The following is a 144,179-nucleotide window of genomic DNA, read 5'->3' as shown; positions in this document are numbered from 1 at the left end:
CTTCAAAAAATGATTTAAAAGAGTCATTGAAGCTGTCTGGTGTTTTTATCTACGTTGCCCTACTTAAGTTGCTTAGTAAATGCCAGACTATGTCAATCCCCTGTGACTATCGCCCGTCTCTGTTCCTCTCTGCCTGATCTTAAACTTGGAAAAGCTGTTTTCTGAGGTGCTCTGCGAGACAACTTGTTTACACCAAAAGCCCTGACTTCTGTTTATTCGGCCCGACTTCACTGCTCAAAATCCAGCAGACAAGCGTCTGGCTGCACATGTGCTTGATAGACTGAAGATGACTGCATTTCTTGTATAGTCAATGGGGAGGGGGGTGCATGGCCTCAATTCTATTAATACAACACAGTAAACAGCAGTCTGGCAGCCATTCCTGGGCTCAGCGTCGCAGGCACACTTAGTAAACTTCCATGTGCTTGATGTTTAGGATCTGTGGTCATGTGATCATAAGTACCCTGATGTAAAGCACACAAATAAGAATGTGCTTTGGAATGTAGATATAGCACTTTTTGAATTGTATAGAGTTTAAAAAAAAAGCATATCTAAAACAACGAAATGTAAAACTGAACTCCCTGTTGTGGTCATCATCACATGCAATGACAGCTATTATAAATAAAGCTGCAGGAAAACCATTGTGCAATAGTGATATTCCCCATGTTCCATATATATCCATGCAAATGGGCCATCATAAAGGGCAAAGTACTGGCAACAGGAAATTAAATCCACACTCCTGGCGCCCATGTGGTGAGCAGTGATGTAAGTGCGCGCTCTACTTACCATGCCCTTGACCATTATCATAGAACTCAGCAGAAATCCGGGCAGCCTCCTTATGGTTGCCTTTGATGATGTAGAAGTGCGTGAGTAGATTAAGGGTAATTCTAACAAAAAGTTTGAAGCAGAAGAGGGCTAGGATGGTAAGGTAAACATTGGACAGCTGTGCTGCGAATGGCCTGTATCCCTCAGTGGTCTCTCTCATGGCTGTGTTGAGAATGTTTTGTGGTAGGACAAGCAGAGTGCACTGCTCTATGCCATCCCAACAGCACCCCCCATGCACTAGGGTCCTTACTGCATCTCAAGTTAGAGTTGAATATCATTCGTTTTAAAGGAAAGGTTTGGCCAAAATGAAAATTCTGTGTGGTTTTACACCTGTATGTTGTATTTTGTCTAGTCTATGCAGTATGACTAGTGTAAATAAAATAATGCAAATGACCACATTTTAATATATGCATACATGTGTATTTATACTCTTGTTTTTTTTTTGTTTTTTTTAGATGTGTTTTATGCTAACCAAGTCTGCGTTTATTGGATTAAAAATACAGTAAAAACAGCAGGCCAAGCTTGTTAAATATTATTGCAATTTTAAATTACTTTTCTAATTAAATAAATGTAACATTTTAATTGTGATGGCAATGCTGAAAATATATACTCCAATATTTTCTTATTCATATATATATATATATATATATATATATATATATATATATATATATATATATATATATATATATATATATATATATATATATATATATATATATATATATATATGTGTGTAAATATTTTTTTAAGGAATTTTTTGACATCACATCACACTTCATCTTCTCATAAAATCTTCTGACCAATCAAATGCTCTCTAGAATCCGAAGCTCCTGCCCCCTGCACTATAAATAGACGCTGAAGCTCCGGCTGAGGTGAGGTCAGACACTTCTTGTCCACAGTGTAATATTTCCTGTGAAGTGAATGTCTCATAGTGCACAGTGTATGTGATATGGTACAATTCAGACATTGTAAATATGCTTTCAATTGGTGTAAATGAGGTCTGGTTTCACCAGGGGCATCATACACTCATGATTTTTGATAGGGCACGAGTGGTGGGGGTGGGGGATGTGGGCTCATGCTTGTCACGTGACACAGCAGCCACAATGGCACTGTATAACTGATAATCTTAAATAATGTTAACTATCAGGTAATATCTTGATACATGTGTAAGTAAATATGTTAATAACTGACATAGACTTATGTTTTATTTTAATTTTTTTTCATTTGTATTCAAAATATTTCCAAACTTGTTAACTACTGATGGGCAGAGGCACGTCCTGATTTTGCCAAGTTCTATGTGTTCCTAGGTCAACATATTTTGTTGACCCTGGAACAACATTTTACTCCAAAAATATATTCTTAACCATATCCCTACACCTAAACCTAACCTTAACCATGAGTAATCCCTAAAATCAGAGGATATGATAGATGAATGACACTGATGTACAAGCACCAAACACTGATTTTAAGCGTAAACTTCACAAAATCTATAAACTGGTTCTTCAAATCTGATTGGTTAATCACAATGTTGTTCCAGGGTCAACAACGATGTTGTCCCAGGAACATGTCTTACTTGGTAAAATCAGGTTCAGCTGGGCAGAGTGATAATAATGTAATGATGCCTGCATCTGTTGAGTTCTTTGTCATAAATGCAGTTTAATGTGATGCAGTTTAATGTTTCCCATCATTGGAGTGGAGTTAGGCTATTTCGTTCATATAAATAAAATTGAGACTCTCTCCCTAGAACTTTTTGTTTACGCTTCTTTCCTGCCCCTAGACTAGAAAGTGGGGATGTAACAAGTGGGGGCTCGTCTGGGATCGTAACATCCTCATTTGTAAGTTCCAAATGATAAAAGCGTCTGATAAATGATTAAATGTTAATGGCCAGTTTCACAGACAAGGTTAAAGCCCAGACTAAAATGCATGCTCTCTTAACTGAAAGGCACTTTTTAACTGACATGTCATATGATATAATAACTTAATTTCCAGGCTGAACGTTAAAAAATGGGGGACACGCGTGTCTCCCGGAGCCAATCCGATGACTACTTTGCATCAGACATTTAGCCAATTGTCCGTGGGCATGTTGTCTGAGGCTGAGACTAGGACCAGGAGGTCTTTCCAGTGCTTTATGGGCTGTGCGTTTACAGGGGTGGAGACCCTGGGGAAATGAGCTTTTTATGTATTTTGGCTAAATAGCTCCGAGGTTTGTTGGAAAAATGCAAATCAATTAAATAAGGGTAGATCAATAAGTGCAATTTAGGGTTTCTGTTTTAGGTTTTCATTGTATGTAGTGATTTTGTTAGAAGCTGTGGACCAAATGTAAGTTTCTTTCCCCATGAAAACAGATTAAGACTTCCTGGCTTGTTTCCAAGAGCCCTGTTTAGATTTGAAAAGAGTTGAAGTCATGAAATTACATTCTGATTTATGATTATATTATGTTGCTGTTTGTGATCATTGCACTTTTTTGGATATCCTGAAGGGCAACTGACAGTATAAAGTCGATTTAATGTGAAGGTGATGTCATTAAGATATGTAGGGTTGCAAATGTAAAATATTTACAAAAAAATGTTTGTACGATTACAGTATATATTTATAGGTGCATCTCAATAAATTAGTATGTCATTGAAAGTTCATTTCAGTAATTTAACTCTCAAATTGTGAAACTTGTGTATTAAAAAATTCAATGCACACAGATTGAAGTAGTTTAAGTCTTTGGTTCTTTTAATTTGTGATTTTTGCTCACATTTAACAAAAATGTGCTCTCGATTTTACCGGTTGACGTACATTACTACTCTCACCTATGGCTGTGGGTCATGACCAAAAGGACAAGATCCCGGATACAGAAGGCCGAAATTTGCTTTCTCCATAGGGTGGCTGGGCACTCCCTTAGAGATAGTGTGAGGAGCTCTGCCACTCGGGAGGTGCTCAGCATAGAGCCGCTGCTCCTCCACATTGAGAGGAGCCAGCTGAGGTGGCTTGGGCATCTGTTCCAGATGCCTCCTGGAAGCCTTCCTGGGGAGGTGTTCCGGGCATGTCCCACCAGGAGGATGCCCCAGGGAAGACAGAGGACATGCTGGAGGGACTGTGTTTCTCGGGGTCTGGGAACGCCTCGGTATCCCCCCGGAAGAGTTAGAGGAAGTGTCTATGGAGAGGGAAGTCTGGGTGTCTCTGCTCAGACTGCTGCCCCCGCGACCAGGCCCTGATAAGTGGAAGAAGATGGATGGATGGATGGATTTAACAAAAATCCACCAATTCACCATATCAACAAATTAGAATACTTCATAAGACCAATAAAACTTCTGCAAGGTATCTTCATTTACTGTACTCAGTACTTGGTAGGGACTCCTTTTGCTTTAATTACTGCCTCAATTTGGCGTGGCATGAAGGTGATCAGTTTGTGGTACTGCTGAGGTGGTATGGAAGCCCAGGTTTCTTTGACCATGGCCTTCAGCTCATCTGCAGCTTATTTTTTGGTCTCTTGTTTCCATTTTCCTCTTTGCAATATCCCATAGATTCTCTATGGGGTTCAGGTCTGGTGAGTTTGCTGGCCAGTCAAGCACACCAACACCATGGTCATTTAACCAACTTTTATTGTTTTTGGCAGTGTGGGCAGGCGCCAAATCCTGCTGGAAAATGAAATCAGCATCTTCAAAAAGCTGGTCAGCAGAAGGAAGCATGAAGTGCTCCTACATTTCTTGGTGACTTTGGTTCTCAAAAACACTGGACCAACACCAGCAGATGACATTGTACCCCAAATCATCACAGACCGTGGAAACTTAACACTGGGCTTCATGCAACTTGGGCTATGAGCTTCTCCAGACTCTAGGACCTTGGTTTCCAAATGAAATACAAAACTTGCTCTCATCTGAAAAGAGGACTTTGGACCACTAGGATTGGACCACTTACCCTCCTTGTGAAGGGTGTCAATGATTGTCTTCTGGACAACTGTCAGATTAGCAGTCTTTCCGATGATTGTGTAGCCTAGTAAACCAAACTGAGGCTACATCCACACGAAGCCGGAGCTAACCCCAATCTGATTTTTTTTTTCTCATCTCAAGAAATATCTGCGTAAACACAAAACAATGTAGTATACATGCCAGACCAGTATGTGGCGCTGTAATTCTGCTACAAAGATACAATAAAAACAGAAGACATGGACTATGCGCATAAATCTTGCACGTGGTACACAAACGAACATGGAACAATACATTTATTAATATGTGTTAATGTTAGTTAATAAAAAGACAATAATTCAGTGTGTGTTCATGTTTTTATTGCTGTTACGTGACATAGAGGTGTCTGACTAGGGGTGAGATGGGGGCTGATGATGTCATAGTTTCAGAAAATATACAGATTCGCTGTCCACACGAAAACACAAAGGCGGCTATTTTCAAATTTATCCACTCTGGGACACAGTTTAAAAAAATATTGGTTTCACTCTTCCAAATGCCGGATCTGTGTGGATGAAACGCCTATTATACAAAATTTTATCCGTCTCCATGTGGACGGGGCCTGAGAGACCATTTTGAAGGCTCAGGAAACCTTTGCAGAGGTTTTTAGTTGATTAGCTTTTTGGCATGTCACCATATTCTAATTTGTTGAAATAGTCTATTGATTGTTTTTTTTTTTTTTTTTTTTTTTTTTTTTTTTTAATGTGAGCCAAAATCATCACAATTAAAAGAACCAAAGACTTAAATTACGTCATTCATTACGCACACACACTAGAGACAATGAGTGGTTCTGTCAGAGCATGCACAGCACATGGAAGTGGAAGAGTCCCAGTAATGGCATGATTGGGATGCAATTCAAAGGCAATGAGCCTATAAGAGAGAATCTCCAGCGGGCCACACTTAGCCTAACAAGAGAATGAAAACCCCGAATGGAGCACTTTCTGGAGAAAGCATGCAGCACATTAGATCTTCAAGGTGAGCGAGTACAGTTAGTGTTTCACCTATGATGAGACATATTAATGAAATACTAATGGTTTCATTCAATAATATATTCTGTAACCAAATGATATCTGTAAGTATAGCAATATGTCAAAATTATGCCTTTTTTTGTGTGAGATTTGTCAGTTCTACACCTGCCCCATGGCCCAAGAGACTCAATGTTAACTTCTTTAAGATAAGAAAGAATGAACTTGAATTATAAATACATTTTTAGTTTTTTAATCAATTAGAAATAAATTTAAAGTTTGAAACATAAACTATAATTAGTGGTTTATACTCGTACTTCTTGCAACAGTGGTCAATCCTTTATTTTCCCATGTATCATCATATGTATCTTTCCAAAAACTGGGAGCGAATAATGGCTGCAACTTCTATATATGCATGCCCAGTTTAAATGGGCAAGCAATGTAACTTCTTCCAGTGGGCTGAGAACGACCTTGGCATCTCAATTCTGCCTGGCTGCTGAATCCATGAGTTGGACATGACAATGACGCTTTTGAAGCAATGCTTGCTTTTAATGCTGAGATCATGAAAAGGTAAGTGTGTGCTTTATCATAGAAAATCGTTAAAAAAAATAATTAAAATAAACCATTTTCATATTTTTCCTTTGGTTTCAGTGGTAACATGTCAATCAATCAATCAATCACCTTTATTTATATAGTGCTTTAAACAAAATACATTGCGCCAAAGCACTGAACAATATTCATTAGGAAAACAGTGTCTCAATAATGCAAAATGATAGTTAAAGGCAGTTCATCATTGAATTCATTGATGTCATCTCTGTTCAGTTGAAATAGTGTCTGTTTTAATTTGCAATCAAGTCAACGATATCGCTGTAGATGAAGTGACCCCAACTAAGCAAGCCAGAGGCGACAGCGGCAAGGAACCGAAACTCCATCGGTGACAGAATGGAGAAAAAAACCTTGGGAGAAACCAGGCTCAGTTGGGGGGCCAGTTCTCCTCTGACCAGACGAAACCAGTAGTTCAATTCCAGGCTGCAGCAAAGTCAGATTGTGCAGAAGAATCATCTGTTTCCTGTGGTCTTGTCCTGGTGCTCCTCTGAGACATGTACCACTATATATATATTTTTTGAAAGGTCCCATGACATGGATCATTTCCTTATCTTTAAATGCTTTTTAATGTTCTCTTAGGTGTACTTACATTGTTAGTATGAGTTTTACATTTAAAATTTAGAAGTAAAAAGCATTTTTAGATCCTGATATTAGCCCTCTGGCTTGAATGCTCTGTTTGAAGGGGCGTGTCTGCTGTGAGACTCCAAGTAAACCACAACTGTTGTGATTGGCTGACATCGTTGCATTCGAAATGCGTTCATGTGGAATTCAATTCAATTCAAGTTTATTTGTATAGCGCTTTTTACAAAACAAATCGTTACAAAGCAACTTTACAGAAAATTATGTTTCTACAATATTTAGTAGTAGCTAGTAGTTTGTGCACATTTGACAGGATTTTAGAAAAAATAAAAATAATAATAATAATACAAGACATAGTCAGCCAGACGATGAACTATCAATATTATTAATTAAGTAATTATATGATTCAGTCACACATTTAGCAATAATTGTTAGTTCTGTTTGTTGATTCAGGGTTAGCATCATCTGGGGTCCTCTGAGGGGTCAGCATCATCTCTTCTCAGGTGTTCTGGATCCAGACTGGAGCTTTTGTAAGTGCTGGCGAAACATAGAAACAAAATACAGACATCATTAGCATAGCTGCTTACCCAACAAAGTAAAATTTGTTTAACCCAAGCTAATGAATAAAAATGCACCTTTGATCAGATGCAACTACACTCACAATTAAAAAGATACATTATTCGAATGCTTGGTGAAAGAGATGTGTTTTTAATCTAGATTTAAACAGAGAGAGTGTGTCTGAACCCCGAACATTATCAGGAAGGCTATTCCAGAGTTTGGGAGCCAAATGAGAGAAAGCTCTACCTCCTTTAGTGGACTTTGCTATCCTAGGAACTACCAAAAGTCCAGCAAAAAAAGCGTTTTTTGACCTTAGGGTGCGTGATGGGTTGTAACGTGGTAGAAGGCTAGTTAGGTACGCAGGAGCTAAACCATTTTGGGCCTTATAGGTAAGTAATGATAATTTGTAACTGATACGGAACTTAATAGGTAGCCAGTGCAGAGACTGTAAAATTGGGGTAATATGATCATATTTTCTTGAGCAGTTTGGCCAAGTGTGCAGATATACTCGCGATGTGTGACAGCTCCGGAAAAAAGTTAGCTTCCTTTGATCGCTCTCTGTAGTTAAATCACAATTTAAATAACAGATTTGTTTCATGCTACTAAGAGAAACAACGTGAAGTTGATCGTTTAGTCACTGTCTTGATTCACTGATGCATAAACAGTATTAAACGATTTAGAAAGAAAGTCTGTGTGAACTTGAATGATTAGCTACCCATCAGAAATCACTGATCACAGATCAGGCATTAATGAACACTGTTACTCACTGTTTGTGCCGGTGCCGTCGAATCCATATCATAAAAGTCTGTTTGAAACGCCTGTGCTGACATTGCGACTGAATTATATGTAAGTATTTGGGCGGTCAAAGCAGAGAAAGGGGAGGTAACAATTCTCGTTGCAACATCACAACGAGGAGATTCAAGATCAGCCTGATTGAGCTTCCATTTTCTCAAAGGCAGAGAAAGATAGAAAAATCTCCATTTACACAGATTCAAATTTCTAGAAACTTGGGGACCATATACAAGCTAGGGGAACTCATATTAATCTTAAAAAACCTCAGAAAGTGAAATTTTCATGTCATAGAACCTTTAAGTAGTGCAAAGTGAACATTAATATTAAGGCATATACCAGTCAATAACTGATTAACAAACTTTAAAAAGCATTTAAAAATAAAACAAAATGGTTGTAGTTTAAAAGCAGACCACCTTCTGCAACTGTGATTGGTTTGTTTGTGGTAAATGTGACGATGCTTCTCACAGTAATGCACAGAGAATTCTGATTCTAACCATAACACTGATTTTATTTATTTATATTTAAAAAAATGTTTGGTGTTTGGTACATTTAAAGTATATTGAAATAGTTTATCTGCCACAGATCCTCATTTAAACCCATGTTTGAAGTTGTCAAAGGTGCTTAAGAATTTTAAAGGTAAACCCTGGAGTGATTATTACACTGAGGTTCCTGGTTTTGGGGCACTAACCTTTCTATGGTTGGGTTGACAATTCTTCTGCAACCACTGGGAGAAAATAGCTATTGATTGGTTAGCTGACAACTGATCAGACATGAAGCATTATATACAGTACAGGACAGAGCAAAAAAAAAAAAAAAACCAGTGGAAGGCAGACTCAGATATTATTATTATTATTATTATTATTGTAATTTGGAGGTTAAGCACCCACACGGAAAGCAGGGCCCCAGACAGTGACTAAAATGGTCACATTTGTAAACAAAAATATTAATTTGCGTGTGAAGTTCTTGCTGAGGTCGCCACTGGCTACTATATATACACAGTTGCATCTCAATAAATTAGAATGTTGTGGAAAAGTACATCTATTTAAGTACTTCAACTCAAATTGTGAAACTTGTGTATTAAATAAATTAAATGCACACAGATTGAAGTACAAACCCGATTACAAAAAACAAAGTTGGGACACTGTACAAATTGTAAATAAAAACAGAATCCAATAATGAGGAAGTTTCAAATTTCAAATTTTATTCAGAATACAACATAGATGACATATCAGATGTTTAAACTGAGAAAATGTATCATTTTGAGGCAAAAGTAAGTTGATTTTAAATTGCATGAGATCAACACATCTCAAAAAATTTGGGACAAGGCCATGTTTACCACTGTGTGGCATCCCCTCTTCTTTTTATAACAGTATGCAAACGTCTTGCTTACTGAGGAGACCAGTTGCTCAAGTTTAGGAATAGGAATGTTGTCCCATTCTTGTCTAATACAGGCTTCTAGTTGCTCAACTGTCTTAGGTCTTCTTTGTCGCAGGTCTTTATGATGTGCCAAATGTTTTCTATGGGTGAAAGATCTGGACTGCAGGCTGGCCATTTAAGTACCCGGATCCTTCTTTTACGCAGCCATGATGTTGTAATTGATGCAGTATGTGGTCTGACATTGTCATGTTGGAAAATGCAAGGTCTTCCCTGAAAGAGACGACGTCTGGATGGGAGCATATGTAGTTCTAAGGGCCCAAAGATCACGAGCATCCATTATGGTTTTCCGGCCTTGATCCTTACGCACAGGGATTGTTCCAGATTCTCTGAATCTTTGGATGATATTATGCACTGTAGATGATGATAACTTCAAACTCTTTGCAATTTTCCTCTGAGTAACTCCTTTCTGATATTGCTCCACTATTTTTTCTGTTAAAGTTTTATATGAGAATATTACGCAACATACTGATCCTTTAAAAAAAAAATCACTGGCGCAAAAATGCACACCTTAGGGACAATTTCGCAGCATCTCTCGACTGCCACAAATACTGCCTTAACAAATACTAATTTTGTGCACTTTTTACAGTACCAGTATTTTAATTTGTCCTTTGAACTTAGCTTTATTGCATGGCAAAAAAAAAAAAAAAAAATAGTTAGTGTTGAAGTAGCCATGTCAGGGAGATGCTGTCATACATTTAAGTCAGCTGTCTGTGGCTTGTGTACACATATGAGCTTCATCACTGTGTCAGTCACACCACTCTGTTCCTCTTTCAGGCTTGAACTGATGGTAAAATTAAGCACATTATAAATTAACTGCCTTTACATTTATTAAGACGCATATCGATTATGGAAAAGGGTGTTATATTTCCAACGTGTTCTTGCGGTGTTCCGAAAGCACGGTCTGTTTCTTACTTGAACTTTCTGGTGAATTAACTGAGATTATCCCATAGGCGTAATGGTTTTTATACTGTACAAACTGTATAATCTATGGCCCTACATCAACCCTACACATATCCCCTAACCCTCAAAGGAAACTTTGTGCATTTTTACTTTCTCAAAAAAAAAAAAAAAACTCATTCTGTATGATTTATACGCGTTTTGAAAAATGGGGATATGGGTTATGTCCTCATAAGTCACCATCTCCTTGTAATACCTGTGTCAGACCCATGTCATTATACAGAGATGTGTCCTGATATGTCACAAAACTTGCCCGCACACACATATTAGAAAAATATTCAAATTGCTCTGAGGAATACTGTATACATAATATTCAGAATATTTGGGAATATTTGAAAGAGTCAGGATTATTTTTCAAGACAAAAACATTTAAAGCAATGCATTGAACATAACATTACACAAAATAGATGTCAACATGACTAATTCTAGGATGTTTAACAACAAACTTGTAGCATAATGTAAAATGAAATATGCTTTACAGGGAAAACGCATGCATCTAAAGCCATTTTGACATCAATAAATACAGTGTCTTTATGCAACAATTACCATGCCTGTCATCACTTAATTCAGCAAATCCTGTACGTTTCAAAGGAGACTCTACAGTACAGTTGAAATTAGGTTATGTTACTTGGGTATTACATGGAATTCACATAAAAAACTTTGGTCTGAAAAAATGTAGTATTTTTTCAACTAAATAATCCTGCGAGAAATGGAATATTAGTTTATACAGTGTATATATATATATATATATATATATATTATGTGTGTGTGTGTGTGTGCGTGTGTGTGTGTGTGAGTGTGTGTCTATGTATCCCTAGAAATGTGAGAGATAAAATGTGTATTCATTCTTATTCAGATCATGATTCTGAACCAGTGTTCACAACTGGGAGATGTGGATAGCATCAAAAACTTTAAGAAGTTGCAAAAAATAAAATAAAAAATGTATTAAAATAATATTTGATTTAAAATAAGTGAGAAGGAAACTTTTAATCCAGTATGAGCTGGTGGATAAAATGAAAAATGGACAAAAATAATAGTAAAAAGACAAAAACAACAATATATTCATGAGAAATGATGCTCTTGTATTTTCCCACAGATGTCCAGTATGAGCAGACAGGTGCAGTCTGCCTGCAGCAGCTTTACATTCATCCTGTGAAGAGCGTCTAAACCTCTGGGACAGTTCAAGCCTCTTAGATGACGTGAAGGTCAGTCATTGAAGCTATTGCATCAGTGATGCCACATATATAGTCACCCTGTATTGTCTTGTCCGTGTCAGCTGTCCAGTCAGAGACTGTGATTTTTGCTTTGAACAGGAAGCCAACCCTGGAGCAGCTTCATTTTTTCAGCTGTATATCTATGTCCATTCCTGCCCAACTCCCAGCAACTATCATTAATGTGGAATGAATGCCTCCGGCAAAACTTGAGCTGCCAGAATTATGGGTCTGAGTTTACCAGCATGCATCCATCTCTGCTGCATAAGTAGAAAAAAAAGACTTCCAGGACATAGCACAGAGGCTGCAGATGGTTTTATTGAATTTAAGCATCACTACAAAATACTTTGTCTTCTCTGAAAAAAAAAAAAACTCACACTGGTGAAAACATAATTTTATTTTCTTTCTTTTCTTTCCTTTTTCCCCCAGAATATATTTCCATGTCTGAAGACACAATAATTAAATCATATTGCTAAATTGTTTTAAAGGTTGTGAGAAACAAATGCATTTTTAAGAGGCTTTTAATTTCAAACCAGCTTCTATTCAAAATATGAGTCCCAAATGAGTTCCACTTGCTCCAGTGGAATCCCGTTGTTCCATCACATTAAAAGCCATCAACATATTTGTATAAAACAGTTTTTACTTTGTGCTTAAATTTGATCTTAATGGTTTTGTTTCCTATAAACACAGCTTTTCACTTCACAAGACATTAATGGATGTACTAAAGTTGTGTGGATTGCTCAAGGATTATTATGTTATTTTAATCAGCTGTCTGAACTCTCATTCTGACGGCACCCATTTACTGCAGTGGATCCACTGGTGAGCAAGTGATGTAATGCGAAATTTCTCCAAATTTGTTTGATGAAGAAAAATACTCTTCTACATCTTGAATGGCCTGCAGTGAGTACATTTTACATTTGAGGTGAACTATTCTTTTAAGTTCAATTCACATGCATTTACATGCATATTTATTTTGCTGTGTTGTCTTATTCTAAAACCTTCAATCAAAATCCAAGAAAAATCTTCTTTGATGATTTTCAAAATATTCCAGTCACAGTTCCAGACACATATTTATAGATAGAGAAGAAAAAAAATGTTTGATGTCCTTATTCAATTTAATAGCCTAAGGAGAGAGAGAGTCCTAATAATTCATGTTCAGCTATATAGAAGAACATTTAAAGCAACAGGCAACTTAAATTGTTGGTATATATCTTATTTACAATCTGATTAGGAATATTACGAAATATCTGCTAACTAGTTTTCTATAAAGTGTCCTATGTTTATGCTATTGCTCAAAGATGCAAAAAAATAAATAAATAAAATAAAATTCATTTTTTAAAATGTAGTAATACTTTTATAATAATAATAAAATAAATGTAATAATAATAACAATCTATTATTATTGTTATTAGTAGTAGTAGTAATATTATACTTATTAAGCCAGACCATTTTACTTCTAATATGAGATGGATGAGAATTAATTGTTCTTATGTCTCACTAGTCTTTTTTCATTTTAAATTTAAACTTAATTTTTTACTTTTTTTTACTAGTTGATGGGGCTGTAGAATCGCAGTGGAACATGTAATTAATATAATTGTTCTAATCAGTGCTTCAGGGTTGCATTATGATTACTTTGAAAAAAATAGTTAATCATAGAGACGTGTTCATTGCTTCCTTTGAACAATATATTGCTGGCAAACAGGATAATTTGTATTTGTAAGTAATCTGCTGCAGTGGTGTTTGTATTTTTTAAGGTGTATTCTATCTCAAACAGAAGAAAACACAAGGGCCTGTGGTGTTTGTGATCGTACTTGAAGGGCTGACTTATTCCCCGCTGCTGCACTCTCTTGCACCCTTCTGTCTGCTCAGTGCAGATAAGGCTGGTGTTATAAAGGCTGTATTATGTTGTATCTGAGGTTAAGGTTAGATATCATATAAATAATCCTCAGGAGGCTTTGAAAAGCTGTGTTATTCTTGTCATTCTCTTGTTGTCTAACTTCTAAGGGCCACTTGCCATTTACAATGAATAATGAGTAGCATTACAATTAAAGCAAATTAAAGCAAAGATACTTGTTTCATGTTTGTGATTTGCTTTATGATAATTTCCTTTTATTAAGTTTAGGTTGCCCTTGAAAATCTTGGGGGGGGGGGGGGGGTCATTTCATTTTAAACCCGGCCTATAATGAAAAAAATTAATAATAACATATCCACTAAACAGCTCACACTCAGACCATCCAAGATGTAGATGAGTTTGTTTCTTCATCAAAACAGAATTTTAGAAATTAAGCATTACATTAATCGCCAATAGATGAATGGGTGCCGTCAAAATGGGAGTCCAATCAGCTGTTAAAAACAGCATAATAATCCACAAGTTCTCCACACAACTGCAGTCCATCAATCTTGTGTAGTGAAAACTTTGTGTTTGTAATAAACAAATCATTACAATGTTATTAACTTTAAACCATAATTTTTTTGCCAAAATATGTGTCCATGATTCATAATAACGCTTCCTCCATCCCCTGACGTCGTCTCACATCAAAATCCACTGATACATTTCTTTAGAACTGTTTCAGACTCTTTTCACTCAGAAAGGGTTCTGTATCTGTGCATATTTCTCTCCTGATTAAGGCGAGACAACTTTTTCAGTGGAGAAAGAAATGTTATGGATAGAGGACTCATGTTTTAGCCAGAGGAATGGGTTTGATGTTAAAACATATACATTTTGAATTGGTGTATGACAGACATATTGTTCAATGTTTGGGTGACCAGGACTCCCTTTAAGAAGGGATTCTATATCCCAATGTGACCTTCCTGGTAAAAGAAAGGACAATAAAATTATAAAACGGTTATTTTGAGGATGCATCTATATATTATTCTTTGTGTTTTATTTGACCACCTTTCCTTTTTTGTTTTCCTCAGCGAACTGATTTGGCTAAATGAAGCACTGTTGCCATATGACAAAACGTTATCGTCATGACTCGTTCTTGGTGCTGCGTTTCACATTAGCATGTAGTGAGTGAGGTGCCGTCCAGAAATCAACAGGATTATATGCATCTGTGGCTCACTGGCCGCATCCTCTCAGTCCTCTTGTGAATTTTGCCAAGCTGGCATCTCTTCTGCAGTGTAATTTAATGCTTCTCCATCTCTTAGAACAAGCCTCCCATACTCAACCAAAATAGCGTGTTTTTCTGCCCCCCACTGTGATAGGAACACTGTTCAGCTCAAAGGCAGAAATAAATGGCAAAATCCCATGTGATGACATGGTGTCTCGTATTACATGGGATGGTCTAAAGCCATCTGTGAGAATAGATGCTTCTGGTGTGTGTTAATTTCCTCATGAAAAGCTCATCCTCATATATTTAATTAGTTAAAGAAGATTTAGTTAATAATAGTTGATGGTGAAACCCCAAGGGTGTCTGATATTAAAATGGCTGTCCTCAGTGAGGTATTCATTTTTCTTCCATTTAGTATTTTCCCTTTGGGCTTATAGTCCAATATCACATTTTACAGTGAACCTTTCAAGTTGTGGGGGGTTCACTGAAGACAGTCTTGGTGTCTGATAAGAATTTCAATCACACAACATCTAATATTTCCTGCAGATTGCTGCGTTGATCCAGGATTTTTTGGAGAGAGAGAAATCATTGTACAAGCTCTTGAATACTTTTTATAATCAGTTATTTTATATATATATATATATATATATATATATATATATATATATATATATATATATATATATATATATATAATAATAATGATTGTTTTCAAACAGGTTTTGCATCACTCCACTTATTTCCATTGGTTGAATAATCAGATAATGCCGCCCCAAACTCACAATATTTGAAAAGGATTTTTCAAATGCTTTTGAAAGAATTATCTTATGCTCAAGGCTGCATTTATTTAATCATAAATACTGCAAAACCAGTATATGAAGTGTTATTACAGGAATAAGTCTCTAATATATTTTTAAATATAATTTATTTTGAGGAATAGAAAGTTAAAAAAGAACAGCATTTATTTGAAATAGGAATATTTTGTAACACAAATGTCTTTACTGTCAACTTGATCAATTTAAAGTTTCTTTGCTGAATAAATGAGAAAGAAAAAAATACTGAATGGTCGTGTACAGTATATGAACTTTTGAATTGCTATTGATGGAAAAACATGCTGTAATAATTAATTTGTTATGGCATAATGGTCAAACTTTGAACCTCTGGGCTGGGACTCTAATAAACAGAGCAATGTTTTGAAAGCACTACAGAATTATATTTATTTATTGGAGGAACTCAACCTAAAAATGGCTTGCTTACTGCTGTCTTTGAATCGCTGAGAAAGGACAAGTAATATAACATCAATCAAATTACACACCATCTTTAGTATTTGAAATGGGTGAAAGGTCATAAACAACTTTCATCTGGCCTCATCCCCTTCCTCTCCCTCACTCTTTTCATATTTGTAGCACGTTCTTCAAGAGTGAACAACAGAATGAGTTTACATGACAGGCAGCTTTTTGTCTTTGATATGGTACAGATCGTCTCAGGATAAGGTTTTAGTCGTGGAACAGTAGCGCAGGTGAACAGCGGGGGGTCTGTGAGATCTGTGCCATCTTTGAGCGCCGCTGACTTTGAACATTCCTCATCTAAAGCTACAATGCAAATCAAACTGTAATCTCAACAAGGCCAACTTTGAAACACAAAAGCCCTTCGCTGATTTCGTAGCCTGATACAGAACACGTAGTTCCATAAGTGAATACAGGTAAATGAGATGCTGGAAATATATATATATATTGTTATATTATGTTATTAGAAAAAAGCTGCAGTTCCCGTTTTGATTTCACTGCAAAAAAAAAATAAAAAAAAAAAATGCTTACCCTCACAAAGGCTGCATGTCGATTAAAAACGCAGTAAAACAGTCATATTATTACAATTTAAGATGACTATTTTATATATAAAAGTATAATTTAGTTTTGTGATGGCAAAGCTGAATTACTCCAGTCTTCAGTGTCACATGAACTTCTTTTTGATTTAAGTTTTTTCTTCAAGATATGTTAGGAATAGAACATTAAAAAAAAAAAAAAAACATTTATTTAAAATCAAAATATTAAAATTATATAATTATATAATTAAAATTAATATTAAAATATTAAAAACATATAACATTATAAACGTCTTCACTGTCACTTTGATCAATACAATGACAATTGAGTAAATAAAAATAATTACTGACCCCAGACTTTTGAACGGTAGTGTATGTAGTGTATAAATAGACTTGCAAATGTGGTAAAATCAAGCAGAAAATATAAAATAGTTGTTTGTTGTTGTCTATTAACAGCACAAATACCACGTGATGTGTGAAGACAGTCATGCACCCTGAAAAAAAAAAAAAAAAAAAACTCTCCCTGCTGTGCAACAAATATGTTCCCTGAAGGGGATTAATTAGCATTAAGCTGAGGCATGCAAAATTTATGATGGACACGCTTTAACAGGGTAAAACAACTGGTAGATAAGGGACAGTTTTGGCCATAAAAGAGGTTTTGCTGTGTTAAGATATGAACATGTCATTTTGTGATCAAAGTCTTTAAATAAATATTGCCAAATGTGTAATTTTCGATGTCAGCGGATTTGTCACACCACAGGGTGGTCTGTATATCTGTGCAGAGAAAATGTATTGCATGGCCTTAGTACTTCCATTGAAATCTACCAATTTTCTTTTCTTTCTGATTTCCTGAAACCATCTGTTAAGTCAATATGTTTAGAATTTACCAGATCTTTGCAGAAAACTTTAGTCACCATGGGGAGAACCTGCTTGTGACCAAAATTTTGTCCTGGTGTCTATAGCTGCAAAACTTTTCACATAGCCATATGCATTCACTGGCTTAATACCATTGTAATTGTTTAGTAAATAGATTGGCTTATGTTTCATTGGTTCATAAAAAGCAGTGGGTATTTGATTCAGCATGCTGTTCAGTTGTTCAAAGTAGCTGACATCTGTTCCATATTTTAGTAATGCCTCTAGGATGCTTTGTGGTCTTCTCTGTGTGATTCTTGAAAGCCGATCCTGAATAGTTCAGAGACTGTGCTGCTCTCTCTGAGGCTGCAGATGCTCCAGCTATAATATTTTGCAATGATTTAGAAGAATCTTATGATGCCTACTAGCAACATATGTCACACATAAAACTCTAAAACAAGTCAGCATTGTATTATGTGGCTTATGTATGTTTGGATTGTGTAAGTGGATGAGAAACAAGGTATTTTAAGGATTGTTTTGAGTAGAACAAAAAACCATGCTGTTCTTTCATTTTCAGTTTCTTTTCACGAGGTGTGCATTTTGGGAATCATTAATTGCACATCCATTCATCTTTTCAAATCCTTTAAAACTTTGCTTTTCTTTTTCAAAATGTAAAGGATATAGGGCTATATGTATTTCTCTGAATTTCAGTTCATTTTATATAAAATACTGTAAATACTGTTCAGTTTCTTGCACAGACCGATCGTTTTGTGTCTTTACACATGAGTGTATCTTCACGAGCCGCAGGGTTTAGTTTGGTTTTGTTTGTGTGTGTGTGTACATACATACATACATACATACATATATATATATATATATATATATATATATATATATATATATTTTTTTTTTTTTTTTTTTTTTTTTTTTTATTGTATGTTTTATCTGTGATTCCCATCCACTTACATTATAAGACTGACAGACTGCAACTATTTAAAAAAAAAAAAAATCTCAGTTTGTGTTTAGTGTCTTCTTTAATGGAAAACTGTTTGTCAAGATTATGTTTCAAATTCCACATCAGAAATAAAATCTGACAACAGTAGTATCCTACATTGTGTATTTTCAGCACAAATAATGCTGTAACAACATTTTTAAAGGTGCATTTCCAGCAAATCTACATGCATATTCTAAAGTACATTGAACAAGGTGGGGCTTACATTTCTACAGCCACATGTTGAGTGTTTTGATTTTTCCCATTTATTTTTCTTTGAATGAAATTGCCTTTAATTGTCTGTGCTATAGCAGAGACTATAAAACAAGGTATAGAAGACAAAAAGAAGTTTGTGCTTTTCTATTCTCCTTTTTTTTTTTTTTTTTTTGCCTTTGTTCATCAGGAAGTATGTTTTCCATGACCTCCAGCATCTATGCAGCCTGAGGTTAGAGATGTGATTTACCTGGTGTACTAGAAGATTATAGCTACTGAATACCAGCCCCTCATCATGCCCTTGTCACTGCATTTGTTAATAAGCCACAGGACTATTAGTATTACCTGAGTTAGGTAATCTTTTCTAAACCAATTTAATTTTTGTGGTGGAGAAATTATGGGCAAGGAGAGAACTGCGCAGGCAGAGATGAATCTTAATTCAACTTATGTAATGAAATGTGTGTGGAATATTGATCCCTGAGGTTGTTTTCCAGGTGCCTTGCACTAGTGTCTGCTTCTGCAATGAAGTAATGGCTTTATAATTTGGCATTTGTCTCCCTCCTTCTCCCCCAGATAGATGCATTTTCAGCTAATATAATATGTTACACATGCAAATGCACATTTCTTTTACGTTTGTGAGGTGTCTATAAAGCACTGTCTTAAAGCACTGGTTCTCAACCTTTTTTACTTGAAAGCCATTGTCCAATGCAATATTCAAAGGCTTCCTGACATAGGCTATTTCTCTCTCTCTCTCTCTCTCTCTCTCTCTCTCTCTCTCTCTCTCTCTCTCTCTCTCTGGTAGTTAAGGTTGCTTGTTTTCTTTTTTTATTAACTTTTTTTTTTATTAACAAACACTATAAGTATTGATATATTAAAAGTAATTAACCATAATTAATTTGATGATACAGAAGTTTCAAGAACTACAAACAACAGTTATTTAGGGGGGAATACAGTGAATATTTGTAATTATTATACTGTATATTCGAAGCCTTTTGTTTTCAAACTGTTATTAATAGACAGTGGAAGTCTTGATATAATAAAATTAGTTCATTTGGTGATTTCTCACCTTGATGTTGTTGCAAACCTATATGACTTTGTCTTCTGCAGGCACAAAAGAAGAAATTTTGAAGAATGGAGTCCAAACTACATTGACTTAAACTGAAATGTTTTAAACAACATTCTTATGTTTTCTGCAGAAGCAAGAACATTATACAGGTTTGGAAGGAGGTAAGGGTGAATAAAGTGATGACTCTATCTTTGCTAATGAATTTGAATTTTTGGATGAACTACCCCTTTAGGCAGAAAAGACAGGGATGGAGAGGATTCTCATTTAAGAATGATTTTTGTGAACTCTGTGTGCACTGTTAGAGTTTATTTGCACACTTGTTTTAGTGCATGGTTCACTTAAGGAACTATGTAAATCAGATAATGGTGCAAAAGTGGCCCCAAAATCTCAGTTGAACACAAATTTTAAATCCAATCTTGCAAGCATTCATCTGTGCATCTATACAGTATGCATTTATTCTGAACTGCATATCAACTTATTATCTGAATCTAAATCAAAAAGACTATTGTTTATTTATTTCTTTATTTGTTCAGTTCAGTTCAGTTGTAACCCAAGCAATTTCATTAATTGACTAGGCTTAAAGAAACAGAAATGAAAGAAGGCAGATGCTCTATTTTATTTTAGTAAGAAAGAGCAGAAACTTGACTATGCATCCATATGAGATGAAAGCCTAATTATTATTCACAAACGGAGGAAGAAAAGAACAAGTTTAATTGGGCTGAGAATGAATCTGTGCAGGGAGAATGCAAGTATTGTGATAGATGGCATGTGTATCTCCTTAGACACTGCAGAGGGAATTCTAATGTTGGGGGTGTATGCTGGGTGCCAGCTACCGTGATTTACAGTTGCTTGGTCAGAAAAAAAGAGAAAATGACAGAGGGAGAAACCTAAAGAGAGAGATACAATCAGCCAGTTAATCATTAAGGTTGTGCCCAGCAGGAAGTAACTTAACTGAACCACACTTAAATCTTCCTCACCGTTCACTATATAGACAGCTACATAATTATTGAGTCCACATCGAAGACATTATTTCACTGTCAAACCTGTGAATTTAACTCAAGCAAAAAAAAAAAAAAAAAAAGTTGAGAACAAAGCAGCTTTTTCAACTCATATTTTGAAAAGAACAAATAATCACTTCTAGGGAAATCAGTAGAAAAAAAAAGAAAGAAATTGAAATGGAACCCACTGTGACTATTATATTAAATGTAACCAAATTAAAAATTAAATTAACTTTATGTTCACTAGAGATTAGCATGTATGTAATAGTCTCAGACTGTTTTAATGACAGGCTCTGACTAATTTCATTTCAGAAAGACCATGATCAAAAGACACAATAGTTTTTTGATGTGCATTTACTGTAGGAATTTATTCAGTACATTATTTTTCGATGTACTTTATGTAACTTTTCCCAATATTTGCTTTGTTGGAAACCCAGACTGTTGGGCACCAACAGTACTAATATACTATGTTTCAGTTTATGTGAAAATTATTAATGAATGACATTCTGATGAAAGAATGAATTGAACTAATAGCAAGCCTCCAAAATCATAGCCATCAGTTTACAAAGGGTAATAAAAAATTCAAAGGGGGTTTAATGCTACAGCACCAAACTAATAGAAATCAAAATGGTTCTTACATTATTTAGAAGGAAGATAACTACTCTTCCTTAACCCTGTAGATATAACCTTTAGCCTTTAAAAGCTAAAATGTACTGTGCAGCCCTGACAACCGCACATTGAGCCATTATAGCTCAGAGGAAAGAGCCACTGCCATCAGAGTGTAATTTGGACTCAATTAAATAAACTCCCTGCTGTTAAGGTCCTCAGTATTGCTCTATCAGAGGGCTCCAGAAGGTCTCTGTCCTCACATCTCAAAGAAGATATGGACATAATTATTTCCTTAATTGCAAACTTCACTTTTGCCTCCTACTGAACGGCCATCTTGAGAATTTTTAAGCAACAGGGTTGTTAGTTTTCCACTACTGGAGGATAATGGGGGATTTTTGGAATGTATGGATGCAGAACATAAATTCTTCCTTCATACTGACAAATACAAGTACACACATGCACAGAGGCATCAGACAGCTCTTGTATTGGCAGCTTGTCTTGTCATTTCAAGATGAGAATCTATATTGCATGTGTCCCGCTGTCACAAGATGTGAGAGACACATCTGGACCTCTATGTGTGCACATTTCAGATGAGGGGAATTCAATATGGCATTGTTATAATTCCCCACTCAATTAAATAAAAGTGCCTGTGGAATCCTCATATGTAAACTTCATTTATCAAAATAACACAGACATGGAGTAGACATCTGATATGTGTATTTAAACAGCCGGAAAGCAAATACCCAGGTTATGCTCTCTCTCTGCTTTGTTTACCTAGTCTGGTGTATCATCCCAAGCCTTTATTAAGTATTGATCAAGCTCTGTTTATAGAAGGATTACATGATCAGAGAGACGACAGTGGAATGAGCCTGACTTTTTCTTTAATTAAACATATCAGGAATAATTGAATGACACACGGTTGATGGGTCATTCTGTCACTCAAATGCCATTGATGGTTAGAGTGTCTCATTGTATTGAACAGTTCTGTTGCTTAATTGAACGTGTAAAGACTGCTGTATCATCAGCATGGATTCGATTCAGTAGTAGTTTGTTATATTGTTAGATTTTACAGACCAAAGCCAGGGGTTTACTGTGCATTTTATTATGCTTTTTACATTTTGATTTGTTTTAAGAAATTAATACAAATATATGAATAAAATATTTTTGATTACAAGAAATGTTACTTCACCAAATCAGGATGTGAGAATGATATCTGAATGATCATGTGTCACTGAAGACTGGAAAAGTAATATTTTTCTATTAAAAAGTTTTGTATTTTCAATTTACTTTGATGTGGGATCCATAGAGATGCACATCATCAATCGTTGTGCTTCTCCTGGCTCTCCATTAGACTGTCATTGTGTAGTCAAACTGCAAGACTACAGCCAAAAATTCCAGAAATGAATCTCTGACAGCCAAAAACCTTCGTACAGCCAGTGCAAAGTACACGTGTAAAAATATAGTGTTTTAAGCAAAGAAATGATTTACTCAAACTCTATCTTAATCTTTTCTATTTGGTTTGCATCTCAGTTTCCCTTGTTCTTTCATACACTTGATCTCTTAATCATTCACTCACTCACTCGCTCACTTACCCGCTCACTCGTCCATTTACTCATCTACGCACATATACAGAAACTGGGCAAAAGAGGCTGGATATAATCAATCATTTTTGGAGAAAATCACAGCACGCAATCTCCTCTGCTCAAACCTGCATAAATGTGGTATTAGGGACACGAGTGACATTGGCTTGATGAATCACCAGAAGACTAACGATTATGGTGATCACTATTGACTGGTCATTCATCTCCATGGCTTTCAGATTCATGCTTGGAGATCGTGGCATAGACACAAGCATTCTCTGCCTTTATTTCTGTAAGCTATTCTTCCACGTGTCCTGGATGGATGATGTTAGGTGATTGCACATAAAGAAGTTTTGACATAGGTGTCTTTTATGTTGCATATGATTGGGATTTTAAATCTGTTGGTATAATTCTTCCAATTTCCCCAAAGTTGGACATTTAATAGACTTGGTGCTTCATCTAATTAGAATCTACAGTTTCACAGTCAACAAAATAAGCCTCAACAATAAGTAGCTCATCAGTGGCCAAGTTTTCGAAAACACTGTCACTTCAGATGAAACAATTATTCTTGTTAACCACACTATATTCGGAAGGTTATTCTGTGCCATGGAGAGTCTTTGGAAGTCGTCTAAAGACATCAGACTTAATTATGAAACACTTATTCTGTAAAATGCCACCGGTCACTGTAGAATGCATGAGTATTTTCAAATATGTAATTGTTTTTTTGATCTGCTTCTGTAAATAACTGTGTAACCTCTTAAAATAGTTTTTTTTATTTTTTCCATCTTAAAATAGACTACTGCCCTTCTTATCAAACAAAGGTTTTTGTTACACTTTTTATGATTGTGAAGTGAATGTTGAAATATTTTCAAACGTAGTGGCACAATGTTTTTTTTTTTTCTTTTATAATGTACAATTTGTCAAAACTACATCAGAAAACAGGAAGTATATACTGGATATTGTGGCAGGAGGAGCAAACAACAGACACAGTGATACGAGGTGGCGTCAGGCCCCGGAGAGGCTTTTATTAATAGAAAAAATCAAAACACTGGGAAATAAAGTCTCCAAAAGGGAAGAGTGTCCAAAATAAACAGGGAATCTGGTGTCCTGGTCATGCTGCGGGGTTCATGTAGGTGGGGCACAGTGTTCAGGAAGGAAGGGTCCAGGTAAGGACCAGAAAAAGGCAGATACACGCTTCCCTCCCCTCCGGTGGCTTCTTCCAGAGGTTGCATCCTTTCCTTGGCCGCAGCGATTGAAGGGACTAGACGGCCCCGCATCCTGCCCCGACGGCCGTGTAACGGGTGTGGTTGTCGTCCGGCAGCACATGTCTCTAGCGGCGCATCAGTCCCTCTACACATCCTTCCACGAGAACACCAGCATGAATGCACGGGAGGAAGAGATCGGTCTCCAGAGAAGAGGCACGCTAGGCATTTAAACAGCGGTGGTGATGGGGCTCCATTTGCGTCATGTGAGCACCATCACACGCTGCAAGCCCTGGCTCCAGTCCCCCTCCTCTGTCACAAACCCACTCCTGTCGGGAGCCTGGCGAAGGGCGGTGATTAAGGGACGATGATAATTAGGGGGAAGGCAGCCAACTCGTCACATTACATACATGTATACAACTTTATTCCATTGATCTATGCATTCATCGAATAATTTGTTGTACTCTAAAATGTTTGAGGGCAGTGGATTTTTGTGTGTTTTTAATGACATGAAAACAATACTTTTACAGGAGACAGCTGTGGCCTAATGGTTGGAGAATTGGACATGTAACTCAAAGGTAGCAGGTTCAAGTCTCAGTGCTGGCAGGAGTTGTAGGTGGGGGAGTGAATGAACAGCACTCTCTTCCACCCTCAATACCCAAGCCAGAAGTGCCCTTGAGGAAGGCACTAAACCCCCAATTAGGTGCTGAAGCAAAAAACTCCCAACTGCTCTGGGATACCATGCTTGGGAAATGTACATATACAAATAAATGCTGTATTTTAGAACTAATCAATTAATACAGAATTATTTTCACAAAATATTAATAAACAACATTGATAAAAATGTTTATTGAACAGCAAATCAGGAATAACATCTCGGGTTACACATGTAAACTTGGTTCTCTGAGAGGAAACAAGACGCTGCATCCTCTAGCTGACACTATGTGGACTGCCACCAGCTGGACCTCTTTCTCAAGTGTATGTGAAATGTCTGCTATTCCATTTGCCCACGTAGCCCTTAACATCACAGATGGTCACCCCTGAAGTATAAGAGGGTGCATGCTGAATACGTCACCAACTTAGTTGTCTGAAGGGTACATGAAAACAGGCAAGCCTTGGGCATGGCAAGGGGATGCAGCATCTCATTCCCTCTTGGGGAAACATTTACCTAAGATGTTCCCCTTCTAGGGAACTCACGTTGCATCCTCTATTGGACACTATGGGGAACGGAATGCCCATGAAGCCATGCCCACCACATGCCAGGTTTAAGAGGAAGACCTGGGATGGTGGGGAATTACCTTTCTGAAAGCAGCGGACTATGCCTTCACCTCCCTGAACTTCCTGATCACCACCTCAACAGAACTTCCAAATAGCCAGGAGGGTGAAAGCAGAGCATCAAGACGAAAGGCTTTCTCCTTCCTTCCAATGTCTGCAAGATTTAACCACAAATGTCTCTGAGTAGCCACCATTTCTGCCAATGCATGGCCAGTAGCAGCAGCAGTCTGTTTAGTGGCATGAAGAGCCAAGTTTGTCACAGTTCCTCAACATGCTTGTAAGCTTGTAGCACAGCCACTGTATGCAAGGCTCCATCAGCTTGACCTGCTGCCATATACACCCTGCTATTCAGATGCAAGGTGGACTGGACTGCAAAGGAGGGGTCTTTAAAGAAGACGACTTACCCTGGGAGATATAGTTTGCGAGCATCTACTCTACAGGGGGCATCTTTGCATAACCATGCTCAGCCAAACCCTCAACATTAGTGTAATCTGCATACAGAAAAAGATGCAGCCGAGCCAAATATGGTCTGACCCATGATCTCACTAATTCTGTGTGCTCTCACTAGCTAATGAGGCTGAAAAGAAAGGGGAGACTCCTGGGGGAGGGGAGGACATGACTGGCCAGAAAGCGGTTGACCAATCTGCCATGGGGGGCTACTTTCTTTCACGTGACCAGACTAAATCAAGCCTCTTAGTGGCACTCGCCATTACCTCTAGTATTTCCCCTTATGCAAGACTGGAGTTAGGTTTGGAAGATTCAATGCTCACACTTTCATCACCATCACCAACCACAACAACATCCTAATTCTCAATTGATGACCCAAATGTAACGCTATCTGCAAGGATCAGAGAGAAAGTGTGCCTGGATCCCTCTGAACTATCGAGCTTGCAGCGGAAGCTTTTGAAAGGTCCATACCGTTATCAAACTTTTCTGCAAACTCAACCTGCAAACCCCACTATTTGAGTCTTCACCGTGCCTCGGTAGCAGTGGGACCCGAAACACGGGACATAGACGATTGTCCCTCATCCCTCGAGAACTGGGACAAATGCTTCTCATTGCAAATGCTCCTCACCAAGACACATGTGCTCCTCACCAAACTGTGTGTTTCCTCGGGTTTCAGAAACCTTGGACACAAAGGCACAGACATTCTAAAATGCTCAGTTGCTATGTTTTTTCCATAACATCTTCACATGCACCGATAAATGGTTCCTGAAGACAACAAAAGTTGGTGACGTGTTCGGCAGGTGCACTCTTATACTTCTGGACACCCACCTGTGACGTCACGGGCTACATGGGCCAATGAGTTTGGAGTTATTTCACACATGCTTCGGACACTGGTCCTGTTGACGACAGTCCCCATAGTGTTCGCTAGAGGACACAGCGCAAGGTCCCAGGTGAAATTACATTTTAAAATGTATTGAAATATAAAAATTGCTTTAACAATATAAATATTTCACAATATTACCATTTTTTATTGTACGATTAAATACAGCCTTTGTGAGCATAAAATCTTGAAGAAAATTTCAAAATCATAAAAAAATAAATAAAAAAATAAATAAATTTCAGATGTATAATTTGGATCTGGTCGAATGTGATCTTAAAGCTGCAGTAGGTAACTTTTGTAAAAAAATATTTTTTACATATTTGTTAAACCTGTCATTATGTCCTGACAGTAGAATATTAGACAGATAATCTGTGAAAAAAATCAAGCTCCTCTGGCTCCTCCCAGTGGTCCTATTGTAATTTGCAGAAATTCATCCGCTCCCGGTAAGAAACAACCAATCAGAGCTGCGGTCCGTAACTTTGTTTGTGTTCAAAATGTAGAAAAATTTATATAATAAGCGAGTACACCATGAATCCATTTTCCAAACCATGTTTTAGCTTGTCCTGAATCACTAGGGTGCACCTATAATAAGTGTTTATATTCGGACTATTTTAGATTGCTTCGGGGGTACCGCAGAGGAGTAACCCAGTGCCTTTGTGATTCTTCATAGACATAAACAGAGAGAAGTAGTTCCGTCTACAATGTTCTTCCGCAAGACACAAGCAGTTCTGTTTATTAACCGCTAGAGCGTCAAAAGTTACCTACCACAGCTTTAATACAACCAGATAAGTATATGCTGCTACCACAGCAACAGTGAATACAAAAGTAAGAGTAAAATAAGCTAATCTCTTTTAGCATTTAAATTTGTTATATTCCTCTTCTGAAAGTATAACCTGAACAGAGTGCAGCTCCTCATTTTCCCTCATGGACCATAACTCTTTGCCCTTACAATCGCTTCGCTATTTACCACTGCAGATACTGTTATATGTTGAAATAGAAGATGACATACATAGTAAGATTCATTGTCAAGCTCAATTAAGTTGACGGGTGACCATTCACATGGATCCAGGCAGGATGTTGATGTTGCTACTATTCTGAGCCAAATGTGATGATGCATATATTTTGATTAAATGCATATAAAAGTGGGCAATTTTGAAATAGTATTTTGAATCAGTAAACAGTCATTCAGTAAACTTCATCTTAGTATATCATATACCTTCTTTGTTATGACTGAAAATGGGAGATTGTTATCAAAGAACAGCTACTTTGTGTTTTTAGGAAAACCCTTATATTATGATCAAAACAGTTTTTGGTTTGAATTCTGATTCCATGCTAAAATTTTATTTTTTAAACAGATGTGCCCTCATCTACTGTAATAAGATAAATTACACTGTTACTCATCCCCACTAGAGGGTACAGATGAGTCCAGCAGTGCTAAGGTAATGGGTTAACTGGAAAGAGGGATATATAGTACTGCCCCAGAACTTGTGTTTCATCGATTTGGGCAGACTGTATTCAGAACAATGTTTGCAGAATATCTGTTAAAGAATTACAGTTTGATGTGAGCAACCACTTTTTACAATGCTTCAGGTAGTTTCATTAAAAAATCCTGTAAGTTTTTAACATGTCATGTTATTGTGAGATATTTACTGCCGATAAGAAGGGAAGCATATTTCAATCACAGTCAAATTTCTGACAAAGCCAAATACTAGTACAGTATATTGTTTTATATGATGCATATTGCAAATTACATACTTGCATAATGAGTATAAAATGATAACAATTCGGGCCAGCTCAGCTCCTCTGCAATGTAAAGTATCACTTTTCTGTTGTTGTCCTTCAGTTGAAGTATAAGGCAGAGTACTGATCAAGCTAGCTTTCATGCAGATAAGAGCACTTCCTGTTGGGAGCGAGTTTGATGTGCTGGTGTTTGGCATGGAGACTTGGATGCAAAGCTCTGGTGAGTGGAACAGCTTGCCTTGAGAGATAACTCCATCTCAGTATGAGGTCTGAGGGCTTGGGATGCAGGAGGAGGGTGAGGAGAGCAGTACTGTTCGCCCTGCTGAGTCCAAAACCTCTGGACTCTTGATTCTGTTCTCTCTGGACTCCATGACATGCACAGGGCGAGTGAAGATAAAAGAGTAATTCAGAGAAAGAATGAAGAGATAAAAGTGGGGTTTGTAATGGAAAAGAATATGAGGACAGAGGAGAAAGAAGAATGAATATGAGAAAAAGACGGCTAGACGTGTGTAGGGAAGGAGAAATGGGGGCGACTGAAGGGAAAACAAGAGATATTGGAAGAGAGAGAAAAATAGAGGAGGGCAAATGGAACGACAGATGCCTCAAGCTCTCTTTCGAGTGGGATTAAGTAACTGGGGCTTTTGTAATTAATGATCTTCATTCTTCACACAGATACTTTGAGAGCTGTCATTTCACAGCCGTCAAAATGCAATTCATATGCCATGTGCTCTTCACATCAGCTCCTTGATGAAAGCTAAAATGCCCTCTAATGTCCTCTAAGCAGGGACAACTACATGAAAAATGTCACTGCAGGCCAATCTTTGGGGAGATGATGCCATGTAGAAATCTCACCATCTGTACTGCTGATTAACTGATTCACTACATAAAGCAAAATTAGTTTTTATTTTCAGGGAATCCGGTCAATTGCCATTAGGCAAGTGCAAATTCATGATGATGGTTTTAGTTATGACCAAATCACATATCAAAGTATCCATTTCACATGCAATATTACAATCTACATCTCAAAACAGTGGGATGTTTACAGTATTGTTGAATGGTTCTTAATGGGAAGTTCTGTAACCCATGCTCAGTCTGGGTTCTGACAGATGCCCAAGGCTATTTTACTAGCTTGAAAAATATACTTAACATTCAAGCATCAGACTGTAAGAACTGGTAATAAAGAAACTTTCAACTTGATAACATGCCTCAATTGGCCTCCATGAATGGTTCATTACTTATGTCTGGGGTTTCAGAGACCCATATAAAATATGAATGTGGTGAGTTTTCACATAATATTATTTCACTGTGTATGCACTGTAAAAAGGCATTCAAGCTACTGTGTTTATTTTCATTTTATTTTTCTGCTATATATTTTTGTAGCGACGAGGTTACTAAAATAGCTATGGTGATTGATTGAGTAATAGTTTAGGCTATAAGTTTGAAGCATTTTAAGGCAAAGGGACTTAACATAAAAAAAGGAAATGATATATGTAATATTGTTATTTATATACAAACAGAAACCATTAAATCTCAAAATAATAAAACAAGTATTATATTACAAGTGTTAATAAAAAAATACATTACATCTTTTTTATTAGAAGTTTTTGATACCATAGGCTGAAAGTTTCCATCCATTTATGAAGATTCATTATTTGTGTAGGCGTATTTACGATATGCTTATTTGTTAAAAACTCCTGGGTTATTTATTTAACCCATTTTCTTGGTTATTGGTGTTGAGTTGTTTTTGACCCAGGAGTTTTTAGTGTGTGTGTGTGTGTGTGTGTGTGTGTGTATATGTTCAGTTATTGTCGCATTCAGCGATGCTCTGGGTCCTCGTGCCTCACTAGTATCGCGTGGATCCCGCGCAAACGACCCGTCCTCTCCTCAGCACCGCAGCGCGTGCACACACACACAGGGAGATCAAGCGGAGTGGTACAGTCCTTGGCTCCATCACATGTGTTTCTGATACAGCTAGAACTAATGTTTTTGGTCTTTGTGCCTCTGGGTTCGCCGGATCCAGGTCGTGGTCTCGTAATTTAGACAGTGTGTGTGGCCGGTCTTTCGCGGGGCAATTTTACCCGCTCGAAGGCACTTTCGAGTGTGTGAGAGACGCGGTAAGGTGTGACTGCGGGAAATTAATCGTCCTAACCGTTATTTTACCTTACCTCACAGCTGCTGCTTTTAATAAGTTTGGATACCTACTGCAAAGTTTTTATTCATGTCGTTCCACTACAATGGGGATCTAAGCCGAATTTTACGAGGTAAGAAATTATATGAGAAACATAGTCTCGGGTCACTTTTGTTTAATATTGTCTTGACTTGTTATGCAGTTGGTTAACGTGTGCCAGTATGCTAGGGAATTATATATGATATATAAACGTACAGCCTTTCAAGTAGGCTATAGTATTTTATTGAGCCGTTTGCAGCTGTAGTTTGCAAGATGAATACTCTGTGTCCTCGTACAGTTTAATGGCATTGAATTCCTCCCAGCTGCACGGAAATAGCGGGACACAAATTTACAGCATTTTGCAACCTTGGGATTGGCATTATGATGGAAACCGTGAATAGTAGGGTTTAGGAGAGGACAGAGGACCTGTCCTACGTCCCACAGCCTCTTTGAAAAGGTTTGCAAATGTAGGCTAATTGAGAACAAACAGGTAGTTAACCATTTATCTTCAGTGCATAAAACCATGGTGCGGATGGTTGGGGTCTTTCAGTGCTTGAATTTACCCAAAGGAAGCCAAAAGAAAAGGTTGGGGTCGTGTCTTATGGGAAATTAGGCTATTGACATCAGCTGTCTTACACACCAACTAGCAGTTAGCCAAGAGATAATCAGTCTTATTTTTTGAATTCACATTAGACCAATATACCTTTTTGTAACTGACTTAAAAAAAAGTTATGACCAGTCTTGAAAAAAATAATCTAGAAGACTAACTTTTTAAGACTAGTCTAAGCTGTTTTTGCAACCCGCCCCAGAAGTCGCATCTAGCGGTAGATAGATAAATCACGTAAAAAAAATATGTATTATTTTAAAAGTACATATTAAATACATCACAAAATATTTGGTGGTGAGTTTTTAAAAACTGTTTTCCCCCTTTTCTATTTCTTTCTTCTTCTTTTTCCTTTTATTTGTGACACTTGCACAGTTAGCTAAACTGCAATTTAAGATCTCCGTTGCGAGACAATTTCCACAGACTGTGCTTCATAAATTATATTTTACAACTAGTAATTTTGCATGTGTATAAAATATTTAAATATTTCCATTAAACAACCATCCGTTTCAAAAGTCATCGTAGGTATAAATAACACATTATAGAAAATGTAATTCTATCCAGAAATGTTAGACTACAGCAATTTGAATACTTATGTTACTTCCACATTTGGTAATCATATTTAATTTGATTGTTCCTATAGGCTACTATTCACCACGCTGACCTGATGTAGGATACACAGACTCAACCCATGTGAAGAGTCTAAAAAAGCACAGCTGAAACATGATAACGAGATCTCATTTTCAATTGCAAGACACAAGCATTACAAAAATCGTTTTAATGTTCCCTTTGTGTATGAGACTAGGAGAATATTGAGAAAATATCTTCAAATCCAGATTGCACTTAGTCTGATCCTTGGTTTTGCTATAAACTCCTTAAAGGAGCCAGTCCATACGAGTGACTAAACAGCCAGTCCGATTAAACATCATTGTCTCAGATTACTTGTACATGGTAATTAGCATATCACCAATTGGGCTCATTTGTCATCAAGGGCACTGGTGGCCTAAAGTGATTACAAGACAATACATCATCAAATCAGTTCAACAAGGCTTATATTAATGGACACTCATTACTGTCTCAGAAACATATTATTGAACATTTATCAAGTAAGGTAAGACTAAAATTGATTTTGAAATCTTGTTTTATTTTTTTTTCCACTAGCATTGATTCATCCAAACCATATTTCCATTTTTATCCCAAAAGGCTTTTGCACGGCGGAACAAAAGAAATACAACATCAGGATTTGTTTTGAGTGAAACGTACTCACAGTAGAGGCCTGCCATTTTGATTTGTGCTCTGATGATGTCGATCATTGATGGAATCATGCTTACATTCACATTGTCCTCGATCCATAGATTGATATTCTTTTGACACACTGAAGAAGACAATGCTATTTTGAAGCCAAACAAATTCTCAGCCAGTTCATGTTATGATTTTACGGTTTTGGTGCCACATTGAAAATAGAGGTCACAACGTAGACCCTTGATCGCATATAAAATATATGACCGCATCATCTTCTGATTAGGGAAGAGTGCACACGTTGCCTAGTTGGGGGCTAAAAGTCATTAGTCATCAGGCAGGAAGAGAGTGTAATAGCCTTTACCTTTTCAGTTCAAATAACACGCAGGCCAACTAAAAATGAAGGTTGCATTCAACCCTGCTCCATGCTTCATAAATCATGTGGCCCTCTTATTTAGTGTGTTTACTGCGTAGTAAAAAAATATGAAGTTATTGCTTTAATATGCTGTTCCATCAAGTATGACATCCTTAATTTAATTATTTTATTTATTTATTTTTTTGCAGAGCTAAATCAAAATAACGACAGGCCTCTTACATGTTATTAAGTCTTGTAAGTATTCGTATTCTTTCCTTGTTATTTATCCAATCTTTCCATCTGTAAATGACAATTTGTGCATTCTGCTTGTTTTAAAAAATGCTCTGAAGTACTAGTCAATTCTACACTGACATTTTTGGTCGTTAATTAAGTTGGAGAGCTCTGGTCACTTTTTTCAATATTTGTTTATTTGCTTGAGCTCTCCATGTGAAGGCGCTTTTTCAGTCCAGCGCAGAGAGAGATAGAGTGAATGAGTCTATGAAAGTAGTTCACCCATCAGTGCCTGTTTCAACAGTGCTAAGCAAACAGGCACAGGTTAATGTACCTTGACAAACACACACTGCCAGCACGCCAGCCTCTGCGTATCACATTTACACTAGATTTATTTGCATAATCCCAGTGGACAGACCCGATCTCTGTCGGTTTAACATTGTCCAGGTTATCTCAGCCTGTTAAGGATTAATCAGATTTATCATTCATACAAAAACATCCCCATGTCCCATATTTTTTAAATGTGAAGGATCCGAACATTGTCTTTAGCTGAGATCCATTTACAACATTTGCATAAGATTTATCAGTTTTTAGCCATTACATGCTTCAAAAATAAGCACAAAGACAAATGCTTTAGAAAACAAGCGTAGATACCAAAAGGAAGGCACAAATGCATCTTGCTCAATATTTGCTTAAAGCAACAAAGTTTAAAACCTCAGAGAATTAAAGGCTAATCAATTTAAAGTCACTGTTGTAAAATCAGAGATGTTGTACTGTTTGCCAGCAGCTGCAGTTACAGGATCCCATGGCCAAATTGATATCCGATTTCCCTCGTGAACTCCAGCACGTCAACAAGACTTTACACATATCGATTAACTGTTGTCATTTAAAGTTGGCTTGCCACTAAAGCAGAGAGGTGGGCAAATCAGGATTTGAAAAAAAAAAATAAAAAACCCGCAACACAAATGCATGCAAAGTAAGTCTCAAAGGACTGGACTGTCTCAGCTAGAGCAAGTGCTTTTGATGGATGTAAGAATAAGTGGTTTTGTGCAATGTTGCTATAAATTTGGCATGTAGTGTTTCAAATTGTTGTACTAAGTTTATTTTTAAGGACATGGTTGAATTTGAAACTAGGAAAATTGTAATCCTTTTTTTTAAATTTTTTTTTTTTACCTTTTTAGTAGTGTTGTCGTGTATCATATCTGCTTTTATTAGCTAAAATCCAGGCACACTTTATTTTTAGACAAGCTGAATTAAATGTCAGCCAAGGTCTCTTGTGCATTTTGCTTCTGTGAGCTTATTAGTACTGAACTGTGATGGATTGATACCTGCAGCATCTGTCTTTTCATGACACTTTACATGATTTTACAAGAGCCACAGAGGTGTGATATATTGCTATCGCAGTTATATCTGGAAACTTTCTGTCTCTTTGTAGCATCTAGAAGGTGTTTGTGCATTTCTGTTAATGCATTTTTTGTCACCCTAAGGGATAAGAACATTGTAAATTGTGCTTATGTGTGTGTGTGCAAGCGAATTGATACAAGTCAGAGACCTTCTCTGTGTGCTATAGATGTCCTAAAGTCCATGACAGACTTGGCTGCCTGCAGTACACATTTCCAACCTCCATAAAACCCTGTTTTTTTTTCTAGCAGTCTTAAATGCTCTCTCATTCTCTTCTTTTTTTTTTTTTTTTTTTTGCTTTTCCCCCATCTTCACCCGCCTTCCCACACCCCCACACCACTCTCCAATTTGCTGCGGAGCTCTCTTGCCTGCCTCCTGCTGTGTTGGAGGCAAGCTATGATTTGCCACAGGCAGAAAGTGCACTGACCAGGCAATGAAACTCGCCAGCATCCTTCCTCCAAACTGCCTCAGCTCCGGAACCAAGGGATTTACATTAATGTCTTGCAGAGATGACAGTCATAAGCTAATGTTATACATGAGAACAGAAACTTAAGAGAAAAATGGGAATGGGTATAATATGAGGAATTAGTTGGGAGATGCATTTGGCATTAATCATATTCTGTAATTAAATTAAATTGATGATTTAAAAAAAAATCTGTTCAGGATGGAGTACATTCATTTGGATTAGGAATTTCTAATGTTGTGTTTTGCAGCTGAATACTTGAAAAACAGCTAAGAGGGAAAGCCAATGTCACATGTATAATTTGCGGTAAAAACCATTTCAGACGATTACTGAAAAAAATGTTCCTTAAAAGAAGAAAATCCAGCATGTTGATATCAAAAGTTACTTTCCCCTCAGTCTTTATCTTGATATCAAGTTAAGGCATATTAGTTTGTTCATGAATGTTTCCATCTGAGCCTTCCCCTGTAAAATTTCCTCTTTTTATTTAAATTATAAATTGAATGAAAACTTGCTTTATGTAATCACAGAACATTGTATTCTGTGTAGTCTGTGCATTTAGATTTACAAGACACTTCCATCACCACTCAAGGGAACTCGGTTGGCCATAATTCTAGCAATCAAGATGTTTGCATTCTTGTTGATCTATATGTATTGCATGTATGTGGATATGTGTGGATGTACTGTATAGATGAGTGTTGTTTTCTGTTTGTGCATGTTTCTGAATATACTAATATATACATATTATAACTTATCCAGAAACATGCACAAACAGAAAACATTACTTTTATCCATTATATTTCTTTATATTCCAAAGCGACGTTTTTAGTGCCAAAAGTGCACACATTTAGATTTAAGCTGAATGAGATAGGTATGTGTGCTCAAGTTTATTTGTACTGCACATTTTATACATGCTGATAGTTTCATTTTCACTTTAAATAAATGATTGTGGGCTTGGGATTGCCACTATAATCTGTGTTTGCGCTATATTTATATTTTTCATTACTGCTTTGTTCCTAATAGCATTACATTTTAAGGATTTGTTGTGTGAGGAGAATTAAAATACATGTTTATATTGTTTGTAAATGGTTCATTTTTATTAACGGATATTTTAGATTGTTTCTTAAGTAGTAATGTGACTTGGACACAAATGTGACTGATCTGTTTGTTTGGTTTTTGTTGTTTTTCTTAGTTTTTTCTTTGTTTTTGCTATTTTGATCTGGTGCAACTTAAATGCATGCTTATTGAATTTTTCACACAAAAAGTATTTCTGCCCTCCTATTATGAAACTCTTATGAATCATACAACTGCAGTGCAGAAGCATGAGGTTATAAAAACAACAACAACAACAAGAGAAAAAAAAAAACATGGTAGTGCCATGTGAGATATTTCATTGAAATGTTTTTTTTTTGTTTTTTTTTAATAAGAACCTGTGATCTTTGTATTCTGATATTGAGTGTGCTATCATGACCTATATAACCTCGGTGTCCATTGCCCACCTCTTCAAATGCTGACATAAGAAAAATTCTAAAAATTTTGCCTAGTCATTTAAAGGCCCATGCCGAAACACATTTTCATGCAGAAATTTCCCATTTAATTGCAAGTGCAGTAAAGAAAATACTTTAGGTTGTAATTTTGTGCATTATTGTGCAGTCTGAGTTTCTTATTGGTCTTACAGCAATAATTTGGGATCACTCAAACCATTTAGTCATCTCTGAGGAAGCTGATGTTTTTTATACAAAATATCAGACATAACCGTTAATGCTCTAAATTAAATCTCACCGGCAAACCTCTCACTCCAAATGCGTCCAAGGAAAGCACAGCCTTGAGGTCATGAATACTGAAAAAGAGGAACACAAGTGGATGTGTCTTCCTCCAGGCCTGTGCACATCTGTGTCTGCTGTGTCGCATCTTTGCCGTGATGTGGGGGTGGTGAAAATGACAACCCCCAGACAATGGTGGCACTATCTCAGGGTGCAGTAGTGAAGTGTGGGAACAGGAATGGGCTAATGGAAACGTGCCCTTGTTTCCCGTCTGTATTTTTTCTTCCCGTTGTCTCACAGCGAGCGAGTGTCTGGGCTGGGCTCAGGGAGAGCAGTGCAGCGCATGAATTATGCAAAGCTGTCAAAGAAAGCCATTGTCGGTGGTGGCAGCCACACTAACACTCAGAACGGCTGAACTTGATGTGGCGGCAATGGAGGGCAGGGGTTCTGTATTTCTTCAGGCTATGTGCACTTAGTATACTGGAGCGAACTTTAGTGGCTGGTTGTGGGCCAGTAGCCCCTCACTGCAGAACACAAGATCCAGGGTATGTGGTTGGATCCACATACGGGGTGGATATGGGTATAGGTTTAGGGGTGGAGACGGGTAGGTTTAGGTATATGTAAGGTGGGAGGAGTTGGATCTGGATCAAACCATGCTGCCTGGATCTTGTGTTCTGCAGCGAGGACCATTTCACCGTGGACTGTGCAGGATGATTAAAGAAAGCCTTCCAGATAGGGGAGTAAGGCCATGGAATGATGGAGGAGGATGCTGCTGAGGCAGACATAAAAATGATTTTGATTCAATTAAAGTGTTATGCATCCTAATGAGATGATAACACTGGAGAAACCACCTTATATCTTCACCTTACTGTTTGTAAAATGGTAGGGGTTAAATTAACTCTTAATCTTAATTTAGGGGGTTATAAAAATGGATGCTTGTGCAGTTCTATATAATCATAGGCATAAATAAACAATGCAGATGCCATAGATGAAAACAACGGTAAGGTGCCATCTGGGTAATCTGTCACAGAAAGAGATCTTATAGACTACCACCAAGAATTTATATACACCGTACTAAATAATGAGCAGGATTACTCACTGCCTGTATGGTGAAACCATGCCATTAATGACAAGGCTCAACATGAGCTTGTCCTTTGGACAAGTAAATCAATCATTCACTTGTCAGAGTAAAAAAGTTACTTGTCTGGGGAAAAAAAGTTTTTTATTTGTTTGTTTTTTGGCACAAATGTAATTTATTTTGAAACAGTCTTATCTCTATCAGGTATTACTTTAATCAGCATATTTTTTTATAATTCCCTAAATGTTACACTTTTTAGCTTTATAAAAGAAAATATATTCCTAAACTGATTAAATGTACATGTCTCCATTTACGTTGAATTCTTACATGTGATCAATACATTAAGTTAATAATAAGACACTATATGGTTGTTACTATTCAAATGAAATCACTATCAACAAAGTCCATCTCTCCAAATGCATAAATAATGTAATTAGATGTTTTACTTTTTTTAACATACTAATATGAAATGTTGGAAAAATGCAATGATACTTTTAAATATGAAAGTAAAGCACCAGTAGTTGGTGGCAAGTCACTGTCTTAATGAGTGAATCATTGATTCGTTCAAACGGCTGATTCATTCAATAAATGAAGCAAGCAATCGTTTTTATAAATGGCTCACTGAATCATTGACTTGTTCAAAAATTAATCATTTAGTAATGAAAGACTTGTGTGTTGCTCGCAGATGTGGCTTTGCTTAGAACTATTTTTGTTAGCGAAATGGAACTAAAATGATCCACAATATCTCTAAAATGTAAATCAGTTAACATTACTTGTTTATTTTTAACTAAAGTTGTATAAAATCAATATCACATTTGCAATCAAGCTGAAAGTCGGGAAAACATCACTCCTGGTCGTTTGATGTTGCATATATTATATAGAATATTTATATTTTTTCTACTGCGGTATGTTGTTCATGTTTGTTTCTTTGTGTGTGCTGTTTTGCTAATAGTGTTGATTTCTCCGTGAGTCAGACCAGCTGCACCAGCCTCAACTGACTTGACCTTGATACTGTCAATACATTATCTGTTATTAGTAACCGTTTAAATTGAAAGTAAACAAATCAGATTCAGTCTCGCCAAAGTTTTGGTGCCGCCCTAGTTATTGTTTGTTATAAAATTTTGTATCACATATGACATACCATCGATTAGGTCTTCTAGAAGAAGTTTTCTTATGTGATTTTCAAGATTGAACATACATTTATTTTGCTGATAAATATGATGCTACAAATAAAATCAAATAAGAAGGCTGAACTGTAGCTGACATTGCAATGATGATCATTATTTATGGAGGTTGGGGTCAGAGGTGAAATCCGATATCAGTAGCTAGACCCAATGAAATGTAATTACTGAACAAAGGGACTTGCTGTGGATGTGCACTTTCAGCCATCAGACCCACGCTCTCACACCATCCGCATAATACCCAATGTGCTTCAGGTAAGAATGATGGGTCATGAAGGTTGTCACCAATTTATTTAACCATGGGTGACTGCATTGCTCCAGAGTCATGATGATGATCTGGCAGCATTCTCAGGTATTGAGAATCCATTAGATGTGGACAAACATCACATATAGCTTTCCAGATTTCCATTTTGATTTCCTAGTTTGTTCCCTCTGGTTCAGTTCACCTGCTCTGTTAATTATGTGATTAGTTCTCCTCATTATTTTATGCCTTCCATGTCAAACTCCAAATATGTTTAATCATATTTTAATGGACAGCACTGATTTTAATGTAAATAGGCAACATATTTATGCAGGGATATATCTAATTGGTGTATAATATATATATATATATATATATATATATATATATATATATATATATATATATATATATATATATATATATATATATATATATATATAACCTGAATGTATTTTAGATTTTTTTTGTATTCATTTTAGATTTTTTTGTTCATTTATGATACACTTTGTTCTTTATTATTATTTTATATATTTAAAACTCAGTCCTGAACTTTGAAATGTCATTAAAGGGATTTAAAAATTCCAGTCAAAAATGAAATATCTGTCCTCATTTACTTAACTATTATTTTTAAGAGTGCAGATTAGGGCTGTCAAAATGGCTGAAAAACTATTCGAATTTTGTACTTAAATATTATTTGTATATATCGAATTATATTCGAATATAAAATGCATAATTTCCGTAAAGGATGAAGAAAAGCTTTTGGCTTCTCTCCTGAGGCCACAAGAGGGCGCATCGAGCAAAATATTACTAATGCAAGTTTATTCAAAGCATAAGAATACATGACTGTGAAGTGAATATTTAAAATAATGTTTATTAACCAATTATAGTTAAGTTGCCTAAACAACTATAAACAAAACAGCATCATGCATGCATGCACAGTTTAATACAAAGGGTGGAAAGCCAGTCACACATTTTGTGAAAGACGCGAGTGCAATGGTTATAGACGGGTGCACATAAGTGGCCGCAGGTCGCATGTGCGACCAAAATAAAAATAAAAATGTGTTATATAAATATGTTCTGACAGACCATTGTGTACCGACATGGTTGACAACTGTTAAAACACAATTACCATTTTAGATCACAAACTGTACTATATAAGTTTTATTTTCAACCTGAAAGCATAAATCTAGGCTATGCCATTTTGTTTTCAAAGCAATGCAAAACTGTGACATTCATCCACTGACGCTCTTTAATCTGCAGTGCTAAATCTGGAAGCGCGCATACTTGTATTTTTGTATTTATTTCAGTGCATTTGATTGCTCACTAAACAGCCATCGTTCTTTTTGTCTTTGGAAATTAATCTGTTGATAATCTTATACTCTAAGACCAGTTTTAAGGACATTTAAGGCTAGACTAGTATGTCTGATCCTCCCTTGCTGGCTAATCTAAATTGATCCGAATACGGGGGCCGTGTTACCCTGGGATAGCTCAGTGGGTGCTGTCCAAATGCAATGAAAGATAGAGGGTTTCTGCTGCTGTGTTCAGTCAGCTCACTGTGTCTCTGTGCAACATCGCACTCACACAAGAGGATAAAATGACCAGTGCTTTAAAGAGAACTACATTTAATTTATTTCACTGAAATACTGTCTAATAAACTCTAGCTCACTCTCTCTTTCTGACAGAAACATTTTGATAATAGCGCATCATTTATTTTAGCCCAGTCGTATCCCATTACTGTGGTCGTTTGCAGTAATGCTGACCTAGTCTCCTCTATTTCCTACTACAGTGTTTTTTTATCCTCATTGTTTCTCTTATCCTCTTTATACTGTTTTAAACTGACAGTGGGGTCTCAGCAAATATGTTCTGCACTTGTGTCTGTCTGTGTGTTGACTGTTCCACTAGATAAGATAGACAGCACTCAAAAAGAAGCCCTGGAATATCCTTAAACTTACATACCAGTAAAACTCATCCAATTCTCTATCTCTATCGAAGTTTTGGCACAAACCTCCCAGGAAACCTACTAAAGACTTACAAGTATATTTGGATATCTAATGACAAAGCCAGTGCAATGAAAGCAAGATTTTTTTTTTTTTTAATTGGTCATTGTTTACATCAATACATTATCAGTTTTTCATCATTTACATCATTCATTTGTCTTTATTTAGCCTTCTAATATGACTTTCTTCTGTGGAACACAGTAGAAGATAATAGTAGTTATTTTTAAGTCAAGTGTTTTTTATGTATTATGTAAATAATTAAATGCTAAATATAATAATTATATAATTTAATAATTTAATTAATTTTGGACCCTATTGACTTTAATTGTATATAAAAAAACTGTTAATTCCAAAATATTATTTCATGAACACACACACACACACTACTTATTTATTTTATATTATACATTTCTGTACTCTTTACACCTATAATATAATACAATACTTAACATATAATACAAGATAATATAATAATATTTTTTATAATCTATTTCATGTTAAATACATTTCTTATTATTTAATTATGTTTCATAATGTGCTTGTTAGATAAATATTGTGAATGTAAATGCAAAAATGTAGGTATTTACAACCCTTGAGAGACTGAACACTGTTATCAGAAAAATGCCAGTCGCTGCTCCCCGTCTTACTTTATCTTAGTGACTAATTGTTCTTTAAAGGCTGTATAAGACACATGGTGAACTACCCAGGAGCGACATCTTGCTAAATCTTTGTTTTAGCATCCCGCTTGTCTTCTCTTTCTTTCTTTTGTTTCCTTCTTTACCTGTTTCTTTCTCTCACTAAGCAGTGTTTCTTTGCGTCTCTTAGCAGGTGGGAGTGGAGATTAGAGTGGAGAAAGAGGAGCAGAGACAGACGGACGGCTGGAAAGAAGCAAACTAGAACAGACAGCAGCAAGAGGGAAGCATAGAAGAGGAGGAACACAGCATGAATGTAGCATGGAGGTGAAGGAGCGTCGGCCTTACTGCTCTCCCTCTCGGAGCAGGAGAGAACGAGGGAGAGATTGCGAGAGGGAAGGAGACAGAGAGGAGGGGGAGGAATACAGGGAGGGTCCCGGCAACCGCCGTCACATTGGCTCATCCTCTGTCCTTACTCAGAAGTCTTATAGCTCCAGTGAGACACTGAAGGCCTTTGATCAACACCCATCCACCCAGGGGCTTTATGGACACCGCATGCCAGACATGGTGCCAAGGGACACCGAGGAATACAGAGCTCCAGGTAAGTGCTCTTTAACATTCCCCATATGGACAGGAGATTCTGGATTCCTTCAAGCTTGCACATGTTATATTTTTTTAAAAAAGGAAAAGAAAAACAGACATTTGAAATGCTGAAAGCAAAACATAGAAAAAAGAAATGCAGTAGTACAGCAATAAACTGCATATACATAGATCTAGAAAATCTATGGTATTTTATGGTATATAAATGATTTTCTGTCATTTATTTTCAGCAGGCAGGATTTTATACTGTAATCAAACTATATCTTTCTAAATTAAATAAGTCCAGTGCACAGTGGAGCATACTTTACATCTTTAGATTTAATTCAGTCTTATTCAGAAAACAAATCCCTTGTCCTTTACAAAACAATAAAGAGAAGACCAAGATTGTTTTACAGCAAATTTTTTTGCCAAAGATTATTTCATAAAGTTTGCCTTAATTGGATATACAATAAAACACACACACACACACACACACACATTTACAAATCCATTATAAAAAATAATAATAATTATGATAATAATAATAATACATATTTTTAAATATATTAAAGCAAGCTGATTTTTTCTAATTGCTATTCAATTAACACATTCAATGTGTACAGGCATTATTTCTACAATAAAACAAGAACTTTAATATTACTAAGTTTGCTAAATTTTTACCATATATGGATGCTTTTAATCCTGGATAAAAAATAAATAAAAATAAAATAAATAAATAAATAATAATAATAATTAAATGTTTTAGATTTGTTTGTATTCTTTTTTTTAAGCATCTACTGTATATACAAGATAACATGGGAAGGTTATTCTTTATAACTTTTAAAGGAACTACACTGAAGACCATTTAATTGTTTTAATTAACAATTTTTTCCAAATCAATAATAGTCTGATCAATTTAACCACTATATTGCACTGTGATCCAACACCTACTTCTGATTTATTCAATATCTTGAATACCTTTTATATACTGTAGACCAAGCCATAATAATGGAGTTTTTTTTTCATAGCACTGAATATCTAGAAATGTTAACCCTTTAATGACATTTTAATTAGTTTAATTGACTAAGTTGCAGACATCATTTCAGCCTGTTACTGAGGCAGTCTAAATTAAAGTACTTGAAATCAGCACAGAACACTTTTGTCAGACAGCTGTATTCAGGTTGGACACCTTCATTTTCATTTCATTTTGATATTTAACAAAGCCCACCAGACACTCATTTGCTGATTATGCACAAACTATTCAAACGATTTCATAAATATTTGATGGTTTGTCATGATGAGACACTTTTTAAGTGGAAGGGTAGGATACTGCTCATTCAAATTTAATTTCATTAGAAATACACTTAGTTGGTTAATTGTGCTTTATAGTGCGCTCCATAACCGTAGGCTGTTACACTTAGGGGATGGCTTTAATTAGCAGCCGTGTTTGTGCCTGATCGGCACAAAAGCAGACGGAGAGAAATCTTGCCTGTATTCATGATACAAATGTTCCGTCATTTTATTTTAATCACAGCCTGGCGAGATCGTGGCAGTTTGCCTTGCATTGGCTTCCACAGTTTGCAGTATTTCAAAATGTGTATTTCAGATAATGCCCTCATGTGGTAATTAATGTCAGCACTTGTGTTGAGTTATTTTGTTTAGTATCTATGAGTGTACTCATAATTTAAATTCCGGTGTATTCATTTTCATGTGTCACCTACTCTTTGAGCTTTTAGTCATAAAGCACTCAGCGTATGCTTGCTGCTACAAGAATATGGTTTTAAAAGCAGCGCTGAAGGAAGTAGAGGTGTGGCGAGTCTCGAGGTGAATTTAATATGAAGTGGAACCGTTTCTATTTTGTACTGTGTACTTGTGTTGGAAGAGGTAGAGCTTCCCCACATTCAGATTCAGATGAACAGATTCACCTGCTGAAAAAGAAAAGAAGGTCAATAAATAAGAAAATGTAATTTATTAAGTAAGTTAAATAAGCTTATACAACAATTAATGCTCACTGTTAAGAATCGAATATCAATAAATTATAAAATAAGTTAAAAGTGTGCAATAAATAAATTAAAATGTTTTCCATTTAATAAACATATAATCAGACCAGGCATTTTTTATCCTCTTTTTGCACTTTTTTATATTTTATTGGATTTAAGTAGGTATAATTTTGTTTCTTCATATTTTTTTTTATTAACATCAATGTTAATGAAAGTATGAAAACAATATAACAGAAATGTCAATGAAACAAAAAGAAAGTATATTTTCCATGGAGCGTTAAAACAAACCATTAAAACAGACTCCTCAACTCTGACTAAATATAATTTGTTATCTCGAAATGTGCCCGTAATTAGGAAATCAGTTTTAGATTTCATTCTGCCAAAACTGTCTGAATGTTACCGTTTATTAGTTTTGCTTGGTTTGTCACGTTGTATCCTGAGTAAAAATCCATTGATAAGATTAATTCCATTTGTGATGTTATTCTTTTGTACAAGGGCCACTTTGAATTGAGTATTCACTATTATCAAAATCCATTTTTCTCAATGAAAAGGTAGCAATAAAAAAACAAACCAAAAAATCAATTAAAATGTGCAACACACAAAAAAGGTTATTTTAATATTTTTATTTTTTTCATCATTTTTTGGATTTGTTTTGTATTTTTTGTAGTTGTACTTATTTTATCTTAAATAATTTCCTTCGTCAAATAAATCTATGTTTTGGTGGGGAGAACAAAAACACAAATGTAAAACATAGATTTTCTGAAAAAAAGAGAGATATATATATTAATTCCCTGGTAAGAAAGAATAGTCACCACATAAATTAACAAACGTACTTGGGAACATAAAACTGAACATAAAACTGCTGTAGTTGTGGCTACATCTTTATTTAAATGATTTTAATATTTTAATATAAAAGTGTATGTACTGCAAGAGTTTGAATGCAAGTTTCAATAATTAAATACTGTGTGTTTTGCTGTTTTTCAGCAAGTTCAATTATTTTCTATTTTTTATGCTTACACTCCCTGTATTAAGTATGCACTTTGAATTTTGCAGGCCAGGGTCTGTCACTCAGACAGCTTGGGATATGCGGCCCTGTTCCTCGCCGTGGTCTGAGCTTCTGCGCTGAGACCGGACTCTCTCATCATACACAGCTCAGCGGAGCAGACCAAATACACAGCGCAGGGGGCATTTCTCCTGACTGCGCCATGCTATGGGTTAAGGTACACGGACGGGACTCGCAGCTGTCCAGCCGATCCAACTCTGCTTTAACACTCACAGACACAGAGCAGGACAACAAATCAGATCAGGAGAACGGTAAGTTCGCCTGTGTTTTATTCTGAATTGTAACCTTACATTGAGCACAACTCCCCGATAGTAAATGTTGGTGACAAAAAAACAGGAAAAGTAGGAAAATACCCCTGAGCAAGACAAGGCAAAGTCACCATGAGTTACTCAAGGGCAAGGATGTAATTGGTTAAAGCTAACAATTGGTAGCCGACAACTGGTTGAAGTGAGAGTATTAATGGATCGACTGGTTATGTTTGCAGCCTAAGGGGCATGGTAGGAGTTATAGGCATTTCAGAGAAAATAACATCATTTCCTGAAGCACATGAACAGACCGTGCAGAGAACTGCTTGACACTTCCTCTGGGCCTGTGCCGAATCATAAATGGCTTTGTCAGTCATATCCGTGTGGATCCACAGGGTGTTGCTGGGCTTACGAACATACGGGGTCCACTGATTTGAAGTGCAAATTGGCGTTGGAAACCTTAATGCCTTATGGATTAGGGAGCACGCTTGAAAAAGCATATTGTCTGTATATGAAATACATGCATGTCAAAGCATCTGTATTTTAATTTGATTTTTTTTTTTTTTCTGAGGATGAATATTTAGCTTTTTTCCTGCAGTGAGCATGCTGGACTGTTTTGGACAAAGTTTATTGTTGTGAAGGATCTAGTTGGTTTTGTTTTCAAAGGAAATAAATGTTTTAAAATGGCCATGGCATGCAGTGGATATTTTTGACAATACGGGTATTTGTGGCAGAAAATGTTGCTTTAAAAAAGAAAAGGGAAAAAATAGATGAGTGTAATCCTACTCATTGTAGGCTAAACATATCTAATGTAGGATCTGTAATGTTTCATGTTCAGCGTTCACTGCGTTGATCAAAGGAAACCACATATTAAATGCACACACTCAATGTATGTCACATTAGACACTATTTACTGCTGCTTTCTCCTCGTTTGGTGTGATATAATGTTACATATAATGCAAGAATTCACTCTTGAGAAGCTCTTGTTAGACTATAGTTTAGAATATGTACACATTTGTGACTTAAGGATAAACCAAGTGATATACCTCTATTTATGTCCATTAACAATTAATATTTAGATTTAAGCAGTGGGATGCAAAAGTCTGAGTACACTTTGAAAATCTGGGATATCAAATATCATTTAAAAGTGGAACTAAAAGCTTTAGAATTTGAATTATATGATAAAATAAATTAACATGATTGACATCAATCTTCTTCTAGGTTTTCACAATATGTAAAAGGTCAAAATTAATAAATTGATGTATTTCTTTCAATCTGGATATATTTTTATGGGTTTCACCAACCCAATCTCACGGCAATTCGTACATTTTTCACAAGGTGACTTATTCATAAAAATTTGTACGACCACACTCGTACAAATTCATACGATTGTTGCCAAATTGTACGTATTTTACGAGTTGCACAATTCGTATGAATTTTTACGAATTACCTACACCTAACCCTGCCCCTAAACCTAACTGTCACTGGGGTTTAGACAAATCGTATAAAATTGTACGAGTGAGGTCGTACAAATTCGTACGAATAAGCCACCTCGTAAAATACGTACGAATTTGCTGTGAGATAGCGTTGGTTTCACTGCATGTAAACATCGGAATTCTGCAAAGTGCTCTTGTATCGTTCTCAGATTTTACTATGATATAAGGCTATATGTTATTGCATGTATAGCCAAATTTATAATGAAAATAATTCATTATGACCACAAATATTATTGGAAGTCTCAAACCTTTGGAGCCCACTGCGTATTAAATTTGTTTCTTGTGTAGGAAACTTGTATTAAAGGCTACAAAATAGCCTTGTGTTTTAAAAAATTACTCTGGCAGAAGTTCTATAAAATGTATAATTTAGACATGCAGGTGAGCAGGAGTATCTGACCAGCATATTCAAAGCTATTTTTCTTCTTTTTCTTTGCCGTGGATTAGGTCTGGGACTTGGTCCGTTTGAGTCAAAATATAATGATGTAGCTGAGCGCCGGCTGTCTGCTTCACAGCACTCCATTAAGAGAATGAGGTCAAGTTTCTCTGCACAGTCGTTCAGCTTCTCTATCGCTCCCCATCTTTCCCGAAATCTCTCCAGTCTGCTATGCAAAATAAGCTGTGTTATAGCACTGTTCTCTATGTATTCATTCTCCTCCAGAGGGACTAGTCATTATTATATAAAGCTATAGACGACTCTGCAGAGCGACTATGATTATTTATTAGTCAGTTGGTGGTTAAAATGTAAAAAGGGCATTTTTCATCAATGATTTTGTACAGTCAGTGTTTGATATATTTCTAGGGTTTCTCAGCTTGTGGTCTTAGGGTTGAGCAACCCTTTAAAACTTTAATGGTTACATAATTCCACAATTATTTGAATAAAAATGAAATGTTCCAAATGTCTTTACAGATTTGACGCAAACAGAATTATTCGTCTATATTCCAGGGTCTCAAACTGTAGTCCTCTCTCTGCGAAGAATTCATGCAAATGTGAGACACTGTGTGATTTACTGTAACGATTAAGCTGAACTTTTAAAGGTGTGGGATGAGTTTCCACAGAGACATCGTTGAGGATGAGTGTAAATTATTATAAAACGTGTCTTTGGCAACCCATATAAAGCAAAGTTTGAATTTTTTTAAGTCTGTGTTTATTTTTACCCATTAAAGCAGTTTCTTAGTTTCTTTGTTCTTTATGCAAATTACGCACTAACACTGTGGATGACAGCGTTAACATTAACACCGTGGATGAATCGACAATATCACATTCTTGATTTTTGATCACTGATGATCACTCTTATTACATCAACAAAGATGAATGCACCACAGCTATGCTGAATATACACCACACTGATGCAATGGTCTTGCTTTATTTCATTGCACTGCACCGCTTGTTTGCGGTGTATACACAGTGTTGCACGACGCCTTTGAAAAGAAATCAGCAGCAGTAACAATGCTGTGGGTAATGCTCTCAGAGCGGCTTAGCTGCAGGGTCAAAAGCACTACTTAAAACAGCATCCTTTGAGCTCACATTTTACACTTCCATCTCTATTTCTCTGTAAAATAATACATAATGATATTTCTCTGCCTCGTGTATCATGTAGTTTTGCCTTTGTTTGCCATAAACTAAAAGAATAGGCTATATGCAGATTCATATTTCATAGAATATTATCATCATTACTCGTTTTGCAGCAATGACCTCTTTCTTAGATTTTTTTATCTGCTATGATTTTCGGTACATTCTGTCAGCTTCTGACATTTTCACTGTCCTTTACTACCTGTATAAGTAATAAAAGTAATTTTATATCTGCAAGGTTGACTATGTAAATATGAGCCAGCACTTGATTGCATCATAGTGAGAAAAAAACAGAAAAGTTACCATAATACTTTATGTGAGTATTTAGAGAACATAATATATTTATTCATATATATTATTAATAAATAAGTAAATAGAACATATTTATTTAATGCTTTATGCATGGGAATTTTTGCTAATTGTGTGTAAATATATAAATACGTGCATATATTAGAAATTATTTGATTTTTTTTATTAGATGGTGTATTTGACCAGTATGTAAGTGAAATGTGCACATGCCCAATTAAATTGAAATTAAATACTCTCCTGTCCACAATGAATTAATCCATCCTCAAATAAGGCATTTAAAGGTGTCATAAATAAAAGGTGTCATCATTTACTCCATTTCCCCCTCATCTTATTCCAAACCTGCATGACTTTCTTTGAAACATGTCTCCTTTTTTCCAGATATCTTCAGTCGGATGTTTTACATGAGATCCAAATCACATTTCACAGAATAAATAAAGTCTTACAGGTTTAAAACAACTTGCGGGTGTATAAATAATACAAATTTCAGTTTTGGGTGGACTATTCCTTTAAGCAGGAACTCCAATTTCCTTTTCACATAACCCCCTGTAGAAAGTCATATATTAAAATATATTTTAGTTATAAACCATATTCATTGCTGGTATCATTTAAAATGATCCATTTTTAATTAAGGAGTGTTTTTTTTTTAGATATATTTGTATATGGGACGGTCTGAGACCTAATGGCTCAATGAACATCCAAACAAGGCTCCTTTCAATATAGGCAATAAAACAATATTTCAGCGCTGCTACCGCTGTTAATATGTATGATTCTATGCTTTCTCTAAGCTTCAACTGGATTTTCATGTGAAAGTGTTTCTCCCTGATAATTATTTGGATCTTGTACTTCATACAAACTTTTATGAAGGTGGAAAATTATAATTTCATCCAACAACATAAAAGTGAAAAAGTAAGAGCTTCTTGTTCTGAATAAAACACTTTATTATCAGACAAGGACAGCCTCTGAGCTGAAACATTACACATTCATGACTAAGTGAACATGTGTGCATATTTAAGTGAGCTATAAAGGGAATTAATTAAGGTTGGAGGCTTACTTATTAAGTGAAGCTTCAAGCAAGACCTCCCACATACAGAAGAGAAGAAAAAAAATCTTCAAAATAGATCTAATGTATGAGCCAGGTTTAGTTTTGAAGTTAGAAGGAACTTTTTTTCCCCTTAAAGGAGCTCGAGCTAATTTGTATTCCTGTAATGGATGTTAGAAGCCTCTACAGTCTGGCCAAGAAAGACATTGTGACAAAAGTCATCACCACGAACAAAAGTTAGAGAATCTCTTCGCTTGGCCCTGAAATAGCCTGGAAACCCAGCTGCCCCTGGCTTTGTCTGGCCTGGTTGGTATTATCAGAGGATAAATGACCCCTATCAGGATCTTCAGAGCCTGTGAAGCTTTTTTTTTTGTCTTTCTTTCTCTCTTCCTCGTGTGTGTGGGTGTTTTCACACAAGAGGAGTATATGTATAGGCTCTCTGTGTGTTTATGCTCTCACCCCATAAGACCAATGAGTGATGCAGTCTCAGTTCTTACACATCATTATACGATCAGGAGGAATGTCTGATCTTATGATGATGTTTAAAAACTGAGACTACATTTCCCTTGTGTACTGTAATATCTGCTCCACATTTCCATTCAGCACATTGATGGAGAATCCATTGCTAATGCACATTGTCTGTATCAACTATAGCAATGTGGACTGGTGAGAACAGACTACCAGGAAAAACTTCTTTGCACCCCCAGAGGGGGGCAGACAGAAGGAGATTTGGGTATGTGTGTTCATGTAGGCCATCCCTCACCCATCGACAGGATGCTTAACCAACCATCTGTCACGTCTGCAAACATTTCCCTGCCTCTCTTTATGACATCAAGGTGTTTGCTTGATTGATCATTGCAGACATCATGGCCAGCTTGTTTTCCATATGCATATCCACTTTTCCATAACAATGCCCAGAATGTCCAGGAGTGTACAACCATCTGTGGCAGCTTAGAAATTGAACGAGTCTCTCTTGCAATGTGAAAAAAACAAAACAAAACAACAACAACAAGAAAAGCATACAATCTCAACATGTCCAGCAAGTCATTCAAGTGTAGTTTTCACAGGTGTTTTTTTTTCTTTAGACAAACTTCAAACAGAAAGGCTGATGAGGCCTATGTTTGATGCTTTCATTACTCTGGGTGGCAGGAGAGTTTAGTCTGATGGTCTAAGTACAGAGTGATACAGGTGAAGTGGGTCACACAGAGTGCCAGTGTAGCTTTATTTCATAAGCAGCACACAGACTGATAGAGATAATTACTATGTGTCAAATTGTATCTTGGTCTGTTCTGCTTTTTTTACTACAGTTCACCAAGAGGGCTTCGCCTTAAAGGTTTGAGTCTAAGGCTGTATATAATGCAATTTTTTGGCTTATACTGTAGCAGGATTAGGTTTTTATGGCCTAAAAAAGATGTCCTAATTGTGCGAATCTTTAAAAGTTTTTTTTTTTTTTTTTCTTCTGTATCCCACAACACAGATGGATGGTGTCTTTATCTGGGCTTTAGGGTTTTTGGAAAGTGTTGCTCTCAATTATGAATATAAAATTGTTTTGGAATCAATTTGTGAAAATGACTTGGACCTTTTTTGGTATTTCTAATTGTCCAACTGTGTGCCTAGATGGCAGTTTTTTATGAAATCGACAAATGTTGCCATCATTTTTCTTTTTTCTTTTTTTGCCATTTTGTGATACTGATAAAAAGGAACTGGGGTAGTGAAAAAAAAAAAAGCATTTATCCTAAAACACAAGCAACTTTTTTTTGTGTTCCACTGCACAATAAAAATTAATAAAAATAAAATAGAAAGAACAACAAGAAGAATTAAATGAACATTGCATTTCAAGCACAAACAATAAATCATTTTCATATTAAAATACATTTTGCATTAAATTGGTTTAGAACAAAAATCAAGTCTGTATACAGAGAGATTGTAAAAAAAATAAAATAAATAATGATAATAAATAAATAAAATGTGTCCAATTATAACATGTTGTACAGTATGTTTTAGCATTTGAATCTGTCTTCAAGAGCATCAGTTTGAACTAGTGTTGTCACGGTACCAAATTTTCAGTATTCGGTACTGATACCAGTGAAAATCCATGGTTCTCTTTACCAATTTCGGTACCAAAACAAAACAAAAAAATATATTAAAAAAAAAAAAAAAAAAAAAAAAAAAAAAAAATTTTATCACTAAAAATAAAACCAATGCCATTCTTTATACTTATTTAAAATTGTATTTAAAGTTTTTCTACAATTAATATAATTATGAAAAAATGTAAACAAATTTCACCCAAATTTAATTTGTCTTTTAATTAATGAAATTTAAACACATTTTAATTTTTTGGTAAATAAAGGGGATTTGCTATTAAATATTTATTAATATTGTGTGATTTATTTCTTTAAAAAGTTGTATAATTTTTTTTTTCAAAAGTAGTAGCAGTATCACATACATTCTTAGAGGCAGTAACATTATCGGGAAACACTTGGTTTTTATAACTTTTATAATGGTCTGAAGGTTTTATTAAGGCTACAGTAAATAAACAATCATAAAAGACTAATTGTGTTCCTATTCAAATTAATGTTGTCAAAAGACCCGGTACTTCGGTACCAAGTCGGTACAAAAAAAAAAATGAAAATGTGACTGTACCAGGTTTCTTTAAGTACTGGTGGTACCGAGTGCCCGGTCAACCCGGTTTTTGACACGTACAGCAATATGATTTCCGCGAAGAAAAAAACTTTGACAGAATCTCAAAATCCAGTCATGAAAATGAAACTTACATTTTAATATGGACTGATCTCAGATGCCTGTCTTTGTGATGTCACACGGACAGCCCCCTCGAATGATATGTTGATTGACAGTTGTGTTTCAGCTCCAGATGTAGACAAGAATGTCTCCTATAAGTGATTAAGGTGTTCTGTTGTTGGATGTAATAATGAACACAGCAGTCATTTACTCCCGACATCTGAGCCGCTGAAGACACAATGGATAACGTTTATTTCTGAAGGGAATGTGCCACCCGATCTTCCAAAATGTGTTCTTTCTTCGTGTGAATCATTTGTTATCCAGCATCACCAACAGAAGTGAGTATACGGTTTTTTAATGAATCTTTGCAAATTGCCTTTCCTAATAATGTGCTAATGCACATAATGTTACATTGTACGGGCCCGCCCATGACTGTTGAAGTACAGTACACTGCCGTATTAGCAAAGACCCCACCCCGAGTGAGCAGCACACAATCTGTCATGTTTATAGTCCTGCCAGAGCATTTTAAAGCAACCTTTAAGTAAGAAATGTTTTCTTATTAAAGCTATCGAAGTTATCCCTGTGCAGAGCAGTGAGTGTTTTTCTGTTTTTATTTTATTGTTTGGCTCATAATAACAGCGTAGGCAGCAGTAGGTACTGTATATTATGCTGCAGTCACTTAATACACAGATCTAAAATAAACATGCAATTTTTTTACCTGCTTTATATCTTCAGAGACATAACCGACTGTTTTACAACATATGTGTGTTTCTGACATAACCTTGTGTGTGTGTGGCAGTTTAAGCGCAATAAGACATTAAAAATAATTTAGTTTAGTCCTCACAACCATGTGGCAGCCACTTTCTGTGTGCGTGCTTCAGATGTGTTCGCTCAGAAAAGTCTATATTAGAAGTTTAAATTGATATTGCTTTAAAACGCATGATTTCAGCTTGAACGACATACTAATCTAAACCAAACAGATGATTTGTGGCCGAGTATTTGAGGTATAAGATGTAAAGGCACAGCCCTATTGTGGAAAGGGGGTGGGGAGAAGCAGCTAATTTACATTTATAGATAAATGCATTTTCAAACTGATATAATAAATGATCTGTGGGGTATTTTGAGCTGAGACTTACACATCTGGGGTCACCCAAGACTTTTATTACAAATTTTAAAAAAGCAGCATAATAGGAGAATTGCATGAGATTGCGTGTGATTGCAGAGTGAGAACATCCGCTTTGTTCTTAGGGCAGATTAATATTTTGGTGACTACATCACTGTCTATCCAGCATGTCAATAATCGTCTCTCACTTTGCCAAGTGCAAACATTCTTCCTCCCCAAATAAGTTGAGATTCAAGGTTTTAAATCTTCCATCACTACGTTGTGAGAAAATAATTCATACTCATCTGATGGTGTTATACAAAATCTATCATTCTTTCTCTTTTGTCTTACGAATAAAGGCTTTCACCCACTCTCACTCAGGCATGTGAAATCTGGCACTCACCACTTGAATCTGTAACCAGCCTGCCAAGACCAATCCTCCAAACTCTCATTTACGGCGAGATGAATTTATTTATCCCATTGTATAAAGAGTTCCGATCCATTAAAAACCTTCTATGTTATGCAGGGCTACAGTTTATTTATTTATATTTGATTCCGTGCTAATTATAATTTTCATCTACTTTTCCATTCTTTTGAGACTTGGTCTCCTTTCTATTTATTTATTATTATTTTGAATCACCAACAACACAACAGGCTTTAAATGTCCCCATTTCAGTGTTTTGGGTACTTTTATTCCTGTAAGATATAGATTTTTGATTCTGTGTGTAAGGTGAACGAATGCAGGTCAGGGCCTCTACTGGCCACTTCATGGGACACTGAGATAAATCGTGGAATTTGGAGGTCATAACCCTCTCCATATCCTTTTGTTGTGCCTCTCATAGTGGAATCGGATAAAGAGGTCATGGGTCTTCTGTGGCACTCATCACCCTGCTGGATCTTTCATCCTGGATTAAAAAAAACCAAGACAATTTCAAGACTCCACAGTGAATCGACTTCAGAGCAGTCCCTTAAATCACATTAAATCTTGAAGGCACCAGCATTACATTATTTTCACGTCATTCACAACGTAATTTTGGTTTGCTGCAGCAAGGCGACTCTCAGAAAATGTTTTCATCCATCATTTCGAATCCATAAATGTCCATTATCTCGAGATGACACTGTTGGATAACAAACTAATGATGGTGGTGTGATCTTCCTGCTCTAGCCGCAGCCTATTCTTGATCCTTGCCAGCGTGTGGCTCACAATGCCATCTGGATTTTGTTTGATTGCAATTTGGCTTTCAATGCCGCCTGATTGGAAATGGCTGCTTCTTGTTCAAATAAGGTTCACTTTAAGTTTAATTTTACCCATAGCTGTTTCATTTACCCAAACTATTTACTTCTTCACTTATCCTTCAGTAGTAGTATCCCTCAGTATCCCTAAAAGTAGTAGATGCTTTGACGCAAATAAGGTTAAACCTGTGTCAAATGGATATTAGAGCAGGTATCTTTGGTTTCTTTCCAAATTGTGTCAGTCTAATTCTTTGAAGATGGTCTTGGAGCTTTGTTTAGAGACTTCAAATAGATTATTTCGTCTGTTAAACAATCAGGCAGCTGTACAGTTGTCTGGAAATTGGGAACCGTATCTGCCAGATCTTTGGCACTAATGATGGGCTCAGGCCCAACTTGGCAGTTCAAACGCCAAAAAACCACAAATCATATTTTTTTGATGCTGTGTTGAGCAACATGCATACTGACATGCTTTTGTTTTGCTTGGTGGCACGCGCTATTCTGAAACATGAAAATCTTCAAAATTCTGCCACCATAATATAACAATTGATTTTGAACAAATGCAGCAACATATCAACAATCTGAAGTATAAATTAATTTACATTTGCAACTCCTTTTATATTATTAGCAGAAACTTTTCTACTAAAGAGACTTTAACAGTCATGTTTTCAATGTCAGTATAGTTTTTCGCTTCCTTAAAGGAATAGTTAACCAAAAAAAAAAAAGTCATAATTCTGTCAAAATAACTGTTCTCTATTTAACATATATTCATATATATTTTTTTTCATTTAATGGCAAAGCTGAATTTTCATTAGCCTTTGCCTCGGTCTCTAGTGTCACAAGATCCTTGAGAAATCACTCTAACATGCTCAAGAAACATTGCACATTTCTTAAAGTTGTATTTATTTATTTATTTTTGGCCCATACATGGTATCTTGGAAGGCAGCACAAATAGTCTTTGCCTAGGGAGGCCTATGATGCTTTAAATCACTGTCTAGGTAAACAGCAGGTGCTGTAACAGAGCTTATGTGTTAAATCCACTTCTGTTCAGTCATTACATGAGTGATGAATGTGAACGGTAGAGGTGAATGGGCTTTCAGTTCTACACAAATAATAACAAGAAGCTGTTGGCTCCATCTAATAGCAGCACATTGCTGTCTGTATCATGTACTAAACTGTGCAGATTGAGGATGGTAGTTCAGTACCTTTTAGATAGTTGGACTGTTCACTTGCTGCATTACCGTAGAAACACGTTGATGGACAGTTTGTGGTGTTGTGGGATGTTTCTTGTCTTTAAAGCCAGAGAGATATACTCAGTGGTATTGCCATTTGGGACTTCATTAAATTTGCTTTATGGTGGATTTGTTTTCCTCTCTCTGCTGTGTGACTTGCTCATTTTACCATGGCTGAGCTTTGCACACAAATATAACAGCAGACTGCATTAATCTATCTCAGCAAGTGATGAGTTTGTCTCTGTTTTATAGAGTATGCAAATGTACAATAAACAAACAAAGCACCAAAACAAAACTGACAAAAAAGCAGGACTTACTGTACAGGAAGTGCTTTTAAATACTGACAGACTCTCTTACACATCAAGCTTCTTAAAAGCGTTCAATGCCTCTTATTTCTGGTCACAATGAATCAGGTAAAAATAGATCTTGAACAGGTTACCATGAGGTGAAATAACTGTAATTATATGGCATAGTCCATCAGCCACTTAAAGGGGGTGCTTTTATTCTTGTGTATTAGCCTACTTTTTGTGCATTTCATCCACTTCATGTTGGGCAAAAAAAAAAAAAAAACATTAATCATAAAATATAGGAGCTAATTTCAGACAAACACAAAAACCATAATCAGTCAACAAAGTTTTCTGGAACATGTGGAAATTACATTTTTCTACATCTTTGTGCTTTTGTACATCATAGAGAGGTTTTGATTCTTAAATTGTATGCATATGTACTGTACTTATTAGTAAGTAGAATGCACAGGAGATGTTCTCATTTAAAAATTAGCATGCTATTAGATACATACTCTAAAACAGCCTGATAAACAGATGTTTTGCGACATTAGAGCACTTCAGTTTAAGACAGTGTGCAGCCATAACCTCCACACAAATTATGAGTGTTTTGTCAGCATTTGCCCAATTATGTTGCTCAACAGCCCAACAAGCCTTTCTTGAGATCATGTGGAGAAAACTTGCAATGGCAATCAATGAAAACAGGAAAAAAAATATCAAAAATGGAAGAAAAATCTCTCAAACTCTTTCAGGGCACTAGAGTTTTGAAGATCGCCCAATGCATCTGTGAAGCCATCATGGCAGGACCATCATTCTCAATAAAAGCTTTGCTTTGCTGGAGACGAGTACATTTTTTACTCCTCAGTGCGTCTGCAGACGTAGGTGCTGCTGTACTGTATGTTGGCCAGGTGCTTGCTGACAGCCCTGTGAATAATGTAGCAGGAAGATAGAGAGCTCTGGGAAAGAAAGTCAAGTCCCAGGACCCACCATTAAATATCACAATCCACTTTTCCCAGGGACGCGAATTACATTTTATCTCAGATGGTAATAGAGATCCAACCTTTAAGTGCTGAGTGAGACAAACCATTACTCACTATCTTCTGCTCTCTCAATGTCCTTCCCTACACTGTCTACTTCTGCTGCACAAAGTTATTATGACAATGAGGGAATATTCTTATTTCACGGCCCCCTGCTAAAATGATTCAATTGAATCAATAAATGAGGTGAAATATGATAGAGCATTTGATTAATCCAACATTTCAAACACTATGTTTGTAGTGGTTTTAAAATGAGTATAAAAAAAAATAAAAATTCTTAATGCCACAAGCCATGAGGCCATGTGCCACATGAAAAACATTAGACCCCCAGAGTCCTTGGCAAAGCCTGCTGTCTGAGAGAAAGTTATTGTCTCAGCAAGCAGGTGTAATGATTAACCTCAATCAGGATATTGAACATAGGTCGATCACGAAAATGGCAAAGGCTTAGAAGTCAACATGTAATGGCTTCACATCTCTGCATACTGAGATCAACCACACTGCGGAAAACAATAAAGGAATATTTGAAAAGTTTAACAATAGTTGTCACCAGCATTGATTAATTTAGTAATAAACTTTTAGTCTGAGTCGAGTCAAAAATTTCTCACGAACAGATAACCTTGTGATTTTGATGTTTGAATGGTTTCAAATGGCTGTGCTTACAATGCTCTCCTCAGTGTCATTATTATTAGTATACTTTACATTTATTCAGTATATTGACATGTTATATTTATAGGACTATAAACAATAAACAATATCATATTGAGATTGTGATCAAATGTATGCCAATGATGACAGGCTCTGGACATTTGTCTTAATATGGATTAATCTAACAGCCAGTAACACAGCAGAAATAAATCCAACAACAGCTATTCAGTGCATGCTGCTAATAAGTCTGACAGAGTGTCATTGTGTGAATTAGTGGCATAGTTTTATTTATTACACAAACTCAAACATGCGTGACGCTCACTGTGTTTTTAGTGTCTGCCGTCTCACAACATGATGACATAAACACATAAACTTCATCTCTAGAGCTGCTCTTAGAGTCACTTCATAAGCTTTTCACCATTTCATTTGAAGAAGAAAAAATAAATAAATAAACGTGTCAAATACACACTGAAAGAACTTCATGACTGACCGCTAAAATAAAAGTTTGGTTTAACTTGAAGAAATAATGACAGAAATCTATTACTATTGTATACTAAAATGTGCTTCTCAATGTAATAATAATATATTATTATGTTTAGGGGATATCATACAAACCAAGATATTGTTTTGATTTAAGCCAAGATTGTTTTCATTTATACAGTTGATTTGACAAAAAATTGTTATGTAAATTGTATGTAACGTTTTGTTGTAAAGTAATTATGATGTTCACATTTGATTATGTTTTAAATATCGATTAAATTGTTAAGGTTTTATTAGGTTATTCATTTTCATTAGACAGATTTGTTTTATGATGTCTTTTTATTAATTCATAAAACACAGAACCCAGAAAAATTTAAATGGTTTTCATTGGTCCCCATATTAAAGGAAACTTACTCTGTGGAGTTTCATTGCGTTGGAACAAGTTATGTTTACATTAATTCTCAATGTCTAATAAACATGTGTAAAGTACTGTATCTGTTTCCCCATCAACTGTAAATTAATGTTAGGATAAATATCAATATTTTATATGGAAAAACAATAAGAAAAAGTGTTTCAATTACTGTCACCTGCATCAGCCAATTAAGCAATTAACCCTTAGTCTTGGCTATATAAGATATCCTTGCGATTTTGATGTTTGACTGGTTTAAGATGAGTCTGGATTTGGATGAATCTGTAATATAAGAAACTGAGGGTGCTTTCTATGTAATTTGTAGCTGCAGACTGTTCTCTAGATTCTTTGTCATGTTCCACAACTTGAGGAGAGATATTTGTTGTGGCCAGGCTTTATTTCCTGGCCATGACCTGTTTATTAGAGAATGTAACATTCAATTTGAACGATAGAATTACTCCTTGTGACTTGGTTTTGCTTGTATTCCCTTGCCAGCTTGAATTGGTTTCCTGTGAGAGAAACCAGAAAATAAATCACAAGATGTGTAATAAATTGCAATTGCGGTCCCATCTATATTTGAAAACATCCATTTTGCCACCAATGAAAGTTGGTCCCATAGCTGCACTGTGTCTGAGTCTAACAGGAGCTGAATAATGAGTCAGCTAGTTCAAAAACTCTCCAGTGCTGTGACATTAATTTGTGGAGTATGTTGAATGAGTATGTTGCAAAATCATTCAGATTTCTTAAACGTGTGTTTTTTGTCAGGTGGTGCTTGGACCAAAATGGCAACCCTCTTTCTTTCCATTACGTATGTCCAGTTGCAGTTGCTTCGGTGTGTGTGAAAACCAGTTGAAATGTAAAAGACACCCTGGGTAGATTTTGACATGCCTCATTGCAGGGGGTTTCATCTCTGTTGTTCCAATCCTTGTCAACTACTTGCTTCAATCCAGATTATTCTTGCACAGGAGCCCCTGCTGTGACCCATAGTGTAGTTCAGATCAACATCAAGACAGACTCGCTCAGTCCCTCAAACACTGATACTGGCACACAGGTGCATGAGGCACTTGAAAAAGAGTCCAAATTGACACTTGTGTTCTTCCCATGCATTTAATATAGGTGTACATTGCATTCTGCTGCTGAGGTATATGCTGTTGTTTCTAAAGTAAATGGATGCATAATGCGCCTGTGCTTCTGACTGGGGATCTTTTCCTCCCTGCCAAACCTAAATTCAAACCCTTCATCTTGTCATCCATTCTGAAGTTGTTGCATCTCAAAGAGCATAGCACATGTTGAGATCCCTTCATTATATGTGCATCTCACAAAACAACTGCCTCCTTTAATGGCAGGAAGGCATCTTGCAGATTTGATTATATGTGCCCTCAGAAAAGAGGCAAGGACAAACACGCCTAAAATATGAACGCTGAATAAGGGAATGTGTGGATGAGGAGACACCTTCAAAGGGGCTGTACACACAGGACATGTTCTTGCACTTTAAAAAAAAGATTTTTTTAAGTAAACATGCTCTAGATGGACACTTGTTATGTGCCTTTTCAGTGTTTTTTCAGTCTCTCTCTTTATTGTTATTATTATTATATAGAGATTTAAAAATATACTTTAAAGGTATTAAATATTTTGTAACTCTATTCAAAATGGATTATAAGAAATGTTTCTTACGCAGCAAATCTGCATATTAGAATGATTTATAATGGATCATGTGACACTGAAGACGAGTAATGTTTGGCCTTAATAGGAATAAAATACATTTATAATATATTCAAATATAAAAGTAAAAAATATATATTTTAATTGAAGAAATAATAATAATAATAATAATACAATTTCACAATATTAGTGTCTTTACTGAACTACAAGAACATTACAAAGTCTTACTGACAAACTTTTGAACATTAGTGTACCTTTATATATATATATGTGTGTGTATATATATATATATATATATATATATATATATATATATATATATATATATATATATATATATATGTGTGTGTGTGTGCTGGGCAATGATATATTTTTTTTTTTTTGCGATTAATCGCATTATTATCATTTTTAATCTTTTTTATAGAAAATATTATATTATTATATATTATTATATTATATATTATATTGATTGAGATATTATTATTATATTATATATTATATTGATTGGGAGCACCCCCTCCTGTGACCCATGATTTTTGATATTTCATTACCAATTAAATATTTGTTAATCAGTTAATGCATTAACGCGATAATAACACATTCACTTCCCCAGCCCAAATATATATATATATATATAAGAATGATTACACATGGTTGTAATACCAAATAAGGCCATTCTCCAGTATTGTTGTACAAGTGGATTGTTAGAAAATCTTAATCTTTCTATATTTCTCTTCAAAAATAAGAAGCCAAACCAAGGCAACATAATTTATATATCACTTTTCACCATGCATTTCAAAGCAGCTTTAAAGAAAGACAAAATTGTCCCCATGATATTAAGGAAACATTGTTAACTGCTTGCATATTTTATCTTATCATATTTACATCATCAGTATGTTTTATTTACACAAAGCTTGTACATTTGTTTTATTACTTGTTTGTTTAAAACTTGTTTGTTTTATTGCACATGGATCAATGTATACAGTACAAGCTAAAGATTCACACTGACTCTGAGCTACACTAGAATTATATCCACAAAATCCCTATAAAGATGTTTGTTTAGTCCAACTTGAATAAATGCAAAATTCCCAACGTCTGTCTTTCACTGTCTGTCCTTCTCCACACAATTGCCTTCACTTAAATCAACAGTGATCGTAATGAGGTGTGTGTCGATATGTGTGTGGCTGGCTGTCACAGTGGGCTTTCAGGAAAAGCCTGACCTGGCTGAGGGAGGATCAGTGGAGGGAAAGACATCATGCTGCCGGACCATACCTCTGATCTGATGCTTATCCGCCTGACAGTCTGACCCCAATCCATCTCCAGTACCGCAGCTCCAATTACAGACCTCTGGGCGTGCAGCGCTCGTGCATTGTTTGATTGATGCTGTAACTTTTGGAACATCTTAACACTACATAAAAATAAGGCTAGAAAAGGGCTATTTGTAGTGTTGTGCTTTGAGGGTTTTTAGTGCTCTTCAGTGGAGTGATTAATGCCATATAGTCTGCCTCCTGGGGTTTGTGTGCTATGAAACATATGTCTGCTTTGTTTATTCCCAATTCATCTCTGGATTGTTACGATAGGAGAGTTCTTAGTAAGGCATTTATCATATTCAAATGGCAACTATGCCCTAGATACTTGGCACTCAAGAGTGATAATGTCAGATCTTCTCTCCAGTGCTCAGTTCTTAATGTCAAAAAACCACCCATTTCGGTCTTGTGTTTGTCTCAAGTGAGCACTGTCACTAGATGCACTCTTTGAAGCACTGGGATTAGTTTATTTCTTTGCTTATTTTTTATTTTTTTTCAGTCCTCTATGGGCAGATGGTTGCTTTGTGATACATAATTGGTTATTATAATTATGCATTGTTGGTTCATTTTCCATGAGGCGCAATGGAAAGTCTTATTTTCTGTTGATATTATTATTTACTCCCTTTATTTCATTAATAATAATTTAGGTTAATGTATTAAATCAGTATTAACACGCGGTTCACATTCAGTTTACAGTTCCATAAGCTAATGACAAATTATCTGATTTTAGTATTACAAAGCATTTCTGTTACCATAAAACATATATATTTTTCTGGGAGCACTAGTTATTTTTCCAGCAGAAGGTCAAATTTGATTATTTCATTTTGAATCTTGAAAAGAGGTGAAATAATGTTCAGAAAATCTGCCCAGTATTGCTAAACTGAGAGGAAATTGTGGTTAATGAAGTTGGATGCATGACATCAGTGGTCTATTATTATAAGTAAATATTTTTTAATTGTTTTAACATATCAGTAGTTTTCCTGGTTATAGATTAGCCAAGGGCACACACACACACACACACACACACACACACACACACACACACACAAACAAATAGGATTGTCAATGCATATTTGCCATTTAAAGTTGAAATTCAGCAAAGAACGAACTGTGAACATACTGTGCTGTTCTGTATATTCTGGAAATTACCAGTGCTAGGGAGAATGGCTCAGTACTTTCAAAAGCATGCTACATTATTTAAATAATGTTAATGTTAGGATGTTTTATAAGATTTTATTTCATAGCACAGGAAAGAAAAATGTGCTTCATATTACCCACTTAATGTTAAATAAAGGTTCCTGCATATCTTACATACTTTAATAGATCACAGTGCTGTATTAAATGACCAGCACTGCACAGTAAATCAGTGGTTATAACTCCAATAGATTTCAATTAGGCATTGCTGTGTTTGCATTAGCTGGGAGCCAAATTGAATGTGACACCCTCACATTAAGCACAGATATCTAAGGGTAGACAGTGGGAGGGAAATTCCTGCTGATATTCACATTGTTTGTAGCTTGACACATTGAGGTTATGGCTAAATGTGTGCTTGACAATCGTGATGAAATCCAATGAATGTTACTAACAGATTCAGATAAAATGATAATTACCAGTGTATGTCTTTATTATGTGTAGCACATAGGGATATACTAAACATACAGTTACAGTTTGGGCAGTCTGATTTATATCTTTGTGATGTGATACCAACATGTGGTTATATTTATTTTTGCAGGAGATTTTACACAATGTTTACATATTATAAAACTATATAAAAATTAACTTTTACTTACTGTACACTGATTCTTTCCCCCCAATATGTTTTTAACGTTTCTGAAATAGGAATCTTATGCTCACCAAGGCTGCATTGCTTTATAACAAATATTTTGAAAATGTATTCCGATATAAAATTAGTATTTCTTTTTTAATACATTTCTAAATATAATTTATTTGTGTGATGTCATTCTTATAAGCTGATTTGGTGCTCAAAACATTTCTTATTATCATCATCGTCAATGTAGAAAGCAATACTGTGTTATATTCATGTGAAAATCATGATTTTTACAAGATTTCTAGTATTTTTATTTTTTTTTTGTAAACGGCTTCACTTTTATCATCATAATATCATTCTGTTTGGACATTGCTTCCCTTTGCTCTTATCCTCTGTAGAGATTGTTGTCATGGTGGTTGATTTGACTGCGGTGTGTGTCATTAATTAGCCTTATTTGAAAGTGTACTTAAGTTTATCTGTTTTTGTTCACTGATGTTGGGTCTCGTCTGTGTAATGTGTTGTAACCACTTTGGATTTATTAAAAGACATTCTTAATTGTGATATTTGTGTATTCTACAACAGAGCAGTTGTGACAACTGTCACTTTTCCCCAATTTAAAGTGTTAATTTCTATTAATACATAATAATAAAATAGCCCTCTTGACCTCACTTTATTTGATTCTTTTATTTTTTATTTGTAATTTGATGGACACAAACAAAATATTAGATCATACTAACGAACAAATCAAAACTCCAGCACCAGCTGCTTCACATTATATAACACTAGAGTTAAATCAAAAGGCTAAAAACAATTACACCTAAGAAAGACTGAATAAGCCTAATTTACAGCCCTTGTAAAATATATGAACACTAAGGCCCATACATAAGTTGAATTCTACATTACTTGGGAACCATAAACAACCTGCTCTTAAACTGAGCAGTTCAGTGTCAAAACTAATCTGCTTCCAGTATTATCAATGGAGCTGTTTATGCCACAACACAATTTGCGTGATTGGGATATTTTCTCCCAGTCATCTAAATGGCCAGAAGTGTCCCACTTCACATAAATTCACCCTTTTAATTAGGGGTGCGCACGGATAGTCGAACATTCGAATATTCGTTCTGCTCTAATTATTCGATAAATAAAAATGATATTCGAATTTCAAAAAAAAAAAAAAAAAAAAAAAGAAGTTCACAATAAAACCTACTTTGGTCACTTTCTGTGATTCTCCACGGCATATTTGAAGATGTATGCAAGCAAAAAATAATTAATGAATGAATAAGGGGCCGTTCACATATCACACCTAAAAACGTGCTGCTTTCTCTGGCAGAAGCGCTCCTGAGGCGTCTGCCGCTGCTAAGCAACAGTGGAAACTCTCTCCATGAAGACGTGGAAATTTCAGCAAAGGATAAATGGATTTTCAGTACAAAAAATCGCTTTCAGTAGCTCTGCTACTAAATTTATTTCAAAATGGCAATCCATATACAGCTATGATCAGCTGTTCTCATCTTGGCTGAGCTTTCAGCGTTGTTACGGGAAAGGATGAAGCTGAATGTTTAGTTCTTGTCACATGACCTGCAGTGCGCTTGCGGCATTCTGAAAAGTTTAGATGTTTTTAACCCGATGCGGTGCAGGCACACCTGGAAAAAACAGGCTTGTCGCACCGCGTGGGCATCGCGACCACGTCGCTTCCATTATGAGCACGCATACCACACAACCTACATTGGAAATAACGAACTTGAGCGCGCAAAACACGCACTATGTGAACGGCCCCTAAGAACTATGATCTTCTACAGTACTTCAGATATGCCGTGGAGAATCACAGAAAGTGACCGAATTCAAGAACATTGTTGCAGCATCTCTCAAGCAATGAATAAACACCGCTATCTTGGAGAATGCCCACTCGTCGGAAAAGGCTGAGCCAGTTCTTCTGCGATGATTACAGAGAGTCCAGCCGAGACGAGTGAGAACAGTTCTTGCTGGAGCCATGTATTCCAAGAGGATCCCATTCAGTAGTGAAACGAAAACATGAAGCGCCTCACAAAACTTATTAGCTTAGCACAGTGTTATTTGTTAGTCCTGACAACGTCTGTGGTGTCAGAGCGCGTTTTCTCTGTGTGAATTATTGTTAACAGACTAAGGGGGCCGACTTTCCCCCGATCATGTTTACATGCCCGTATTTCTTAACAAGAACATGTAAAACAATAGAAAAAAGCAACAAAAAAAAAAGATTTTCTGACAGTTTAAAAGTTTCAAAGTTAAGTGTAGGCTACGTTCTACAATAGCCTAATTGCTGCAAGCTGCTTTACGTTTTTTCTTTGTTCACTTTAAACATTAAAATTAATTTAAATAAACAAATATTCAAATATTCTTTTTTTTGTGAGCTCAAATATTCGAATGTGAAATTTGCGGAAAACGCCCATCCCTAATTTGAATGTCAGATTTAGTGCTTGATGCCACTTGTATAGCTTGGTATAAATGGTATAGCAGGATCAGTTCCACGCAAGGAACTGGTAAATGCATTATTGCACTGCTTTAGTTTGTTGCTGCCCTGCCCTGCCCTGTCCTGTAGGTTTAGGTATGGAAGATTATGATTTAACAAGTGGCCTGCATCAGGGCAGGTGTGGCAATGATGGATTGAAGTGCTTAGTAGAGCACTAGCAACCGGGACAGAGAGTAATCAGTGTGTACAGAGAGCTGGCCAGAGTAAGCAGAACAGATACATCAATGCACAGCAGAGTAGAGCGGGGTCACGTGCATGCAAATCCACCTATATTTACAGATGACAGAGGTCTCTTTACTTAAGCACCAACACAAAGGTAACATTCTTCTTACTCCAAGTTTTGCTATTTTTTGATTTATGACTCAGGGCACAATGTAAGGTGTGCTTATAGTTTTTTTTTTGTGTGTTTATTTATATATATATATATATATATATATATATATATATATATATAATTTTCTTTTCTTTTTTTTTTTTTTGTAGGGAATGATGACTCTATATATATCTACAGTATGCACCTGTTTGCACAGATGTGTTAATTAATTTATTGCATGTTAAAGCATTGTCATTTGCATGATTTCTTTAAGTAGGCATTTCTATTGTGCACTTTTAATGTCTCACCTCATTTATTATATGCTGCCTTGCACTTTTTTATTGAACCCTTTTTTTTTTGTGTGCATCCCACTGATTTTTCAGACAATGCTCCAGTTGCACCAGAATATATGGCACATTAATGCAGAGAGAGACAGAAGTCCTCATCCTAAAAGCCTATAATGTTGTTTATGGTGTTTTCACTACAACAACACAGATGAGTTTGAAGCATCCCGTAAGCTACAGAATGCTGAAGTATGAATGAGGCTGTCAAGTAATAACTAAAAAGCCATTACACAGCTTTTTAGTTTAGTTTGGAAAATGTTAAATTGGTTTTTAAAAAGTGAATTGTGTATGTGGCTATTCAAGCAAGCTAAACTTTTTTTTGGAAATAATGTTCCAATAATGATTTATAAAAAAATAAAAATTAATGAAATCACTTTATTGCTCTAACGGTGGAATTTTCTTAATCTGTTAAATAACTCTGTATGTGTAATTGAAGTGTTCCAAACGATTAGCCACTCAACACGATCAGGCTAATCTGGGATGTGTCAGCCTCTGCAGCTATTCAATGTTTGCTCACCCTGACCCATTTCCTTTGAATGAATCCAAGCTATAGTTGGGGGAAAAAAGAAACTCTTTGATCTTCTAATGAAAGGACAGTCATCCAGATATTTCTGTTCTGAATTTGTCTGCACACTTTGGTGTCTCTGTGAGCTCTCAGCTCTCTAGGTGAAGTACGTAGTTTGAATAATTAGGCTTTGCTTTCAAAATCTCAGTCTCCTCCTCCATTCTGCTTCCTCCTTTTAGTGTCATCCATCATTCAGTTCTCAGCGCTGCCATTGGTCATTACTATGCCTGTTCGCTCTGCATGACGGCGTTCAAACAAAGTCTGCTACCCAACTTTGATCCTGTTTTGCCTTTTATTTAAGGATGATAAGAACACCTAAAACCTCTTCTACATATATCCTGATGGGTGATGCGATTGAACGGGAATCTGCATTCTTGTTTGAGTGCAGAGCAGTGCTTGTCTTTTTCCTGGGATTAGAGAGAGGGTTAAAGGCTAGCTCAGCATTGAGGTTTTTTAGATGTAGAGCTATTTCCAGACTGCTCTGCTGGAGGATGACTAGAAGAAGCACTGGATTCATTATTCAGAAGGCAGCAGAGTAGTACACAGCAGCACAGTCTGTCAGGCCAAGATTACCTTTGTGCATTCCTCCAACATGCGAGGTGAGTTTAAGGTTTGAGTCTCTACCCCGAGGCATGAAACCAACCTGTCTGAAAGTAGGGTTGTACAGGCCAAATTATCAGGTAGTCTGTGGAGTTGTGAAGTGCGAGAGCATAGAACACAGGCTTAGATTACAAGTGATCGCTGAGAATGTAGGGTAGGCTTTACATTAAAAAAGGATCAGAGGATCTTTTTAGGTTCGTTGAAGCTGGGTTTCATGGCTGTGGCCACATTAAGTTAATGTTTCCCCATATGGGAAAAGAATATGATTTCATGTCTATATTTAAAAAAAAATACATAAAATATCCCAAAATATATTGCTAATGTGGATATTAGAAAAGAAACAACAAAAGAAAATCACAGATCTTTATTAAATATATTACTTTATTGAGTATAAATCAATATTTTATGAAAAGGATTTTTCATTTCTGTACCTGAAATTTGTTCAGTTGTATTTATTTATGCCATTGCTAATTGATTTGTTTGTTCCTATTTTATTACTGACTATTTACTTGTCTTTAACAATTTATCAATGTGTGAAATATACATTGGTGCAGTTGATTTTGCTCTTGTATTTTTGTTAAAAACATTCCTCAAGTTCCTGTTGGCCTGAGGGTTCTGTAGGCTACTGCTTTTTGCTCATGTTATTCGGATGCAACAGAATGCTTCTTAGAAAGCCACAAAATAAATGTATTTAACATCCAAAACTTTAAGTTCATTTTATAACCTAATTGGAATTGAAAATAGGAATAGTTAAGTAGAATCGGAATTTATAAATTCAAATGTTACCTAACACTACTTAAGAAGCAAAGAGAACAATTAATTAGGTTTGTTGGAGTGCAAAAAGCTCTGTCAATACTAACTCAATTGAAAGACTCCCAGTCAGTGAAACAAAATGGACATTCAATGTTTAAGGATGAAACTGTTTCTTAAGGCCAGACAGACGGCAGAATCTCCATTACTCCAGACCAGACACAATACACCTTAACATTAGGGTCATTCAATTTCCTACTCTGCTCTTCAAAGGGGGCCAAGTGATTTGTTTTCAGTGTGTATTTAAGAAGAAGCCTCAATCTCCCCCGGAGAAGTTTAGCATTTAAATTGGTTGATCCAAGCACATTTTACCACAGCTGTTTTTGAAGCACCGTGCTGATGAAAAAATCAAAGGTAACGTGCAAATGCATGACCTTTCCCCGGCTGAATAGCAAATCGTGTCTGAAGAGCTTGTTTTTGCTGACATTCATCTTTATTTTATACAGTTTTGCAAAACTTTGGTACTTGGTGAGAAGAAATGTCACACATTTATTATAATAAAAACCTCACCACATGTCTATAGGTGAAATTAAAAATAAATGATAAAAGGTTGAGAGACAGAAAGAAAGTGACAACTGCTTTATAGACCTTTGTAGTGGTTGATTAATTATTATTAGGAGTGCATTATCTTTTATTATTTATTAATGACAAATTATTATTGATATAATATTATGAATGGAACCTTGCTCATGACATTCCGGGTGGGGGTGGTTTGGGAGGATACTGGACAAAAATTAAGAATTTAACTTAGTACAGGAGCATGTTTTATCCTGGGAACTTTTTAATAATTTGTTTCCTCATTTTAGGTTATTTGTTTCCGGCTTGTACTAATTAATTCCCTTGTTGTAGGTAAATGTGACCAGTTTGTTCATTCATATAATACTATCTTGGCATCTACACCAATGGATGGTAATGTTGTGTTTATTGTAAGTACTGCAGTTATGGTCTGCACAGTTATTGATTATTGGCCAAAGTTTTAATATCATGCAAAACTGTAAAGAATGACTGATGCATTATCAAATACTGAGGAACTCAAAGGGAACAGTGGTGAAGTGTTCATCAAATGTCTATAGAGGGGCGCTTCCAGGACTCAAAATGTTAGCTTGAGGTGCTCTTTGGATGGGATAATCATAAGATAGAACAAATAGGAAATTCCAAGGCACTCTCTTTAAGAAAAATTAAAAAGCCTTTATTTTATGGATTGGTCATCATAAACCTTTAAAAACTCTGATGCGTTTCGGCATAAAAGCCTTCGTCAGGGAGTCAACAGTTTCCAAAACAAGAGTCCTTCTGTGGTGAAGTGTTATTGGCAAAAGTCGGGAAACCAAAATCATGAATTGGCTTGCTGAATGTCAATCTTTCCTCAAACATTATTCAATCAAATTTGAAAGTACAGTGAATTTAGATCATATAGTGACATGATTGACAGCATGTTGCCTTGGTAAGGTTGTGCAAATTAAGCATACTAGCTAAGGGGGGAAATTAAGTAAAAGTACATGGCAGTGCACAAGGGACATGTCCGTGATTGGTTACAGTGTTCAGCCATTGCAAAAACATGTTTGGGTTAATCTCAATTGGATCCACAATTATAATCTTGATTATTTAGTTGATTTAATTATGCAGTCCTAATATACAGTATGTTGTTTTTTTGTTTCAGTGTTTTCTGCAAGACCAGTGTGAGTTTAAGGAGATTTTATTCATTAAACAATTCAATCTGAATAAAAATAAATAAATAAATCTAAATGGTTAAATTGTTGTAGAGGCTAAAACATTGCAGTTTATTTCCAAATAATTATTATTTATGTAATGATTTATTAGTGTTGTTAAATAAGGTGGCAGAAAAAAAGGCAGGATTACTGAACAGATGTTTTTCTGTGGAAATGCGCACACTTTTTTTTCTCTTGGCATCTACGAATGTGTTTGGATCTTTTTTGTTAGTGTTTAATATAGTGCAGTTGCTATGCATTCAGTAAGTAATTACTTTTGGATTATTTAGCTATGCAATTTAATAACATATGGTTAACGATTTCACTGATGATTGTTCCCTTTAAAGAACAATTAATAAAAATTGATAAATATCAAAAGCGGAACACTGGCTCGCAGCAGCATTGTGACAGACAGGTATTGGTATGATTTGTCTTTACTGGGGTCTTGGCGAAGTGTTACATTGGAAACAGAAAGCTGATGTCAGTTTCAGACAGAATGGCTTGAGGGTGATCATGTCACAGAAAACGTCTCTCATTTTAGTCTAAAATTCATGTCTGACAAATTCGGAGAAAGTTACATGCTTGTTACTGACAAATAACAACAATTCAAATCTAGATAATTCTATCCACTGAACTTATTCAAGAATTAACAAATAGAAATCAGACTGAAGGAAAAAACACCAAGAGGGACTGAAATCTTTCCCAGTTTGGTTTTAGTGCCAGGGAACACTTTCAGCTCTGTGGCGCTGTGACTTTGATTAAATGCTTGTGCTCTGCTTTACGCTGGACCCTTAATGCCTCCTGAATAGCCTGTCATGCCAGGTAGACACATTTCACTATTATGTTTGATTTATAGTCTTATTCTGCCAGCTCATCCACAACTCTTATTCCAACCCATTCTCACTCCAAAGGCGTCAAAAACCGAAGCATGGTCAAGCGCCCCTAGCGTCACTTATGACGCCAAATGTGCCTCTCGGCGTCGACTATCGAAGCACTACGACCTTCATTGCTTTCAGTGGGAAACTTTTGGCGTCAGAATTCGACACGAGGACATGAGATGTTTATCGCTATGAAATCACGTTCAAGAAGTCTCATTCAGCACACATCGCGCGATACTTGCTATCATTTCCACAGTTTGGGTGAGTAGTCGTATATACGCTCTTTTAATGCCTTTTATAAAATGTATTCTGTCTTCTTTATTAATCAGATTAGTGCCATATGTTTAATCGCTGTATTATATCGGTCATCCGCGGCTGTCTTTGAGTTTCATTGCGTTTAAATAAATGAACACAGCTGCTAATTAGTGTGATTAAACTCTATCTGTCACGTGACGTGCCATAGACCTTCGATCCGTTTTATATTATTATTAATTTCAGGATCAATGATGTAAGTTGTATTTGTAGTAAAATCATGGTAATCACGACACAATAGTAATAAATGAAATGTGAAGTTAAAACACAGTAAATGGGACATTAGTAACTGTAACTGTAGTTTTACTATGATATATTAATAATCAATACAACAATACAATAATCACCAAACCAGCTATGTTTGTATCACTGTAATGTTAGTGTTTTTATGTGCTTTTATATGACAGAAATCACAGTAATCATGTGTTCTGTACCATGCTTTTAATACCTTTTAATGTGAATCCAAAAAAAAAACAAAACATCAAATTAAAAATAAATAATAAAACATGTATTTTTCCATCTTGCAGTTCATTCATATCAGTTTATATATATATATATATATATATATATATATATATATATATATATATATTTATATTTATTTATTTATATATATATATATATATATATATATATATATATATAAATATTTTGCTCACAGATCATTATTAACATTCTGTATATAATTCAATTTTATTTTCTCTCCCCTTTTTTATTATTTTTATTTTTAGCTGAAAAGACGTAAAGGCAGTCAGCCCAGTGGTGTTTCTGGAGAGGGATTCCTTCAGAAATGGAGAAGACAGAAAGCTGCGGAGGCAGATATTTGCAGCAGTTAGTCTGTGATAGTTTGTCCCTTTTATCAAACATTCCTGCTGTTATAATTTGTACAGCATTTGTTGTTTCTTAAACTGTTGCACTGTCCAAATACCCACACTTGCCATCTTTTCACTTGACCACTTGATTACTTATTTGACGTCTTTCCTGTATTTGGCCTAGTGTTCGAGTGAGCATGATGACCACGAGTGTGTGTCGAACTTTTCATGACCTGATGACTGTGTTTCCCAATCCTGATCCTGGAGAACCCCAGCACTGCACGGTTTTGGTGTCTCTCTTATCTGCCTTGGAGTCTTCACTGATGAGCTGATGAGTTGAATCAGGTGTGTTTGATCAGGGAGACATCTCAAATGTGCAGTGTTGGGCTTCTCCAGGACCAGGATTGGGAGCCACTGCCTTATGGGACACTTATGTGTTTAAAGAGATTTTTAATATCTAATTATCAATATTTCACATACTGTACTAAACACATCACAGTCTTAATAATCCAGTTTAACACTTGTATGATATTGTACAAGCCCCAGGACGGTCTCATCTGACACTATCAAAAGAATTCATATGACTATAGCTTGTTATTAATTACTTGCTTTCAATAATGGATTCATTTAACATTTAATTTTACAGCATCTTTACAGAGGCTGCTTTTATGGTCTAAACAAAACACAGTGTAATGTATAAGTTGAATGTAATGTAATATTTCTGTTTTACAGGATTGTTTGAGGATAACACTGCAGTTCTCCATCATGCACAAGGACTTACCTCGTTAACTCTTTATCCCCCACACACACAGATATGGTCCCTGGATCAGTGATTAGACTTTGCAGTGGTTTGATTTTTGCAGAAGATGTAACTTTGTTTTATTTATAAGCTCATAATGAATACATTACAGAACCAGTGATGAAAACAATAGTTAAAAATAGTATTTTTCGTATTGATAAAGCATTTTGTTCTCTTTTTCAAGCTTCATACAGTTAACTTTTTAGACTTTAATTAAGAGTTTTAGTAAAGGAGATATTCATACACAGTCATCCCCTAGCTCCAGTCATGAAGTGAATTCATGATGTTATGTCAAAGCTAGCAGGTGTTTGTTTTCCTGAACACTTTCTCTGTCTTCCATTGTTCAGACAATCAGTGTTTATTTGATGCTGTGCTGATTGAGTTTTATAGATGATATTGCACACTTGACATGCATGTCTTCATGGTGTTTTTTTGTGAGTTTGAAACATTTACATTGTGTTGTATAACATTTTGGTCAATTTAATTTTTTTAATAAAATTGATCTTTTTCCATTGTTCTCTGAAAGACATACTGTATTTACTGTTTTGTTTTTTAATAAAAGCATTTTCATTTGCATACTGAAAATAGTTAATGTTTACAACATAACTGCCTTTTTATTCTTTATGGTGGCAAAAACGAGCTTGGTGACAGAGGATGCAGTGTAGTAATTTGGGCATGTTGTCTTTAAATGAGTTTGACATATCAATAAATAATGGAAGATCCTTACAAAAATATGCATGTTTATTATGCTTTATGTATTTATGTGTTCATTCATTCATTCATTCATTTATAATTTCTGTTTTTATTCCTAGGGTTCAAATGGTAGAGAATGGTAAATCACAGAAACACAAATGTGAACAATTTTAACTTTAAAACACAATGTAATATACAATGTAAATTTTAGAAGCACGTCATTTGATTAGTAAATATATTTGTCTTTGGTCAAAAAAAAAAATATACAAATCTTAAAAATGTGTCTTATATTTAATGAGAGGAATCTATCTGTTGGATACAACTGCGACTGCTGGGCATGTGCACATCAATATTGCCCAGTTTTTGTCAAGCTGAACAACGGAGGAAGGTGAAGACGTTAATAAAACAGAATCTAATAAGTAGCAAGCTTAATCTATTGTTAACCGAATCTATCCCTTCAGCCGAAAAACGAAAGACATCTGTCATACATGGATAAGGAAATGTGACGCTGCTGCTCAGCTTAGATGTCATTGGCTATGACTTTTCAGGACAGTCTGTGGTTGGACTATCTTTTAACCCATATTAAACAGCGCATCATGTTAAAAAGTATGTTTTGCTCCTATCATCACATTAGTAATATATTAAGTCAACAATGAAGTGTTGCTATCTTGACAAAAATGACATCTTTAGCGAGATCCTAATCCTAACCCTAAGCATAACTTCAATGAACTACAAAAAACAGCCCCCTAGTGTTGCCTTTCTATAGATAGAACGACGGAGGCTTGTGGGTAATGTAGTTTAAAACTTTTTATTAACGAAACTAAATAAATTATTTATTTTAAGGTAAACTGGATATCTAAATATGTTTATTGTGCAAACATCTGTGATATATTTGAGAGGCAGGCTGAAATGTGGTATTTTACAGTGAGCAATATTTAAAATGCTTTTATGCCAGCTTTCCACTTATTTCTGAAAACTGAGCTCAACATTATTTTATCAGCATAGCATAAGTAATAATCCTGCCCATTTTCTCTTTGATATGTTAATTGGACTCTGATTTACAGCCATTTGAAATGTACAGTTTTGGGCTCTTCCGGGGGGTGCTACTGGGCCCCTGGGGGTAGCAGGGCAGTAAAACCTACATATATGTATTCTCCTCATCATGAACAACAAACTGAGCTGAGTCACATTTATATCTGACAGTTTTCACAGTCCTCTGTTTTCTATTCTATTCATCATGGCTATTATACCTTTTGACAGCACATTGTGAGGCCATCTGATGAAACATGGAAAAATTATAAAGAAATGATTTAATAATGAAAATAATAGATTATTTCTTTGATTTTTGAAGTAAATGGCAAGAAATATAATGGATGAACCTGCAACAACTTGCCATTATCTATTCCCCACTGTAAAGCAGTAATCAAGGACAATGTATACACATTGTGATACTTCACTATTACACAAGGACAAATTCATGCAGTGCTAAGAATATTAATTTATATATATATATATATATATATATATATATATATATATATATATATATATATATATATATATATATTAGCATTATATATAACTAATTAGCCGAAATCAGTGTAAAAATGTCCTCCTCACCCCCGTATCTTGCTCCTCAGGTGCTGGACATCAGTAATGTGCGTGCTCTTGGTTTTAATGCAGTACAAGATCCACGTTGATCATTCCTGCTACATTCTCAGTTATCTGTCAAGTGCTTGTAACAATAAAGCCCATGGCACCATCTTGTAATGCAGAATAATTCTGTAATTCCCTGTATTTCACAAAAAATGTGCATATTTGTTACTAAAATATAAAAAAATACTTTCTGGTGTACTGATGTCCCAGATGTTATTAATCCGATCAAAAATGTTTATGTCTTAAATAAAAAAATAATCCCAATAATTAATATGTCGTTTTTCCAAGTCTAAAATAAACACATATGAGCCTACCTAGTAAAAGGATGTATTTACCAAGAATCTTCAGAACACAATATTCACCATTTTCATTTTATTGAAGCATAGACTCTAAAGTTGATAAAGTAGCATCAAGACAAATAAGATTCAATGAAAATAATTATCATCAAAGATACATTAACCTCATATATAAATCAGTTCACACAGATGAGTGATGAAATGTCCTTAAAAGTCACACAGTCCCATCCAGTCAACTGTGATACAGATCATGTGATACATATAAGACATGTGATACTGTTCCAGAAAATAATGATTCCCATCATCACATCTAAACTGGTTTCATCTCCCCATCGTGATCTTCTTCTCTCGTGTCTGGAAACAGTTTGTGGTTGATGTCCAGCACTGATGTGGTGTAGCTTGTTCTCAGCCAGAGGATCTCTCAGTCCTAAGATCCCAGACCTGAAGTGAAACACACAATCCAGATCAAGTTGTTTAATGGACAGAGAGCGCAGCTTATGTTCTGTGTGATTTTAGCAGGGTGACCAACTATGACCCTTGTAGTACTGTACACTTACCATTCTTCAAGCTGTTTTAAGACCTTTTGAGAAGCTTTTTCTCTGAAGACAATTTACCACATCCTCTTCTTTCACTCCTTTCAAGAGCATCACTTGGTCAAAACCCCTCGTTTGGCTGAAGAGATCATCTGTACCAATAAAAATACTGCAATAATAATGTCATTCTGCAAGAATTAAGAAAAAGTTACAGAGGCAAAGATCTTGCTCATTAGACTGCATTAGCATGTGTAGTTCTCAGAGACTCTAGAATTCATCTATTGTTGCAGTAAATGTGTTTTTTTTTCCTCTAGAATCTTTCTCCAAAGTTCCTGACTTCTCTCACAAATGTGTTTTAGTCGGTGCAGTGTAAGGCCTGGCTTCAAACCAATCAACTATCAATTCACAATTTATAACATAACATTTACAAAACAATGAAATAATGTCAATTGGTGTTTATATCAACTAAACCAATTTCGTGATACTTGTCTACTTTTAAAACAGGTGGTGTGTTTTTAAAAACATAATATTAAAAATGTCCAGTCACACTTTGCTAACATGCTGTAATTGTAATAGTATAAAACGAAATCAAGGCTGACATGACCAATTCTGTGAGAGATCATCATAAAATGTTGTATAACACATCATTGCTTCAACACACACATACCAGAGGACTTCTGTTTGTTTGAGCACAAGATGGCCGTCTTCATTTCTCATCCTGAGCAAATCATTTCCTTGGTCTTCCTTCTCTTCTGTCAAACAAGAAAATCTCTACTTACTCTGTGTGCAATTAATGTTGCTCATTAAACATAATTAAGTTAATTAAAGTAAGATTCAGACCAGAGCATTTGATGAGTAAATGTTGATTAAAAAAATATTCTAAACAAATGTACCTGGGAAGAGCTGATCATGGCAAGATTCGCTGAGACTCAGTAATAGCTCTTTTAGGTTTTAGGAAGGTTTGTGAGGGTTGGCTCTTAAAATAGCTGTTGAGCTCGATATTTTAGACCTGAAAAAGAAGAACAGCATTATCTGGAAAAAATCCTGTAAGACAGAAGGAAGGAAATATTATTAATTACGTGCAACTTGTACATTACACCTCTGTAAAGATGCTGTATAATTAAATGTTAAATGCATCCATTATTGAAAGCAAGTAATTAATAACAAGCTATAGTCATATGAATTCTTTTGATAGTGTCAGATGAGACCGTCCTGGGGCTTGTATAATATCATACAAGTGTTAAACTGGATTATTAAGACTGTGATGTGCGACCGTGTTTAGGGATCATTTTTAAGACTTTGACCCTGTCCAGATACCCACACTTGCAGTCTTGGCCACTTGAGAGTGTGTGTACGTGACAGTGTGTGAACGAGACTGTCCCCGGTCTTAATAATGCCAAAGCACAGCGTCCTTAACACACACTAAACCTCTCCAATACTGCTCCGGAGCGCTATACAAAGCTTAGTGTATCCCATCATGCATCATGTTTTGGAATAAATCGTCAGACTTTTTGCCGAGGTCTCACAAAAGGTCATGGAAAGCTGTCCAATGTACAGTATGTGAAATATTGATAATTAGATATTAAAAATCTCTTTAAACACATAAGTGTCCCATAAGGCAGTGGCTCCCAATCCTGGTCCTGGAGAACCCCAACACTGCACATTTGAGATGTCTCCCTGATCAAACACACCTGATTCAACTCATCAGCTCATCAGTGAAGACTCCAAGGCAGATAAGAGAGACACCAAAACCGTGCAGTGCTGGGGTTCTCCAGGATCAGGATTGGGAAACACAGTCATCAGGTCATGAAAAGTTCGACACACACTCGTGGTCATCATGCTCACTTGAACACTAGGCCAAATACAGGAAAGACTTCAAATAAGTAATCAAGTGGTCAAGTGAAAAGATGGCAAGTGTGGGTATTTTGACAGTGCAACAGTTTAAGAAACAACAAATGCTGTACAAATTATAACAGCAGGAATGTTTGATAAAAGGGACAAACTATCACAGACTAACTGCTGCAAATATCTGCCTCCGCAGCTTTCTGTCTTCTCCATTTCTGAAGGAATCCCTCTCCAGAAACACCACTGGGCTGACTGCCTTTACGTCTTTTCAGCTAAAAATAAAAATAATAAAAAAGGGGAGAGAAAATAAAATTGAATTATATACAGAATGTTAATAATGATCTGTGAGCAAAATATTTAGATATAAAATATATATATATATATATATAAACTGATATGAATGAACTGCAAGATGGAAAAATACATGTTTTATTATTTATTTTTAATTTGATTTTTTTTTTTTTTTTGGGTTCACATTAAAAGGTATTAAAAGCATGGTACAGAACACATGATTACTGTGATTTCTGTCATATAAAAGCACATAAAACACTAACATTACAGTGATACAAACATAGCTGGTTTGGTGATTATTGTATTGTTGTATTGATTATTAATATATCATAGTAAAACTACAGTTACAGTTACTAATGTCCCATTTACTGTGTTTTAACTTCACATTTCATTTATTACTATTGTGTCGTGATTACCATGATTTTACTACAAATACAACTTACATCATTGATCCTGAAATTAATAATAATATAAAACGGATCGAAGGTTTATGGCACGTCACGTGACAGATAGAGTTTAATCACACTAATTAGCAGCTGTGTTCATTTATTTAAACGCAATTAAACTCAAAGACAGCCGCGGATGACCGATATAATACAGCGATTAAACATATGGCACTAATCTGATTAATAAAGAAGACAGAATACATTTTATAAAAGGCATTAAAAGAGCGTATATACGACTACTCACCCAAACTGTGGAAATGATAGCAAGTATCGCGCGATGTGTGCTGAATGAGACTTCTTGAACGTGATTTCATAGCGATAAACATCTCATGTCCTCGTGTCGAATTCTGACGCCAAAAGTTTCCCACTGAAAGCAATGAAGGTCGTAGTGCTTCGACAGTCGACGCCGAGAGGCACATTTGGCGTCATAGAAGTGACGCTAGGGGCGCTTGACCATGCTTCGGTTTTTGACGCCTTTGGAGTGAGAATGGGTTGCTTATTCTCATCATGGGTGGGCCCTGCCCCACTGCTACTGCTATCTCTTCAATGCTTCTAATAAAGTGAGCTCAGACTAAAAGCCTGGAATGCAGGGATAACTGTCTGTTTGCGATATTCTTTTTTTAATTTTCTTTTATCACAGCCTGTTTGGTCTTTCAGTTTACACAGGCCTCTTGCCTTAATGATGCACTCTTAGAAAAAAATGCACAAAGCTGTCTCTGGGGCAGTGCCCTTTTAAAAAGTGTACCATTTAGTTACTAATATGTGAACTTTCAGTAATATGTAGCTTTTAGGTATTGATATGCACCATTTTTGGGGGGGGGGTAAATAAGGCACAAAGGTAGCTGTAATACTGTACAACTTCATAATCATCAGGAAGAAGGAGGCGGGAACCGGCGGACAATCAAAATTAACTTTAATTACAAAATAAAGACAAAACAGCACGACAGCCCCTCGCAGACGACTGTCATGCACAAATAAAAACCAAACACAAAATAAAGCCCAGGCCTGGTCCTCTCTCGTCCTTCACTGTAGTCGCTCCTCTTTTGTATCCTTCCAATCTCCTCCGTGGGAATCGAGACTGGTGAGTGTCGCAGGTGTCGCTGATTTCCAATCACTCCACCGGCCTCGCTCTGTTCCCACGGCTCTTGGCCCCGCCCCACTTGTCACAGTAGTGTTTTATACTGAAAACGAATAACTAAATCAAACACCTTCCCGTTGTTTTCTTTATTATTCAATTGGAAATATTCTATTAAGTCTGATTTTAAATAAGAGGCTTAAGAAATTTATTTTATATTTCACATAATATTTTGGGCTGTTTTGAAAGATGTGGCAGTGGCTCTTAAATACTGAACTTGAAGTAAAATACAGTTATAGTCCACTGGTAACTGCTGGGTTATTCCATGCTCCAGAGGGTTATTCCAACTGTGACATTTTCTCTCAAGTGATTGGATGTGATACCGTCTGGCAATGTCAATGGAAGGAGAGCTGAGGTGGGGTGTCTAAATTGGCACAGGATAATCAAGAATGGTGTTATAATCTGTTTTAGAAGCGGGAGCGACAATACGTACAAAAGCTCTTCAAGACAGCAAAGATATTCTGCAAAAAATTACATGCTCAAATAATGTTAATGCATCATTTCCATTACCATCAAATGTGCTGTGTTCTTACTAATAGAGGAGTTTATATTTTATATTCTGTTTTTTTTTTTTCAACTATTTGTGTCGTGATTAAATATAATATTTTAATAGCTCTTTCAGGCATGCACAAACTATTATGTGTATTTCACAGTCATCTGTTACAGTAACATGCTCATGGTGTCTCAAAGGGTCCTCTGTTTACCACAGAATGCATACATGCAATTTCCTTTTCATTATTTACTGAAATTCAATACCAAACCCCATTTTTCTGGTACAATTTAGTCTCATTTATCAAATATGACAGTTTATGTTATACTCTTGTCATGGGCAGAGGGATGTATTTTTTATTTCTTTTTGATAAATGATAAATGTTGATGTGAGAACAGCAATTTACTCAAAACGTTTTGAGAGATGATTTTAAGAATATAAAAAACTAGAAAAGACTAATTCTCTGTTGAAAGGAAACAATAGCCTACATAAATTATTTATTTGTCTTACTATTACTGGAAAACATTGTTTGATTGATGGCAACCAGAATAGATAACAGTGTGTTTGATCAATTTTGTTTGTCGAAACTAAAGAAAAATATGTTTATTGATTTACATTTGGCTCATATAACTTTCATAAAGGCAGAATAGTAATACTGTATAATTATATGTCAGCATACATTTGTGTCAGTGCAGGTTCATAGAATATCTTCATGTTTATGCCCTTCTTAGCTCCTCGTTATGAAAAAAAGGATAATATAGATTTTCATACAGATATTTGCAGTAGCATTAACAGTAAAATAGGATGTCATTTCAGTCGCTCCATCTAATATTAATCAAAACGGCCCACTAAAACATCTTGTTAAATCATAGAATGACTTGCCATTGAGAAAATTTGTGCCAACTGTATCTGTCTTTCCCCGAAAGCAAATGAAAACTTTATGGAAAAACTTAAAGGAATTTCCTTCCTTAGCCGTGTCATCTTTTTGCAGGATGTGCCAGGGGAAGTCAACGTAAAGGTAAACATAAACATAAACATACACAGATAGGACAGTAAAGCAGATTCAAGAGAAATATGTGTACATTGTGTGTACGCCCAATCAAGAGAGAGAGAATTGTATTTTCTTGCTCAGGGAGTTTGATTAAAAGAAGCTGATTGCCTCATATCTGGATAGAAAGCCTGCTGAATGCTTTAACATTCTGCTCATGCTGTGTGTAATCATTTGTTAGTATGTGGAGTCTAACGGTGCTCAGATTGAATCAGAGCGGTGCCTCCTTATTTAGATTGAAGGAAATAATTTCTTACAATTTTCCACTAAGTCGCATTCAAAAAGGCACGGGTTACCTTAAGGGCACATTTAAGTTCACTGTCTCTTAAGATTGCTGGCTGTTTAATTTCCAACCACTGTCTCAGGCCATTTGATGTATTTGTGAAAGCAAACAACATAAAAGTGTAATCGTGTTCGCCGTGTCTGGGCATGACATAACATCACAGTCTTTGTATCGGGTGACCTCTTTGTGTCAGACGCACAGAGTGGAGGGTGTACTGTGTTTCCCCTCCAACACTTTGTCTAATGCACCTGTCACAGAGGCCTATTTTAACCCTGTCATGAATGTGGCAAGACACCTGTCATAATGATTCCTGTTCTTTCCTCACTTCAGCCTCTGTCTGTTTAGAATTAGTTGGCGTTTTATAGTTCTTGACATGACTGGGGCTCTGTGGGATATATTACCACTTGTGTGGTAACTTTTGTTTTTATTTTTTTCTTAAGGGATATTGGTATCATGCTTTAAATCAAGAGTAAGTGTTTTAGTGTTGCATGCACACTGTCCAAGGATAAATTCAGATTTTAAAAATTACTTTTTTTAAATTTGTATGATTTAAACATGGCCTTGTGGCAATAATAAACTGCAGTGAATTAAACAACAAACATAGATGCAAATTCAAATCTAAGTATAGTTGATGTAACGGCCACCAGCATGTGTTTTGTTACATTGGTTTGTGCACAAATGCACATTCTCAGTCTCACTAACTGACTACAGAGTCACTTATCACAGCGCTAGGCTGTGACAGGCCCATTTAGCTCACCAGAGATGTATGTTTGCCATAAAAACAACAATAACAGTTTATCCTTCACTAACTGTACTGAGACTTCTTCTCGCAAATGCTTAGTTGTTTGTTATTTGTGTTAATTGACCTGAACTTTTGACCGGTCAAAACTTAAAGGGGGGGTGAAATTCTATTTCATGCATACTGAGTTTTTTACACTGTTAAAGAGTTGGATTCCCATGCTAAACATGGACAAAGTTTCAAAAATGAAGTTGTAAGTTTGAAGGAGTATTTTTGTTCCCAAAATACTCCTTCCGGTTTGTCACAAGTTTCGAAAAGTTTTTTTCGAGTATGGCTCTGTGTGACGTTAGATGGAGCGGAATTTCCTTATATGGGTCCTAAGCAGAGATGTATAAAGTACTAGAGACCCATACTTGAGTAAAAGTACAAGTGCTCTATCAAAAAAGTGACTTGAGTAGAAGTTGAAGTGCTCTTTAAGCACCACACTTAAGTAGAAGTACTAAAGTATTCAACATTTTTTGTACTTAAGTATTGCAAGTAGTCTGTTTTAAAATTTACTACTCAGGTACTGAAAGTAAAAGTAGAAGTATTGTGTTTTGTAGATATTAAAGAAAGTAGTCAAAAGTTTGAATATATTGTTTTTACTATTTCAAATGATTAACCTAAAGGACAATCACAATTCCTTTGACTGTAACTTCTTGTAAACAAAAAACGGTTACTAGGGTTAGTTAGCCCAATTTGCAAAATTATGTCATTAATAACTTACCCTCATGTTGTTTCAAACCCGTAAGACATCAGAGGGTCATTTAGAATTTTTTGAAGCATCGAAAATACATTTTGGTCCAAAAATAGCAAAAACTATGACTTTATTCAGCATTGTCTTCTCTTCCGTGTCTGTTGTAAGACGATGCAATCGATGTAACCGGATCTTTTTGAAACAGTTCACCAAATCGAACTGAATCGTTTTAAACGGTTTGCGTCTCCAATACGCATTAATCCACAGATGAATTAAGCTGTTAACTTGTTTAATGTGTCTGACACTCCCTCTGAGTTAAAACAAACCAATAACCCAGAGTAAATCATTGACTCAAACAGTACACTGACTGAACTGCTTTGAAGAGAGAACTGAAGATGAACACCGAGCCGAGCCAGATAATGACTCGTTCACCAGTCAAGAACCGTTTCTGTCAGACGCGTCCGATTCGTGAACCGAGGAGCTGATGATACTGCGCATGTGTGATTTAGCGTGAAGCAAACCGACACACAGAGCGTCTGAAATGAACTGATTCTTTTGGTGATTGATTCTGAACTAATTCTGTGTTAATGACGCCATTGCGTCGAGCGCAAAAGAATCGGTGAACTGTTTTCTTCAACTGGTTTATTGAATCGAACTGTCAGAAAGAACTAACGTTAAGGGTCATCCGAGAACCGATGCAACCGGTTCTTGACTCGTGAACGAGTCATTATCTGGCTCGGCTCTGTGTTCATTTCTCTCTTCACAGCAGTTCAGTCAGCATGCGCAGTCTTCTTAATTCGCTTGATTCACTCAATGATGTGCCAGCTTCATCAAACCTGCCATGCCATCTACAGTTCTGGCAGTGGTTTGTAATGGAATGATTCGTAACATTTTTATAATTGTAACGAGTAACGATGCAGCACATAAAAAAAAAGGAGTAAAAGTATTAAACTCAGCGAAAATATGTGCTGAAGTAAAAGTGGAAGTAGGAGAAAAAAAAAATACTCTAGTAAAGTACAGATACCGCCTTTTAGTACTTAAGTACAGTAGTGAAGTAGTTCTACTTCGTTACTATACATCTCTGGTCCTAAGGGCACTTTTGCCGGAAGAGCGCGCGCTCACGTACAGCGAGGCTGAGCACAGACATTTCACTGATCAGAGCGATTCACTGATCAGAGCGAGAGCGTCGCGAAAAGTCACAAAAGAAGTGTGTTTTTGGTTGCCAGGGCAAGACAACCCTGCACAGATTACCAAAAAAAAAACAGCATTAAGGGACCAGTGGATGGAGTTTATGTTTACAGAGCATCAACGGAGTTGTGCAAGTGTTTTTGTTTGTTCCCTGCATTTCGAAGATGCTTGTTTTACAAACAAGGCCCAGTTTGATGACGGATTTGCGTATTTTTTATTTCTTAAGGATGATGCAATCCCAACGAAAAAAGGGTCACGATCGTGTGTTGGAACCGCAGGCGGTGAGTAAAACTGCATAAAATATCTCTGCCTCCTTGTTAGTGCGTCCCCTCCCATGCCGGTGACCCGGGTTCGAGCCCCGCTCGGAGCGAGTCGTTGCTGCTGCTATCGTTCAGTTTCAGCCTCGGGATCTGATTCTGGATCATAAATAAATGGCTGAATCTGACTGTTAGCGATGGTTTGTTTTGGATGTTTTTCCTCACGATAATGTCACAACTTCCAAACACTCTCAACGCAAAAGCCTACTGACGCTTGTGATTCTTTAGCTCCGCCCACACGTCACGCCTCCAGCCGGTCGTGTTTTTCCGGGAAAAATCGGTAAAGACTATCTTTCTCTTATGAATGTAATAAAACTAAAGACTTTTTGGAGTTATAAAGGTTGCAGTACTACTCTATAGGTACTCAAGATTAACAGGATATTGAGTGAAAACGAGCATTTCACCCCCCCCCCCCCCCCCCCTTTAAAATAATGTTAAAATAAGTCAAATTAGTTATTCTAGTTAGGGATGTCAATTTTCGATCATTTCCATGATCGATTGTCGTTTAAATTAATTATTAATTAATTGATTAATCATTAACCTTAATGCAGCAAAATACATCTATTGCAGTGGCACACAATCACAGGCATGACAGGATGTGCAAAAGCCCCTCAACAAAATGTAAAAAAAAAAAAAATGCTTTCTCACTTGAATTAAAGGGGGTTTTAGTCTGAATAAAATGCGAGCAGCATGATTATACAATGAATAGATGTGATTATGATCATTTGATAAAATGAACAGAGCGCGCTGCAGAGAGCTGCACGGGTCTGATTTTGTAAATCTAGACCCGCCCGTACCCGCAGTGCTTAAAACCGCATCCGACCTGTTTTCCGACAGCAGCACTAATTAAAATCCGCACCCGACCCGACCCGACCCGCTTAAAATAGAACCGACACCCCACCCGCACCCAAAATCCAGTCACATTAGACACACTTTTTTCAAATTTTATTGCCAGGTCATACAGAAGTTATTTATGGAAAACTCTTTTTAAAATATATTCGTTTTTTATATATTTCATCTTAATTTTGATCAATGTTTTATCAATCCACTGCCCGTATTTAATAAATAAGAAGCAAATATATAGCAGACAATGTAATAACCTTAGGGTAATTGACAGAATTATTGAAAAATATTTTGCTACCTAAAAGTTAAATATTTTTTGTGTGAAAGTCTGGACTCCTTTATTAATGGATAATATAAAAAGATGTTTCAATATATTGGTATTAAAGGGGGGTGAAATGCTATTTCATGCATACTGAGTTTTTTACACTGTTAAAGAGTTGGATTCCCATGCTAAACATGGACAAAGTTTCAAAAATTAAGTTGTACGTTTGAAGGAGTATTTTTGTTCCAAAAAAACCTCTTCCGGTTTGTCACAAGTTTTGGAAAGTTTTTTTCGAGTATGGGTCTGTGTGACGTTAAATGGAGCGGAATTTCCTTATATGGGTCCTAAGGCACTTCTGCCGGAAGAGCGCGCGCTCCCGTATAGCGAGGCTGAGCACACATTTCACTGATCAGAGCGATTCACTGATCAGAGCGAGAGCGTCGCGAAAAGTCAAAAAAAAGGAGTGTGTTTTTGCTTGCCAGGGCAAGACAACCCTGCACAGATTACCAAAAAAAACAGCATTAAGGGACCGGTGGATGGAGTTTATTTTTTACAGAGCTTTACGGAGTTTTGCAAGTGTTTGTGTTTTTTCCCTGCATTTCGAAGATGTTTGTTTTACAAACAAGGCCCAGTTTGACGACGGATTTGCACATCGTTTATTTCTTAAGGATAATGCAGTCCCAACGAAAAAGGGTCACGATCGTGTGTTGGAACCGCATGCGGTGAGTAAAACTGCTTCAAATATCTCTGTGTTGTTAACTTAGCTATCAGCGCGTAAGCACATCAGGTAAACAACATGCGATGTTGTCATCAAACTGCACTTTCCACATGTACAGCTAAAAAAAAAAAAAAAAAAAGACTACATAAAGTGGAGCTTAGTCATTTTCCAAAACCGCTAAGCAAATATATACAGTTTCAGTACATACCACATAGAGACGCCTTTGCTGATGCTGCTCTTGTTAAATTTCAGCCTCTGGATCTGTGTCACAGCTTCCAAACGTTCTCAACGCAAAAGCCTACTGGCGCTCGTGATTCTTTAGCTCGGCCCACACGTCACGCCTCTAGGCGCTCGTGTTTTTCCGGGAAAAATCGGTACAGACTATCTTTCTCTTATAAATATAATAAAAATAAAGACTTTTTGGAGTTATGAAGGATGCAGTACTATTCTATAGGTACTCAAGATTAACAGGATATTGAGTGAAAACGAGCATTTCACCCCCCCTTAAATCAGTTTTCTGAGAATTTATATTTCATTTTTTTACTGCAGATGTCGAAATACGTGCTCTTTGGTCCATCAGTCCATTGAGTCACTGATCACATTAGAATAAAATATCTCATAATACTAAAATACAAAATTGATTTATGAATGTATATGCATAGTTCTCATCAGTCGGAAATACAGATAAACACTTTCATTTGTTGTATTTTTGATCCTGAAAGAAAACAGAACAACAAAAGACCGAATCATACCATCGTCTGAGGTTGTGCTTCAAGTCGAACGCACACATTTTTAAATCGTTCACAGCTGAGCATCACGGGAGGCGGATCTGCGCCAGAGCGCACATGTGAATGAACTGCACAAAGTCATTTTCAGATGCAATTGTAAAAAAAAAAAAAAAAAAAAAAACCTGGATAGACTAGATTAGGCCCATATTCACAAATGTGTTTGCTATGGAATGAAATATCTGATATTCCGATTGTCAAAGACATGCAAGTGGAAGTGTATTGTTGTTTAAACACCTTTATAACGATCACGTTAGTTGAGCTGTATGCGCGATATAATTTTATGACACAAATTTTGAATATAAATGTATATATATATATATATATATATATATATATATATATATATATATATATATATATAAATGTGTATATATATATATATATATATATATATATATATATATATATATATATATATATATATATAATATATTGAATATATCTATATAAATATATTGAATATATATATATATTGAATATATATATATATATATATAAATATATTGAATATATATATATATATATAAATATATTGAATATATATATATATATATATAAATATATTGAATATATATATATATATATATATTGAATATATATATATATATATATATATATATATACAGAAAACAAAAACAACGGAAAAAAAATAACTGGCTGATCTTTTACGTCTGTTAACTAATGACTCGTGCAGCCGTTCGCGCAGTTGTGATTTTTTTAAAAAGTGGAACGTAGGCCTATTTTTACGTTTGCATGTGACTGTTTTGAACCCGTGTTTAGACGCGTGTTTCCCCTGTGTCCGACCTGACCCGCACCCGTATCCGACACATTTGGATATTTTTAACCCGTTTCAGCCAAATTTGGACTCTAGCGCGCCGTATGTTTGAGTTCATTTTACTTTGTTGACCGTTTTCTATCCTGGCATGGAGACCGTTGAACGTGTTTCTTTAAATGGGTTCGTAGTGCTCGTTGTTGTTTTTTGAAACACGATTGCAATGTTTTCAACTGACATTATGGCAATAAAAATAAAATTATCGCAAACATATCTGTGAGAAACATCTCACTGTGGCACACCACTACCCTCGGTAGAAATCACGGACCGGCTGCACGCCACCGAGTATGGTACTTACAAAACTATCAAAACAAATAACTGTCTAGTCATTTTGTGACTGCTGCATTTTAAATGTTAAAAACAGATTATGAAGTATGTTTTGATCACTGCCAAAACTATTTTGGCATTCAAATTATTTAATTTAAAAAAAGAGGAAAAACAGACAAAAATGAAAGCTCATAAAAAATTATTCCACATACACTTTATTACCAGTGGTGCTTTCGCATTAGAATAAATGCAAATATAGATTCTTTGTGGCTTGCCTGTAGTACGTCCCTGTCACAGTCTAGTGCGTGACAGCATATGTTTGGACACCCGTAGTCAGATGGAAACAGACCTGTCAGCACGGTGGCAGGATGGGACAGTAAGATAATCATACAGTGTCATTTTGGGGGGCAATTACCCAGCTTGGAGTGATATGAGAAAACCTGTTTCTTTCCTGCTGTCCTAATGGAGGTTCCGGTCATTAGTTTAACGAGAGTCTCTGTCTCTCTCCCTCTCTGGTTGTAATCAAACGTGAAACATTCAGTTTAAGAGCCCATTATAAAACATCTGCTCCCCAGCAACGACCTGCGGAGACTTATGTTTGCTCACTCTTAAAAGTCAGTGAGCACCATGTCACTATTGCTACTCAATTTCAAGTCTTTGTAAGTTGTATAATTACACACTGCTTTGATTCTTAGAGTCATGTTCACCTTTCCTGGCAATTTCTGTCTGCTGCCTTTTGACTACTACTATTACTAATAATAATACTTTGTTAATAATACTATATATATATATATATATATATATATATATATATATATATATATATATATATATATATGTGTGTGTGTGTAAATAATGTTATTTTAATTAATTTGCTAATTAAATTACATTGCAGCAAACCGTGCAGTAAACGGTCATACAATATGTTCCACAAAACATATTTTTGTGAAAATGGTCCACAAAACCAGTCAATTGCTGACCAGTTTCAATTTCATCCACAAAGCTGAATAAATAAGCTTTCCATTGAAGTATGGTTTATTAGGATCAGACAACATTTGGCCGAGATACAACTATTTGAAAATCTGGAAACTGAGGGTGCAAAAAAAAATTCTGCACACTAAAAAATGCTGGGTTAAAAATAACATGATCTTAACTCCGTATCCTAATTATTTGTGGCATAAAATAAAAATCTATAATTTTGACCCATACAATGTTTTTTGGCTATTGCTAAAAATATACACCAGCGAGCAGCGACTTAAGACTGGTTTTGTCACATTTAGTATTTAGGGTCTCTTCTGTCTCTCTTAAATGAAGCTGGATGGAGTGAAGTGAAAATGTGAAGGTGTTCATAGGACCAAATCATCCTGTAAAGAATCCCATTTAACACAATCCAATCTGGAACAGGCACGCAATCCGCCCGTGCTTTTTGTAAAGCAGAAATCTGTAACAAGCTCCACTCTGTCTGTAACAAAATACCTCTCCCTCTCCTCTTCCAATAGACCAGCTTCCCAGCCAAGCAGGACCGCCTCCTCTTCCACCTGCTCCACATAAACACAAGCAGCATCCGTCAGTCACCTCCCTCAACCAGTCACTGGCCAATCAGCCGACAGAATTTCAGAGTGCATCTGAATGCGTGCAGCTGCAAGAAAACTGGGTTCTGGGTGGCAACGTGGGCTTGGAGAACAGGTACGTGTTTATACACAGTCCCATGCTGTGTCTGAATTTGCTTATTCATTCACTTACTGTTTTTATTGTTCTGTAATGAAATTCTATGTAGTCAATGACAATATGCGGAAGGAGTGAAATAAAATATGCAAGTAAATTATCTGTATTTTATTTTTATACATTGATTAGACAGGTGAATATATATTATCTACAGGTAATGCCCAGATATTTTTTGTATGTGTCAGATTTGGCGAGTGTACGTAAGTTTAATCAGAGTGCATTATAGGTAAAAGAGTGAAGTATATAGGGTAATTCAATATATAGGGGATTCTGACACCTGATATAGTGAACTATGTAGGATTTAGGGACACAGCTTATGTAACTTTTAGGTGCCCTATCATACACCCGGCGCAATGCGATGCCAGGCGCAGTGCAAGTGTGTTTGCTAGTTTCAGCCCGGCGCCATTCGCATTTTCCCATCCAGCACCACGTCGTTCAATTAGAAAATGCATTTGCGGCCATTTATGCGCCCATCGGCGTGCTGGTCTAAAGAAGAGGTGTGTTCAAGTGCATTGCTGGCGCATTGCTATTTTAAGGAGCTGAAAATAGACTGCGCCATAGACCAGCTCAAACCTGTTCTAAAGTCTAAAGTCTAATAGTCATTGTGTAGGCTACATAAATATAAAAATGTAATGATGGATAGTCATTGCGTGTATTAGAATTAGGCTACCTATTTGCAATTCAGCCTTTTACTACTTATGATGATGAATGAAATTCTACTTCATCCCAGGCCTTCTTCACCTTGGGAAGCTTTGGTGGATTCCTGCTTTTCCTGTAGATGATCTGCTCGTGCACTTTAACTTCGCGCACTAGCACATCGGTTTCTTCGCTTGAGAAGCGTTCAGCTTTTCCGCCAACAAATTTTGCCATGTAAATAGTGATCCGCCATGGCGTGAGCGCATCTTGCTTTGAAAGGGAATGGGAGATGACACTCTGATTGCTTTATGGAACATTATGCCCATTACGGACTGTTTTTCCATCGTTAAAATAGCAAAAGTGGATTTGGACGTGCCCTAAGTGCACCTGTGCCGTGCGCTTTACACTTTGCGTTTAGATTGCTAAAATAGGGCCGTTACATCTTTTGAGCATTGTGTATCATGAATATCTGTGTTCTGTATAAATATTAAAATTTCACTCATGCAACTGAACTTAATCCTTTACATTTGTGTCAAAAATCATATACCATGTAGTTATTTTCCATTGAGTTCCCATCAGTTATTTATCACTACTCATTTCTAAGCATATATTGTGGTAGAACCTATCAAGACAAGTCTTTATATAATGCACCTTACTGTCACTTCAGATATATTGAAGTGTACTACTCAAGCTGAGGGCTGCCTACCCAGCATCCACCTGACAGAATGAATTTATGTATGCATGACATGAGTAGAATATCAAGCATAAATAAATACCTCATGCTAGACTTACTGTCTTCAAATATATACACACATCATTTGGGTCCCAAAAGCATTTCTATACACACATTTGGTTTTTATTATAATGATACAAAAATGTTTTAATGTACACTGAACAAAATTATAAATGCAACATTTTAGTTTTTGCCCCCATTTTTCATGTGCTGAACTCAAAGATCTAAGACTTTTTCTATGTACACAAAATGCCTATTTCTCTCAAATTTTGTTCACAAATCTGTCTAAATCTGTGTTAGTGAGCACTTCTCCTTCGCCGAGATAGTCCATCCACCTCACAGGTGTTGCATATCAAGATGCTGATTAGACAGCATGATTATTACACAGGTGTGCCTTAGGCTGGCCACAATAAAAGGCCACTTTAAAATGTGCAGTTTTATCACACAGCACAATATCACAGATGTCGTAAATTTTGAGGAAGCCTGGAATTTGCAAAAATGAGGGCAAAAACTAAAGTGTTGTGTTTATAATTTTGTTCAGTGTAATAGTGCACAAAGTCTCTTGACCTGTTTATTGTTTCATTATAAAACTGCATTCTTGAAACTTCTTCCACATGCCAAAAATATTTTATTAAAAGTAAGCTGCAAAAATGGCTAATTTAAAAATAATTAGATTTTTGACATCAGAAACCCAAAAACATGAACATATGATTTACCACATTTACATATCAGATGCCTGTTCAGTGATACTCCTTTTTTTATTATTCTTCCTGGATGATATATAGCGCATAATGTCATAATGGCACAGTTTATATAACCCTGCATTTGCTGCACCTGAGGAGCCTGAGCTACCACCCACACAAAAGGTTAAACAAGATGAATAACAGATTTAACTGAGAAACTGTTCACAGTATCATCCCACAACAACTGTGACTAAATGTGCTGAAAAGTACCTACTAGATGGCCATCATTTTTATCCAAAAATACCATTTTCTTTTTTTTTTTGTTTTCAGACAAAAGAGAAAAACTAACAGCTACCAGTGCAGCTGAAATATATTTCTAACAATCATAAAGCCATTTCAAACAGTATTTTAAATGAACTTATACATCCTGCTATTTAAAACAATGTCACTGTTGCTTCCTGTCATAAAATGATTGCAATGTATATAGGCTGGAATATACTAAATTAATCAATTAGGTTAAACCCTAGGTTGAACAAAGTACACTTGTGTGTGTGTGTGTGTACTAAATGTGGAGTAGCCTACTGGCTATTTTTCATCAGTACAGGAATATATATATATGACAGGAAGGATAAGAGTAAATATTTCATAAATCATTTAAATAGGTCACTAAAATGTTTATTATTTTTATTGTATTTTATTTTTATTTATTGGATGTGATGTACAATCCACCCTTTAGTCACAATGTACACATTCATTACTAACAGAAGTGTACAGATGTGCTCCATTGTAGAGAGGAAAAAAACAACAACAAGAAAATAAAGGACTCTAGTGAGAGTGTACTTCTCATATGATATGTGAAAGTAAGATGTTTTGTAATCACATCAAGTGAAGAATCTCTGTTGTGTGTCTAGGTCTAAGCAGAAAACACAGGCTTCTCTTGTTATTAATGATCCCAATAGAATTCCTCTACTTCCTCTCTCTCTCTCTCTCTCTCTCTCTTCAGCTTCTTCTCTTTCCCTAGTACACCAATCCATCACCATCTCCTTTTTTCACTACTCTATCTTTATCAGCACGCTATCTTGAAAACTTTCCACTCCCCTGTCTGTCATAAAGATTCTGATCTTTACATGTCAACAGAAAGGGACTGTCCAAAAATGGCAGTGGCGCAGAAACCTCCAGAGAGTGTCTTAAAATACAGCCACTCTGTTGAGTGCTAGTGAGGCACCTGCTGCTCTGAGACCCTACTGAGTTGGCAGAATCCGCCTCAAAGACGATGTTCGAATCCTAGCTGGAGTTGAAAGGATATGTGCAAGTTCTCCTTGTTTTCACAGTTTTTTTTTCCTCCTCTCATTAACTTTGTCTCACATGCACATTTGTTGGAAAGAGGCCCTGTCTTCGTCTTAAACTCATGTCATCAGTCACATACTCTTTCCGCATAAAGACTCAACCGTTTTAACATTTTAAGTCAACAAGTAGTCCTTTGAAAAGCCCACTCTTTTCTTTAGCCTAGCTAATGCGGCAGTCATTATATATCAGATTATGCCAGGAAAGGACTTCTGTTCTTTTGTTTGCAATTTCTCTTTCAACCTCCAAATCCTGCCTTTTTCTTCTTTAGTGCCTCTTCTTTCGCATCGCAGCATTCCAAGCGTCAACCCGATGACAAGGAAAGGTTGGGCGCTTACAGAGAATCACATTGTACAAGAGCAAGAAAACTGTTTGGGGTGAAGTTACTTCTTAGTCGTTCTAATACGAACAACACTCTCACACCCTAAAAAAAGGGGCGATGAGGATTAGCTTAGTCATTTTCTCTACCTGGCGTCACACTCCCGCTAATCAATTATGGAATGTTTGGCCTCAAAACGGCACATTGTCAGTGTATTTGTTAATCGTTTGTGAAGGCTTTTAAATGTGCCTCATTCAGTGTGCAGTGGCCCGGAACCTATCCGAGCCCTTGTGAAAAATGTGTGTGTGACTGTGTGTTTGGAGTCGATGCAGCAGCTCATAACCGTGCAGATTATAAAGTAGAAGTTTTACAATGGAGTCCTTCTGAATGAAAAGCAGGCATCTTAAACCAGGCCTGTATTGAAATTTCCACAAAAGAACAGGTGTCTGTGTGCTGTTTGTTGAAGTTTCAACTTTTTAAGAGTAAAGCTGTTAGTAGCTGATTATTGGTACCCCTAACCCCTTTTTGTAAACCTCTCTACTGAACCGTCAATCACGTGCATCTGCCACATTTGTAGTTTTTTGAAATGCGTTTTATTTATGTTCGTAGTTCTGGATATGGATTGTGGGCAATTTTAGCCATTAGAGTGTGCATGGATCCACACTTCAAAATTAGACCATCTGTGGACTTTTAGCATACTCTTTTCAACATACTATGCTTTGGGACACACTTATTCTAATATCACATACTATTATGTGATACCAAGATGGCGCCGCCGAGTCTGTTCGCCGTCCAGGTCCCTCCGCTTAGATTGTGTTTTTATCAAAAGTGTTTTATTAACACTTTTGGATATTGGACACCGCTTCACTGACCTGTTTCAGGACACTTTATCCTCCAACCCATCGTGGCCTTCTGAGATTCTCCAGAACGCCGAGATGAACAAAGGCCACCTGAATAACCACCCGAGGCGATGGATCAAGAAACACTGAGGGAAAGAGCTCACAGTCCTCCTCTACCGAGCATTGCCAATGTCCAGTATCTGGAGAATAAAATGGATGGTCTTAGAGCCAGGATGTTTCCAATGGGACATCGGGGACTGTAACATCCTTTGTTTGTCAGAAACATGGCTCATGCCCTCGGTCCCAGACACTGCTGTAACGGCGTTTGAAAACTTCTGTTTTACAGATGGACAGAACAGCCGAGGCCAGTAAATCCAAAGGTGGAGGAGCGTGTTTCATGATTAACAAGAAATGATGTGACCCCAGGAATATCTCTACTCTGTCATGCTCCTGCTCGCCTCATCTGGAGCATTTGTCCATTAGTTGCCACCCATTCTATCTGCCCCGAGAGTTTTCATTGATCTTCATCACTACTGTTTACATCCCACCACAAGCTGACACTGGCTTGGCTTTGTCTGAGCTTCACGATGCGCTCAGGAGGCAACATCAACAAACTTCCTGACGCTGCTATTATCATCGCTGGGGACTTTTACAAAGCCAGCCTCAGGCAAGTTATGCCTAATTTTTATCAACATGTGTACTGTCCACTACAGCTCACTACCGGCTTTCGGCAAATTGGACCATGCCGCCATTTTCTTTACACCGGAATATAAACAAAGACTTGTTCAAGATCGCCCGGTGCAGAGAGTAGTGACACGATGGTCCGCCCACTCAGAAGCCATGCTACAGGCGGCTCTTGATGATGTAGATTGGGACATGTTTCAGGAAAGTTCATTTGACGTCAGCAAATTCACAGATGTAGCACTAAACTTCCGAGCAGGAACAATCCAAGAAGCAGTAAACAAACGCACTGCTGCTTACAACGCCGGTCTTTTGTCGGGAAACATGAACGAGTACAAAGCATCGTGCTTTGCTCTCCGATGCGCAGTGAGAGCCGCCAAACACAGATACAGGGAACGCATAGAGTCACATTTCCAGCTAAATGATTCCCAATGCAAGGACTAAGGACCATCTGTGCCTTTGGAAATAAATCCTCTGCAGAGGTGAGAGCAGATCCGTCATTGGCTGACTAGCTAAACACTTTCTACGGCCACTTTGAAAACAATCTAAGCAGCACGAGTCTGCCAATCAGCTCTTCATGGAAGTGGCAGTCAGAGCAGCGATCATCATGTGATCACTGTGTCAGAGGATGAGGTTTGGAGGGCACTAAAGCGAGTGAACATCAGTAAAGCAGCCAGATCTGATGGGATTTCTGGCCGTATTCTGCGGTCCTGCGCTGATCAGCTCACTGGTTTGAGCTGATCCATTTTTAATGAGTCTCTTGCTACATCAGTGGTTCCCACCTCCTTCAAAAAATCAGTCATCATCCCTGTGCCTAAGAACAATAAACCCTCTTGTCTGAATGACTATCGTCCAGTTGCCCTCACATCAATAGTCACGAAGGTCTTTGAGGGACTGGTTAAAAACGTCATCTGCTCCTCCATCCAAAATACTTTAGACCCTCTTCAGTTCGCTTATCACCCCAACAGGTCCACTGATGATGCCATCTCTCACATCCTGCACTCTTCTTTCACAAACATTGACAACAACAACAGGACCTATGTAAGGCTGCTATTTAACGACTATAGCTCAGCTTTCAATACTATAGTCCTCATAAAGCTGGCGTCTAAACTCATGGACCTCGGCCTGAATTCTTCACTCTGCAACTGGATTGTTGATTTCCTCACCGGCAGACCTCAAGTGGTGAAAGTAGGCCAGTACACCTCCAACTCCATCACCCTGAACGTAGGAGCCACACAGGGCTGTGTCCTGAGTCCCCTGCTCTACTCTCTCTACAGACATGACTCTGTGTCTTCCCACAGCTTCACATATATTATCAAATTTGCTGATGATAATGTGGTTCTGGGCCTTATTCACAACAATAATGAGACCGCGTACTTGGATGAGGTAGAGAAATTAACATAATGGTGCCAGGACAGTTGTCTCTCTCTCTCTCTGAATGTGAGCAAAACTAAAGAACTGATTGTGGACTTCAGGAAGAGACAGCAGCAACCCTATACTCCTCTTATGATGAGCGGGACCCATGTGGAGAGGGTTAGCATCTTTAAGTACCTTGGAGTAAACATCTCTGAGGACCTGTCTTGGACTACCCACATTCAAACTCAGGTTAATAAAGCCAGGCAAAAACTATACCATCTGCAACAGCTGAGGAAGTTCAGGGTCTCAATCCTGAAAACTTTCTATTCAGTTGCCATAGAAAATGTATTGACTTAGTGTATCCCAGTGTGGTATGGGAACAGCTCTAGTCAAGACTGCAAAGCCCTGCAGAGAGTTCTGCGTTTAGCTGAGTGCATCTCCGGGTCTGCTCTCCCTTCTCTGCAGGACATCTACCTTAAACCCTGCAAAATCAGAGCTGTTAAAATCATCAAAGACTCCATCCACCCCAGTAACCATCTTTTCACTTTGCTGCCATCTGGTAAACGCTTCCGTAGTCTGATGGCAAAAACCGAGAGACTTAGGAGGAGTGTCTTCCCCAAGGCCATTAGGCTGCTAAACTCAAAACCAGCCTCTTAACATCTTCATGGCTCCACTTAATATTCACTTTATCAGTAAGATATTCATCATTCTCTATCTCACATTGACAAACTGACAGTGTCAACCTGTTTGCACATTTGCTTCTTGTACATTCCTGTGTATATTAATATTTAAGACTACAGTATAATGCACATATGCACATTGCCTCTTGTACATCCCTTGGTATATTAATATTTAAGACTACATTTTATGTCCATGCACATTATTTTCCATTCTATATTTATTTCTACTGTATACGTCTTTTTTTATATTTTATTCTTATATTTTTAATGTTTACTTTTATTTACGTTTTTTTTTTATTTTAAAAGTATTAAAATAAAAAATACAAATTTCTTCCTGACACCAGACATTTGAAATTAATAATGCTGTTCCACAAATAAATGTGAGTATTGTAGGAAGCATATTGGTAAGTCATTCAGTGTTCATTCAGTGAGGGATTTTTCAGACTGATTCAGACTGCGTTTTTATGAGCTCAAAACTTTTTCTTGTTGTGATTTTGTGGTTTGTGGGTTTGTGTTTTTTTCATCATATTTAAATCAGACAGCTAATGTAACATTAACAAATGATTTATTTTGCCGTGGCATTGAAGATTTGGCAGCGGTGGAGTGCCACTGATGAAAAGCAGAGCACGAAACAATGCCATCAGATGTTGATGCATACATATCATTATAGGCTATGTTTGTCATCATAAAATCTAGAGTTCAGTTAACCGCAGTTCACTTAGACTTGACTTTGTGTGGTTCTTTCCATCATAGTCCATCATTAAACACATTCATTTCGTACAAGTGCAGGCACTGTTCCAATGACAGCCTTCTAAATCAGTGAAGCTATTAGGATTTTAATGGCTGCTTATTAAATTACAGCTTTTGTTACATACAAAACCTTGTATCTGCAGCAAAGAAATAGCATGGCTATAACTGCAGTTTCCATGGTGATGAAAATAGTGATATGTCAATGAAAAAGGTTTAACTTTAAAATTATCAATAGGTCAGACATTTTAATATAACTTTTAAAAAAGACTCTTCTACTTTTTTTTACTACCTGAGGTTTTGTTCACAGCTCACTCTGAAAGTTTTCAGCAAGGTTATTGTTTTTATATTTCATCATCTCATATCTTGTCTCTCTTTCCCTATAGGCACTTCCTGCTTAAGACTGGAACAGGGACCACGTCTCTATTCACTGCTCCCAATCCGGGATATACTATGGCAACCGGGGCTGTCTACTCTCCACCAGCTCGTCCCTTAACCCGCAACACACTATCAAGAGGTGCATTCAAATTTAACAAGTCACCCAAATGGTGTTCATGGAAATGCACCGCTCTCAGTGCTGTAAGCGTGGCCACCCTGCTGTCAGTTCTGCTCTTCTACTGTATAGGTAACTGTGTGTGTGTGTGTGTGTTTGTGTGTTTGTGTGTGTGTTTGCACACCCTTATGTGACCATGAGGTACTCAGGTGCGAGCTGTTTTATCCAGCCTGTCCCCATAAGAGATAGTGAAATAGCTCATCAGGTGGAGATTTTTCTTTCCTCAACCTTCATCTGTGGCCAAAACACCTGGTGCTCTGCTCTAAATAGTCCCCTACAGTATCTCTAGGAAGTCACATATACACAGATACACTGGAAAAAAAGACATCAGTTTAGTAATTAGTATCTGGAGCAAAGCAAAAGCTGCACGAACTGATCCCATTGTTCACACGACAATCTATATTTACTCTTTTAGCCCACAGAAACATTATAACCCTTTTTTTTTATTCTCTCAGTTTTTAACATTGTTTCCCCACTGTGAGCTATATGGCTCCTCCTCCCCTGCTGAAGGCCTGTTCGAAACATTCATCTGTCCAAAGATCAAGCCAAGAGGAAGAGAGGTGCTGCCTCCTCAGCAAGCTACCCTGCTGTTTTGAACCTCCGACAATTTTAGATTTTTGCATTTTCCCCCTTTTTTTTTCTTTTCTGGATTCTAATTCCATTTTCTCTGCAATAAATGTTTCAGTGACAAGCATAAGACTAATCTGGAGTATACTCAAAACAGTTTGCATCAAGACCCCATGCAGCGATAATTCAAAGAACATGTTTTCAGATAGAAAAATATTTTGCACTATTTAGAGCCGATTCTAATGAGGGAGAGATTTTCTTTTTATATGCACTGTACTTAAGTTCAAAACAAGCGTAAAGGAGACCACAAATCACCTTCTAGAGTGGCTTTCAGCTGCTTTTAAACTTTATCCTTTTGCAAATGAGAATGTCTCATGATATGAAATGTGCTTGCTGTTCCATTTCACCATCTTAATTGCCTTCTCTTGCAGCCATGCATGTACTTGGGCTGAACTGGAAACTGAAGGATATGGAAAATCATGCCTTTGAGAATGGAAGAGCCAAACCAGTGACGTCCCCGACCAACACTGTGACTGCAATTTCCGCAGATGGTAACATTTGAAATCAAAGGACTGCATTTAAACATACCTATGAGATCATTTAGATACATGACATTATGTAGATTGCAGTTATTTCTATTTCTATTTTGCAGTTATTAAGTCCTATATTCATTTATAGAGTAGTGTTTTCTTTTCAAATCCTTTCTTGATCTTTCAGTGCAGTGTATTACCATTTTTTGCATTTGAATGACATATTAAGTGAGATAAATACAATTAGAGAAACAGTATAAAGCCTCAACTGCAAAACACAGTTGTGAGAAATAAAGTCGCAAATGTTAATGAAAAACACAATGAAAAATATAGTCACATTGTGAGATTACAGGAAACAATGTTGGAATTTAAAGTCGTATTATGTGGTAGAAATGTGCAATTGTGAGATATAAAGGACAGCTAACCACATTTGTCCATTCAGTTATACAACAGTTTTTCACAATCCAGTCAATTCCAAATGGATAAAATAAGTGAAAAGGGCCATGAATGTTGTTTCTTGTTAACTTTAAAGATTTCTAAAGTACTACAGAGAATCACTAGTGATAGCATCTTTCTCTGAAGTGTGACAGTCTCCAAAGAATAGCACCCACTGTGCTAGGTTTGGCTTAATTACCATTTTTAGAAAATATCAGTTTGAAGTAAGTCGATAAAAAACCATTTCCTCACTCTGAGTGCGAGTCTGCCATGCTATATTGTTTTCTTCCAATTGACTTACTGCCTCTTTCTGAAGTGTGCTATAAAGATGTTTTCCTGTGTTGTATAAACTCTGTCAGCTGTCATCTGAGAGTATGAAAGAGCATGGCAAATGCCTACTGCAAGTTTTAGGGTAATGTTTGACATTTAGAGGCTCTCGTCAAGAAAACCACTGAAGAAACCATTTATCTCTGAACATATATAGAGAATATATATATATATATATATATATATATATATATATATATATATATATATATATATATATATATATATATATAATAATAATAATAATAATAATAATAATAATAATAATAATAATTTAATTTTCTTTTTAAATGTAGACTTGAAAGAAAACCCTTAGTTTCATCCAGCTGTTGGCCCTGGCTAAAATGAAACTGTCTTGACTGGACTGATTGGCATTAGTATGTGAATAATATTTTTGCAAACAGATAATAAATAAAAAATTTTATATGCATGATTCCACCACAATAAACCATACTAACCATACTTAATATCTAACTGCACATTTAAGTCTAATTAGTGAACTGTGAATTAATATAAAATATTATAAAAAACACAAAAAACAATTGTGGATTCAGTGTAAAATTAATCACAAAGGCAAAATATATATATATATATATACCTTTAGTCAATATTGTTTTAATATGTCTCTGCTCACAGGAAGGATAGGAGTGATGGTGCAGTATAACTCCACGTTGGACACAGGGCAGGTAGAGTTGGGTCAACAGGTAGCACATGCCGTTCCACCAGGAGTTTTCTGGAGGTCCAGACTTCTCATTGAACAACCCCACTTTCTCAAGTTTAATATTTCCATTCAGAAAAATGCTCTGATTGGAGTCTATGGGCGGCGAGGACTTCCACCCTCACACACCCAGGTAATACAATATCAAAGTCTTTTTGTTTTAATGTCTCAAATAAGACACAAGTGGCTAAATTAGTTCATTATTTAGTTATTTAAAAAGAAGGACAGCTGACTTTTTTTAATCTTCCAGAATGAATGTATTGGCTTCATTATTTGGTTTTTATTAAACCACAGATAAAACTGTTGTCTGTCAACTATCCAATACTCCTGTTGACAGAAGCTATTCAATATAAAAACAAGAGTTGTGGGAATCAGGCGTTCAAAGCTATTCACCAGAAAGAACAAATCCTACTTTAATCAAAACAAACTGCTCCAACAGAAAGACATCTCTCTGTCTCAGTGATTGGCTGGCTGTTTAACACTCACAGCTGTCAATAAAAGCAGCAGCTTTTGTAAGTGCTGAGGACAAATGTCCAACTTATTGTAGATGTTCAGTCAATGTGTCCCCAAAGCCATCACAATAAACTAAAGCAAGCTTATTGAGTGCTGCCATGTGTCTTCTTATTGCTTTTGGTAGCTGACCAGTAGGAAATCGATTGGAGAAACTTTAATTTAGAGTCTTCAGTGAATAGGTCTATCTATTTATTTTAATGTTCTGCTTGAAGTATATGAATAACACACTCTGTGATGCCAAATGCCAAAGTGATGCCATCTGAATAATATAGCAGTCAAGGTAATTGTGTTTGTTTCAGTACGACTTTGTGGAGCTTCTAGATGGCAGTAGGCTCATCTCACGAGAACGTGTTCAGTTGGATCCGGAGCTCAGGGACCAACTGGAGAATCTGGTCAGCGTTCAGCAGGCAGGCTTTATTCAGTACCTGCATACCGGTGTGTGGCACCTGGCATTTTACAATGACGGCCACACCATAGAGCCTGTCTCATACAGCACCATAGTACTAGGTGAGCTAGCACATGTAAAACAACCATATAACACATTTGTTTTTGTTTGTGCACCACAGAGAGTGGCTGGTTATTTTGTGTTTCCTGCTTATTTATGCATCAAAGATGAAAATGTAATTTCATACCCAACATTGTGCAATGTGACGCTCGACAGAGCATTTGTGGTGTTGTAACAAGCTTTTATAGGTACTTTCAGATGGCATTTTTATATTTCTGGCTTGCACCCAAGTGCCTGAGATAGCGCAGCAGTCATAATGAGGCATGCAGAAGCATGCCTTGAGATGTTGCCTAATCAATAAGTTTAATTCTGCTGCTATCTCCTTCTGTCAGGTCAGGGAATATGGAGGCCAAAAGACTAAATCTCTAAGCCTTCAGCTCTGAGCTGTTAGTTTTCATCTTTTAAATATGATTTATTTATTTTTTTTTAATGTTATGCGGTCATGAGGAGGAGCTGTTTTTAATTACAGCAATAAAGGAAAGAAAAGTACTTGCTTTTTCATTATTTATACATTTATTTATTAAGTGGGAATTCGGTATTAGGCCACTTCCATAGAGACTGAAATTCTTGACACAAATATGAAACAGTGTAAAAATGCAGTTAATACACCACAGATAAAATGTAATTTTATTATCTGGCCTTCTTTGTGCAGAGTCGGTGATGGAATGCCCACACAATTGCTATGGCAATGGCGAATGTGTCTCAGGCACATGTAACTGCTTCCCAGGATTCCTTGGGCCATATTGCTCGAGAGGTATGTGTGGTCTTCTAATGATATAATTTTCACTGTCAGGATGAATCTCACGAAACCTCTGTAGAACCTCTCCATCCATCTATCCATACATACATAAAAATTACAATATAAAATAAAACAAAGTTTAAATAGTTAGTTTCTGGTACTGTATTTAGGTTGTAGGTCTGGAAATAACTGTCTGGAAGGATTACCTTTATTCCAGTAATGAGAATCTAATGATCATTGAAATTAATAGGAATTACACAACAATTTGATAGTAAAACATCCTGGATATGTTTTATGAGGTTCTGCTGTATGTGCTCTATTTTCTTTCCCTTTGTTAGCAGCGTGTCCAGTGCTGTGCAGTGGAAATGGCCAGTACAATGGCGGGCGCTGTCAGTGCTACAGTGGATGGAAAGGAATTGAGTGTGACGTGCCGAGTGGTCAATGTATGGATGCCCAGTGTGGGGGTCGTGGCTTGTGTGTTACAGGCTCCTGCATATGTAACCCTGGCTTCAAAGGTGACATCTGTGACCAAGGTAACTGGACAGTTTTCAGCAGCTATGCGAAGAAAAAAACACATTGTAGTGGAGGAGAGCACTTTTTCAGCACCACTGAGCAGCTAATTACATGGATGAGTGTTCCGACTTAAAGACTGGTTTTTGTTGTGATAAATTACCCACACCATTTAGCAGCATCCACTGACTGAAATGGATGAAGGTTGTTTTTTTTTTTTGTTTTTTTTTCTGTTCTCTATGGGTAAAACCAATTGAGTCTATTGATCCACATTCAATAGGCTTGGGAATTAACTCTTTAGATGTCTATGTTCGGGTCACTTGAACAGTATTGTAATTGTCATTGAACTGAATGAGTAACTCACCCTGAGGTCAAGAAGAGAGGAAAAGACCTAGTGAGTTGCCTGAAAAGAGAGATTTGCAAGCAAAATATTGTTTAAAAAGCAAATCCAATACATTTTTCTTATGCTACAGTTTCTATATATTTGCACAAAACAGCAAAACAAGTCTTAACTTTAGTAATGACCAAATTACAATGAATAATGTAGCGCAGTGGTCACATTAAGTTGATTACCAATTAAAACCTACAAAGAAGTCTGACAATTGCACTTTGTTATCCTTTTGATATATGTGTTTTTCAAAACAGCTTGAGGCTTTTATATGAACTGTTGACTTTAACAGAGATTTAGGAATTCAAACTTACGTAACACTTACTTACATCACCTTATGAACTTAAATACTCACAGCACCGTATCAGCGTATCTATTGGCAGCAGCAAGTTCCTGTACTTGCATTGCAGCAGTAGCAGCAATAATCTACAACAATAGCAATAACCAACAGCAGCAGCTGCGTAGCAGCTCTCTTCCACCAAGACCAAATACATTTACATTGTCATATCCATTACCATGCTAACATCTTCAGATAGTTGTCATGATAGAACTTTCATTATATGGACAAAAACAAAAACATTCACTCAAGTGACATTGAGTGAATGGTGACCGAATTTTCAGACTCAACAGTGCAATTTAACACCTACAGAGATGCACCAACATTCCCCAAAACTGCATTCTCAAGAAGTAGTGAAGAATTAAATTAGTACCTCTGTCCCGGTCTCAACAAGAACTGTTAATCATGTTTCCTTCTCTTGTGCATAATTTAGTCCATAGTTTGCGCTACATGATCATAGAACTGCATGGCATGAATATAAAAGGCAATTTACTGTATCAGACATATCCCATGGTGCAGACATTGTTCCCTCGTGATGTTCTATTTTCCATCATAGTTCCATCATAGATCCATTTTATAGGATCACGCGTTGAGTTTTTACCCTGCATCCTGTTTGTCAACTCAACAGTCAACTGTATGAAATATAAGATGATGCATAGGTCTGGGGCGGGGCCAATGCGTTAATTATGTTCAAATATTTTAATTGGGTTATTTTTCCATTACTAATTAATTAACTTAAAGCACTAAAGGGACAGCCCTAATAATAATATTACTTTTTAATGAATTTTTATCAAATAAGTGCATTCTTGGTGAACAAAATACTTAAAAAAATATATATATTATTAACTTACCAACATCAAACTTTTGTTCAAGCAAAACATTTCCCATGAAGACATTGTTAGTTTTCAAATGATTGGTTAAAAGTCAAGACATTGTTAGTTTTCCAATGATTGGTTAAAAGTCATTTGAAAAAATGCGATGGTAATTCTATGAAAAAGGTCTGAAAACGTTGTTGTTTTCCACAGTGGACTGTGTGAACTCATCCTGTTCAGGCCATGGTTCCTGTCTCCATGGTCAGTGCCAATGTAACTCAGGCTGGACCGGATCAAACTGTGAGACACAGCTCTCTATGTGTCCAGAACACTGCACTGGCCACGGAACATTCCAGAGTGAGACCAACTCCTGCATCTGTGATGTCAACTGGACTGGTCCTGACTGCTCTACAGGTACTACTGACTCACTGATTATGTAATACAGTATATGGTTTGTTTTGGCATCGGAAGGCTATTAGAAAACCTCAGGACAGATTTTTTCTTTCTTTGTGGTCTCTGAATTTTGCACCCTACTGTAGGTAACTGAATCATTACTATTCAAAATGTTCTGTGCTCTGACATGCTGCCCACACTGTGTGCTGTTAGGTTTCTAGCTTGATTAGCCTGTTGTGAGTAACCTTTCGATCATGTCAGCATTTCCTGTGGCCATGACACACATGCTGCACACTAATCTTACAGAAGTTCCACTTGTGATGCCTGTGAAGTAATTGGTGAAAAGAAAAAGAAATGTAGCTGTTTCTTCAGAGAATGTTGTGGGAATTATGCCATCATGAGTGCCTGTGGTTTTGTAGTTAGGGAATTTGTGAAAGTAAAACAATAAATGTGCTGCTGCAGTTATCAAAAACGTGTTATAGTAAAAAGAAGATATCACCCCAGATTCAATATAATGTGCTCTGTTACAGAATGAAAGAGAAATAAAACTAATTTATTCCTGTGATCTCAAAACTGGATTTTCAGTCTTGATTCTGAAATCATTATAATTGATTTCGACCTTAAGAAATATTTAGCATTATTCTTAATGTTGAAAATAATTGCTTAATTATTATCAGTTAAATTTAAGTATGATTTTCATTATCAATGAAATATAACAACGCTGCTATGCAGAAATGTTCTAGCTTTCAGCTTTTACTGAATATAAAATTTGGTTAAGCTGTAGTAAAGACATTACTTTCATTTGTGAGCTTAATGTCGACCCACTTCTATCTCTATCTATGAGTCCACTTGCTTGCACAGTTGGGGTTTTGTCTCTTCATTACCTCCACTGTTCCACTTCAATTAAATAAACTTTAATTAACGGGTGTGTGGTGTGGATCGACCCACCTCCTGCTGGAACCTGGAAGTGCTAAAAACAGATAAACACCTTGTCGCTAATGAAAAATTGATTACATCGTCTGGTGTGAAAAAAAAAAAAAGTTTAATGAATCATCCAACCCTTCACCTTTTTAGAGAAATGTTAAATTCCAGAGGGCCAGCGCGACCTTATCAGACCCTCCCAAGGTCTTGTGACTGAAGAAAAAAACTCTTGAGAGGGACAGCAAAAGGGATGCCCTGTACAACCCCAGAGAGACATCCACACAATCTTAGCTTTTATTTGTCATTATTTGACTTTCTTCCCACTCTAAAAGGTGCTTATCAAAGGAATATCTTAATGGAAGACCAATTCTGTACTTGCCTGAAAGGTTTCCTCGGGCAGTGATGGAGAACTTTGAAAAAGTCACAGGTGTAATTTCTCTGCAGTGATAAATTGGCTTCAGCATGGCCTTATAAAATCAAAATTGCCCCTGGCGGTGTTATTCAGTGGGTTTTTAGGAGTCGATTAGGTGATAGTTCTGAGAACATAATGATTAGTTGAAATGAAGGTGAATGGGGCCATGCCAGGTCTAAGTTGACCTTGTTATCTAGAATCAGGCGTGTTTAGATGCACAGTGCCGCCTGGTTTCAGCCTTGAACCCAAATCTCATCCAATCGCTTGATCACTAATTCAAGACAGAGTATATCTGAATTGAGTTAACATACATGCTGAAAAACTTGAGATTTCAAGTTATTGCACATATTTACTTCAGTTTACTGTATTGACAACAGAAGATAATGATTAGTTGAGATGAAGGTGGATGGGGGCAATCCAAGTCTAAGCTTCTCTCATTATCTGTAATCAGACACATGGTCCTACACATTGCTGTCTGGTTGCAGCATGTCAGTAAACCGGATCTCTAGCCTTAATACTTTTCTATCTGAATCTCTAGCTCAATGCAGACAATGCCTGATTTATATGAATTTATGCAGAAAATACATACCGGAAATTGAAATGCCTTGTGCTGTCTGACGCATACAGATGTAATCTTACAATCTTGTCTTGACCTGTGGGTTGTTTTAATACATGTAGATAGGTGTTGGACTGGAAACAGACATGCAGATGTAATTCTACAGCGTGCATGTTAATTCATTTAGATTAATAGTTTACAGCCCACTGGGAAATTTTAAGGTGATGGTAAATTGAATGTATAATATAAACTCAGTAATGAAGCTGCTGAAGCACCATCTAAGGACCCAAGTCTTCCTAATTTGAGATGTCTCTCTAGAATGTTTGCTGACACTTGCAGAATATGGTTATGCCTTATGGATGTAATTATCTATTAAATATACCCTCCAAAACTCTCTTTGGCATGTATCCATATTATTAAATTCAAGTGATTAAAAAATAAGCAAAATAAAAAACCCTCTTGTTGCAAATATATGAAAATAACTATTTTTTCCTACTAGACAAAATAGAGTGAATGATATACAAAGATTATTATTTTAAGGCAAAAACATTGTGATAAACACAGAATCACAAACACAGTGTGATTCTGTAAAAGAGACGTTTGTCCTTGAAAATGTGTGTGTGTGTGTGTGTGTACGTGTGTGAATGTATTTGTTGATGGATGCTCTGGAGAGCTCCAGGGATGTTATCAGACACAGCTTGCAGGATGACAAGTTCAGAGCCATTGTGCATTGGCTTTAGCACAAAACTATCAAAGGATTACTGCCAATTTGTTCCCCAACATTCAAATACAACCCAGCAGTGAGAACTAGAGTGCCAAAGATGCATTTTAGTCATGGCAGTTATAATTCAGCATGGTGCTATCGTAAAATTTCTAATTTGTTTTGTCAACGCAGATGAGACAACAAGTAGATCAGGGGTCTTCAAGATGGGATCAGCAAAAGTACTTCATGGGTCCACAAATTATTGATCTCAAATAAATTTTTGTAAAAAAAAAAAAAAAAAAAAAAAAATATATATATATATATATATATATATATATGTTAACAAAAATAGAATATTAAGTTAAATTCAACTAAAACTCAAATGAAAAATATAGTTTACTCAGGAAATTCTGTCATTATTTATCACTTTTACAATGTTCCAAACCTGTATGAATTTCTTTCTTTGGTTGAACCTAAAGGAATATATTTTGAAGGTTTTTGGAAACAAACAGTTCTCAGTAATCACTGACTTCTAGAGTATGGGGAAAGCATTATGTAAGTCAATGGCTACCAGCAATTTCTGAGATACCAGCGTTCTTCAAAATATATTCCTACATGTTCCTACATGAGTAAATGATGAAAGAACTTAAATTTTAGGGTGCACTACCCTTTTAGGAAGCTACAATTCAGCTAAATTATTAATTGTCTATCCCACATTAAAATAAATTAAATAGAATTAAAATTGAATGTACAAGTATTTGAATCTGTGCATCCATAATGATTAATTCAATGACATATATTAATGCAAGCTACTGTATGTGACTTTATACAAAACATGCTTTGTTTCTATAGCTGTTTTCCAAACTACATGTTTTGACTTGTATTCCTGTACGCTTGTATTTCATGACTTAAACACAATGCTGTTTGTTTCAGAAATGTGCACATCGGAGTGCAGTCCTCACGGTGTGTGTGTTGGAGGTGTGTGTCGGTGTGCGGACGGCTGGTCAGGGGCAGGGTGTGAACAGGAGGAGTGTCAGGCACACTGTGGGGAGCACGGTGTGTGTCGAAAGGGGAAGTGTGAGTGTCACCAAGGTTGGACGGGAGAAAACTGCAATATCGGTGAGCTCACCCTGTTGTGAATCTTGTGTTTTATTATAGTAGCTTTAAAATGTATCTTATTCAGTGTTCTCAGAGTATAAACTTGGAAATATCACAAATAAAATTGTGTTTTACAGGTCAGTAAAAATGAATAAAACTGTAAAATGGCTTGTTTTATATTTAATTTAATTACATTACTGTCATTAAAAGTTGAGATTTAGGCTACCATAAATATTTTAACTGCTACTATGTAAAAGGAACACTGCTGTAAAAAGCACCTTATTTGTTTAAAGTGTTTGCAAACCAAACATTATTACACTTTTGTTTTTATAGCAGTAGGTTTACTTCTAAATGAAAAAAGTGCACAATACACTACTTTTGAATGCATTATTAGTTTTGTGCATAACATACAATTCATTGTGATTAATCATAGACAATAATGTGATTAATCACAATTACAAAATGTTAATCATTGCCCAGCACTAAAATACATATTGTGGTTTCCACAAAAATAAAGAACAGCAAATTTTCAACATTGATAATTCAAAATGTTTCTTGCCCAGAAAATCAGCATATTACAATGATTTCTGAAGGATCATGTGGCACTGATGCCTTTGCCTTCACAGGAATAAATTACATTTAAAATATGTTAAAGTTGAAAACATATATTTTAAATTCTATTAATATTCACAGTTAATGTATTTCTGATCCAATAAATGCAGTCTTTAAATTTGACTGAGAACTCTCAGTTTGCAAGTTGGCTTAATAGGTACATTTATTGCATAGTTTGCATTGAACAAATTCATATTTTGCATCTGAATGACTTCTTCCATTCTTTCCCTTTGATTCATTTTATCACCATAGCTCACTTTTTGGACAGCAAAATAAAAGGTACAGTGCTTACTTTCATCAAATATGTTTGCTTTCTGTGTGTTGTCTTAAATTTCTCTTCAATTAAATTTTCATTTAATATAAATGTTTATGAATTGAAAAGCAGATTCACAGATTCACATACCTTGCTTCTACAAAAAAAAAAAAAAAAAAAAAATTGTGAAAGCATTTGTGCCTTCCTCTAATCGGGCTCTTCAGCAAATATCATGAAATGTCATATTTACTGAGGATAGGGTAAGCCGCAGCAGCATATTAGGTATGTGTAACCAGCAGAGGCTGCCTGGACTGTCTATAAAAATGACACTAAATCACTGCAAACTGCGGTATAACAACCCATGTTTAATTCTTTTCCCTGAATGTCTCTTCATGATAGCAGACTGGATAGGATATAGAGGTAAAGGTCATGTTGCCCTGAAGAGAGCATGTGGCTCTGACCCCTCTGTCTCTCAAGCATGACTTTCATTATGTCTATGTATCTTGTATTAATGTGTCCCCACATGTTCGGTTTCAGGTTTCCTGTTTTATACAGTGTAACTGCAGGCATACAAAAACACACACAAAATCATCAGTCAGTCCATGCACATATACACATTTGCATTACCCAAATTCCCATTGTTGTACATCTCACTGTCTCTTAATGTAATAATTAACAGCTGCTAAGCTCCTTAATTTAGCATTTCCTTTGCAGTTTCCTTTGACTTCACACATTCTGTAACAAAGGATATGATGGAGCACTTGTCTGATAAACCCTCACTGCACTTGTGCTGTGCAGCTCAGCATGCTGTTAATTCACATGGACACTACTTGATGTGTAATTTGATAGCATTTTTCATAAGAACGTTCTTTTAACTTTTCTAAGCTGCTCAGATACCTAATGAATATTTTATATTATTCATTTTTTCCTTCTATTTTATTTTGCAAATTTTTTCGTCTAGCTGGTATTTAGCTGAATATATTAACCTATTCCACTAGAAATGGAGAGCAGAAAATAATAAGTAATAAAAATCTTTTTTTTGTTTGTTTGTTTTCTACAATACTAAAGCGCATATTTTGTCCAGCTGTTTCATGTGAAATTACAGCTGTCCCCCAGTCCTGTCCGATGTCTTTAAAATGTCAAGTTCCAAATGTTTGAGTAACTAAAACACATTCACCCTGTTTTCCCCTGTATGTTTACGCAGTTCTCTATGGTGAGTTCTTCACCACTTTGACACATCCTTGGCTGCTGATTGGTCAGTATGTATAACTGATGAATTTGTCCCGGCAGATAGCTGTCCAGGGCTGTGTAACAACAACGGCAGGTGCATACTGGACCAGAACGGATGGCACTGCCTCTGCCAGTCGGGATGGAGAGGGGTAGGGTGTGATGTCGCCATGGAAACCCTTTGCTCTGATGGCAATGACAACGAGGGAGGTGAGAAAATGACAAGAAGTTAGGGAGTTAATATTTGTTTTAAAAGGATGGTGCTCCCACTTTTGTACTAACAAATGTCTGCATAACTTAAAAAAGCACTGATTATGTAGTTCTAAAGTCCCTTGCTGTTGTTTTAGATGGCTTGGTGGACTGTATGGACCCAGACTGTTGCATTCACAGCGTCTGTCATGATCAGATGTATTGCCACGGGGCTCCAGATCCCAGCGCAATGCGATACCTCAGCTCACCTTCTCCAGATGCTCAGGGCTTCTATCAGCGCGTCAGCTTTCTGGTAGCTCCAGGGGGCATACATACCCTACCAGGGGAAAACACATTCAACAGCAGGTTAGGAGATCTTGAACTGCTGAAGAACAATCAAATAGGTTTGGATTTAGGAAGAGTAATGGGACCTGGTTTACAGTGAACTAAAAAATGTGGCTGGAAGGGATTCTTCACCCAAAAATGGATATTACCACAAAAGAAAATTCTAATTTTTTTGTCATTGGACCACAATGTTGTTTATTGTAGGAAACAAAATGTATCTTCAAAACATCTTCTTTTGTGTTCCTAAAGAGGTTTGCGTAAATCATCTCTGAATTGCCATTTGTGAGTGGACTATCCCTTTAATACTTCCAGTATAGCTTAGAAAGCTGCATTTTATTGTTTATGACTTTTTAATAATGTTAAAACATATTTTATTCTAGCTTTAAAATTGCTAGTTTAACTGCTTTCAGAAATTAACATTATTTAAAAAAAATATTTTAATAATGTAAAAAAAAAGATTTTAAACAACAAAATTGTGTTTATATATATATATATATATATATATATATATATATATATATATATATATATATATATATATTTATATATATAATTCTAAGCTTCTCTCTGAGACACATGGCTTAATATCCCGATAATGACTCTATTTCATGTTTTATTTATCAGTGGTATAACATATTAAAATGCATTATGCATAGAAAGGCCTTCTGGCTATGCAAGTAATTGTGATGCCGTTTGATGTGTTGCACAATTTTTCCCACAATCTTAAAGTGATTTTTGTAACATTTCATACAGTAACACATAGATCTAACAGCATGGGAAAATAGAGCAAGCCTCCCATACTCATACAAAAAAACTAAAAAACTAAAAGGATTTCCTTTTTGATAGGAATTCAGAACTTCAGTTTCTCTTTTTGAAGCCTCCATATTGTCATATCTAATTTATGCTGTTTTCATATTGCAGATAGAAAAGCTATCCAATGTTGGTTTGATTTGTACCAAAAGCTAATGTGCCATGTACTTGTACTAGGAAATTATTACTTTTTCAGTGAAAATATTGAGCTCCTCACCTTTGCAGCTCTTAAGTTTTGGAATCTCGAGTGAATATGTTCTTTGACCTTTGGTGTTTTTAGACAAAAGTTAACAATATGAAAATTGCTGCTTGTCTTCACATGTTAGAATCTCTTGATATTTGGCTGATGAAGCTTTTGATTATGCCTTGATGAGGAAACTTCTCATCCTGCCCTGAGGTTTCTTTTGTTCGCACAGTGAGAAATGATCACAGAATTAGACTAAAGATAAAGATTGCAGGTCAGGCACTTAATGGTGCTTGGTAAAATAATTTGTGCTGTAATTATGTCTGTTAAGATTATCAAAACAGAATGACAGAAGGTTAGGTGCAGTGTATTGAGACATTTTAGAAATTGGCATTTTTTATTTTAACTTTTTATTTAACTTTTATTTTAATTAATTTCATTTTGTATAAAAAATATAAAATTCAATGCTGCTTATTGTTTTTTTTGTTGTTTTTTTTAACAAATATCCTGCTGATCTTAAAAAAACTTTGTTTTCATTCAGGTGTTTTTGTAAATGTGTTTGTGTTTCTTTAAAAGCTTGGTGTCTGTAGTGCGAGGACAGGTGGTGACCAGTGACGGCACTCCACTGATTGGGGTGAATGTGTCCCTTCTGCATTACCCCCAGCAGGGTTATACCATCACCAGACAGGATGGCATGTACGTACAGATATGTTTACTCAGACACAGACGAGCACATACGTAAACACAATTATGCTAATACCTATTCTTAAGGTAGTCAGTGAGAAACCATTTTGCATAGTTTTATGCAAATTCCTATTTACATCTCACTGCTTCCCACAGTGAGTGGGAATCAAGTCAAATCAACACAAACAGGCACATTCTCATCCCCATGTCAGTGTTACTGTCACTCAAAGGCAACACAACAACAACTTGACCAATGCATGTCTTTTATGATCGTTTCATATATAACAATATTACATACAGTACATAATATTTACATAATGTAACATTTAAATTGATTATATAAGTTAAAAGTATTTAGAATTACATTTTATTTATATAATTTAAAGATTTTTAAAACCACATTTTGATTACAACACACACACACACACACACATTAAAACAGCAGTAATTTAGATTTTGAGTATGACAAATTATGATTTACATGAATTAGATGGTAATTTCTTAACTATTCTGACCAATTAAAAGTCAGTGAAGGATGTAAGACTGATTTATCAGTCAAATCTTCACACACATACAGTGAAAAGATGAATATGTTATCTTTCAAGCACCATTTTAACTCTAATTATGCAACATTAAAGCAGTCTACAGGGTTTAACTTTCAGTTCTGAGCTGATTCTGGGGCCGTCTGACCTTCTTGTACCTTTATAATAATCCCTTTAGTCATCATCCATCATTATCAAGAATCACTCAGTTAATGTGAGTCATCTACTCAAAGGTCACATATCTGGGAGTTTGCAGGGGTATGTGTGACGACCATATGCCTTTAACTAAGGCATGACTTAAATGCATTCAAAACTTTTTTTTTTATTGAAAGAAAAAAAATACTCGAGGGATGGATCTTCATCTCTAAAGAAGGAAGGCTGATATCCAGTATATCCAGATCCCTCCTAAAAACCTGCACACAGGGGAACGGGTTTCAGATAATCATGCTTGTTCAGTGCTGGTGTCTGCTCTTGGTTAGCAAGCGTGTCCAAGGGGAAACAGAGGCAAAGAAACAGCTTTAAAGTCTGATGTTCTGGAACAGTGGCCCAGCCATGCCAGGATTGTAAAAAGGGACAGGGGCAGTTAGGGAGAATTTCAAGGCAGTGGAACTGCATGGATGTGTATGTTTGTGTGTATATAAAAAAGTCACCGCACCGTTCATCTCTCCCCTTCCAGGCAGGGGAGTCAGCAGCTCATATAGAGCACGACTTCAAAGAGCCGCCCCTTCATTTCCAAATCTGTACCTACCTCCTCACTATAGCATGCTAATAGGTCCTGCTCTAACTGCTACCTCCAGATCTCTCATCCAAATCCTTCAAACTTAAGAAAGTTACATCACATCTGAAACCCTACTCTCATCAACTAGTAGAACATCTTGAGTGTGCCAGCGAACTACTGATAAAAGACAGTGAAGTCTGCCATGTTATCTAGCTGTTATTTTCATTGGATAAATGAAACAGATACATTTTTAGAGTAGGGTATGAAACGTGGAAGACATCAATAACTAACGGTTTTGATGAGGCTAACAAACCACGTAATTTGGAGAGGACCCATGTGCTTATGAGTTTGATAACAGGAAATGATGAATCACGCTTAGCCTTCACATGCCCTCTGCCCCCACACAAACAATGAGAGATTCTGGCACAAGCTATATCTTTCATAAAAATAGCGAATTATTATGTAAATATACACTACTGTTCAAAAGTTTAGAGATGTTTTAATGTTTTTGAAATGAGTCTCATTTACTCACCAAGGCTACATTCTACAGGAAAATACAGCAAAATAGTAATGCTGTGAAATATTATTACAATTTAAATGCTAATGTGTATGTTATGTATTTTAAAATGTCATTTATTCCTATGATGACAAAGCTGAATTTTCAGCAGCCATTGCTCCATTCTTCAGTGTCACATGATCCTTCAGAAATCATTGTAATATGCTGATTTGCTGCTCAAGAAACTTCTCTTATTATTATCAATGTTGAAAACAGTTGTGGTGCTTAATGTGTTCATGAAAAACAGCATGTATTTCTAATGTAAATCTTTTGTTACATCATAAATGTCGTCACTGTCAATCCTTAATCCTTGCTGAATAAAAGTACAGATTTCTTAAAAAAATATAGCAGAGTATATGACATAACACTACATAATTTATTTTCATTTTATACATTCTCATGCAAACCACATAAAACATTAGTTTTGAATTAACATGGTTATTAGCATGGTTAATACTGGTAATGACATGAACTGTAGCAATGGGAACTGTAGCAATACCGTATTATTAATATTATTTTTAATGACTTACTATCTCTGTACCATGGTACCATCATAGTACCAATTTATTTGTCAAGCATGCATGAGCACTGTTCTGAAGACTGATTTGTCCACCTGCAGGTTTGATTTATTGGTGAACGGAGGCACAGCATTGATATTGCGCTTTGTGCGTGCTCCATACTCCGCTGTGTTTCGCACGGTGTGGTTGTCATGGAGAGTTTTCCATGTGATGGACACACTGGTGATGAGAAAAGAAGAAAAAGACATGCAAACCTGTGAATTTAGTGGCCTTGACAGACCCTCTCCCCGAATCACAGCGTCACCACTCTCCACCTTCTACCGCTCCAGCCCCGAGGCAAGCCCCATCATTCCTGAGACACAGGTGAGAAGTACCACATCACATCTGGAGTAAAATGAGTCTCGGCTCATTTTTCCTTAAAATCTAAATAAATTTGACTGTGTACCTTAAGCTCATCTGTACGGAGCCCCGCACATGACATGCAGGAAAAAAATAGTAGGCTAAATCGTGTGCACAATTTACTAATTCGTTCCCTCAATGTACTAAAAAGTTCACACGATTACTATTGCGTTCCCTCGAATTACTATTTCGTTCACTCAATTTATAAATTGTGCACACGCTATAGCAGAATCGCAATAGTAAATCAATTTTTTTTTTTTTTTTTTTTGTATCTCATGTGTGGGGCTCTGTACATCTGAGCTGTGTGATTTAATGACACTACAATATATGAGAGAACCAGGTGATTTTTACTTACAGAATATACTGTACTGTGAGGGTAAGCAGATATTCTTAAAAGACCACCACGCAGGTATTGCTTCTGAATTAATGCTGACAGTGGCGTACTATATCATGTTCCTGTGACAGAAACAACTTACATTTTATGCTTTAACATAAATCACTTTTAGGCTACAAGAGGAAGTCAGCAGGGATCAGATATAATGAAAGTAGATATTTTTTGTGGAAATGCTTGGTAACTTATTCTGAATATGTTTGTATGACGCTGCTTGAAAATTGCATTGATTGTTTTTTAACCCTTTAAAAAGCCTCAGTCTGAATGTGTATAAAGCATCTTCATTTTATTTTTTTATTTTTTTCAAACTCTTAACATCAAGATTGCCATACACAACCATTCAAAGGTTTAGGGTTAGTAAGATTTTTAAATATTTTTAATAAGTGTCTTATGCTTACCAAGGCTGCCTTTATTTGATCTAAAATACAGTTTTAAAGAGGAAATTTACACTACAGGCAATTAACTTCATATCTTGTGCACATTTTTAATCACAGGTTCTTCATGAGCACACCGCCATTCCTGGGAGTGATTTAGACTTGATTTACTTGAGCTCACGTACTTCAGCCTACAAACCTGTTCTGAAGGTCATCTTGACCCAGTCCAGCGTTCCCTTCGGCTTGGCTCGGGTCCACCTCATGGTGGCTGTGGAGGGCAGAATGTTTCAGAAGCAGTTCCCAGCTTCACCCCGGCTCTCTTACAGCTTTATCTGGGACAAGACAGATGCATACAGTCAGAGAGTCTATGGACTCGCAGAGGCTGTAGGTGAGTAGTGGAACCATGGGAGGAAATAGATCTATATAAAGCCCTCTGTGTATGAATATATTATTAAATTGGACTGATTTAAACCAGGAGCAGATTAATCTTTTTTTTTTTTCACCCAGATATTTCAAACTATAAACTGATAGTACAAGTCAGACTGTTTAGGAGAAGAGGGCTTTTTATTAAACAGACCAGAAGTTTAATATTAATATTCTCTGAACCTTGAACTGATGGTTGTTAAAGGGATTTAGGACACAGAATACAGGACGATAATATGGTTTCATTTTAATACTGGCACAAAATGATTTAAACCTTGCTGAAAATACACATAGTTCAAAAGCCAATCTAATTTTGTTGAATATGCATCATGTGCTTAATTGTGATCCCAACAAGCTTTTGTTAAACTGACACTGGGTCGTGTTCTAGCAATAAATAAAAGGTATAAGCAGCAGTATTTTTCTAGTCCCATCTATATACTGATGGCTGCTCTTTCTATGAATAATCAGTCTGCAAATGAAGCTTTCAAAAGGTCACAGGCCCATATGGAAAATGTTGCTATGACTGGACTTGTTATAATCATGCTATTTGCTGAAGCATTTAAAATTATATATTCTTTAAATATTTGCATATAAAGGTATCCTTGAAAATGTTAGCTTTATTTCAATGATTTAAACATGAAACCTATGTCAAATTAGGTAGAAAAACATTTAAAGATAATAGATAGCTTTTGCCCTTTTCTCCCTTCTATACTGTAGTGTCCGTGGGCTTTGAGTATGAATCATGCCTGAATGTGATCCTATGGGAAAAGCGGACAGCCACGCTGCAAGGATATGAGCTGGAGGCCTCCAACATAGGCGGATGGACCCTGGATAAGCATCACATCTTGGATGTGTCAAACGGTAGGAATCACTTATCAAACCCCACCGGAACCACCACACGGGAAATGTCCCCTCACCAATTCAGGGGTCAGTGTCTCTACCTGGACTCATTGTCATAAATATTCATTCTAACATGAAATACGCTTCATTGCCTCATTTGCACATGATAAAGGAGAGTTTGAAAGGGCTAATCGCTCACAGTGATGACAGATTAAATCAGAATCATTAACATTGCGTGCCAAGTCAGAGCTGTTCTCTCCAACATTATGGGGGATATGATTTGGCTGAATGAACTTTATCCAGTTTTCAGGCACAGAATGCATACTTATAGCTTAATTCAATAAAAGTGTCGTTAAAACACAAGCATGGATATGGAAATGTGGCATTATTCCACCAGACATTCCTTGTTCCTTTGTCTTCATAATGAAACAGGGTGACAGGGAAGCTCATTCTGTCAGCTTAAATCTCCATAATCACACACATAATGGCATCTTTTTATTCTTGGTAAATGATCATGTGTGCACAGTTTCAACCGGGCCCAGCAGTCATATTTAATAATGCATTTTTGGAAAAGAAGTTGGGTCTGCAGCACATTCTATTGTCCTAAATGAAAACGACTGACACTTTTCAGGTGCGGTTGACTCAGGTTGTTTCTTTAGAGTTAGTTAGTGTGACAACATCTGATTGTTCCTTATTGCCTGAACTAAAGATTTTAAGCCTCTTTCTGATTGCTGTCTAAATGCCCAGTTGGCCTTGGGATTTTTACATCCTTTAATCCGACGACCTAACGGACAAATGGTCATGTCCGTCTGCTCAACCCTTATTTTTGCACCTCTAGACAGTTTATCTGGTTTAAGCCTACCAATAAGTCTTAAAATCTCATTTTACACCTCAAGCGTCAGAGTGGATTACACCAACTGCAGATTTTCAAAGATATAGAGATAGCTTACAGTATATCGTTATCTCATTTAGATTATACCATTATTAAAGAAATATTTTGGTGTTCAAATTTGATAATTTCATAGTTACTACTGATTAGTTAATAGTGCGTTTAATTGATTTGCCAAATCCATATCACTTTATTATGCCGTATTTAATTTATTTGTTATGGTAAATATTTGGGGATATAATTATTATTATTATTATTATTATTAGCTGCTTTAGTTCATAGACTTTGAATTGAAGATTAGGGTTAGGGTTAGGGTTATGTATTGTTTTTACTGCATTGTTTTTACTGTTTTTGTGTACTAAATCTGTCAACAACAACAAAATCACAGACAGAGTTGAAAGTGATGGAACAAAAAGCCCAGGATCTCATATTCTGATGGAAAGCACTGAGGCATAGAGCATATCTCCTAGAGCTCTCAGCTCTATTAAATCTATGAATCCATAACATGATCGTCTGTTCTTCTCATAACTCTGTTGTTAGGTTTCTGGTAAGGTGAGTTTTACACGGGTTACTCATTATTTATCTACATGCTCATAATCTTCTTAGGCATCGACTTATAAATTTACTCTAAGAAGAATAGCTCTTAAAAAGCTTAAAACATTAATCTGGCTCAACCTGTTTAATCTGAGTTTTATAAATTGGATGAAAGCTTTGCGCATTTGGGGATGTCACCTTTACAATCTTTCGATTAGTGGATTTTTGTACATCTGAAGCAAGGCATTGGAAGTGATGGAGATGGGAAAACATATTGTCCTGAAGAGCATGTCACAAATGTAATCAATTTGCCAAAGGGAGATCTTCTCTTTGACAGTCCCATTTGTCTCACTGATTGATAATGCAGAGCCTCTCATATCTATGGCTTACAGGTCTGATCAGCAGTCAGCAGCTGTGCAAAATGTGTGCCTGGGAATATGTGTGTGTTTGAGAACGAGCTACATCCCATTGCTGAGCTTTTCCTTATGACACATCCATGCTCTTTGTGATTTTAGTCTTTATCTCCAAAATTTATTACATCGACTAAAAAGCTATTACACAAATTGTTCTATTTTTCTAATAGAATGCAAACAAATGTATTATAAAAGTTATTAGCACACCAGCTGAAATGATTGAACTGAAACATTTTGTCGAATTTCATAAAAGTATTTTGTTTGTTCTTTTGAGAGCAGTACTCAAGCAGCATGATTTCCACGAGTTTGCTGATCATTTTCTGCAGCACGATTTGAGAATGAGCCAAAGTGCATATTGTACTTTTTTACCAAAGGAAGAATAACTAACCATCAGTACAAAGTTCACATCAACAGTGTTACTAAGTTGCTTATGTAATTAGTGACTTCAGTGATTCTTCTTTTTTGTCTTAACTTCATTGCAAATATTAAAGATGTTTAACTAATTCTAGAACACTTATCAAATGTTTTTTTCATTTTATTTGTTCTCTAGAAATATTGACAAAATATATTTATGTTTGGTTTTATGACATTTTAAATGGTTTATTGTTAAATCCTAAAAGTTAAAAAAAAAAATTGGGGGGGGGGGGGGTTGGGGTAAAGTTTAATGTTGTCTCTTACTTTTGGACACCACTATAGGTGTTAAACTTTTTTGATATTGCAGGCTGCTTGGCCTGAAGCGCCTTTATGAATGCTGCAGAACACCTGGAAGATTTGATATTCAGCTTGTTTGCTTGACATTTACAAAAGTTGTATTTATCCCATTGCTATTTGATCAGCATGTTTGCTCAGTGAATAATCAATAAGCATAAGCATCGCATTACTGTTGATGACATGGAATGAAATTTCCATTTATAACTTTGTTGTACTTCATAAACATTAATATGTAGCTGAGAGTGGCCAAACCGAATCGACTGCTTTTCACGAAAAGGTCTAGCAATAAAGTCACAAGTTAATCAGGCCCTGATTTACAGCATCCACGCTGCACGGTAATGACAAACACTAATGAAAAACATGCACTTTAAATGTAATTATTTTGTGACGCTGCATGTAATTTATGGTTATTGCAATGCTTGCACACAGTTTGTGCTATGGATATCTAGTGGCTTAAGGACATTTCTGTAATTACTTTTCTAAGCAATTAGTTTTATTGTTACTTCACATTGAAGAAAAGACAAAAAAGAAAGAAAGAAAGAAAAAATAAATAGGGAATAAAGTATCACAAAGACATTGAATGTTATTAGTAAGAAACCATCCAGAATATCTTAGTAACTCCATAGCAATATCCTGGCAACCACCCACAATGCCTTCATGACAGCAATGTCGATTATTCCAATCAATATATGAGATATTGTTAATGTTGTTCTGGCTGCACAGGGTTTTGAATAGGATTTATAGTCAAATCTTGGTATATATAGAAGTTCATTATTGTCTTCTTTGTATTTGAACAGTGGTTCATAAGTAGTGTGCACTGTGCAGAATGAGATCAGGGCAATGCAATGCAGCAATCACAGTTTGAGTAAGTGTCACTGGTTTGTCTTGCTGCCAAGGTCAGTGGCTTTCTTGAGTCACACTTAAAAGCATCCACCCAGACCAATTCTTCTTACTTAATAGTACATTGTAGACCTCTGAATGAGAACAGCATCTTCTATTGAGCTGGGTGTTCTCAAGATCCCATTTGACTTTGTCTTCATTCCAGTCCTCCTCTCAATCAATTAATCAATGGCAGGGCTTAATCAAGCAGGAACAAATTGCTATGCACCCTGTTTAGCTGCACATGGGAAGACATTAGCCATGAATCGCATGCAGTTCAGAATTGCAGAGGGTTTTGTGTCATTTAAGCACTCTGTGAACTAACAGCTGATTTCAGCCAATGACAGTTTACCACGCTCGCTGCTAAAGTGACAGTCATCACACTAAAGAAGAATGCCCGATGAGACTTGGCACTGGATGCACTTGATTTGTCTCATCAGTAACACAGTGCATTCAAGATGGGTGACTGGTGATGTGCAAATCTCCAGATTTTTTAAAACATCTAGATGGTCTGTATAATTAGGACGTTTTCAGGTTCACATTTCTTTGGCTGTGTTTACGCAAGAAACACAGTTTTTTATAGTTCAAAACCAGCTATACAGAATGCAACTGACGTTTTGACGTTTTGCAAAGACATTTTTTTTTTTATATTGACATGCCAAGATGTGATGTAACAGCTCCGATTTCTGTCTGAATGGCTGGTGCTTTAAAATGGGAAGTAGCTGAAGATTTTCCTAAAAGATTTTACTGTCAAAGGTTTTTTTTATTTTTATCTCTTTAATCAAATTGTCATAACTCCATCTTTCAGTGAAATCAACCGACACTACCTCAGTTTTGTGACTTTAATTACATTCACTCAGTCATGCCACTAAGGTACACATATATCTGCTACACAAAATCAATACAAAATAAATATATGGCTAGATCTAAATGCAGGAACATTTATGTCATTGTTATTTATCATCACATTGCCCATCCATATGTTAGGGAATTATAGGCATAAAAGTTTGAATATAAAGTGCTATACAAATTGGACTGACTTGACTAACTGCTAAAGTACACTACGCTTTACAGTATGTGATAATTAAAGCACCTCTGCTAAAAATATCTGAATTATCTAGGAAAAAACAAAATAATCACAAACTAGTCAACTTGTTAGTATTTGGGCCAACTATTCGACCACAGTGTTATCTATTTTCTGTATTTCCATGATCGGAGTAGACCACATTCCATTAGAAGAGTCAAAAGAGTCTCTCTGCTTTGCTTCTGACACTTTGGTTTGTCTTGTTTACTTGCATAAAATAAGAAAATAATAATAATAACAACAACAATAACAATAATAATAATAAATTAAAAACATTTGAAACTGAACAGTTTCAGACTCATATAGTTTTAATGTGCGGCCTCTGAACCAATTACAAAGCAGAGGTGATTGTGTGTAGCCACTGATGTAGCGTGTTACTGAACTTGAGATGTATTGGCCAGCCAATGGGAGTGTAGTTCAGTGCAGTATTTATGATGTGATTAATAGGCCAAAGCAAGTGTTGAAAGTCTAACATGTTGCTCAGTATGAATAATTTATGGCCCTGGGCATGGCACTTCCCTTTGAAGTTCCTCTTTGAAGCCAACCCCAAAAAGAAACAAGTTAAATTTTCACAGGACTGAAATATTTATCTGTAATGACCCAAGCTGGTCGCTAAGTCTTGGACAGAAAGGGGTGTTAAAATAATTTAAACGATCAAAGGTTTTAGAAGCTGAGATATATATGGGTTGGAAAATAAAGCAGACAGCTGTGTAATCACTACCCTCTCAGGTGATCAAAATGTCTCCGGTTGGTACATTTAATGCCATGCCCGAGGACCTTATTCTTTTTTTGTAATTTTATTTATTTATTTTTTCTCTATTGGGGGACTGTCATAGTTTTGCTATCAAAACTGCTATTTTGTGGCATAAGCTTTTCTCTAAACATGTTGTAAAATATATTTCAATTGTTGAAAAACTAAATAATGAGACAGTATCATAATAAATAAAATTACCTGATTAGTTCTACATTTTTTAAAATGTAGAACATTTATATTTTTAATAAAACAATTTTTGAATTGACACAAATCATAGAATAGCGCCTATTATGCAAATGCAATATATGTATCCTTCTGCTTATTTTCATATACATGTTCTAAATTGCATTGAAATAAAATAAATAACAAAGACTAATATCAAATATAAAATATGTAATTTTGCTTACAACTAGACTGCTCAAGAAGTGCTTAATTTATTTCCAAAGTTGAAGTCTAATCATCCATAGTAAAAATGTTCATTATGGTAGCTCCACATTAATGGAGTTTCTAACGGAAGTTCAAGAAGATCACAGCACTAAGTGTCCCCTTTTCATAGTGATGTCCAGGGAACTTTTATCTTTAGTTGAGGACATTCCAAAAAAGAAAAGAAAAAGGAAACCATCTACTCTTTTTTTTTTCACCCCAGATTACAAGAGCATCTGAAGTTGTGGAGTCAGATAAGAATAGCATTTCTCCGCTTCTCTATATAAAACAAATTAATACATTTTTAATAAATTATTACTACTACTACTAATAATGTTCTATTCCTGGGTCTATGTGATTTTGATATATATATAAGATATATATATTAATTTATTTTTATTTTTTTTCTGGTGTCTCAGGGATCCTGTATAAGGGAAGTGGCGAGAATGTCTTCCTCTCCCAGCTTCCTCCCATCATCAGCACCATAATGGGGAATGGCAGACGCAGAAGCATCTCCTGCCCAAGCTGTAATGGACAGGCGGAGGGAAACAAACTGCTGGCTCCTGTTGCTCTTGCATGGGGCATCGATGGGAGCCTGTATGTTGGCGACTTCAATTACATCAGACGCATCTATCCATCAGGCAATGTTACCAGTGTCATGGAGCTCAGGTGAGTGAGGACAACCGGATGGGTGATTCAGCAGCAAGGAAATCTAGTAGAATACTTGAGGAGACATTTGGTGACAAATCACAGCATGCAGAGAGGCAGCATCTAGACAGTCTCTCTACAAAACATTTAAAAGTAATCCACAAAATTAGTCCTCACAAAATGAAGAAACGAAGGACTTCAGATTTTGCATAATAGTGGCACCAATTCTCACAGCAGGCAATTTTTAAAGTCTGACAGTAATTGTCTTGAAATTTATGGTTTAATGCTGTGAATTTGTAAGCAGTGCTTCGATAGCTGTAGCAGCAGTGGTTGAAAGGGGATGAATTTAGAGACGTTTAGATTTTAGTGTGCTGACAGAGTGTTATGTTTTAGCCTGTTAGAAAAGTCAATTCTGTCAAAGAATTTGATTTATTTCAAAACTACTTTGAAATACACAGAATTTTAGAACATAATTTTATTTCAACACGTTGCCACATACAGTGTTAAGAATCAGTGTTGTTTTTGTTATTAAAAAAGGTGAAATAAAATATAAATATAAGAAGAAGAAAAAAAAAGTTTCCCTAATTAACTAAAGTGGGGCATACACTACAAGATAAATGGGGCAATTTTCCTGTGGTATGGGGTGTGTTAAGAGTGATTGAATTGAACGTCGGGGCTGCAGCGATTTCAAATCATAAATATGCAACATGATGAATATATGCTATCAGAAATCCTGTTGTGTGGGGGGATCCCCGAGGACAAATGCGCATGCACTCTGTACATTGTCACATGGAGCTACATGATTCTCAATCAAAAAGTGAGTTTATGGAAGCATTAATCACCTCCAGCTCGCACTGTAATGTGAAGTCCACATTCAAATGACTTCATTTAACCTTTTTCTTTATTTCCACAAATTTTCAGTAAAAAAGCAATTCAGATACTATTAACACCGTCATCTGCCATTTGTTTACCACGTTTGACCCTGCAAGATTTCCTGTGTTCATACCTGGGACTCTGGTTGTTTGTGCAGTCTTCATCACATTAGTCACTCCACACACTATAGTAACAAAACTTTTAAAGGGGTCATATGATGTTGCTAAAAAGAACATTATTTTGTGTATTTGGTGTAATTAAATATGTTTATGCAGTTTAAGGTTCAAAAAACATTATTTTCCACATATTGTACATTACTGTTTCTTCTCTATGCCCCGCCTTTCTAAAATGCCTCAATTTTTTTAACTAATCTCATCAGTCTGAAAAGCAAGGTGTGCTCTGATTGGCCGACGATTCAGTGCATTCTGATTGGCCAAATGTCTCAAGTCTGTGATTGAAATGTTACACCCCTTACCATACTGTGAAGCATGTCCCAGTCAGAATACTGGCATATACAACATATACAGTACTGTGCAAGTCTTAGGCCACTAGTATTTTCACCATCAAAAAAATGGTTTTAAGTCAGTTATTTCTATTTTTTGCTGTAGTGTGTCAGTAGGAAATATCAGTTTACATTTACAAAACGTTGTTTTTTGGCATTAATCCAGTGAGATTTTTGTTTGTTTTTCAGGTAGCTTTGCAGGTAGGTTTCTTGAAGTGTCCTGGAGACATTACCACAGTTCTGGATTTAGTCTGTCTCAATTTGTTCTGTTTCTTCATGTTATTCCAGACAGACTGGATGATGGTGAGAGTGCTGTCTCTTGTCAGACTCCTTGTGCAAACAAAAATCTCACTGGATTATTACAATTAATGGCAAAAATAATGTTTGTAAATGAAAACTGACTTTTTTTTTTTGGTGAAAATACTAGTGGCCTTTAGACTTTTGGACAGTACTGTACATTCCCTATACATTCCCTCCATAAAATGTGCTGCACACTAAATATTGGGGTTGAACTGTTCTGGAACAGTATTGTAAATACAATTTAACCACTGTTTTCTAGTTGTGTCATCTTTTGGAAGGCCAAACAAGGGATTTTCGATTCACAACGAAATACAGTTTATATATATATATATATATATATATATATATATATATATATATATATATATACATTTATCATTGTGTTTGGTCTCTCACATTTCTGACAAGATTTTAAAAATCTTTTAATGTGGGCCAGCCTTAAGTTGAAAATCTAAAATTACTAAAAAGGAAAACTGATTCAAAAAGGTAAATATAAATATTTTAGAATATTTAAATTTTTTTAGAGGTATTGTATTCTCAGTATAGGATTTTTGTAAATAAATAAAGTAGTCACCAATGGGTTCCTGAATGAACAAGGGGTTATGGGAAGTAAATATAATAATTGTACACCATTTGACCTATACCGTATGTTCTGACGATATGTTTCCCTCCTTTTTTCAAACTACCCAAAGAAATAAGGATTTCAGGCACAGGTAAGTTGTGTGTAAGACATGCATGTATTATGTAAAAAAATTAAGATAGGTAACTTTTTTTTTTTTTTTAAATCAACAACAAAATCATTTGTGACCCCTCTGGCCCTTTTTTATTTTTATGGAACTACATTTCCAAAGGGTGTCTATAGAAAACGAACCCAGGTTTGTTACTAATACCAGAAGATGTCAAGGCACATTTTATGAAAGATGTTTGCACATCACCACATTTTTTTGTCTGTCTGAAAGATTTACTGCAACCATGTAAGAAGATTTAGGATTATGTTGCAGTGGCCGACACTTTGGGCCTTGAGCTCAAAGGAGTACCACTGTTTCACATTTTCACATCTGGATTTTACACAGACCAGTGCCTCTGAGTGTGAATTGGTTTCCAAACAGTCCAGGATATCGATCTAATAGAGTAAGCTCAGCGTGCAAGAATAGCCTTAAAATAGCTTTTGATTGAAATGTGAAAAGGTTTGTCTGATCCCATATGAGAAGGTCACAGATCTCCACACCATCATGCACAAAGTCTCAACTGGACTGGTCATTTAACCACTAATGGCATTCCTGGAGGGGCCACACTAACTCGTTCAGAAAGGAGCAGGGTGATTGGAAGACAGAATTAATGAATGCAAATAAGCGTAGCGTTCTGAAAAGCCATCAGTTGTTGACAGTCATTAAGATATGCTTTCCCCGCAAGGGAACAGGAATGATCGAAATAATCTGGCAGTCTTGAAGTCGTCATCACAGCCTCCGCAAACATGTTCCAGTCACATCACATTTACTTCTCTTTCACACATTCTTTTTCTCATCTGTCAGGAGCTCACACCCTTTTGATAGATGCGAAAAGCATACTGCAATTCTCTCACCATCTTTAATTATATTAATATTCTAATCAGTCTCTCATTTCATCTGCCATCTTCAATTGCAATGTTAGACCAATAATTTATGAGTCGCGCTGACTTGGCTTGACAGCAAACTAATGTCTTCACTAATAACTCCTACTGTTTATATGTCTCTCCCCAAGTAACAATCCCGCTCACCGCTACTACCTGACAACAGATCCCATGACGGGGCGGCTATATGTGTCCGACACCAACTCCAGACGCATCTATAGCCCACAGGGGCTTCCGGCCAGATCAGAGCCGCAGCAGAATGTGGAGGTGGTGGCGGGAACAGGAGATCACTGTCTTCCCTTTGATGAAACTCAGTGTGGAGATGGAGGACCAGCCACCGAGGCTCTCCTCACAGGACCCAAAGGTATTATTACATGATCATTAAAACTGACAATCAAAAGGGTCATGCATTCTTTTAAAGGAAAGAGATGAGAAACATGGGTTCTTCAAACTTCAGAAATAGCTGCAATGAATCTTCTGAGGCGTCTGGCACACTTTGATTGACATGAAAGATCATCCCAAAGCTCTGTTAGCTTTTAAACACTGTATTGTGTAGTGATGTTTTTGATTGCCACTTCAACGAGGGAAACGGGATCTGACAGCCCCGGGATACATACTAAATTATTTGACTGAGCCAGACACAATGGATTGATGAAGCTTCTTTGAACGACTCGTGACTTCACTGACATAAATTATAAAATGTCACACTCGTCTGGTGAATATAGACAAACTATTTCAACATATAATCTAGTCATGCAGAAAAATATGTTTTGATTGTTTTTCAATAAAATGTCATTTACACATGAATGCATGCATTGAATGATGGATACATTAGTTATCATATTTCCTGTGTAGATGGGTACATAATGTGTTGAATTGATGGAATGTGCACACATTTTGGTTGTAACTATAAAAATCAAAAGGCATTTAGCATGCATGCAGTTTCCTTGGTTAGGACTGAGATTTCTGCCATGATGTCAGTTCACTGTTTTTGTCAGGCACACAAACTCTCAGTTCTACCACTCAGCTAGGCACGCATTTAGCAAGCGGCAGTTACTATAGCAACCCACACTTTCATAATTTGGGTTTAAAAGTGGGTTTGATGCTTTCCCACTCCATGCATTTGTCAAATACCCTGAGCAGACATGTAGACAGACTGAGACGGAGTGAGCGAGAGTGAACACGGGCTGAAATGCTAGAGGGAGGGTGAGATGTCCTAATACATCCTATTCCACTTTCTCCTTAAGAAATAATTCAGCAGTGGGAGGCAAGATGTGAATAATTGAGGGCGATGCTTTCTGCAGTGACCTGAGTAATGGGAAGCCAAACATGACACATGTACCCGCTGCCTAGATCAGTCAAGCAAAGACCACAGCTGTGTGACCTGCACATTTAGTTCCTTCCTCTATTCTCTCCAGGGATCACTGTTGACAAGAACGGACTGATCTACTTTGTGGATGGGACCGTAATCCGGAAGGTGGATCAGAATGGCATCATCTCCACCTTACTGGGGTCCAATGACCTTGCCTCTGCTCGACCTCTGAGCTGTGACTCAGTTATGGACATCCATCAGGTGAATAGTGAAAATTGCTCAAATCAACACATGCAAGTAATTTATCATGACTCATGGAAAGACCTAAATGAGTTTTGGTCCTAGTACAATAAGGTAACTTTGTTAACATGAATGCATTGATATCATGAACTAACAATGAATTAAAAATGTTAAATAAGTAAAAGAAAAAAAGAAAATAAATGTATTGCTCTTTTTTGATATTTATTATTAATATATTAGGGCTGTGCAAAAAATCGAATTGCGATTTTCATGCACATCTCATCAGTAAAGACGCTCCTTTAATTTGAAGTATTATCTCCAGCACGTGTGTTTAGATCAGGGTTGCCAGGTTTTAACAACAAATCCTTCCCCGTTGCTTCTCAAAACTAGTCCAAAACGAATCGCGATTCCAGGAGGTTCCCAGATTTTAAAAAAATGCTTCCCGGGGTTAAAATATACGGGGTTTTTTGGCATGGTTGTCTTGGTAAAATTCGCATTTTAGGGGCTAAATATCACGTTATTGGTATTGGGGTTGCTTCGAACCACGGACTTGGCAACACTGGTACAGGTGGAGCGGCAGTTACTACACAGAGCCATAGTCTACCGACAACTAACACAAAATCGCTTTCAAAATCGACAAAGAATCGCCACCGATTTTAAAATCGATTTTGTGTAGATTGTCAGTGAATTACGGCTCTGTGTAGTAAATGCCAACCATTGTTGCCAAGTCTGTGGTAAGTTTTTCATGTCCGCGAATCGTGGCGACAATACCAATAACGTGATATTTAGCCCCTAAAATGCGAATTTTACTAAGGTAACCATGCCATAAAACTAAAATTTTAAGCCCGGAAAGCAATTCTTTTTCGGGGAGCCTTCTGGAAGCACGATTGGGCTAGTTTTGGACTAGTTTTGAGAAGCAACTGGGCAGGATTTGTTGTGAAAACCTGGCAACCATGATCTGAACGCACGTGCTGGAGATATACTTCTAATTACAGGAGCATCTTTACTGATGAGATGTGCATGAAAATCGCATTCGATTTATATATATATATCTTTATAAATGGAAGTGGAGTTATATAAACTATAGCAGCTGCATATCTTTTTGAACAATGCCTTTCGTCTTATCCCTCTGCCTTTAGGTGTCTTTAGAATGGCCGACAGATCTGGCTGTTAGTCCGATGGATAACTCATTGTTTGTGCTGGACGGCGGTGTAGTTTTGCGGATCACTGAGGAGGGGCAGGTCAGTGTGGCAGCAGGCAGACCCCTTCACTGCCCCATGGCTTCTACAGACATCTTGGTGACAGAAACACAGCAAGCCACGCAAACCCATCTGGAATCCCCAAGCGCCATCACTGTCTCCTTCAATGGAGTGCTGCACATCGCAGAGACAGACGAGAGGAAGATGAGCCGCATACGCAGTGTGGCAGCAGATGGCGAGCTCACTCACCTGGCTGGGGCGCCTTCAGACTGCGACTGCAAGACCGATGTCAACTGTGATTGTTACCTTACAGGAGACGGCTTCGCTAAAGATGCTCGGCTGAATGGGCCGTCCTCTCTCGCGGCAGCTCCGGATGGAACCCTGTATGTAGCTGACCTGGGAAACGTTCGCATTCGAGCGATTGGAAAAAACAAGCCTGCACTTAACAGTATGGGCTTGTATGAAGTGGCATCGTCCATGGAGCAGGAAGTATACATGTTTGACAGTAATGGCACGCACCAGCACACGGCCAACCTGATCACTGGAGACTTCAAATACAACTTTAGCTATAGCAATGAAGGAGATCTGACCTCAGTGGCCGACAGTTATGGGAACACGCTACGGATTCGCCGGGATGCCAGCCGCCTTCCTGTCCGCATCGTTGCACCTGACAACCAGGTTATTTGGCTAACTGTAGGCTCGAGTGGTGGGCTGAAGACCCTTGGCACACAGGGGCGTGAACAGGTGCTGCTAACTTACCATGGCAACAGTGGTCTACTGGCAACCAAGAGCACTGCCAATGGATGGACAACATTCTATGAGTAAGAGTGTTTTAGCGTTTCTGATTGCTATGCTTTGTTTGCCAGTAAACATTGGTAAACATTGCTATTATCGCTCAAATTTAGGGTCAGCAATTTGAACAAGTTCTAAATCTTGACTCATACATGGACTCAAAACATTTCTGCTACAGACATGAATGATATCTAAAATCAAGCTGGTAATTCTGGAGAGGTTTATACTGTTTATTTTCTAAGTAGTCACACCTTGCCTGGTGGATGATGAATTGGGAAACATCCAAGAATTCTGAAAGAGGACCTGAATCATTTCTAGGGAACAACACAGAAGTAATATAGACTTTAAAACAGATAGCACAGTAGAAAAGTGCGTATTCATATGGAATGCATTAAATGCAACATCCTTCTCTTTTTCAGCTATGACACAGAGGGACGACTGACCAATGTAACTTTTCCTACTGGTGTGGTTACCAGCCTGGCCTATGACATGGATACTGTCTCTACAGTAGAAAGAGAAAGTTCTGAACGAGATGAAGCTGCAATCATAACTACAAACCAGTCAGCAATTCAAAATGTCCTCACATTACATCAAGGTAACCCTTAATCTTTTGAATATAAATAAATATTTTGGCATATTATGTCATTAGAGGTCGAAGATTTTTCATAATTTTTAATAGTTTGAAAACTTACTCATCAGAATTGACACAGATTATCTTCAGACCATCCTAGCAAACAGCTAGCTCCTGGCAAAAAGATTTTTGATAGACCCATCCGTTCTCAAAAAACGTGCAAACAAATCAACTAAAAGTTTGCCAAATCGGACCTGAGGGTTTTTCTCTCCAACACTTTGTTATATTTAGACCAAACTTTGTGTGTTATAATAACCATGACCTGAGGCTACCTGCATAGCTTTGGGTCAGAGTCACCTAATGGTCAGGAAATATGAAAAAAAAAAAAAAAACTTATGAATGACTTAAGAATGGTTTGGTCACAAAAATGGTCTCTTAAGATTCAGTGCAGCATGCTGAACTAAACAATACCCAATTTTCCCATGTCAGCAATTTTGGGCATCAGCTATTTAGAATTTCCTCATAAAATGCTTGATTGCATTGGTGTATCATTATGAAACACAGTATGTGTCTTCGGCACCATGCCCTGATGGTACTCAAAAAGTTTCATGATGGTGTGATAAAAAGTGATTTTCAAAATTGCTAATAACTTTTGAGTATATTAGCCTATTGTAATGAATCTGATCTCATTATAGAATCTTTGGATCATGCCGAGAACATGGATACCAATTTTACCATAGTCAGCTGAACTTCCTGTCCACCATTTTGATTTGTTGAAATATTACTTTCTCAAACTCAGCCCAGATCTTTAATTCGATTTTGACTAAATTTGACTTGGATCCTCTTCAGACCATGCTGACAAAAAGTTTACATGAAATTATTGGCATGAGGCCAAGCTGATACTGAGGCTGGAACTCTGGAGTACTTTGGCATTAGGGCTGCAGCTATCGATTCTTTTTGTAATCGATTAATCTAGCACTTAATCGATCGATTAATCGAGTAATCGGATAAAATGGTTTGTGTGTGTTTTTGAACAACCAAAACAAATAATGCATAACAAAAATGATGTGGCTGTAAAATGAACAAGCATTTGGCTTTTATTTCTCAACAGAGGTATTTATTTCCATGTCCAAAAGCTTGGCTCCAAAAGTTAAGTGCCAAGTTGGCATTGCCAACAATTATAGAACAATGTACAGTTATGTATAACATGTATTATAAAACTAATATGAATATAAACTTAGTTTTTTGTCTTCTTAATACACAACATTACAAAAAAAGGATTGCACCTTCTGCAAATTTAGTTTAGTTAACCTGAGAACAAAAATTGAATATAAAATATCAAGCCAAACAGGTACACAATGTATAAAATGTATAAAAAAAATTATGTAAATAAAACAATTATAAACAATTATAAATAATAAGCTGTAATCTCAAAACAAACATCAAAATGTACGTGTGTGTGTGTGTGTGTGTTTGTGTGTGTGTGAAGGCGTTCTTTTTTTAGGCTATAGGCTACTCTCTTGCAATTGAACGTGATATTTACGTTTACTACTTTAAAACGTCATCAAAGTTAAACATCATATCTAGTCAAACCGCATCACGACATCGCTACAAATGCAGTATGGGATTAAAATCAGCGAACATCAATAGGCTTAGACTACGTTAACTTACCTTGTTTCAGCGATGCTTGGTGAAACAGCATAGAGTGGATGTCTTCTGTTCAGATGCTGATTCATGGAAGATGTGCTGTTGTGGTATGCCAGCTCTATTTTGCAGTAGAGACACTGCACCTTGTTCTCTTCTTTATTAAGTGTGTAATGATCCCACACTTTAGACAATTTCTGCCGTTTATTTATAGATCTATTCTCCGCCATCGCGCCAACTAAATTCAAAAGGTCTGTGTGAATAAACGGTCCGTGTGACACAATCAAATCCCTGCGCCGCGCGTATAGTGCGCGTCATAGGAATTTAACGAGGCTTCGAGGCAGAGTTTTTGCCTCGAGGAATTTTTGTAATCGAGTAACTCGAGGAATCGTTTCAGCCCTATTTGGCATATTGACAACAAACGTTTAACTCATCCCAAAAGCTTTAATTACTCATTGTTGCATCTGAACTCATCTGATGCCCCATGCCATGCGTAGTTTCTCAATTTTGACTCCGTTGTGCTTGGCCAATTAATTGCTGCTTGCAGTTATGTTTTATGTTTTCTTTTTTTATTTTGCAGATCAGCTGAAGAACAACTATGTGATTGGTTATGACCATTCCTTGTGGATTCTGTATGCCAATGGAATGAACACTCACTACCAGACGGAACCACACATTCTGGCTGGTGCATCCTCCCCTACGCTGGCACGAAGAAATATGACCCTACCTGATGACAGCGGGCAAAACTTGGTTGAATGGCGCTTTCGTAAAGAGCAGACAAGGACGAAGGTCACTGTGTTTGGACGCAAGTTACGAGTACGTAAGTCCATTTATAGAGGACAATGGTTTGGCAAATGGTTTAAAGTCTGAGACTGAATCTACTGCTTGTTAAAAGCAACCACAGCACAGTTTTGAATGTATTAGTCATATTGTAACACTTAACATCTGTCTTGAGGTTCATCTGACCTCAGTCATAATAGACTATTTAAAAAAAAAAATCATGCAAGATTTCTTGCTCTTCTTTTTGTGTAGATGTGTATTCTTGCAAATTAAATTAAGTAAATTTGGCATGAAGATGCCACCCAGCTGTTTTTAGGAGAGAACAACAGTTTTACAGAGAAAATCAATTCTAAAATTGAAGTAGCCTACATTGCAAGATGATTTAATAGTTTAAGCGTGCCACTAAGCCACTTGGTTTTATAAAGTTGAGCTATTAATTATGAGACTCATTTTCACACTAAGATTCAAGTCTTTATGATGTAAACCAAGGCAACTCTGACAGAAATTTTTTTTTGTCAATTTTCTTGCCTATTTTTCTTGTTATTTTACTGTTGCCGTACCAATTTTGTGTCTCTCCTCTGCCTGCACTTCAAGGTAAATGGACGGAACATTTTGTCTGTTGATTATGACCGAGCGCTGAGGATTGAAAAGATCTATGATGATCACCGTAAATTCCTTCTGAAGATTGGTTATGACACAGCAGGTCAGCCCACTCTCTGGATGCCAAGTAGCAAGCTGCTGCCTGTCAACCTTACTCGCAATAGCAATGGGCAGTTGAGTGCCATACACTGGGGCTCTGTCTCAGAGAGGGCCGAGTATGATGGACAAGGCCGTCTGCTTTCCAGAACATTTCCCGATGGGAAGACCTGGCGCTACACATATCTGGAGAAGGTACAGGCCAGTGGAAATTGCTTTTAGTGATGTATGTGATATGCAGTAGACATCAAGAGATTTGTCAGTAGACTCTGCCAAATATACACTGCTTACCACCAATGTAAATCTTTTTTGACTTAATCACTTTAGCTCAATGTATTGTTTAAAAAAAAAAAAAATCAAATCTTACCGTACCCAAACTTTTGAACTATATATACCCTTAAATAAAAACAAAGATTTGATCATAATTTATACAACCTACACATGATTTCCTTTTCTTTCATGGAACAATACAAAACTAAAGACATGACATATGAAAAAATATGCTTGTCAATAAATGAAATGAGGGCTAGTAAATGGTGAAGAATTGTTATTTTTGGGTGAATATATAGCAAAAACTTTTGTATCCTAATAAGATTAACCAACTAGTGTGACTCTTAACATACAATTAGTTTATTTTAATTCCTCCTGGTTTATGCAAGTTATTTTCTTCTTTTTTGTAGTCCACTGTCCTGATACTTGCAAGTCAGCGGCAGTATGTCTTTGAATATGACCCTCAGGGAGGTCTTTCAGCAGTCACTATGCCTAGTGTGGCACGATACACTATGGAGACCATACGCTCGGTGTCTTACTACCGCAATCTTTACCATATGCCTGAGAGCAACGCTTCTGTCGCTGTAGACTACAGTGAGGATGGCAGGCTCCTGAGAGTGGCACAGCTGGGCACAGGACGGAGAGTCCTTTACCGGTACCGCTGGCACAACAAACTCTCAGAGGTTCTGTACGATAGCACTCGCGTCAGCTTCACCTATGATGAGACAGCAGGTGTGCTGAAGACGGTCAATTTGCAGAGTGAGGGTTTTATATGCACCATTAGATACAGGCAGCTTGGCCCACTGGTAGACCGACAGATCTACCGCTTCAGTGAGGACGGAATGGTAAATGCTCGCTTTGACTACGCTTATGACAGTAGTCTGCGTGTGACGAGTATTCAGGGGGTCATCAATGAAACCCCACTGCCTATTGACCTTTATCAGTATGATGACATCTCAGGGAAAGTGGAGCAGTTCGGCAAATTTGGCGTCATCTATTATGACATCAACCAGATCATCTCTACCTCTGTCATGACTTACACCAAACACTTTGACGGACATGGTCGGGTTCGAGAGATTCAGTATGAATTATTCCGGTCTCTGCTCTTCTGGATCACGGTCCAGTATGACGATATGGGCAGAGTAACCAAGCGGGAAATGAAGATTGGCTCGTTTGCTAATGCTACCAAGTACAGTTATGAATATGATGTGGACGGGCAATTGCAGACAGTCTACCTCAATGAGAAAATGACATGGCGCTACAGCTATGACTTAAACGGGAACATACACCTGCTGAGTCCAGCAAACAGCGCACGAATCATGCCCCTCCGTTATGACCTGCGAGACCGTATAACTCGTCTTGGAGATCTGCAGTATGAGTTGGACGAAGATGGGTTTCTTTGCCAGAGAGGCTCTGAGATCTTCCAGTACAACTCCAATGGCCACCTAGAATGTGTCTACAGTAAATCCAACGGCTGGTCTGTCCAGTACCGTTACGATGGTTTGGGAAGAAGAGTATCAACAAAGTCCAGCATAGGACAACACCTGCAGTTCTTCTATGCTGATCTGAGCTACCCAAGCAGGATAACACATGTCTACAACCATTCCAGCTCTCAGATTACCTCTCTATACTATGACCTGCAGGGACACTTGTTTGCAATGGAGATCAGCAGTGGAGCAGAGTTCTACATCGCTTGTGATAACATAGGATCACCACTGGCTGTCTTTGGCAGTGATGGTACCCTGCTCAAGCAGATTCATTATACAGCCTATGGCGAGGTCTACTTGGACTCCAATCCTGACATTCAGCTGGTGATTGGGTTTCATGGAGGACTTTATGAACCTCTAACAAAACTGCTTCATTTTGGAGTGAGGGATTATGACATCATGTCAGGTCGCTGGACTGCACCTGACTTCATGCAGTGGGAGAAAATCATCAAGAACCCAGGCCCTTTCAATCTCTACATGTTCCGAAACAACAACCCAATAAGTAAAGTGCAGAAAGTTAGAGACTACTTAACAGGTATGGGATGGATTAATATCTGTATATTAAAATAAGTTCTGCTAGTAACATATCTGCTATACACTGCACATTTCATTGCATATCTCCAATCTTAAATTCTGATTTGTAATTTAGTCATTGATATTTGCTACAGATGTGAACACCTGGCTGGTCACATTTGGATTCCATCTCCATAATAGTATCCCTGGTTTCCCTATCCCCATTTCTGAGATGACACAAGCCTCTTATGAACTGGCCAAAAGTCAAGTGTGGGACGACCTGACAGTAAGTTTATTGTGGATCAATATCTTTACGTACAGTACTAGTATAAAGGGTTATTATAGTTAATTGAATCTAAAACCATAAAAAACATTACTTTCCATTACTTTAAATAAGAGTAACGTAAACTGAAATACAATCAATTTAAAAATATAGACATATTTTAATTCAGCAGTTGCCAAGGCAACATTTCTCATTTTCATTTTGTTGAACTTGATGTACTACAAAAAAAATAAAAAATAAATAATAATAATAATAATAATAATAATAATAATAATAATAATAATAAATATAAATATATATATATATATATATATATATATATATATATATATATATATATATATATATAATATATATAAAAACCTATGACAAAAAACTACTAAAACTTTATATTAAATATTTCAAATTAAAATGATAAAATAAAAAAAGTAATGCAAAATAATAATAAAACATAGTATAATAAAACTATCAGAGTGAGAATATTAGATCAGAGTCTGAGATTTGTTTTGGATTATTATATTATATTATTACCCTGGTAGTAGGTTTTTTGTATCATTACATCTTCAACTAATAGTACCAGGATTTTTATAATAATAATAATTTATAATAAAATGATAAAAGCTGTATTTCTACAAAAAATAAATAAAGAAATCCAAATTAAAAATAATTGTATCTCCATTTTTTTTAGATCTTGTAATACCCTTTGAATAATTGGAATGGAATGGAACTATAGCCACATGTTTCTGTAAAATGTTTATTTTCTTCTTTTATAGGCCAGCTTTGCAGTCCAGCAGCACGTCATCCGACAAGCTGAAGCATTTCTATCATTTGGGGATCTGCCACAGGTTGAGTTCGGCCCTAGCCACAGGGCTGATAAACCCTGGCTGTGGTTTGCCTCAAGTGATTCTTTGATAGGTCGCGGGATCATGCTGGCCCTTTACAAGGGTATCGTGATAACTCGCGCACTAAGCCTGGCTAATGAGGATTGCGTCAAGGTTGCCAACATCCTCAATGGCGCACTTTACTTGAAAGACCTGCACTTTATTTTGGATGGCAGAGACACACACTTCTTTGTGAAAATGAATTCTCCTGAAGCAGACCTGGCAGCGCTGCGGCTTACTAGCGGACGGAAAGAACTTGAGAATGCGGTGAACGTGACGGTGTCGCAGTCCACAGCTGTGCTAGGTGGCCGCACCCGGCGCTTCGCAGATGTGGAGTTTCAGAGGGGGGCTCTCACCCTGCACGTGCGCTACGGGGCGTCTCTGGATGAGGAACGAGTGCGTGTTTTAGAGCTGGCCCGACAGAGGGCTCTCGCCATCTCGTGGGCACGTGAGCAGCAGCGGGTCCGGAACGGAGAGGAAGGATCCCGCCTATGGACTGAGGGAGAGAGGAGGCAGCTTCTCAGCAGCGGACGAGTGCAAGGCTACGATGGATACTATGTGCTGTCGGTAGAGCAGTATCCTGAGCTAGCCGACAGCGTCAGCAACATTCAGTTCCTCAGACAAAATGAGATTGGCAAAAGGTAGTGAACAGACCATTATTAGCCACTTACATACATGCAATTTGTTATAGGAGAATAAGTTAAGCGGACACATTTATTTCATTCTCAGTTTGTAAAAATGCTACTACTCCTAGTCAAATAAGAAGTGTACTACCTAGGGGAAAAAAAGAGTATTAAAACAACGCTGTGCGTTGTGAAACATTGTGTTTTCTCAAGACCTATTTAAGGCCTTAGCAAGGTTACAATTGTGGAGCACAATGAATTTATGAACTTTGCATCAAGAGACAGGCCAGATTCATAAAGCTGTTGATATCTTTATTTAACTATTTATTATTAATTTTTACAAGCACTATTCAAATATGTCCCTACAGAGAAAAATGGCATACCTTTTGGAAAATGAAAAATGTTTACATATGCATATCACTATACCACTGCAAAAATACCATGTGATGTCAGGTGGGTTATTGTAGCCAGCTATACACTGTAATATTTTTATATTTATTCAGATTTGTCTCTTTTTCCTGTAAACTCCTGTTCATGAATATCATAATAGAAAAAAAAAATATGTTGTTGGCAATCATGCCCTGCAATGATAACAATCCTAAAATATTTTTATTTAGGTCTGATTCTACATTTTAGTTACAAACAAAAAGTGTTTTATAAACATTTGACACTTTGATTTACAGCCATCTTACGTCATACTTTGACTGAATAAACTGTACATATAATGAATAAAATGGCAACACAGCACAGAAAATATGTAAATGTCTATTTATGTAAATGTGCGTTTACCTGCATATTTGTTTTAATTAAAAGCAATTATCTGCTCATTTGGTTACAGGTAATAAGGCAAATATCTGTGAAAATTGTACTTAAAAAAAAAAAAAGTTTTTTTTTACAGATTTTTTTGTTATGAGAACAGATCAAATTAAAATGGTTCATAAAGAACATTATACACTTTGGCCTAGTTTCATGGTCTTGGCAATACAACAGCAAGTAACCTTTGAAAAATCCTTTTGTCCGCTAACGCTAAACTGCTTTTTCTATATGCATATTGATGAACTAAGAATTGAACTGTGGCAGTCTGAAGTTATATATGACAGGTTATGTGAATTCATTTTAATCAAAGGCAAAACTGCATAAGTCATGAGTAAAACTGACTTTCATCTGCTTTGGCGATTAATGGTAAATGGTCCCTAAATATTAACTTACATTTATAATTGCTCTGTAAAATCTGATTAATGAGTGATCAAAGGCAAAAACACACTCAAAAAACCCATTGACCCTGGGACGATGGAACCGGAAGTGCTAAAATGCTAACTTGCTTCCAGGCTTTTGCCTACAAAGTGACATCATAGTTCCACCACTCAATAACTGCTCCAATGTAAACTGTACACATTTAAAGCAACCGCATGTCGTTTTGTTTTCGAGTTTGGAGCCCCTACAGTTGACTGTGGAATGTAAAGCAATCTGCCCTTTTCATGGAATTTGATGCACCAGGGGATTCTGTTTTTATATATATATATATATATATATATATATATATATATATATATTAGTGCTGTCAATCGATTAAAAAAAATTAACTAATTAATCGCAAATTTTTTTTAAATTAATCGCGATTAATCGCAATTAAAAGACTGAAACTTTTTGGATATGTAAATGTAAAATGTAAATAATTAATGTAAACTCAAGACAAAGAAACTATTTAAATTCAAAATATGATTGTTTATTGGAATTTTTGTTTAACTTGTAACTTGATTTAACTTGATTTTCTCATGTAAACAACATACCTGCAATAAACCATCAATTTCCTCCAAATTAACTGTTGGCTTGAAAGCCATATTTATTACAGAAATAAAAACACAGGCATGTAAGTACCATTTGAATTTCAAAACAATCAATGTCAATAAAAAACAAAAATGATTTCCATGTTGAATTCTAAGTGGACTGCAAAAAAATTCCAAAGTATAGTCATTGCCAGTGCTTTAAGTGGCCAGTACGCACAGGTACTCAGTACCGCCACTTCCAAATATAGCTCTTGAGCGTACCGCCACCTCTCCGTGCGCCCAGAACGTGCTTGTAGCGTACCGGTACGCTCATTTGGACATCTGTTTTAATAGAGGTTTTAATCTTTTACCTGCACTGCCGATTTTCAGAGCGCCCTTCACAATGCAAGCTTCCTAATTCATCCCACCCAGAGCAGAAACTACATTACCCATTCACGCTTAAGTTATACAAGTGAATAGCGCATGTGTCGCTTTTCCCACTGTTAAGTGTCAACAACTCAACGTGGCCGGAGAAGGTGTGTGAAACTCGTTGTGAGTTATACTAAAGCAAAATCTTGAGTATTTATTGTCTGATAAACATTAAAATCTGTCTGCGGAGGTTGAGTCGTCCTGCAGTCCCCGCTGGCTGCTCATTGGCTGCAGCATCTTTTTTCTAAGTTCTAAAAAAATACCTTAGACGGCAAGGCACAAATTTAGATATTCATTTATCTAATTAATCTATAGCCTATGCACAAAGACAATATGATCTTTTTGTTTTAAAGCTTGATGAAGAGAGAGAGCGCAAGTTGCTGCAGCTGCGAGGAGGACAGTGACGCACGCGTACAGGAGTGATTGACAGTTCGCGGCACTGTGTACAAAAAATACTCCGCTACACAATTATTTGTTATTTTCGTTTAAGCTTATTAACGTTAGCGTTACAGAAAGGTCTGATTTACGCACTGTTACAGTCATTGTTTTTTTGTTTTTTTTTAAACAATGACATTTGAGTTCATGATTTTAATGTTGCTGTTTCTGTGGCAGACTGAATGAAGAGTAATGTTTCTTGTGGCAGACTGAAGAGTAATCCGGCAGAGTTTTATACTGAAACTTTCCGTCTAAAAGTCCTTCCTTGGTCTTATCCATATTTCTTTGCACGTTGAACACACATAGGCCACAACTGAAAATAAAAAAAACTGCAACCGCGTTAATTGCGTTAATTTTTTTTAACGCGTTAAATATTTCAAATTAATCGAATGCGTTAACGCGCTAATTTTGACAGCACTAATATATATATATATATATATATATACAAAAAGGTGACATCATGCGCCAGACCACCAGTTATTAATTCTAGCTAAAATGAGCTCAGAGGACTTCAGTGTCATATATTGCTTTTTTGTTGTTGCTTGATTAAAACTTGAAAATGTTGAAAATTGTCATTAATCACTTACATTAATCACATTGTTCTAAACCCGTAAAAGCTTAATTCATCTTCAGAACACAATTTAAGATCATTTGGATGAAAACCGGGAGGCTTGTGACTGTCCCATTGACTGCCAAATAAATGACACTGTCAAAAGTCCAGAAAAGTATGAAAGACATCGACAGAAAAGTCCATCTGCCATCAGTGGTTGAATTTTATGAAGCGACAAGAATACTTCCTGTACGTGAAGAAAACAAAAATAACGATTCTCTCCACATCACCATAGCGCCATTTTGGAGAAAATGTATTCTTGTATTTTTGCTGTTGATATGTTTGATGAAAATTCAGGTCAAACAGTAAGCAGCATCTGAAACATGATTTACTACAGTTGTAATGTTGCAGTGTAAATTCATTCATTTGACTGGCAAAAGCTATAGTGTATATTGAATTTCTTGATCAAATATAAGAATTTGAGATGACAGATGACACATATTTAATAAGGTTAAAAAATATTGGCCTTTGTAAAGGGTAAATAACATCTTGGGGTGAATATTAAAAACAGATGCAGATTTAAGTATGTAAAAGCTGATAAAACAGTTGAAAGTATTGCTATTGCATAAATCTTTTACACCAATAAAAATGTTGGTGATGCCGTGCTTTTGTGGGGATATTTGGTATATAGGATATTTTCTGCTGATATGAAAAGTTCACTGTATGTCATAATAATACAATGCATTTTTGACATTGTGACGAAAGTATGTAATATAACATGCATTTCCATCAAAGTTTTGGTCTTAAATTTCACATAAGGTGGTATTAAAAAGATCATATCTGTAGACACTCTGTAACAGCACATAAAAGTGCGGGAACTTGATCAATTCTATATCAAGAGAGTAAAATAGAACAGGAGCTCACATAACATGGCTGTACTTTTAAAGTGAGGCGTTACGTAAAGCCCCTTTTTGATCTGGAGCTTTCTGCGAATCCCACGACTGCAATGTTCAGCAGGAAAGCTACAGAGACACGCAGCGCACCTCATACACAAACCCGT

General features: G+C 36.5%; 2 protein-coding genes and 2 long non-coding RNA genes across 5 annotated transcripts in view; 2 read left to right on the top strand and 2 right to left on the bottom strand.

Moving 5' to 3' along the window:
• The window catches only part of asb5a (ankyrin repeat and SOCS box containing 5a), a 5,165-nt gene extending 4,154 nt beyond the window's left edge, over positions 1–1,011 (bottom strand). Inside the window, exon 1 of one of the 2 annotated variants that reach the window (XM_052614479.1) lies at positions 784–1,011. In XM_052614479.1, the coding sequence (XP_052470439.1) occupies positions 784–982 (199 nt within the window). In that variant the 5' untranslated portion in view covers positions 983–1,011. Of the gene's footprint in view, positions 400–783 lie in introns of those variants that run through there. The other variant, XM_052614480.1, reaches the window with a different exon arrangement.
• A 29,470-nt stretch (positions 1,012–30,481) lies between these two features.
• LOC128027581 (teneurin-3-like) lies at positions 30,482–140,889 on the top strand. Its single transcript, XM_052615321.1, has 30 exons — positions 30,482–30,869; positions 42,154–42,561; positions 45,593–45,853; positions 90,704–90,890; positions 99,334–99,572; positions 100,499–100,618; positions 101,996–102,210; positions 102,890–103,097; positions 103,748–103,849; positions 104,173–104,367; positions 106,095–106,295; positions 109,800–109,985; positions 110,829–110,855; positions 112,120–112,266; positions 112,404–112,611; positions 114,161–114,280; positions 116,704–116,965; positions 117,887–118,154; positions 118,907–119,050; positions 125,136–125,385; positions 127,732–127,752; positions 128,780–129,012; positions 130,067–130,221; positions 131,340–132,220; positions 132,611–132,786; positions 134,987–135,222; positions 135,781–136,077; positions 136,563–138,174; positions 138,308–138,438; positions 139,209–140,889. Exons 2-30 carry the CDS (start codon positions 42,282–42,284, stop codon positions 139,959–139,961), a joined length of 8,115 nt encoding a protein of 2,704 aa, XP_052471281.1. The 5' UTR covers positions 30,482–30,869; positions 42,154–42,281; the 3' UTR covers positions 139,962–140,889.
• On the top strand, positions 71,963–74,515 carry LOC128027583 (uncharacterized). The gene is made up of 3 exons (XR_008186764.1): positions 71,963–72,136; positions 72,919–73,018; positions 73,184–74,515. It is a non-coding gene; the product is annotated as an uncharacterized LOC128027583 (long non-coding RNA).
• LOC128027582 (uncharacterized) lies at positions 76,536–80,027 on the bottom strand. The gene is made up of 6 exons (XR_008186763.1): positions 79,803–80,027; positions 78,994–79,093; positions 77,870–78,020; positions 77,644–77,728; positions 77,001–77,128; positions 76,536–76,884 (listed from the first exon to the last, which is right to left on the bottom strand). It is a non-coding gene; the product is annotated as an uncharacterized LOC128027582 (long non-coding RNA).
• Positions 140,890–144,179: the final 3,290 nt, after the last annotated feature.

This window comes from Carassius gibelio, chromosome A14 (assembly GCF_023724105.1).
Source record: "Carassius gibelio isolate Cgi1373 ecotype wild population from Czech Republic chromosome A14, carGib1.2-hapl.c, whole genome shotgun sequence".
Taxonomy (NCBI): domain Eukaryota; kingdom Metazoa; phylum Chordata; class Actinopteri; order Cypriniformes; family Cyprinidae; genus Carassius; species Carassius gibelio.
This window is presented reverse-complemented; position numbering and strand designations above follow the sequence as displayed.

Excerpts from the sequence above, each read along its gene's own strand:
- LOC128027581 (XM_052615321.1), top strand. The coding sequence starts at position 42,282 with ATGGAGGTGAAGGAGCGTCGGCCTTACTGCTCTCCCTCTCGGAGCAGG. Across the intron at positions 102,211-102,889 it reads TTCCACCCTCACACACCCAG|TACGACTTTGTGGAGCTTCT; the intron begins GTAATACAATAT and ends TGTTTGTTTCAG. Across the intron at positions 136,078-136,562 it reads GCTACACATATCTGGAGAAG|TCCACTGTCCTGATACTTGC; the intron begins GTACAGGCCAGT and ends TCTTTTTTGTAG.